We start from the raw sequence: 144,179 nt of genomic DNA, 5'->3' as shown, positions 1-144,179 counted from the left end.
ATTTGACTCAAACCTAAATGGGATTAAAAGCATGTTTTAGATTATTAGTACTGCATGATAAACAATTGCTTTATTTGTTCAGAGTGTAAAGTAACAACGTTAACAATAAAGGAACCAATTGTGGGCTTTGAAAAACAACTTTGACCCCCAGTCTTGTCAGGAATAAAATTCACAATCATCAGATGTCGTGCAGCATAATAATGCAGTCTAACCGCGAGACCACAGCAGTTTCATATACTGTAAGACTTGCAGCACATCAGCTGTTTTTAGACCATTTCTATCGTAACTTCTCTTCTGTGGATGATTTTGACTCACTCTTGTTTGCATTTCACCACTGATTGGTCAGCTAGCAGGAAGGCAGCTCTTGAAATAATGTAGTTCATATACAAAAGTCGAAAATAGTAAAGTTGTCAGGTTGTGTAAATGGTAAATAAAAAGAGAATACAACAAATCCTTTACAACTTATGCTCAATTGAATAGACTGCAAAGACAAGATATTTCATGTTCACACTGAGAATTTTTTTTTTTTTTTTTGCAAATAATCATGAATTTAATGGCAGCAAAGTAGTCAGAGGGGCATTTTTACCAGTGTGTTACATGGCCTTTCCTTTTAACAACACTCAGTAAAGGTTTGGGAACTGAGGAGACACATTTTTGAAGTGGAATTTTTTCCCATTCTTGCTTGATGTACAGCTTAAGTTGTTCAACAGCCTCCCTTCTCATATTTTAGCCTTCACACCTTTTCAATGTCTGGACTACAGGTAGGCCAGTTTAGTATCCGCACTCTTTTACTATGAAGCCACGCTGTTGTAACACTTGGCTTGGCATTGTCTTGCTGAAATAAGCAGGGGCGTCCATGATAACGTTGCTTGGATGGCTCCAAAAGCTGTATGTACCTTTCAGCATTGATGGTGCTTTCACAGATGTGTAAGTTACCCATGCCTTGGCCACTAATACACCCCCATACCGTCACACATGCTGCCTTTTACACTTTGACCCTAGAACAGTCTTAAGAGTTTTTTTTTTCCTCTTTTGACCATAGGACACGACATCCACAGTTTCCCAAAAAATATGTGGACTTTGCATCTGTCTATCTTAGATTAGCTCGGGCCCAGCCAAGCCGGCTGCATTTCTGGATGTTGTTGATAAACGGCTTTGGCTTTGCATAATGGAGTTTTTTACTTACACTTACAGATATAGCGACCAACTGTAGTTTCTGACAGTGGTTTTCTGAAGTGTTCCTGAGCCCATGTGGTGATATCCTTTACACACTGATGTGGCTTTTTGATGCAGGGAGCCAAGGTGCGTAATATCATGGCTTACGTGCAGGGATTTCTCCAAATTCTCTGCACCTTTTAATGCTATTAGGGAGCGTCGATGGTGAAATCCCTAAATGCCTTGCAATAGCTGCTTGAGAAATGTTGTTCTTCAAAGATTTGCTCAGATATTTGTTGACAAAGTGGTGACCCTCGCCCCGTCCTTAGTTGTGAATGAGTGAGCATTTCATGGAAGCTGCTTATATACCCAATCATGGCACCCACCTGTTCCCAATTAGCCTGTTCACCACTTGTGCCAGCTTTTTTGAAACATGTGGCAGGCATCAAATTCCAAGTGAGCTAATATTTGCAGAAAACACCAAAGTTTCTCAGTGTGAACATGAAATAACTTGTCTTTGCAGTCAATTCAATTGAATATACCGTATTTCCTTGAATGGCCGCCGAGGCGCTAATTAATTTAAAACCTCTTCTCACTCTTGTACTTACCAAAGGTAGGTGGTAAAAGTAAGCATGCGCTAATTATTTTAAAACCTCTTCTCACTCCGGCACTTACCAAAGGCATGCAGTAAAAAATTGAGTGTGATGTAAGGATACCATCATGAAAAGCACATTTAATAAAAAAAAACATTATTATGGTCTTACCTTTACTTATAAATATAGTCCATGCCAGCTCCTTCTGATCTAAAGCATCGATAACCTTTATTACCTCCTCCAGCACATATCACGTCACTCATTTCACTTCTTCTGCAGCTGAGTAATCGCAAGAAGGATCACTAGCGCCCTCTACCACCAGGAGGCGGGAGTCATTTAATGATTCATATTTGACAGACGCAGTTACGGTATTGTGACAGTCTCAAGCCATCGTCTTGCGGTTTCCAAGGACCACCAAGAAAGGACATGGCTTGAGCAGTATGACTTTGTTTATTTTTCAATAAAACCTCAGTCCAGGTCGCTCTTCCGCTCCTCCTCTCCGCTCGCTCGCCGTCTCCTCGCTGCCATCCTGGGCCAGGCTCCAGCGCGCCCTGCCTGTCTGATGGACTGTCTACTCCACAGGTATATTAATAAAACATAGCTGCTTACTGTTCTTTTTAGCATACTAGTATTAAATAGCTTGGACCTTAAATCCTACCGAATAGCTATTAATCTTCTTCCTTTTATGTGATTTCAAATTACCGGTATTGAAATCAGCCTCCTCCATTTTGAAAATGATAACAGGGGAAGTGTCACTCGTGACATCACGAGTTTGACTCGGCGGTAATACTAAGCATGTGCTAATTATTTTGCGAAGCGAGTTTGACCCGGCAGTAATTCTAGGCAGGTGCATACTATATGCCCGGTGGGAATTCAAGGAAATAGGGTAAGTTGAAAAGGATTTGAAAATCATTGTATTCTCTTTTTATTTACCATTTACACAACATGACAACTTCACTGATTTTGGGCTTTGTAGTTGCAGGAAGAAATTCTTTGGAGCTGATAAATGAAAACAATAAAATGTATGGATGGCTTTAAGTTCAAAGTGTAACAAAACAGAACTATTTCACATATTTGTAAGGACCGAAGGCTGAACTTTTATTTTCATTTTGTTTACAATGTCAACTCAAGACTGTCACATTTTAAAACTTTCACCTCAACAAATGGGAGTCATGAATGGAAACCTTGGCAGTATGTTAAGACCAGTTGAAGATCAGGACAAAGACTTGACAGGACCTACTGACAAAATGGAAGTCAAAAATCTTCTATATGACGGAAGAGCTCTGTGAACTTCAGTCCCGAAGGCCAAGAGTTGAAAATCTCTGGTCTGAAAAAGTCCACCAAGGCCTCACTTGGCACTTTCTGTCGGATCATGCGGCACTTTCTCAGTTAGCGCCGGCATACTGCAGGGGTATAGACTGCGCTCCCTGGCTTTGCAGGACGTGCACCGCCTGGTGATCTCCAGGAGCGTGACCCGGAAGCTTTTAATCCGGAAGGCGTAGACCAAGGGGTTGAGGGCCGAGTTGACGTGGGACATAAAAATGCCCACGTTGATGGCCGGCTGAGGTATGAAACCTTCCCCGTAGAACAGGACCACGCAGTTCATGATGTGCAGCGGCAGCCAGCACACCGCAAACAGCAGCACCACCAAGGCCAATGACTTGGCCAGCTTCAACTCCTTCCTGTAGTAGCGTTCGTCGTCCGAGGTGGCCTCTGCACGTCGGTTGAGCTGCCGGCAGATCACTCGGAAGAGCTCTCCGTAGAGGGCGATCATGATAAGCAGGGGCGTCACCACACAGCCAAAGAAGTTGAAGTAGACCATGTACTCCATGGTCATGACGTCGGTGAAGTTACACACCATGGAGTCGTTGTGGCTGAGTTTGTCCAGATCATGACGGTTGTTCCATCCCATCATGGGCACCAGGCCAGTGAGGAAGGAGACCATCCAGCACAGAACCACAGCCACGTAAGCCCGTTTCTGGGTCACGATGGTGCTGTACCTGCAAGGCGAACTTTTTCAATCAGCATGGAGATATAAAACAATGTCAAAGTGACAGCTCCTCCCTCACCATACTTTGCCTATATCAGTTATGTGGGCGGACATTTGCATTTCCTTAAAATCCTGCAATTATCAGTCCATTGATTAGCATCAAAGTAGCCAAAGATACTTGCTGCCTTTTAGGACGTCAACAGGAAGAAGAACCTCCTCCGTAGCTCAGCTGGAAGAGCTTATGTTTGCTTTTGTGACAGTAAATAACGCTCCAGCACACCAGTCAAAGATCGTCTATATTGTATGTGCTGCTGTTTCTAATGACCAATGCTAGTCAAAGATCCTCTGTATTGCAGCCAAGTATGTACGGTAGCATCGCTAACCCAACAAGGGACTCCTCCCAGTAGTTCCACCCACTCGGCAGATGACTTTATGAATTTCTTTAAGAAAAAAATTGAACTCATTAGAAAGGAGATTAAAGACAACTCATCCCAGCTACAACTGGGTTCTAATAACACAGATACAACTGTATATACGGCGGATACTGCCCTCCAAAATAGTCTCTCTCTTTTTGATGAAATAACATTAGAGGAACTCCTATAACGTGTAAATGGGATAAAACACAATATGTTTACTTGACCCACTTCCTGGGAAACTGATCAAGGAGCTTTTTGCATTATTAGGTCCATCAGTGCTAAATATTCTAAACTTATCACTATCCTCTGGCACTGTTCCCATAGCGTTCAAAAAAGCGGTTATTCATCCTCTCCTTAAAAGACCTACTCTTGATCCTGACCTCATGGTAAACAACTGACCGGTGTCTCACCTTCCCTTTATTTCGAAAATCCTCGAAAAAATTGTTGCACAGCAGCTAAATGAACACTTAGCGTCTAACAATCTATGTGAACCCTTTCAATCCGGTTTTAGGGCAAATCACTTTACGGAGACAGCCCTTGCAAAAATGACTAATGATCAATCGCTAACGATGGATTTTGATGCGTCATTTATGTTGCTGCTTCTTGATCTTAGCGCTGCCTTCTATACCGTCCACCTTAATATTTTATTAAAGGATATCAAAACAGGTATTAGTGTGTCAGACTTAGCCTTGTCTTGGTTTAACTCTTATCTTACTGACAGGGTGCAGTGCGTCTCCCATAACAATGTGACCTCGGACTATGTTAAGGTAACGTGTGGAGTTCCCCAGGGTTCGGTTCTTGGCCTTGCACTTTTCAGCATCTAAATGCTGCCGCTAGGTGACATCATACGCAAATATGGTGTTAGCTTTCATTGTTATGCTGATGACACCCAACTCTACATGTCTCTAAAGCTGACCAACACGCCGGATTGCAGTCGACTGGAGGCGTGTCTTAATGAAATTAAACAATGGATGTTCACTAACTTTTTGCAACTCAACGCCAAGAAAACGGAAATGCTGATTATTGGTCCTGCTAGACACCGACCTCTATTTAATAATACCACATTAACAGTTGACAACCAAACAATTACACAAGGCGACCGGGTAAAAAATCTGGGTATTATCTTCGACCCAACTCTCATGTTTGAGTTACACATTAAGAGCGTTACGAAAACGGCCTTCTTTTGTCTCCGTAATATCGCGAAAATACGTTCCATTTTGTCCACGAGTGACACTGAGATGATTATTAATGAGTTCGTTACGTCTCGTCTCCATTACTGTGACCCATTTTTTGGGGTCTTCCTATGTCTAGCATTAAAAGATTACAGTTGCTACAAAATGCGGCTGCTTGACTTTGAACAAGAACAAGAAAGTTTGATCACATTACACCTATACTGAATATATATATATATATATATATATATATATATATATATATACACAAACCCCGTTTCCAGCGAATCCAAGCTTTTCAGAGGGCTAAATCCGCGCTCGCAGGGGCCGCTCTTCTCGCCCACCCTGTTTCCGCGGCGCCCGTGGCTTTGACAACGGATGCATCTGATGTCGCCGTGGGTGCTGTGCTTGAGCAGCGGGTGGCGAATGTGTGGCCGCCCATTGTGTTCTTCAATCGTAAACTGCGAGATAACGAGCGGAAGTACAGTGTATTTGACCGAGAGTTGTTGGCACTGTATCTTGCAACACACCATTTTGGTTTTCTGTTGGAGGGTCGATCCTTCACGGCTTTTGTTGACCACAAACCCCTGATGTTTGCCATGTCAAAGGTCACAGAGCCTTGGTCAGTCCGTCAGCAGCGTCACTTGTCGTCCATCTCGGAGTTCACTACGGACATTCAGCATGTGGCCGTAAGGCCAACCCTGTGGCTGACTGTCTCTCACGCGTACTCGTGTGCCCCGTGCAGCTCGGTTTAGATTTTTTGGGAATGGCCGCTGACCAGCCCGACGACCCCGGCATCCGCGCACTCAAAACTGAGGGTACAGCGCTTGTGCTCAAGGAGGTGGTGGTTTAGGAGGTTGGTGCCGCCCGCCTCTGCGATGTGTCCACTGGCCGCCCTCTGTAGATTGGCGCTGCCAGGTTTTTGACGCAATACACTCCCTTTCGCACCCTGGCGTTCGGGCTTCCGTTAAGTTGGTTGGGGCCAAGTTTGTTTGGGCTGGCCTTAGGAAGGATGTTAGGCAGTGGGCAGCCGCATGCGTGGCATGTCAGCGTGCCAAGGTCCACCGGCACACTAAAGCGGCCCTCGGACCATTTCCGACTCCGGTCAGGCGGTTTGACCACGCGCATATAGACATTATTGGCCCCCACCCTCCGTTGCAGGGTTATACACACTTGCTAACGATGGTAATCGTACCACCAGATGGCCAGAAGCGGTTCCTCTTTCCTCCACTGCCTCTGTAGACGTGGCCCGTGCGTTTCTGTCAGCCTGTGTTGCGTGTTTTGGCACGCTGTCCGATATCACCTCGGACAGGGGATCCCAGTTTGTGTCGGAGCTTTGGTCAGCGTTGGTGCAGTCCTTGAGTTTGCAGGTGCACAGCCTACCATCCCCAAGCTAACGGCTCATGTGAACGTTTTCACCGGTCGCTTAAGACAGCTCTGCGTGCGGCGCTCGTGGATAGCAAGTGGGTTGACCGTTTGCCTTGGGTTATGCTCGGGTTGCAGTCAGCCCCTGAAGAGGATCTCGCAGCGGCCCCCGCTGAATTGGTGTTCGGTCAACCACTCCGCGTTCTGGGGAATTTTTACCTGAGGGTTGTGCCCCGTGATCGTTTCCCTTTTTGTCGAGGGGGTCCTGGGCTCCCGGCCCGGTCCACCACTGTTTCCCTAAGTCGTTGGTGCCATCGGAGCTTAAAGGCCTACTGAAATTAGATTTTCTTATTCAAACGGGGATAACAGGTCCATTCTATGTGTCATACTTGATCATTTTGCAATATTGCCATATTTTTTGCTGAAAGGATTTAGTAGAGAACATCAACGATAAAGTTCGCAACTTTTGGTCGCTAATAAAAAAGCCTTGCCTGTACCAGAAGTAGCAGACGATGTGCGCGTGACGTCACGGGTTGTAGGGCTCCTCACATCCTCACATTGTTTATAATCATAGCCACCAGCAGCAAGAGCGATTCGGACCGAGAAACCGACGATTTCCCCATTAATTTGAGCGAGGATGAAAGATTTGTGGATGAGGAAAGCTAGAGTGAAGCACTAGAAGAAAAAAAAAAGTGACGGCAGTGGGAGCGATTCAGATATTATTAGACACATTTACTAGGATAATTCTGGAAAATCCTTTATCTGCTTATTGTTTCACTAGTGTTTTAGTAAGATTAAATAGTCATACCTGAAAGTCGGAGGGGTGTAGTGACCGCCAGTGTCTCTGATGGAAGCCATGGAGAAGCCAAGAAAGTCGCAGCTGCCTCTTTGACAGCTGCTGCAGGAGGACGCAAGTTCCGCTCATGTCTCCGGTAAGAGCCGACTTATTACCACAATTTTCTCACCGAAACCTGCCGGTTGACATGTAGTAGAGAAACATGTTCGCTTGACCGCTCTGTTCCATTTTAAAACTTCACAACAAACAAAGAAACACCGGCTGTGTTTTGGTTGCTAAAGGCAGCTGCAATACACCGCTTTCCACCAACAGCATTCTTCTTTATAGTCTCCATTATTAATTGAACAAATTGGAAAAGATTCAGCAACACAGATGTCCAAAATACTGTGTAATTATGCGATTTAAGCAGACGACTTTTAGCCGTGAGTGGTGCTGGGATAAAATGTCCGCTACAACCAATAACGTCACGTGCACGCGTCAACATAAGCGTCATCATTCCGCTACGTTTTCAACAGGACACATCGCGGGAAATTTTAAATTGCAATTTAGTAAACTAAACCGGCCGTATTGGCATGTGTTGCAATGTTAATATTTTATCATTGATATATAAACTATCAGACTGCGTTGTCGGTAGTAGTGGGTTTCAGTAGGCCTTTAAATCTGCCCGTTTTGTCTTTGCACGTCACAACGCCCACCGTTCGCCCCTCCAACCGCTTACGATGGCCCATTTAGGGTGCTGGAACGCGGTCCTAAAAACTTTGTGCTGGATATGGGCGGGCGCAGGGAATGCGTTTCTGGACTCTCACGGTTATGTTAGATCCACTATGGATTGGACTTTCACAATATCATGTTAGACCCGCTCGACATACATTGCTTTCGGTCCCCTAGGGGGTGGGGGGGGTTGCCCACATATGCGATCCTCTCCAAGGTTTCTCATAGTCATCATTGTCACTGTCACCGACTTCCCACTGGGGTGAGTTTTCCTTGCCCTTATGTGGACTCTACCGAGGATGTCGTTGTTGTTTGTACAGTCCTTTGAGACACTGGTGTTTTAGGGCTTTATAAATAAACATTGATTGATTGATTGAAATCTAAATGTCAACTATAAATGTTGAATCTAAATATTTAATATTATTCTAAATGTTAAATCTTTGAATATGAATCTAACTGTTAAATCTAACTGTTAAATTTAAATGTTTAATATACATTCCAAAAGTCAAATCTAAATGTTGAGCCTGAATGTTAAAATGTTTAATATAAATGTTGAATCTGAACTTGAAATATAAATGTTAAATATAAATTTTGGATTTGTATGTTTATTTTAAATTTGATTGTTAAATATGAATGGTGAATTTAAATGGTAAATACAAGTGTTAAATGTAAATGTTGAATACAAATTTTGAAAATAAACATTAAATATATATATGTATCTTAGTCATAAATGGTAAATATAAATGTTCAGCACAAGTTCTAAATAAAAATAATACAATTAAACGTGAAATATAAATATGCATTTTAAATATAAATGCAAATGTTGGACACAGTTGTTCATTTAAAGGGTTTATATTTAACACTTAGATTTGAAGGTTTTAATTTCAAATTGAGATTCAACAATAGTCCTCACCATGTCCTTTCTACCTGAGAACAGAGCAGCAAAGGATATGTTGATATGCCGAGCAGCCTGGGGTAGGCTCCAGCTCGCCCATGACACTGACAAAGCTCACCTGATGGGAATCTTGACCCTCAGGTAGCGGTCAACGGCGATGGCGAGCAGCGAGAGGATGGAGCTCTGCGTGATGACGACCACCAGGCAGCAGAGGAAGAGGCAGGTGTAGAAGTGGGTGCAGATGTCCAGGCTGATGGTGATGGCCAGGGGGATCACCAAACCCCCCACCGAGATGTCAGCCAGGGCCAGGGACACCATGAAGCAGAATGTGGTGTTGCGCAGGGCCCGGTTGAGCCACACCACCAGCACCACCAAAATGTTGCCCAGCACGGCGGCCAGAGCCACCATCACCTCCATGGAGATGTAGAGAGTGTTTGGCAGACCCAGCTCTTTCACGCCAGGACAGGAAGACATTCTGCACACCAAACTCACGTCTCGCTCGCACTCCAAGGAACTTCTTCACATGCTGGATGGACCCTCAGCAGCTTCTGATGCTGGATGGACCCTCAGCAGCTTTTGCTAAATGCATCAAGTCATCTCAGACATCCCTCACTCTCTTCTCTGCACATGATGAAGGGGAGGGACCTTCTCTTCCTGCAGTAGTAGTTCACCCCGGGCTCTGTGTGTGTGTGTGTGTGTGTGTGTGTGTGTGTGTGTGTGTGTGTGTGTGTGTGTGTGTGTGTGCGTGCGTGTGTGTGTTACAGAGAGGATGCTGTTGGCAGAGATTTAAACATAACCAGCTTCCAGTGAAGAGGATGCATTAGTGCTAATTAGACGTCACTGGGAGGATACTCGAGTGAAATAAATCTTTTTTTTTCTGTAGTTCAAGCCATCATATATATATCCATCCCATCCATTTTCTACTGCGTATTCCCTTTGGGGTCGCGGGGGGCGATGGTGCCTATCTCAGCTACAATCAGGCGTAAGGTGGTGTGCACCCTGGACAAGTCGCCACCTCATCGCAGGGCCAACACATAAGTACAAACGTTTGTATATATAATGTGTATATATATATATATATATATATATATATATATATATATATATATATATATATATATATATATATATATATATATATATATAGGACTGTCTCAGAAAATTAGAATATTGTGATGAAGTCCTTTATTTTCCGTAATGCAACTAAAAACATGAAAATGTCAAACATTCTGGATTCAGTTAGGGACTTGATGAAACACAGTGCACCAAAACCAGCAGCTGACATGGCTCCCCAAACCATTGCTGACTGAGGGAATTTCCGTTGTCTAGAGTTCAGGAGTGGCTTGACCATGGGAATTCGGCTATTGAAGCTGTATCTGTTGAAAAGCTCTATGGAGATGATAATTTAATTTTCCAGCATGATCTGGCACCTGTCCACAGTGCCAAAACCACCAGTACCTGGTGTACTGACCATGGCATTACTGTCCTCCATTGGCCTGCCAACTCCCTTGACCTGAACCTTATAGAGATGTTGTGGGTTATTGTGAAGAAGAAACTGAAAGAAACCAGGCCCAATTATGCAAATGAGGCATTATTGAAGCATCTTGGGCATCCATAACACCTCAGCAATGCCACAGGCCGAATGCCTCCATGCCACGCCGTATTGATGCAGTAATCCGTGCAAAATAGTTCCCTATTAAGTACTGAGTGCATTAATTGACATTTTCAAATGTTTGATTTGGTTTTGCTGTTATAAATATTATTTTTTTACTTGGTCTGAGGAAATATTCAAATTTTTTGAGATAGGATTTTTGAGTTTTCTTAGGCTGTATGCCATAATCAGCAATATTGAAATAATAAAAGGCTTGCAATATTTCAGTTGATGTGGAATGAATCCAGAATGTATGACATTTTCATGTTTTTAGTTGCATTACAGAAAATAAAGGACTTTATCACAATATTCAAATTTTCTGAGACAGTCCTGTATATAGTATATACTCATATGGAAACCCCGTCTGAATATGAGTTGCATTGAATACGGATAAAGTTGAGGAATGCTCATCAAACACTTATTTGGAACATCCCACAGGTGTGCAGACTAATTGGGAACAGGTGGGTGCCATGATTGGGTATAAAAACAGCTTCCCAAAAAAATGCTCAGTCATTCACAAGAAAGGATGGGGCGAGGTACACCCCTTTGTCCACATCTGCATGAGCAAATAGTCAAACAGTTTATGAACATCCATCCATCCATTTTCTACCACTTATTCCCTTTGGGGTCGCGGGGGGCGCTGGTGCCTATCTCAGCTACAATCGGGCGGAAGGCGGTGTACACCCTGGACAAGTCGCCACCTCATCGCAGGGCCAACACATATGTACAAACGTTTGTACATGTATGTATATATATATATATATATACACACATATATATATGCTCAGTCACTCACAAGAAAGGATGGGGCGAGGTACACCCCTTTGTCCACAACTGCGTGAGCAAATAGTCAAACAGTTTAAGAACAACGTTTCTCAAAGTGTAATTGCAAGAAATTTAGGGATTTCAACATCTGCGGTCCATAATATAATCAAAGGGTTCAGAGAATCTGGAGAAATCACTCAACGTAAGCGAATGACCGTGACCTTCAATCCGTCAGACGGCCCTGTATCAAAAACCGACATCAATCTCTAAAGGATTTTACCACATGGGCTCAGGAACACTTCAGAAAACCACTGTCATTTATCAACAATTTATCAACAATATCTAGAAACGCCACCGGCTTCTCTGAACTGGAGATCATCTAAGATGGACTGATGCAAAGTGGAAAAGAGTTATGTGGTCTGACGAGTCCACATTTCAAATTGTTTTTGGAAATATTCGACATCGTGTCATCCGGACCAAAGGGGAAGCGAACCATCCAGACTGTTATCGACGAAAGTTCAAAAGCCAGCATCTGTGATGGTATGGGGGTGCATTAGTGCCCAAGGCATGGGTAACTTACACATCTGTGAAGGCACCATTAATGCTGAAAGGTACATACAGGTTTTGGAACAACATATGCTGCCATCTAAGCGCCGTCTTTTTCATGGACGCCCCTGCTTATTTCATCAAGACAATGCCAATCCATATTCAGCACATGATTACAACAGCGTGGCTTCGTAAAAAAAGAGTGCGGGTACTTTCCTGGCCCGCCTGCAGTCCAGACCTGTCTCCCATCGAAAATATGTGGCGTATTATGAAGCGGAAAATATGACAACGGGGACCCCGGACTGTTGAACGACTGAAGCTCTACATAAAACAAGAATGGGAATGAATTCCACTTTCAAAGCTTCAACAATTAGTTTCCTCAGTTCCTAAACGTTTATTGAGTGTTGTTAAAAGAAAAGGTGATGTAACACAGTGGTGAACATGCCCTTTCCCAACTACTTTGGCACGTGTTGCAGCCATGAAATCGTAAGTTAATTATTATTTGCAAAAAAAAAACAAGTTTATGAGTTTGAACATCAAATATCTTGTCTTTGTAGTGCATTCAATTGAATATGGGTTGAAAACGATTTGAAAATCATTGTATTCCATTCATATTTACATCTAACACAATTTCCCAACTCATATATATATATATATATATATATATATATATATATATATATATATATATATATATATATATATATATATATATATATATATATATATATATATATACATACATATATATGTAAAAAAAAACACATATATATATATATTAGGGGTGTGGGAAAAAATCCATTTGAATTCGAATTGCGATTCTCACGTTGTGCGATTCCGAATAGATTCTCATTTTTTTAAAAATCGATTTTTTTATTTTTTTTTATCAATCCAACAAAACAATACACAGCAATACCATAACAATGCAATCCAATTCCAAAACCAAACCTGACCCAGCAACACTCAGAACTGCAATAAACAGATAAATTGAGAGGAGACACAAACTTGACAAAGAACAAACGAAAAGTAATGAAACAAAAATGAATATTATCAACAACAGTATTAATATTAGTTATAATTTCAGCATAGCAGTGATTAAAAATCCCTCATGGACATTATCATTAGACATTTATAAATAAATAAATAAATAAATAGAACAATAGTGTCACAGTTGCGACGCTTATCTGGCATTGTGGCTATGCGGTTGCGTTCTCTCGTTGATGCAGGCGGAATGGACACAGCGGGAAGGTAAGAAATTATTTTTTATTTATATTACAAAACAGACTAGGAACAGAAAACACTTGCACAAAGGCACTAGAGACAAAACCAACAGAACTAGCGTGCGAGCTAGAAAAAACTGAAAGCGCTAGCCTGTGAGCTAGGTAAACAAACACAGGAATAGCGTGGAAACTAACGAATACAAAGTCTTTACCACAAGCGGGGATAACAACGTCACCTGTTGCACTGGACAGCAATTTAGACTGCGAGGACGAATGACAAAAAAGGGCAGGCTTAAATATGGACAGAAATTAGGAGGCAGGTGCGCGTCAAAAACACAAGGCAGGTGACACTAATACGTAACTATGACAACAGAACAAAACAGGCAGTGCCACCAGGAACTAAGGAAGACAAAATAACAGAACAAAACCAGAATATTCCATGATCCAAGTAGCGGACCACGACATAAGCCCTCCCTTAAGGGACAGATACCAGATGGCCCCAAAAAATACAAAAAAAAGAAAGTTCAGGAGTGAAGGGAGTGCGGAGGGGGGATATGGTGGAGGGTCGCCAGGTCGTGTTGCCCCGAATCCACCGAGGACAAGTCAGGTGGCGGCGGTGGATGGAACGCCGCTGCCGCAAAAGTCTTGACGGGCGACCTTGAAGAGGGCCACATCCATGGCCGGTGGGGAGGAGGATGCACCCGGCGAGGAGGACGACCAGGGCAGGGCCACATCAGTGGCCGACGAGGAGGTGGGTGCATCGGCGGCGTCGTCATGGCTGGCTTGGAAGCTGCAGACGAAGCCGGTGCTGATGCAGCAGACGAAGCCGGCGCTAGTGCAGCAGACGAAGACGACGCTGGTACCGCAGACGAAACCGGTGCGGGTGCTGCAGCCAAAGCAGGCGCCGAGTGCAGCAGACGAAGCCAGCGTTGACGCAGGAGATGAAGCCGGCGCTGGAGCAGCAGACAAAGCCGGCGCTGGAGCTTGGCGCGTCAGCCGAGGAGCAGGCACTGGTGCCAGCCGGGGTGCAGGCACTGGTGCCAGGCGAGGAGCAGGTACTGGACAGGAATCCAGCATAGTGTCAGGTGCTGGAGTGGGATCCAGCATAGATTCCGGTGCTGGAGTGGGATCCAGCATGGAGTCAGGTGCTGGAGTGGGATCCAGACCTGGACTTGGACTATGACTCGGACACTGACTAAGACTCAGACCAAGACTAAGACTAGGACTAAAACTAGGACCAGGACTCGAACTATGACTATGGCTAGGACTAGGACTGTGACTAGGACTGTGACGAGGACTCCAGCATAGTGTCAGGTGCTGGAGTGGGATCCAGCATAGAGTCCGGTGCTGGAGTGGGATCCAGCATAGAGTCAGGTGCTGGAGTGGGATCCAGACCTGGACATGAACTATGACTTGGACTCTGACTAAGACTCGGACTAAGACTAAGACTAGGACTAAAACTAGGACCAGGACTCGAACTATGACTATGGCTAGGAATAGGACTGTGACTACGACTGTGACTACGACTGTGACTACAACTGTGACTAAGACTTGGGCTAGGACTTTGGCTACAAATCGGACTCGGACCCGGACTCGGCCTCGGACCACGAGTCGTACCACGAGCCTGACCACGAGCCGGACCAGGAGTCGGACTACAAATCAGACTAGGGCTAGGGTTAGCGCTAGCTACAGGTGCAGCTAGCCGTGGAACTGGTGGAGGCGGCCTAGGAGGAGGTGGCGGTTTGGCACTCTGGAATACCGCTGGAGGAGGTCTAGTTAGAGGTTGCGGCTTGGCTGGGCGCAGCTGTGCTATCTCCGTACCACAGCTACCAGCACTAGCCCCCCTCAAAAAGCGGATGCCAGACGCGCTCCCCGTGGTCTGAAAATGACACTAGGGGTGGGTGGAGGTGAGTCAAGAAAAAGGTGGACAGGTTGGGAGCAAAACTCACTGGGGGTGGAGCCAAAGTCACAGGTGGCGGGATTTGAGAAAACTGAGACTGAAAACAAATGTCCTTAAGTAGTCCGATAGTGTCATTTAAGTCCTGTGTGGATGAATGAGGGAGTGAATTCTTTGAAAAAAAATCCTGGTTTCCACTATCCTCAGGAGATGTCAGGGGAGTGACGTCACGGCTGCAGTACCTGAGACACTTGCACAAAGGCACTAGAGACAAAACCATCAGAACTAGCGTGGGAGCTAGAAATAACTGAAAGCCCTAGCATGTGAGCTAGGTAAACAAACACAGGAATAGCGTGGAAGCTAACGAATACAAAGTCTTTACCACAAGCGGGGATAGCAACGTCACCTGTTGCATTGGACAGCAAATTAGACTGCGAGGACGAATGACAAAAAAGGGCAGGCTTAATTAAATTTGGACAAAAATTAGAAGGCAGGTTCGCGTCAAAAACACAAGGCAGGGGACACTAATACGTAACTATGACAACAGAACAAAACAGGAAGTGCCAACAGGAACTAAGGAAGACAAAATAACAGAACAAAACCAGAATATGCCATGATCCAAGTAGCGGAGCATGACAACAGAGGCTTACACTTGCATCGCATCTCATAAGCTTGACAACACACTGTGTCAAATATTTTCACAAAGATAAAATAAGTCATATTTTGGGTTCATTTAATAGTTAAAACAAATATACATTATTGCAATCAGTTGATAAAACATTGTCATTTGCAATTATAAAAGCTTTTTAAAAAAAATCTACTACTTTGCTTGCATGTCAGCAGACTGGGGTAGATCCTGCTGAAATCCTATCTATTGAATGAATAGAGAATCCTTTTGAATCGGGAAAAAATCGTTTTTGAATCGAGAATCGTGTTGAATAGAAAAAAAAATCGATTTTGAATCGAATCGTGACCCCAAAAATCGATATTGAATCGAATCGTGGGACACCCAAATATTCTCAACGAGCTATTGCAAGGAATTTAGGGATTTTACCATCTACGGTCCGTAAAATCATCAAAAGGTTCAGAGAATCTGGAGAAATCACTGCACGTAAGCGATGATATTACAGACCTTTGATTCCTCAGGCGGTACTGCATCAAAAACCGACATCAGTGTGTAAAGGATATCACCACATGGGCTCAGGAACACTTCATAAAACCACTGTCAGTAACTACAGTTGGTCGCTACATCTGTAAGTGCAAGTTAAAACTCTACTATACAAAGTGAAAGCCATTTATTAACAACAACCAGGAACGCCGCCGGCTTCGCTGGGCCCGAGCTCATCTAAGATGGACTGATACAAAGTGGAAAAGTGTTCTGTGGTCTGACGAGTCCACATTTGAAATTATATTTGGAAACTGTGGATGTGGTGTCCTCCGAAACAAAGAGGAAAATAACCATCCGGATTGTTTTATGTCATCATCTACATCAGGGGTCACCAACGCGGTGACCGCGGGCACCAGGTACCTAATAAGGACCAGATGAGTAGCCTCCTGGCCTGTTCTAAAAATAGCTCAAACAGCAGCCCTTACCAGTGTGATGCCTTCATTTTCGAAATTTTATTTATTTACTAGCAAGCTGGTCTGGCTTTGCTCGACATTTTTAATTCTAAGAGAGACAAAACTGAAATAGAATTTGAAAATCCAAGAAAATATTTCAAAGACTTGGTCTTCACTTGTCTAAATAAATTATTTTATTTTTTTACTTTGCTTCTTAAAACTTTCAGAAAGACAATTTTAGAGAAATTCCGGCCGAGTGTGAAGCGGCCGGAATGAGAATCAGCACCTCCAAATCCGAGTCCATGGTTCTCTCCCGGAAAAGGGTGGAGTGCCATCTCCGGGTTGGGGAGGAGACCCTGCCCCAAGTGGAGGAGTTCAAGTACCTAGGAGTCTTGTTCACGAGTGGGGGAAGAGTGGATCGTGAGATCGACAGGCGGATCGGTGCGGCGTCTTCAGTAATGCGGACGTTGTACCGATCTGTTGTGGTGAAGAAGGAGCTGAGCCGGAAGGCAAAGCTCTCAATTTACCGGTCGATCTACGTTCCCATCCTCACCTATGGTCATGAGCTTTGGGTCATGACCGAAAGGATAAGATCACGGGTACAAGCGGCCGAAATGAGTTTCCTCCGCCGTGTGGCGGGGCTCTCCCTTAGAGATAGGGTGAGAAGCTCTGTCATCCGGGAGGAACTCAAAGTAAAGCCGCTGCTCCTCCACATCGAGAGGAGCCAGATGAGGTGGTTCGGGCATCTGGTCAAGATGCCACCCAAACGCCTCCCGAGGGAGGTTTTTAGGGCACGTCCAACCGGTAGGAGGCCTCGGGGAAGACCCAGGACACGTTGGGAAGACTATGTCTCCCGGCTGGCCTGGGAACGCCTCGGGATCCCCCGGGAAGAGCTAGACGAAGTGGCTGGGGAGAGGGAAGTCTGGGCTTCCCTGCTTAGGCTGCTGCCCCCGCGACCCGACCTCGGATAAGCGGAAGAAGATGGATGGATGGATGGAATTTTAGAGAAAAAATACAACCTTAAAAAGGATTTTAGGATTTTTAAACACGTATACCTTTTTACCTTTTAATTTCCTTCCTTTTTTTTCCTCACGATTTAAATCAATGTTCAAGTATTTTTTTTTTAATTGTAAAGAATAATAAATATATTTTAATTTAATTCTTCATTTTAGCTTCTGTTTTTTTGATGAAGAATATTTGTGAAATATTTCTTCAAACTTATTATGATTAAAATTCAAAAAAAATATTCTGGCAAATCTAGAAAATCTGTTGAATCAAATTTAAATTTTATTTCCAAAGTCTTTTGAATTTTTTTTTTAATTTTTGTTCTGGAAAATCTAGAAGAAATAATGATCTTTGTTAGAAATATAACTTGGTCCAATTTGTCATGTATTATAACAAAGTGCAGATTGGATTTTAAACTATTTTAAAACATATGATCAAAATTCTAAAATTAATCTTAATCAGGAAAAATTAGTAATGATGTTTCATAATTTTTTTTTTTTCAAAAAGATTCGAATCATCTAGTTTTTCCTCTTCATTGTTTTCAGTTGAATTTTGAATTTTAAAGAGTCGAAATTGAAGATGAACTATGTTTAAAAATTAAATTTTCTTTTTTTTTCGTGTTTTCTCCTCTTTTAAACCGTTCAATGAAGTGTTTTTTTCATCATTTATTCTCTACAAAAAAACATCCGTAAAACGAAAAAAAATGTAGGACGGAATGACAGACAGAAATACCCATTTTTTGTATATATATATATATATATATATGTTTATTTATTTACGGTAAATTGAGCAAATTGGCTATTTCTGGCAATTTATTTAAGTGTGTATCAAACTGGTAGCCCTTCGCATTAATCAGTACCCAAGAAGTAGCTCTTGGTTTCACAAAGGTTGGTGACACCTGATATACATCAACTATGTCATCATCTGCATCAACTATGTGATCAACTATGTGATGATCTCCATCAACTATGTGATAATTTACATCAACTACAGTATATGATCATTTACATCAACACTACGATCATCATCAACTCTATGATCATCTACATCAGTGGTTCTCAACCTTTTTTCAGTGATGTTCCCCCTGTGAACATTTTTTTTAATTCAAGTACCCCCTAATCAGAGCAAAGCATTTTTTGGTTGAAAAAAATTGATAAAGCAATCAAATACAGCACTACTTCATCAGTTTCTGATTTATTAAATTGTATAACAGTGCAAAATATTGCTCATTTGTAGTGGTCTTTCTTGAACTATTTGGAAAAAAAGATATAAAAATAACTAAAAACTTGTTGAAAAATAAACAAGTGATTCAATTATAAATAAAGATTTCTACACATAGAAGTAATCATCAACTTAAAGTGCCCTCTTTGGGAATTGTAATAGAGATCCATCTGGATTCATCAACTTCATTCTAAGCATTTCTTTACAAAAAAGGAATATTTAACTTCAATATTTATGAAAAAAATCCAGCTGTCAACACTGAATATTGCATTGTTGCATTTCTTTTCACAGTTTATGTACTTACATTCATATTTGGTTGAAGTATTATTCAATACAGATATTTATAAATGATTTTTGCATTGTTGCTATTTTTAGAATATTTTAAAAAAATCTCACGTACCCCTTGGTATACCTTCAAGTACCCCCGGAGTACGCGTACCCCCATTTCAGAACCTCTGATCTACATCACCAATATGATCATCTACATAGACTACATGATCATCTACATCAACACTATGATCATCATCAACTAAACAACTCTGTCAACTCCAAAGGTATGCGCCGCTACCTCTTGTCGTTTTCTGCTGCATATTTCACTGTGTCCAGCTTGTAATCCGCAGTACATGATCTCCTTTTCGGTGCCATTTTTGTTCAGCCCTTCTCAGTTTTTATAAGTTACCGCCAACGATGAAATGATCCAATTTATTAGCTACGGCAGTAGCATATAGCAGTTAGCATTCCATGATCCACAATGCACTTCTGCCATGACCCTCCCCCGCCGAATTCTTATTGGTTGACGTGTATGTGACGATTGATGACATTTACTTTGTCTCTTCTGCGAATAAGATAAATAATATTATTTGATATTGTGTATTTTGCAGTACATGATTTCCTTTTCGGTGCCATTTTTGATCAGAGCTTCTCATTTTTTATAAGTTACCGCCGACGATGAAATGATCCATTTTAATAGCTACGACAGTAGCATATAGCAGTTAGCATTCCATTACCCACAATGCACTTCTGCCATGACCCTCCTGAGCCAAATTCTTATTGGCTGACGTGTATGTGACGATTGCTGACGTGTGTGTCATGATTGCTGACATTTTCTTTGTCTCTTTTGCGAATTAGATAAATAATATTATTTGATACTTTACGGTAATGTGTTAATAATTTCACACATAAGTTGCTTCGGAGTATACGTCGCACTCCTGGCCAAACTATGAAAAAAACTGTGACTTATAGTCCGAAAAATACTGTATTTGATCATCTACATCAACTATATGATCATCTACATCAACTATGTGATCATGAAATCTGTCATAGTGGTAATATAAAGAAACAAGTACTACTGAGTACTGTGTGACATCATTAATCTTGCTGAGTGGGCAATAAAGAGCAGAGAAAGCTGTGAAAGAAGAGCAGACACCTGAAGTACGTATCTAAGTACAGACGTATCTCAGTACGGACGTATCTAAGACGTCACTGCTGCCTCTGAGTCGTACTTGGCAGCCAGAAGGGCTCCACAAGCAATCACTAAAATGTTTTTTTTTTTGGGCTGGAAAGAAGCTATATTGAAGTTATGTCTTGCAAAAGAAACATTTAAGTAATTGTGTGGATGCTGAAGAGAATGAAAACATTCACTTTAATCAGGAATTGTACTGTGGTACTAATTGTAACTCTTATAATACCTTAGTATTTTACCTTTTGTAACACTTATATGTTAGTATGTTATCTATTCAAACTCTTATAATATGTGAGTATTTTACCTATTGTAACAGTTACAATAGGTAAAAAACTCACATATCATAACTGTTATGTTAGTATATTACTCATTGTAACTGTTATAATATGCTAGTATTTTATCTATTGTAACTGTTGTGTTACTATGTTACTTATTTTAACTGTTATAATATGTTAGTTTTTTACCTATTGTAACTGTAATGTTAGTATGTTACTTATTGTAACTGTTAAAATATGTTAGTATTTTTATTTATTGTAACTTTTAGAAAATGTTAGTATTTTACTTATTGGAACTTTTATCATTTGTTAGTATTTTACTTATTGGGACTTTTATAATTTGTTAGTATTCTACTTATTGAAACTTTTATAAAATATTTGTATTTTACTTATTGTAACTGTTATATGTTAGTATTTTAGCGATTGTAACCATTTAACAGCGAGAAACAAGGGTTACTGTACATTAATATTATCATTGTACTACTTTATTATTATTTATTATGATTGCACTACTTCATTGTTATTTATGGTCACTGCACTGTTTTATTGGTATTTATCATTGCACTGTTATTGTTATTTATTGCCATTGCACTACTTTATTGTTATTATCACTGCACTTGTTATGATTTACTAAGGGGAGGTAACGACAAACAGACACCAGGGTAAAAAGTAAAGTTCAATGATTTTTATATATATATATATATATATATATATATATATATATATATATATATATATATATATATATATATATATATATATATATATATATATATAAACTATAGAATGGTGTGTGTGAAAAACCTAAAGGGTGTATGGTGTAAGATTATGTAAAGTATTTAATTTGAATGTTTTACCGTAAGTGTTGGAGGTGCGTGTTGAGAGGCGCGGTGCTGTCAGACAAGGGCAAGGCAGGCAGGGTTGTCCAGGGGCGGAAGCGTGGTCGAGAGGCAGGAGCGAAGCAAGAGGAAGACAGGGAAGATCCGGGACCACAAGACGCACAGCTTGACTCGGGGATGCACACTGGGAAGGTACAGATGACTATATTCCGGCGCCGGCATGCCAAGTTGTGCAGGCTTATGAAGGCAGGTCTTTCATCACAGGCAGGTGTGGTGATTACTTGTGAATGATTACAGCTGGGGGCCGCTGCAGGGCAGGGACGCGCGCGATGTGCGTGGCCGTGCGCAAGGATGAAGGCGCATTCCAATGCGCCCTGGCCGTGACAGTATCCCCCTCCTTATGGACAACTCCCAGATGTCCTCTAGCTGGAACCACAAGAAACACGGAAACAAAATTCAAGGGAGGGCGGAGGGGCGAACTGGAGGTGGGTCGCCGGGCCAAGTGACCCCGAATCCACCGGGGACGAGTCTGGTGGCGGCGGTGAGTAGGCTGCTGCTGCGGCCGGCGAGGCGGACACCAAGGAAAGGCCACCTTCTTGGCTGTTGGGAAGGCGGACGCGAGTGGTGCCATGGTGCGTTTCGCCGTTAACGAGGAGGTGTCGTCTGAGGCGTGGAAGCAGCAGCGGGCGTTGTCTGAGACGTGGAAACAGCAGCGGACGTCGTCTGAGGCGTGGAAGCAGCAGCGGACGTCGTCAAAGCCGGAGAAGAGGACGGCAGCTGAGGAGCTGTCCAAGGTGCTGAAGCCATGCTGCAGGCTGAGGTGCAGAGGTCGACGCTGTTGGCCGAGGTGAAGAAGTGGGGGACAACCTGGAAGCTGGTGCTAGCTCAGGGACTAGCCTGGGGACTGGCGCTAGCTCAGGGGCTAGCCTGGGGACTGGTGCTACCTCGGGGGATAGCCAGGGGACTGCTACTAGCTCGGGGACTAGCCTGGGGACTGGTGCGAGCTCGGGGGATAGCCTGGGGCCTGGTGCTAGCTCGGGGGGTAGCCAGGGGACTGGTGGCTACGGCTGGGAAAAACAGAAGACAGGTGGTATTTGTCTGGCAGGGGGTAGCGTGGCTGGATGCAGCTACGGCACCACATCAGCACAGCCACCAGTACTAGGAATATACTGTTATGATTTACTAAGGGGACTAAGGGGAGGTGGCAGCAAACAGACACCAGGAGGTGGGTAAAGTTCAATGTATATGTATATGAAATAATAAACATCACTAATAAACTATAGAATGGTGTGTGTCCAAAACCCAGAGTGTATATGGTGTAAGACTATGTGAAGTATTTAATTAGAACTGTAAGTGTTGGAGGTGCGTGTTGAGAGGCGCAGTGCTGTCAAACAAGGGCAAGGCAGGCAGACTTGTCCAGGGGCGCAAGCGTGGCCGAGAGGCAGGAGCAAAGCACGAAGAAGACAGGGAAGATCCAAGAGCACAAGTCGCACAGCTTGACTCGGGGATGCACACAAGGAAGGTACAGATGACTATTTTCCGGCGCCGGCATGCGAAGTTGTGCAGGCTTATGAAGGCAGATCCTTCATTTTAGGCAGGTGTGGTGATTGCTGGTGAATGATTACAGCTGGCGGCTGCTGCGCGGCCGTGGACGTGTCACGAGGTGCGACACGCAGAGCGCAAGGATGAGGGCGCATTCCAATGCGCACTGGCCATGACAGCACTGTTTTATTATTTCTTACCATTGAACAGCTGTATTGTTATTTATTTTCATTGCACTATTTTATTGTTATTTATCAATTGCACTACTTCATTATTATGTATTATCACTGCACTGTTTTAATGTTATTTATTATCATTGCACTATTATTATTTATTACCATTGCACTACTTTATTGTGATTTATTATCACTGCACTGCTTTATTGTTATTTATTATCATTGCACTACTTTATTGTTATTCATCATAATTGCACTAATTTATTGTTATTTATTATCATTGCACTACTTTATTGTCATTTATTATCATTGCACTACTTTATTGTTATTTATTATCATTGCACTACTTTATTGCTATTTATTATCGTTGCACTACTTTCTTGTTATTTGTCATATTTGCACTACTTTATTGTTATTTAATATCATTGAACTGTCCATCCATCTTCTTTCGCTTATCCGAGGTGGGGCCACGGAGGCAGCAGCCTAAGCAGGGAAGCCCAGACATCTCTCTCCCCAGCCATTTCGTCCAGCTCTTCCTGGGTGATCCCAAGGTGTTCCCAGGCCAACTGGGAGAGATAATGTTCCCAACGTGTCCTGGGTCGTGGCCAAAACACCTCCCTAGGGAGGCGTTCGGGTGTCATCCTGACCAGATGCCCGAACCACCTCGTCTGGCTCCTTTCCATGTGGAGGAGCAGTGTCTTTACTTTGAGCTCCTCCCAGATTACAGAGCTTTTCACCCTATCTTTAAGAGAGAGACCCGACCCACGGCGGAGGAAACTTATTTCGGCCGCTTGTACCTGTGATCTTGTCCCTTCGGTCATAACCCAAAGTTTATGATCATAGGTGAGGATGAGAACGTAGATCGACCAGTAAATTGAGAGCTTTGCCTTCCGGCTCAGCTCCTTCTTCCCCACAACGGATCGAAACAGCGCCCGCAATACTGAAGACGCCACACCAATCTAGCTGTCGATTTTACGATCCACTCTTCCCTAGATTGCGGTGGCGTCAATCCCGGCACGCCCCGCCTCTCTGCTCCGCCGCATTCTCCGACTCTTTGCCGCCATCTTGGGCGGCTGCAGTGTGCCCTGCCCCACCGTCGGCCCGTCGGCTCCGCCTCTCCACACACATGTAGGCTGGTTGGGCAAACTCCCATGCACCCTCACGGCCCCTGCCGAGAGCATAGAGCTGGGCCACAGTTCCACAACTCGGACGAAAACCACACTGTTCCTTTTGAATCTGAGGTTCCACTATCAGGTGTAGCCTCCTCTTCAATACACCTGAATAGACCTTACCGGGAAGGCTGAGGAGTGTGATCCCATGATAGTTGGAACACACCCTACGGTTCCCCTTCTTAAAGAGAGGAACCACCACCGCGGTCTGCCAATCCAGAGGTATTGTTCACGATGTCCATGCGATGCTGCAGAGTCTTGTCAACAAAGACAGCCCCACAGTATTCAGATCCTTGAGGAACTCCGGGCGGATCTCATCCACCTCCAGGGCCTTGCCACCGAGGAGCTTTTTAACTACCTCAGCAACCTCAACCCCATAACCACAGATTCCCCAGGCACTGCTTCCTCATAGGAAGATGTGTGGGTGGGATTGAGGAGGTCTTCAAAGTATTCCCTCCACCGATCCACAACATCCGCAGTCGAGGTCAGCAGAACACCAGCCTCACAATACACGGTGTTGACAGTGCACTGCTTCCTCTTCCTGACGCGGGCGGATGGTGGTTCAGAATCGCTTTGAAGCCGTCCGAAAGTCATTTTTCATGGCTACCCCAAACTCCTACCATGTCCGAGTTTTTGCCTCTGCGACCGCTGAAGACGCACACCGATTGGCCTGTCGGTAACTGTCCACTGCCTCCGGAATCCTATGAGATAAAAGAACCCGATAGGACTTTTTCTTCAGCTTGACTGCATCCCTCATCGCCGGTGTCCACCAACGGGTTCTAGGATTACCGGCACAACAGGTACCAACTACCAAACTACCTATCGTTCACAGCTCTAATCAGCCGTCTCGACAAGAGTGATGTGGAACATGGTCCACTCGGACTCAATGTCCAGCACCTCACATGACATGTTCAAAGTTTTTCCAGAGGCAGGAATTGAAACCCTCTCTGACAGGAGACTGCTAGACGTTCCCAGCAGACCCTCGCAATGCGTTTGGGCCTACCAGGTCTGTCCGACATCCTCACCCACCATCACAGCCAACTCACTACCAGGTGGTGATCGATAGAAAGCTCTGCCCCTCTCTTCACCTGAGAGTCCAAAACACGAGGCCGCAAATCCGATTACAAAGTTGACCATGGAACTGCGGCCTAGGGTGACCTGGTGCCAAGTGCACATATGGACACCCTTACGTTTGAAAATGGTGTTTGTTATGGACAATCTGTGACGAGAACAAAAGTCCAAAAACAAAAAACACTCACACTCACAAACACGCACAAGCGTCCATTCTTTCTAATCACGCCTCTCCAGGTTTTACTGTCATTGCCAGTATGAAGGTTGAAGTCCCCCAGTAGGACAAGGGAATCACCCGGGGGAGTACTTTCTAGTACTCCCTTGAGTGTATCCAAAAAGGGAGGGTACTCTGAACTGCTGTTTGGTGCGTATGCTCAAACAACAGTCAGGACCCGTCCCCCCCACCCGAAGGCGGAGGGAAGCTACCTTCTCGTCCACTGTGTTTAACTCCAATATGTATACAGTATATATATATATATATATATATATATATATATATATATATATATATATATATATATATATATATATATATATATATATATATATACATACATACATATATATATATATATATACATATATATATATATATATATATATATATATATATATATATATATATATCTATATATCTGGGTATATAAATGTATGTATGTAAATATGTATTTGTATGTAATGTGTATATAAGTATATATATGTATGTATATATATATATGTATGTATATATTTTTATAGAATAGAATAGAATAGAATATATCTTTATTGTCATTGTACATTTGTACAACAAAATTGTATGCAAACTAATTCAGTGCAAAATCATACTTAAAACCATAAGAACATAGATAAATAGATAAAAATACATAAAATTCATAAAAATACCAAGCATACAGCTCACGTGCACAGTCCTTATTGTTATCTTGTGTTCAGTGATACTATTGCTCTCGGATAAAATGTGTTTTTAAAACGGTTTGTCTGGCATTTTATTGTCCTGTATGTCCTGCCTGAGGGCATCAGTTCAAAAAGTTTATGTCCAGGGTGAGATGGGTCCTTTATGATGTTTTGGGCCTTTTTGAGGCACCCGGCACTGTACAGTTCATCTGGGGAGGGGAGCGAGCAGCCAGTGATCTTTATGGCAGTTTTTATGACCCTCTGAAGTGCATTCCTCTCTGCCACCGTGCAGCTGGCATGCCATACACACATGCAGTATGTCAGCACAATCTCTATTGAGCAGCAATAGAAGGACACAAGCAGTTTTTGAGACAGATTGTTCTTCCTGAGGAGTCTCAGAAAGTAAAGTTTTTGCTGTGTCTTTTTGATAGTCACTGAGGTGTACATACTCCACGACAGGTCTTCCTCGATCTGGATGCCCAGGAACCTGAAGTTAGAGACCCTTTCCACATAGTCACCATTGATGTAGAGTGGTTGGCTGTTTATGGGTTTTTTTCTTCCGGAAATCCATGATCAGCTCCTTCGTCTTGGTGGTGTTAAGGACCATGTTGATATATGTATATATCTATATACATGTATGTATATTTGTATATAAGTATATGTGTATATATGTGTATATGTATGTATATCTATGTATATGTATATATGTTTGTATATGTGTATGTATATATGTATGTATATGTACATAAATGAGTATATTTGTGTAAATGTATATATGTGTATATACATTTACACAAATAAGTATATGTATATATATGTGTATATATATATGTATTTGTGTATATATATGTACATATATATATATATATATATATATATATATATATATATATATATACATATATATATATATATATATATATATATATATGTATATATACTGTGTATATATAAATATGTATATATGTGTGTGTGTGTATTGTGATGAGGTGATGAATATATACAAATGTATTAGGGTTGCAACAACTAATCGATTAAATCAGTTAAAATCAATTATAAAAATAGTTGGTGATTAATAGAGTCATGTACTGGTTGGATGTATGCATTTTGTATGCATGTATGCATGTTGTATTGAGTCATGTATTGGTGGGATGTATGCATGGCAGCTACGTATCATGAGGTGTTAGCAAGTCAGCCACATACTTGCCAACCCTCCCGGATTTTCCGGGAGACTCCTGAAATTCAGCGCCTCTACCGAAAACCTTCCGGCACAAATTTTCGCCGGGAAATCTCCCGAAATTCAGGCGGACCTGAGTGAGGACAGCCTGTTTTCACATCTGCTTTCCCACGTTATAAACAGTGTGTCTGCCCAATTACGTTATAACTTTAGAATGATCGAGGGCAAGTTCTTGGTTTCTTCTGTGGGTTTATTGTTAGGCAGTTTCATTAACATCCTCCCAGCGCGGTAACAACACACAACAACAGCAGTCACGTTTTCGTCTACCTCAAAGCAGTTTGTCCGCCGTAAACAACAATGTTGTGACACTCTTAAACAGGATAACACTGCCATCAACACCTCTAGGCAACTTCAACGCTTTACTAATACCCTCCTCCATTCACATCCCATCCCCCTGGATCATAAATAACCTAATGTAAATAATCGAATGTATTTCTGAAGTATATACTTGTTGTTATGCTATCTGAACTCACTATGTTCTCTGCTCGCTGTACATATCCTACTAAGTAAGACCTACACTGTTTCAATGTCCATTTCTCTGTTGATGCAATTGTTGATGACTGAAGTACTGATATCAACCAAAGCTCTTCATCCTAACCCCCGGATTGTAAATAATGTAAATAATTCAATGTATATACTATGATGATAAACTTGTGTGATGACTGTATTATGCTGAGAGTATATATTTGTACCATAAATTGATTAACGTGGACCCCGACTTAAAAAAGTTGAAAAACGTATTCAGGTGTTACCATTTAGTGGTCAATTGTACGGAATATGTACTGTACTGTGCAATCTACTAATAAAAGTTTCAACCAATCAATCAATCATGCATATGTGACAAAAACATCTACGGCTTTTAGAAAGTGCAGTGCACAACTACACACACAACAGCTGTAAATATACTCCTTCCCTCTAAACCACGCCCCAAGGCAGGCAGCACCTGGAGAGGAAACCTGTAAGAGCCATGGATGAAATACAACATGACTTGGGCAGCACATGGAGAGGAAACATTTTGGAGCCATGGATGAAGTACAATACGACTTGGGCAGCACCTGGACTGGGAAAATGTTCGAGCCATGGATGAAGTAAAACATGACTTGGGCAGCACCTGGAGAGGAAAAATGTTGGAGCCATGGATGAAGTACAAAATAACTTGGGCAGCACCTGGAGAGAAAACCTGGTGGAGCCATGGATGAAGTACAACATAACTTGGGCAGCACATGGAGAGGAAAAATGTTGGAGCCATGGATGAAGTACAACATGACTTAGGCAGCACCTGGAGAGGAAAAATGTTGGAGCCATGGATGAAGTACAAAATGACTTAGGCAGCACCTGGAGAGGAAAAATGTTGGAGCCATGGATGAAGTACAAAATGACTTGGGCAGCACCTAGAGAGGAAACAAGTTGGAGCCATGGATGAAGTACAACATGACTTGGGCAGCACGTGGAGAGGAAACATGTAGCCATGGATGAAGTACAAAATGACTTGGGCAGCACCTGGAGAGGAAACAGAATGGAGCCATGGATGAAGTACAACATGACTTGGGCAGCCCCTGGAGAGGTTAACATGTTGTAGCCATGGATGAAGTAGTAAATGACTTGGGCAGCACCTGGAGAGGAAAGAATTTGGAGCCATGGATGAGGTTGAGGGTTGCTGATGACAAGTGCACCGGATGGCCGCCTCCAGGTCTTGGTTTTTCCGCTCTGTCTGTCCATTGCTCTGTGGGTGGTTGCCGGGGGATAGGCTAGGGGAGGCCCCCAGAGACTTGCAGAATGCCCTCCAGACGGCCGAGGAAAAGTGTTTTCCTCTGTCGGATACCACATCAGTGGGGATGCCATGCAGCCGGAAGGCGTAGAGCATGAATAGTTAGGTTGTTTCAAGAGCCGAAGGCAGCTTGGGGGTGTGGGGGGGGCATCTTCGAGAATGGTCAAGACAGTGTCCTTTCCCTCGGAGGGGGGCAGTCCTGTGACAAAGTCCACAGCTATGTGTGATCACGGGCGGGAGTGGATGGGTAATGGGTCTAACAGTCCTGCTGGAGCTTGTGGGATGTCTTGTTCCGGGCGCAGATCCGACATGCTGCCACAAAAGCCTTCGTACAAACTTTTGAATCTGCCAGAATGGATGGCCACCAAAAACACTGGGAGAGGACAAAACTGGTGCGACGAATACCTGGATGGCAAGCGATCTTCGACCCATGTGCCCAATCCAGAACACTGGAACGGAGTCGAGGAACCACAAACAACCGACCTGGTGGGCAGACCCGAGTAGATGTGTGCGACTTCAGGGCCTCCAAGGCTTTCCGCTCGATGTCCCACTGGAATCCCCCAATGATGTGGGAATGGGGAACAATTGGTTTAGGTGAGGAATTCTCAAAGGACGATGAGTAGAGACGGGACAGGGCATCAGGCTTCCCATTCTGAGAACAAGATCAAAAAGTGATGATAAAGTTAAAACAAGTCAAAAATAGTGCCCAGCCGGCCTGGCGGGGGTTCAGTCTCTGTGCGGTCCTTAAGTAGGACAAGTTCTTGTGGTCTGTGTAGATGATGAATGGTAGCTTGGCCCCTTCCAGCCAATGTCTCCACTCCTGAAGGGCCAAGATGACCGCCAGAAGCTCCCTGTTGCCAATGTCATAATTTCTCTCCACAGGGGATAGGCGACGAGAGAAGAAAGCACAGGGGTGCAACTTCGGGTCGGTGACAGATTGCTGGGAGAGTACGGCCCCTACACCTGAATCAGAAGCATCCACCTCAACAAAAAATTGGAGAGAACGGTCAGGGTAACAAAGAACAGGAGCCGAAGTAAACAATCTTTTCAACCTCAAAAACATGGAATTGGCCTCGGGTATTCATTCAAATGAAACCTTAGTAGAAGTTAGCCTCGTAAATGGCTCAGCGATGGGACTAAAATTACGAATAAATCGCCAATAAAAATTAAAGAAGCCCAAAAATCTCTGAAGGTGCTTCTTGGAAACCGGAGTGGGCCAGTCTACTACTGCTTTTACCTTAGCGGGGTCAGATCTGAGTCTACCCTCCTCAACGATAAATCCTAAGAAGGGAATGGAGGATGAATGAAACTCACATTTTTCCAGCGTGACGAAAAGTTTATTCTTGAGCAGTCGTTGAAGGACTAACCGAACCTGCTGCACATGACCGTCAAATGTTGATGAATGAATTAATATATCGTCCAGGTAAACGAAGAGAAACCGACCTGTCCTGTCCAGAAAAATGTCATGAATGAAACCCTGAAAAACGACAGGTGCATTAGTAAGTCCAAAAGGCATGACTAGAAACTCAAAATGTCCGAGAGGAGTGTTAAATGCAGTCTGCCATTCATCCCCTTCTTGGATGCGAACGAGATGGTAAGCGCTACATAAATCGAGTTTAGTAAAAAACTTTGCTGACTGTAAGGGAGTAAATGCAGAATCAAGGAGTCGAAGAGGATACTTACGTATTCTTGACAGTAATCTGATTAAGAGCGCGGTAGTCTATACAAAGTCTTAAGGACTTGTCCTTCTTTTCGACGAAAAAAAATCCCGCGGCTACAGGAGAGGTTGAAGGGCGAATGAGACCCGCAGCTACTGATGTGTTTATGTATTCTTCTAGTGCTTTGAGTTCGGTGTTAGACAACTTGTACATGCGGGTCGATGGTAAAGCTACTCCGGCTAGAAAATCGATGCCACAATCGTAGAGTTGGTGGAGGAGAAGTGAAAGTGCACAATCCTTGCTAAGCACAACTCTTAGCTCGAAATGTAGCTCACATTGTGTCAAGAATTGTCTTACGTCTTTCCTTTCTTTGGAAAAACGTTCAAGTCGGGGAAAGCCGTATGTTGCTGGTAGTAGCAGGTTGTGTGGGCTGGGTGGATGCCTGGTCGGGCATGGAGCTCGAGGTGGGTACAACGGTGGCTAGCAGCATGTTGACTCGTTCCAACATGGCGTGTTGACGCTCTGACAGTCCTTGTAGACCCCGGCTCAGGAGGTCTAGCTGGTCCCCCTGCTGGTTGATCCATTGTGCCTGGCCTTGCAATGCTTTTCTCCAGGAATCTGTCTCTGCGGGTTCCATAGTATGGCCGGAACATTCTGTAACGAGATGGTGAGGTGGATCCCAAGTATGCTGAGACAAATTGTTTGTGGACAATAATTCTTCCTTTTATTCTTGAGGAAGCACAAAGTAACAAAACAAAGGCGATGGTGGTAAAGACAAAAACACACCATGTAAAAAAAACTACTGTGATAAATAACCTACACAAAACCAAAAGCGCTAGACAAGGCTAGGAAAAATACTTCAAGAAAGAAGTAAAAACAGAAAAACAAAGTACAAAATAAAAGCACTGGAAAAGGCTAGAAAAATACAGACAAACCTGAAAAGATGCGCAAGACCAATTAGGGAGTCCTCTGGCAAGACCAACAACATATGTCTCCGTTGCAAGCAGTAAAATAAAGTTCCGGCGCTCACATGCTGTCAGCAGCCCGTTAAATAGGCTGCCACTAATCTACAAACCCCGTTGCCATATGAGTTGGGAAAATGTGTTAGATGTAAACATAAACGGAATACAATGATTTGCAATTTATTTTCAACCCATATTCAGTTGAATATGCTACAAAGACAACACATTTGATGTTCAAACTGATAAACATTTTTTTGTGCAAATAATCATTAACTTTAGAATTTTATGCCAGCAACACGTGACAAAGAAGTTGGGAAAGGTGAAAATAAATACTGATAAAGTTGAGGAATGCTCATCAAAAACTTATTTGGAACATCCCACAGGTGTGCAGGCTAATTGGGAACAGTTGGGTGCCATAATTGTGTAAAAAACAGCTTCCATGAATTGCTAAGTAATTCACAAAGAAGGATGGGGCGAGGATCACGACTTTGTAAGCGAATTGTCGAACAGTTTTAGAACAACATTTCTCAACGAGCTTTTGCAAGGAATTTAGGGATTTTACCATTTTCAGTCCGTAAAATCTTTAAAAAAGTTCAGAGAATCTGGAGAAATCACTGCACGTAAGCGATGATATTACAGACTTTTGATCTCTCAGGCGGAACTGCATCAAAAACCAACATCAGTGTGTAAAGGATATCACCACATGGGCTCAGGAACACTTCATGAAACCACTGTCAGTAACTAGAGTTGGTCGCTACATCTGTAAGTGCAAGTTTAAACTCTACTATGCAAAGACAAACCCATTTATCAACAATATCCTGAAACGCCGCCGGCTTCGCTGGGCCCGAGCTCACCTAAGATGGACTGATGCAAAGTGGAAAGGTGTTCTGTGGTCTGACGAGTCCACATTTCAAATAATATTTGGAAAGAGAGGACGTGGTGTCTTCCAGAACAAAGAGGAACATAACCATTCGGATTATTATAGGCGCAAAGTTCAAAAGCCAGCATCTGTGATGGTATGGGGGTGCACAAGTGTCCAAGGCATGTGTAACTTACACATCTGTGGGTCCATACAGGTTTTGGAGCAACATATGATGTCATTCAAGCAACGTTATCATGGATGCCCCTGCTTATTTCAGCAAGACAAGTGTTACCACAGCGTGGCTTTGTAAAAATAAGAGTGTGGGTACTTTCCTGGCCCGCCTGCAGTCCAGACCTGTCTCCCATCGAAAATGTGTGGCGCATTATGAAGCGTAAAATATGACAAGCTCTACATAAAACAAGAATGGGAAATTCCACTTTCAAAGCTTCAACAATTAGTTTCCTCAGTTCCCAAACGTTTATTGAGTGTTGTTAAAAGAAAAGGTGATGTAACACAGCGGTGAACATGTCCTTTCCCAACTACTTTGGCACATTTTGCAGCCATGAAATTCTAAGTTAATTATTTACAAAAAAATAATAAAGTTTCTAAGTTTGAACATCAAATATCTTGTCTTTGTAATGCATTCAACTGAATACTGTACGGGTTGAAAAGGATTTGAAAATCATTGTATTTCGTTTATATTTACATCCAACACAATTTCCCAACTCATATGGAAACGGGTTTGTATATATATATATATATATATATATATATATATATATATATATATATATATATATATATATATATATATATATATATATATATATCGTTTATATTTACATCTAACACAATTTCCCAACTCATATGGCATATGGAAACGGGTTTATATATATATGACCAAGTTGAGGTGATCTACCTCATATATACATACACACACACATACATATATATATATATATATATATATATATACATATATATATATATATATACATATATATATATATATATATATATATATATATAAATATATAATTCATAATTATTTATTTTGCCATTTTCGTAGACATGTTAAAGGTGTTTTAATGAATATACATGCATGTTTAACATATAGATTCCAATCTTTCATGAAGACAAGAATATAAGTTGGTGTATTACCTGATTCTGATGACTTGTATTGATTCGAATCAGACAGTATAGTGTTGATAATGTCCACATTTTCAAATGTAGAAAAAAAGTTCCACTTTTCTGTCTAATACCACATGAAAGTCGTTGGTTTTTGGCATCTTATTTGTCCAGCTTCCATATTCTTTTTTATACACTTTACAAGAAATACATTGGCGGCAAACTCCGTAGCTTGCTAGCTTGTTTGCGCTGGCTTTCGGAGACTCTTATTTTGTCAGCGCAGGCGCGATGGAGCGGCACTTTTATTGTGGAGACAGGAACTGTGCAATCAGTCTTAGGCTTTTGACGGGAAGTACGGTTGAAATAAAAAGTGTCTTTTTTCCTTTACATTTTTGATTAATTAACTGAAACTTTTATTAGTAGATTGCACAGTACAGTACATATTCCGCACAATTGACCACTAAATGGTAACACCCCAATAAGTTTTTCAACTTTTTTAGGTCGGATTCGACGTGTGACGGTCCCGTGACCGCCTGGTTTTGTTTGATTGGTCCAACGTCACCAGTGACTGCATTTGATTGGTGAAAAGCAGGCATGCGTAGTTCCTATTTTGAATGCGTGTTTGACAAAATCAAAACAAACAAAGCGTGCATTAACAGATCGATAAAAAAAGTAGCGAGTAACAAGCTGATTGTAGATAAATGGAGCGGAGTAAAAGTAATGTTTCTTCTCTATAAATATACTCAAGTAAAAGTAAAAGTATGTTGCATAAAAACTAATCTAAGGAGTACAATTTATCCCAAAAGTTACTCAAGTAGATGTAACGGAGTAAATGTAGCGCGTTACTGCCCACCTCTGATATATACATACATATATATATATACTGTATATATATCCATTCATCCATTTTCTAGCGCTTATTCCCTTTGGGGTCGCGGGGGTCGCTGGTGCTTATCTCAGCTACAATCAGGCGGAAGCCGCCAGCTCATCACAGGGCCAACACAGATAGACAGACAACATTCACACTCATATTATATATATATATATAAATATATTTTATATATATATATATATATATATATATATATATATATATATATATATGTATATATGTATATATATATGTATATATATATATATATATATATATATATATATATATATATTTATACATGCATAAATGTATCTGTGTGTGTGCTTGTGTGTGTGTGTGTGACAATGTATGTATGTATGTGTGTATTTATATTTGTGTGTATGTATGTACGTCTGTATGAGTGTATGTATGTATATATGTGTATATGTATATATAAATATATATATATATATATGCAGATTTATATATATATATAAATATATATATATATATATATATATATATATATATATATATATATATATATATATATATATATATATATATATATATATGCATGCATGCATGTTTGTATGTACAAACCCCGTTTCCATATGAGTTGGAAAATTGTGTTAGATGTAAATATAAACGGAATACAATGATTTGCTAATTCTTTTCGACCCATATTCAATTGAATGCTGTCACGCCTGTAAGTTATGTTTTGGTTTTGGTCATGCTATGTTTAGTTTTTGGACATTCAGTCACGTTTTTCACTTCCTGGTTTTGTTTGTTTCCATGCCAACGCATTAGTTTCCACCTTGTCACGCCCCTGCCCTCAGTCCCACACCTGTTCTTGATTATCACAGCCAGTATTTAAGTAATTTTCTTTCTGTTCATCATTCTGGGATCTTCACACTCGCACGCACCTTATCCATGCTCTTCCAACCTTCACGCCCTCGTCCACAGTTCCATGCCGTGTAAGTTTATGTATTTATGCCACAGTGCTAGTTTTGTTTTGTTTGTATATAGTCATGCCATTGTGCTGTTTTGTTTTAAGTATAGTATAGATTATTATCCGCCACAGAGCGCGTCCTTGGTTTGCCTTTTTGTAGTTTGTTTGTTTATTCAATAAATATCATGTACCTGAATTCGCGCCTGGCTCGTCCTGTAATCCCGCTGCGTCGAAGGAGCACACACAATCCATGTCCAAGCCTGACAAATGCACTACAAAGACAAGATATTTGATGTTCAAACTCATGATTTTATTTATTTTTTTTGCAAATAATAATTAACAAATACCTTGCGGCCACAGCTCCATTCAGCCGCCTCGACAATAGAGGTGCGGATTATGGTCCATTCGGACTCAATGTCCAGCACCTTCCTCGTGACATGTTCAAAGTTCTTCCAGAGGTGGGAATTTAATTTTTCTCTGACAGGAGACTCTGCCAGACGTTCCCAGCAAACCCTAACAATGCGGTTGTGCCTGCCAGGTCTGTCCGGCATCCTCCCCCACCATCGCAGCCAACTCACCACCAGGTGGTGATCGGTAAAAAGCTCCGCCCCTCTCTTCATCCAAGTGTCCAAAACCTGAGGCCACAAATCCGATGACACAACTACAAAGTCGATCATAGAACTGCGGCCTTGGGTGTCCTGGTGCCAAGTTCACATATGGACCCCCTTATGTTTGATCATGGTGTTTGTTATGGACAAACTGTGATGAGCACAAAAGTCCAATAACAAAAGACCACTCGTGTTCAGATCCGGGCGGCCATTCTTCCCAATCACGCCTCTCCAGGTTTCACTGTCGTTGCCAACATGAGTGTTGAAGTCCCCCAGTAGGACAAGAAAGTAACCCGAGGGAGCACTCTCCAGTACTCCCTCGAGTGTACCCAAAAAGGGTGGGTACTCTGAACTGTTGTTTGGTGCGTAAGCACAAACAAGGACCTGTCCCCCCACCCGAAGGTGGAGGGAGGCTACCCTTTCGTCCACTGGGTTGAACTCCAACGTGCAGGCTTTGAGCCGGGGGGCGACGAGATTTGCCACCCCAGCCCGTCGCCTGTCACTGCCGGCCATGCCAGAGTGGAAGACAGCCCATCCCCTTTCAAGAGAAGTGGTTCCAGAGCCCTTGCTGAGCGTCAAAGTGAGTACTATTACATCCAGCCGGAATTTCTCTACTTTGCGCACTAACTCAGGTTCCTTCCCTTCCAGTGAAGTGACGTTCCACGTCCCAAGAGCTAGCTTATGTAGCCGAGGATCGGACCGCCAAGAGCTCTGCCTTCGGCTTCCGCCCAGTTCACATCGCATCCGACCTCTATTGCCCCTGCTATGGGTGGTTAGCCCATTTGAGGGGGGAACCACATTGCCTCTTCGGGCTGTGCCCGGCCGGGCCCCATGGGAACAGGCCCAGCCACCAGGCGCTCGCCATCGTGCCCCACCGCCGGGCCTGGCTCCAGAGGGGGGCCACGGTGACCCGCGTCTGGGCGAGGGAAATCTGGGTCCTTTGTTTTTACTTTTCATAGTGGTGTTTGAGCTGCTCTTTGTCTGGTCCCTCACCTAGGACCAGTTTGCCTTGAGAGACCCTATCAGGGGGCTTAAAGCCCCCGGACAACATAGATCCTTGGATCAATGGGACACGCAAACTCCTCTACCACGATAAGGTGGCAGCTCAGATATATTTATGTATATATATATATATATATATATATATATATATATATATATATATATATATGTGTGTGTGTGTGTGTATTAGGGCTGTGAATCTTTGGGTGTCCCACGATTCGATTTAATATCGATTCTTGGGGTCACAATTCGATAATATATAAATTTTTTCGATTCGATTCGATTCTCGATTCAAAAACGATATTTTTCCGACTCAAAACGATTCTGTATTCATTTAATACATAGGATTTCAGCGGGATCTACCCCAGTCTGCTGACATGCTAGCAGAGTAGTTGATTTTTATTTTTTATTTTATCATTGTAAAGGACGATGTTTTATCAACTGATTGCAATAATGTAAATTTGTTTTAACTATTAAATAAACCAAAAATATTACGTATTTTATCTTTGTGAAAACATTGGACACAGTGTGTTGTCAAGCTTATGAGATGCGATGCAAGTGTAAGCCACTGTGACACTATTGTTTTTTTTATTTATATTTATAAATGTCTAATGATAATGATAATGATAATGTCAATGAGGGATTTTCAATCACTGCTATGCTGAAATTATAACTAATATTGATACTGTTGTTGATAATATTCATTTTTGTTTCACTACTTTTGGTTTGTTTTGTGTCGTGTTTGTGTCTCCTCAATTGCTCTGTTTATTGCAGTTCTGAGTGTTGCTGGGTCAGGTTTGGTTTGGGAATTGGATTATATATATATATATATATATATATATATATATATATATATATATATATATATATATATATATATATATATATATATATATATATATATACATACATATATATATATATATATATATATGTATATATAGATATATATATATATAGTGGCGAACTTTATCGTCGATTTTCTTTACTAAATCCTTTCAGCAAAAATATGGCAATATCGCGAAATTATCAAGTATGACACATAGAATGGACCTGCTATCCCCGTTTAAATAAGAAAATCTCATTTCAGTAGGCCTTTAACTGTACCTGATAGTCGGAAGGGTGTCTCCACGGGTTTGTTGACGCGCAGTGTCTCAGGGGAGTCGACGGCAGCTGCATGGACGACACAAGCTCAGCTTTTCTCCGGTAAGAAGCGACTTTTCAACCACAATTTTTTCACCGAAACCTGCTTGTTGACATTCCGTCGTGATTCATGTTCGCTTGACTGCGCTCTGATCCATAGTAAATTTTCACCTCCGGGAATTTTAAACAAGGAATCAGCGTGTGTTTGTGTGGCTAAAAGCTAAAGCTTCCCAACTCCATCTTTCTACTGTGACTTCTCCATTATTAATTGAACAAATTGCAAAAGATTCAGCAACACAGATGTCCAAAATACCGTATAATTATAAAGCAGACGACTTTTAGCTGTTTGTGTGCGTAGCGCTCATACTTCCTAAAAACCTGTGACGTCTTGCGTACACGTCATCATTACACGACGTTTCGAAGAAAAAAAACTCCCGGGAAATTTGAAATTGTAATTTAGTAAACTAAAAAGGCCGTATTGGCATGTGTTGCAATGTTAATATTTCATCATTGATATATAAACTATCAGACTGCGTGGTCGGTAGTAGTGGCTTTCAGTAGGCCTTTAAGTGCTTCCATATTGTGGGAATGTCAGAGACAGAATCCTGATTATTTTCAATAAAATCTGAAATAAATTCTTTAACTTGTAATTTATTTTCCTCACTTTCTAACAAAGAAATATTAATGTTCCATTGTTTGAATTGGAAAGGGACTGTAGAAAAGCTTAGGTCAATTTAAATTGGACTAATATAAACCAATTCATTGTATTTCATTTAGGATTATTTCATATCTTCATTTAAATAAAATTATATTTTTTTCATCTTTGGAATCAGTCAATAAATAATGTGAACATGTATCATAACATGGAAATCTAAGAGAACGTGTTGTGAATGAGGATACTTGTGGACTGGGAATTATTATTTTTTTTTTTTTTACATGCGCTCTGAATACGCACTGTTGATTGATTGTTTAAAACTTTTATTACTAGAATGCACAGTTCAGTACATAGTCCATACAATTGACCACTAAATGGTAACACCCGATTAAGTTTTTCAAGTTGTTTAAGTCGGGGTCCACGTTAATCAATTCATGGTAAAAACGTAATGAGCTGGGTTTAAACCAGTGTCCTAAGGCAGTGGTTCTCAACCTTTTTTCAGTGATGTACACCCTGTGAACATTTTTTTAATTCAAGTACCCCCTAATCAGAGCAAAGCATTTTTGGTTGAAAGAAAGAGATAAAGAAGTAAAATACAGCACTATGTCATCAGTTTCTGATTAATTAAATTGTATAACAGTGCAAAATATTGCTCATTTGTAGTGGTCTTTCTTGAACTATTTGGAAAAAAAGATATGAAAATAACTAAAAACTTGTTGGAAATAAACAATTGATTCAATTATAAATAAAGATGTCTACACACAGAAGTAATCATCAACTTAAAGGCCTACTGAAACCCACTACTACCCACCACGCAGTCTGATAGTTTATATATCAATGATGAAATATTAACATTGCAACACATGCCAATACGGCCTTTTTAGTTTACTAAATTGCAATTTTAAATTTCCCGGGAGTTTCTTCTTGAAAACGTCGCGTAATGATGACGTGTACGCGTGACGTCACAGACTGTTAGGAAATATGAGCGCTGCACACACACACACAGCTAAAAGTCGTCTGCATAATTACACAGTATTTTGGAGAACTGTGTTGCTGAATCTTTTGCAATTTGTTCAATTAATATTGGAGAAGCAACACACGGTGATTCCTTGTTTAAAATTCCCGGAGGTGAAAATTTACTATGGATCACAGCGGTCAAGCGAACATGGATCCTGACCGAATGTCAACCAGCAGGTTTCGGTGAGAAAATTGTGGTAAAAAGTCGCTTCTTGCCGGAGATCAGCTGAGCTTTCCCCGTCCATAAAGCTGCCGTCGACTCCCCTGAGACATTGGCGTCAAGACACCCGTGGAAACACACCTCCGACTATCAGGTACTATTTAACTCACTAAAACACTAGCAACACAATAGAAAGATAAGGGATTTCCCAGAATTAACCCAGTAAATGTGTCTAAAAACATCTGAATCCGTCCCAATGCAATCGCGTTTTTTTTTTTTTCCTAGTCCGTCGCTATCAATATCCTCAAACACGAATCATTCATCCTCGCTCAAATTAATGGGGAAATTGTCGTTTTATCGGTCCGAATAACTGTTTTTGTTGGAGGCTCCCATTAAAAACAACGTGAATATGTGAGGAGCCATCAACATGTGACGTCATCGTCTGCGACTTCCGGTAAAGGCAGGGCTTTTCTGATAGCGACCAAAAGTTGCGAACTTTATTGTGGATGTTCTCTACTAAATCCTTTCAGCAAAAATATGGCAATATCGCGAAATTATCAAGTATGACGCATAGAATGGACCTGCTATCCCCGTTTAAATAAGAACATCTCATTTCAGTAGGCCTTTAAAGTGCCCTCTTTGGGGATTGTAATAGAGATCCATCTGGATTCATGAACTTAATTCTAAACATTGCTTCACAAAAAAAGAAATCTTTAACATCAATATTTATGGAACATGTCCACAAAAAAATCTAGCTGTCAACACTGAATATTGCATTGTTGCATTTCTTTTCACAGTTTATGAACTTACATTCATATTTAGTTGAATTATTATTCATTAAATATATTTATAAAGGATTTTAGAAATGTTGCTATATTTAGAATATTTTTTTAAATCTCACGTACCCCTTGGCATACCTTCAATTACCCCCAGGGGTACGCGTACCCCCATTTGAGAACCACTGCCCTAAGGAACTCAGCATAAGCAACTACAGCCCTCCACTCTACCAACTGATCTATCGAAGAGTTCGCTGAAGGTTATTAATGTAACTAGATGGTTGTGTGGGTGGGACAATGCTGGGTGCTGAGGCAGAAGAAGCAAAGCAGCTTGTTAAGACTTTAGCTTAGAAAAAACCCCGTACTGAAACGGTTCAATACAAATACACATACCGTTACAGCCCTACTAACAGATCGAGTAGAAACTTTGAGAGAACAGGATGAAACGACACGGAAATGAACACAAATACCCTTTTTCCGATATATGATCAAAATATTCCCACACGGCGGAAATGATTTTCGACGACGATAAATTACAAATGACCAACGACAGAACTGCGGCGATTCTGTTGGCAGCAGCATCTCGTTGACAGATGCGCTTCCTTATAAACACAGTTTGGCGCACAGTCGTCAGTGCGACACAGTTCGCGTATCGGTCACGTGACTGAAACGGCTCATGGTCGGTCACATGACTTTCAAAAAGCAGTACACGCACCGACATAGGGTTTTGCTCTACGAGCTCGACGCATCGGTGTTGCCGGACCCATCACTAGTTTTTGCTATACTTAGTTCCTGGTTTGTCTTTTGTACCTTTTATTTTGGACATTAAAATATGTTTTCTTATTCAATGCTTGCCTCCTTCTCTGCATCTAGGGGTTCGTCACAAACTAACTCTGACCCCCGCACTCGTGTAACACGTGGCTTGGCATTGTCTTGCTGAAATAAGCAGGGGCGTCCATGATAACGTTGCTTGGATGACAACATATGTTGCTCCAAAACCTGTATGGACCTTTCAACATTAATGGGGCCTTCACAGATGTGTAAGTTACCCAAGCCTTGGGCGCTAATACACCCCCATACCATCACTGATGCTGGCTTTTGAACTTTGCGCCTATAACAATCCGAATGGTTATTTTCCTCTTTGGTCCGGAGGACACGACGTTCACCGTTTTCAAATATAATTTGAAATGTGGACTCGTCAGACCACAGAACACCTTTCCACTCTGCATCAGTCCATTTTAGGTGAGCTCGGGCCCAGCCAAGCCGGCGGTGTTTCAGGGTGTTGTTGATAAATGGGTTTGGCTTTGCATAGTAGAGATTTAACTTTCACTTACAGATGTAGCGACCAACTGTAGTTACTGACAGTGGTTTTATGAAGTGTTCCTGAGCCCATGTGGTGATATCCTTGATACACTGTTGTGGGTTTTTGATGCAGTACCGCCTGAGGGATCAAAGGTCCGTAATATCATCGCTTACGTGCAGTGATTTCTCCAGATTCTCTGAACCTTTTGATGATTTTACGGACCGTAGATGGTAGAATCCCTAAATTCCTTGCAATAGCTCGTTGATAAATGTTGTTCTAAAACTGTTCGACAATTTGCTTCCAAAGTGGTGACCATCCTTGTTTGTGAAATACTTAGCATTTCATGGAAGCTGCTTTTATAGCAAATCATGGCACCCAACTGTTCCCAATTAGCCTGCACACCTGTGGGATGTTCAATATAAGTGTTTGATGAGCATTCCTCAACGTTATCAGTATTTATTGCCACCTTTCCCAACTTCTTTGTCACATGTTGCTGGCATCAAACTCTACAGTTAATGATTATTTGCAACAAAATAAAACGTTAATCAGTTTGAACATCAAATATGTTGTCTTTGTAGCATATTCAACTGAATATGGGTTGAAAATGATTTGCAAATCATTGTATTCCGTTTGGGCGACTTGTCCAGGGTGTACCCCGCCTTCCGCCCGATTGTAGCTGAGATAGGCGCCAGCGCCCCCCGCGACCCCGAAAGGGAATAAGCGGTAGAAAATTGATGGATGGATGGATGTATTCCGTTTATATTTACATCTAACACAATTTCCCAACTCATATGGAAATGGAGTTTGTAATTCTCAAACATGTTCTCGTCATTGTCCTATATTATGTTTTTGTGAACTGGTTTTCTTCCTTATGTGACAAAAATATCAAACATAACATTTAGTAAGTGTGTCCTCTCAATACATATTTTAACTGGGTTATTTTTCCTTATCAATCTCCCTACCTCCCCCTCCCATTGCCCTTTACCACAAAATGTAATAATTTAATTAGCAAAACAAACATGCTTGAAGAAAGTAAATTAAACTAGACAGAAAAAAAATTATAAGGAAAACAAAATCATAAGAGAAGGAGAAAGCCAAAAAGTAAAACAATAGAAGAGAGAAAAAACTAAGAGATGACCCAAAAAAATTAAGCAAATACCACCAATCAATCAAGTAGTGTCATAAAAAAGGAAAAACAGAACCACAACCCTACTGAAAATAATGCCTCTCCTAATTAATAAAAGTTGGTTTAAGAAAATAGATACAATGATATCACATTTTGTATGTTGAGGAAAGAAGGCCGGATGCTTATACTTGATATTGTCTAGTACACAAGATAAAGGAGGATTACAATTACCAAACTTCTTACATTATTATATCTCCTTCAGTTGTGAACAAGCAAGCCACTTGTTCCATTCTTCTGCAGATAAGGACTGGATCAACACAGAAAAAAATATGTTAATGAATTTGGACATTGATGTGGGGAGTTTATAATATATTAAAAACATACCTAATGAATTGGGGCAGAGCCCAATAGAAGCTACCTTTAACATTTTAAAACTGTGTCAGAAAATACTTGGAATCAACCCAATGACATCTGTCAATCAACCGCTTTGATACAATCCTAATATCATAATTAATAAAAATGTGGTTAAATGGACAACATGGAAAGACAGAGGTATTACTAAATCTCTTCATATTATTGATAAAAACTATTTTAAACCGTTCAATGTTTTAGTTGATCAATATAATGTCCCAGAAATAATTTTTTAGATGTTATCTCTTTAAAACACGCAGTAAATAAATGCATATTCTCTGAAAGCATATCTTTAAATAGCCATGAGACACTTTTTAATCAAGATACAATTAAGAAATTATTTGAACTATTTTATGGAATAATAAATGAACATCATACTAGAAATGCAAATGATGCATGTGTTCGGAAATGGATGATGGACTTAAACATTTTAGATGAAAGAGACATATCATGGAATGATATTTGGAAAAATGCCAATAAGCCCTTTAGAAACATTAAAGATAAGCTGACTCAATTTAAGATATTGAATAGATTGTATTTGACATCTTCTCCGCTGTTTAAAATCGGTGTAATGGATAGCAATTTAAGTATGAAGTGAGAGAACTCTTGTTCATTTATTGGGGAATTGTCAGAGAATAAAATAGTTATGGTTGAAAACAACAAAAGAAGCAATCACATTCCTTAATATAAATATCCCTATGACACTGCAAACTTGTATTCTTGGGGATCTCCATCAATTTAGTAACATGTCATCAAAGAGTAAAAATGCATTTCTTTCAATATGCAGAATAACAAAAAGGGTAATATTAAATAAATGGATAGATGTTGATAGTCCAACAAATTTTGACTGGTATACACACATAAAACATACTGACTGGTATACACAAGCTATGGAGATGATATCAGTAGAAAAAAGTGCATTTAGTTGAGATGAGTCATATATTGGAATATGGGATCCATTATTTACATTTGTTTTAACTATAAAAATAATCAAAAATATGACTTATTTCATATTTGTGGGAAATATTGTACACAGTGTGTTGTCAAGCTTATGCGATGCGATGCAAATGTAAGCCACTGTGACACCATTGATCATTTTTATTTTTTTTTTTATTTTTTTTTATAAATGTCTAATGATAATGTCAATGAGGGATTTTTAATCACTGGTTTGTTAAAATTGTTACTGGTATTGATACTGTTGTTAATTATATTCTATTTTGTTTCTCTACTTTTGGATTGTTCTGTGTCGTGTTTGTGTGTCCTCTCAATTGCTCGGTTTTTTACTGTTCTGAATGTTGCTGAGTAGGGTTTGGTTTGGAATTGGATTGCATTGTTATGGCATTGCTGTGTATTGTTTTGTTTGATTTAATCAATTTTAAAAAAGAGGAAGTACTGGTCACGTGACATGAAAGCTAGAAAGCATACTTTTCACCAACAGGAAGTAGTGGTCACGTGACTTGAACGAGGGATGCTTCAAACAAAGGGCGGCAAACACTGTCACTGAAACAAAAGGGTTAAAATAACAGAAAAACACTTCATATCTTAAGGGTACATGAAGTTAACAGTATACGACAAGAATGACAAAAATAAACCGTTCGTTTTTGTTCGAAAACGACACCAATTTGGACACAACTCACCTCAGCAACGCAAGAAGGAAGGGGAGGAGCTACAGCAGCTAGAGGAAACTACGGAAGCCTGACGGTACGCCATGACAGGAAGAGGTCAAAGAATCAGTCAACAACAAGAAATAAGTCTGAGATAAAATTCACAAACACAATACTTCTATAACCAAATAAAACAATTCCGCATCATTAATAAAGTGCATTTTTAACTCCACTACCCAGATATGATCATTGACTATGAATTGATTAACGTGGACCCCGACTTAAACAAGTTGAAAAACTTATTGGGCTGTTACCATTTAGTGGTCAATTGTACGGAATATCAACTGTACAGTGCAATCTACTAATAAAAGTATCAATCAATCAAAAAACTACAATATGATTTGTGGCTGGACAGAACATTTATATTCACACACACACACACACACACACACACACACACACACACATATGTACATATATATTATATTATATGTTGTAGAAACACATTTTATGCGCAGAGTGATTGTCCAGAAAAAAACATTTTGATACAGGAATTTAAGTAGCACTGTGATTGATATCCATACTTGCCAAACTTGAGACCTCTGATTTCGGGAGGTGGGGAGTGGAGGCCGGGGGGCGTGGACGGATGTGGGGCGGGCGGCGTGGTTAATAGGGGAGGAGTATATTTACATCTACAATTCACCAACTTGAGTATTTCATATATATAAATATATGTATGAAATACTTGACTTTCAGTGAATTCTAACTATACATATTTATTTTATTATATTTATAAACAAAATAAATAGTTGAATTTCAGACGGCACCTATCAAATACACAGTAATAAAAACACAGTTCTACTAACTGTACTGTGCTTGCTGGTTACTAAAAAAAAAACAACTTACTTTTCACTATTTGAGTAACCTTTGTTCTGCCATTTATTTCTTCATTTTTCTCGTCGACGGTGTAATATATTGGGCTGGAGTCAATAACCAGGCGAGGTGATGAACTTATGTCTCTTTACTGGGCTTCAGAACAGACTCCCTCACTTGCCGTCAGGTGCCCAACACCACATAAATCGTTGGCAAATCAAAAAGCAACCCCATAACCCAATAGCCAATATTCACCAGGAGATGGCAACAGACAACAGAATCACTCTATTACAGACCGTCGCCATGGCTGTAACTTCCTCGTTCTTCTGCTTGTCTCCTTGTGTTTTTTTAATTCAAATCCGTATGTTGTAGCGTGATTGGGCAAGTAAGCTGTTTATATAGTGGGAAAGCGGACGTGAAAGCAGGCTGTCCCCACTCAGGTCCGCAAGGAGCTGGAGGGGGCGTGGCCTCCAGTTCCGCTGAATTTCCGGAGAAAATTTCTTCCGGGAGGTTTTCGGGAGAGGCGCTGAATTTCGGGAATCTCCCGGAAATTCCGGGAGGGTTGGCAAGTATGTTTTCTTCTGGGAGGTTTTCGGGAGAGGCGCTGAATTTCAGGAATCTCCCGGAAATTCCGGGAGGGTTGGCAAGTATGTTGATATCCAATAAATTCACTAACACAGAGAGCAGTGTATTGCATGATTTATGTATACCTTCATAAACAGTACAAAAATAGTTTCAGTCATATTTCACAAAGACATTGTTCCTGCATGACAATGTGCATGAAAAATGGACCTGATGATGTGGACATATTCATTCAATACAATGTAACAATTTCCAAAATGTGTAATGTAACACACACAATGAAATATACATAATGAAACACACATTCAAAAAACACATAATGTAATGAGACAATATAACACACACAATGAAATATACATAATGAAACACACATTCAAAAAACACATAATGTAATGAGACAATATAACACACATTGATAAAGACACAATGTAACACACAATGTGCATGATGCATCTTTGAGAATTCACAATTGATTTGGCAGCAGCATGGTGTTACGTAAACATTGATGTCTCACGTAAACATTGAGGAGGAAGGTCCTTCACACAGTAAGATCTTCACCGAAATCTGTAAGACAACAACACAAACTACACAAGTGGAATATTCTGACAGGAAATAACTTCTGGTGGCTCCTAGTTCCTTGGCCATCATCAGAGGAGCAAAGAGGACTAAGAGTGTCAGTGGAGCGAGTAAGGCTGCCACAGGTTTCCCGTGCAAATGTGGACCATGGCCACCTGACTTCAGTCACCATTGTCTTCTTTCTTCTGGGAGGTCAACTGAAAGTAGGAAGCTGCCACTTGCGGCTCTCTTCTGTGCTCTCAGGAGGACTTGGTCTCATGGACACTTGTCCAGGATGTATTCTCCAACACCCACCAAGTACATGACCTGGGCAATCCCAAAGAGCGGGGCGATGACCAGGGCCCGGCAGGCAGCACCCTTCAAGAAGGCCGACGCCCCCTCCTTGCGCAGGATTTGACTGTGGACACAAAGTATGACTAAATCATCAAGACGTTCTCTACTTGAACTACCAGGTGATCTTGAGGTACGAGTGTCTCACCTCACACAGTCAACTACTCCGCTGTAAGTCTCCTCGGTGGAGCCCTTGGTCAGCGACTGCAGTCTGGTCTTCACCACTGGAAGCAGAGAGTATGAGGAGGATGAGGACTCAGCACTTGGGTGTTAGACCTGAGACTCACCATCACAGGGGTTGACAGCCACAGCAGCGGCAGAACCTGCCACACAGCCTGAGAAGAAGGCCCAGTAGAAGGGCGAGGACTCCTGTGGACCTGGTTGGCCCAGTTTGTTGAGGTTAGCAAACAAGGGGAAGTAGATAACGGAGAAGGGGACGTCCCTGAGAAGAAGGAGCATGCTTTAGATGTGAAGACAGGGTAGATGTTTGGTGGGGAGACAAGTAGGTACCTCATCAGTGTTGCCCCCAGGCCTTTGTAGAGGCCCTGGATGCCCTGAGTCTGGAAGAGCTCCTTGGCTATCTGCGTGGCCGACACGGCCCGCGGAGGCGTGGCTGCGGTGCAGGAGTTGTAGGACCGGCTAAGCAGAGTGGTGGGGGCCACCAACTTGGTGGGAGATGCCATAATGGGCTTTTGTTGTTGGGCCGCTGAGAAGAGAACACAAACACACTTTCAACATGCATGCTGGGCAAGAAAAACTCTGCTGGTGTAGACCGGACAATTAATCACATTTTCACTATAACTTGGTAACATACAAATACATCTCATCTGTTGTGAACGACATCATGGATGTAATAATATCCAAACAATCATACACACACAACACGTCGTCTGTTGTGAACGACACCATGGATGTAACATCAATGTACAAACCGCAGTCACAACTTGAGAACTTCTTTATTTTTCCCCAAACAGACCTCAAGTCGTCTCCACAACACCCACAGACTTCCTCCCTCAACAAAAACAGCGCTGTGCGACACTCCGGTCTGACGGCATTTACAAAACAAAGGTTTCAAAAAGTTGCTGTTATTTAACTTTATTGCTATTACTAACATTATTTTACTTGAGTATTCATTACTAATTTATATCCTTTATTATTTAAAGTTGTGTAATGGTGGTGCAAAAATTGTTGTGTTTTCAAATTAACGCTTGTGTTATTAATCGTGATTTCAAATTGAATCAAAATAATGGTGAGAATTATTTTAGGCATAATGGTGCAAAGACTGATTAGGGGTATACAGACATCATCCTGGTAGATGACACCAACATGACCGTATTCTAAAAAGGCAATGATTAATACAGGTGATCATATTTTTCAAACATATAGTTTGCATCATTGTTAGGTTTTCTCACCAAGTCTGCCAGCATCCTGCAGCTGGATCTTCAGCATCTCCATGGGTGTGGTGACAATGACCTGACACATGCCTGCACCACAGCCAGCCAGCATTTCTTTGAAGACAGTCAAGCCCTGGCTGCAACATGATATAGTTATTAATACACGAGTACACATTTGTATTCAAGACATTTCACTTGATTACATTGATAACTACCATGTGAGCCTTTTCAGGACAAACAGGAACATTTTTATCAACACAAACTCTTAAATAATGTTGAAAAAGAAGACTGCATTTGCTGCAATTGTGACTTTATATTTGAATTTACATGTCTTTTCACCTCCCAACCTTTGACACTCACATGTAATGCAAGTGTCTGACTTCCTATTTGGTAACTCTCCCCTGTAGCCCCGCTTCCTCAGGTAGTCTACTTCCTGTGTTGTGACCTCTGTTGACATGAAACTAGCCCTTCTGGCTGGCTTCTACCAATTAGGTGTTGGGATTGTCATCATCCACATTTGATAAATAACACGGTTGTGGCGTTGTCATCATCCACATATTAATAGCAAGGTTGAGGGATTGTCATCATCCACACGATTAATAGCAAGGTTGTGGGATTGTCATCATCCACATATGCTTAATAAGGTTGTGGGATTGTCATCATCCACATGTGATGATTAATAAGGTTGTGGGATTGTCATCATCCACATATGATGATTAATAACAAGGTCGTGGGATTGTCATCATCCACATAGGATGATTAATAACAAGGTTGTGGGATTGTCATCATCCACATATGATTAATAAAAAGGTTGTGGGATTGTCATTATCCACATATGATGATTAATAACAAGGTTGTGGGACTGTGATCATCCACATATGATGCTTACTAACAAGGATGTGGGATTGTCATTATCCACATGAGATGATGAATAACAAGGTTGTGGGATTGTCATCATCCAGATGATTAACAAGATTGTGGCTCAAGAGCAAATAAGTAAGCTAGCCGGATGCTTAGCTAACTAAGAGACCAGCAGTTAACACATTTTTTGTATTGTATTAAAAAACTATTATTTTCATACAAAAGTACATTAAATGGTGTCATGTTGTTTCTACATGTCAAGATGCTCTTGGGGTCCACAACAGTGGTTCTCAACCTTTTTTCAGTGATGTACACCCCGTGAGCATTTTTTTTTAATTAAAGTACCCCCTAATCAGAGCAAAGCATTTTTGGTTGGAAAAAAAGAGATAAAGAAGTAAGATACAGCACTATGTCATCAGTTTCTGATTTATTAAATTGCATAACAGTGCAAAATATTGCTCATTTGTAGTGGTCTTTCTTGAACTATTTGGAAAAAAAAGATGTAAAAATGACTAAAAACTTGTTGAAAAATAAACAAGTGATTCAATTATAAATAAAGATTTCTACACAGAAGTAATCATTAACTTAAAGTGCCCTCTTTCGGGATTGTAATAAAGATCCATCTGGAGTCATGAACTTAATTCTAAACTTTTCTTCACAAAAAAATAAATCTTCGTAATCAATATTTATGGAACATGTCCACAAAAAAAAATCTAGCTGTCAACACTGAATATTGCATTGTTGTATTTTATTTCCACAGTTTATGAACTTACATTCATATTGTTTTGAAGTTTTATTCAATAAATATATTTATAAAGGATTTTTGAATTGTTGCTATTTTTAAAAATCTCACGTACCTCTTGGCATACCTTCAAGTACCCCCATTTGAGAATCACTGGTCTACACAACGTGTGCTTCTCTGCTCCAAATGTTGCATGGATGATGTTCTACACACCATCAGACAATATGTCTCCTTTTAGGTGTCATTTCGGGACCTTATACACACCATAATAATAATGTATGTTGAAGCACAGTACGTCTGACTATGGTAGACGTAATGCTCCCACAATCCATCAAGCAGTGAGTCTTCGTACCTTACTAAAGTGCTACAAAAACATGTTGAGTTTCGAACACCGTGTGTAATGTTCTATAATCTCATTGAAACACCAAAGTGTCGGTGTTGCCTGCTTTAAAGTACTTGCTAGCTTAATTTATTGAACAGGCGTCAACCTGCAGTTCACTGGTCACACTTATTACACCATGTAGCAAATAACATTGCTTGGAGGTCGTTAAGCACAAGCACATAAAATACATGCATAAGGCGCACAGAGCTATAAGATTGTCAGTACTTGGATTTTTTCAGGAGACTTTCCTCGGGAACATTTAAATTCCAGCAGCCGTGTACAAAATTGTGAACGAAAAGTAAAAAAATTGGGATATACATGTAAAAAAAATATTACAAGAATAAAATAAGAATATAACAAGAGAAACTAGGCAGTGGTGACCATGTTATGAAAATGTTCTGCACTGTTTTTTGTTGCGTATTATTTTAGTATTATTATTTTGCATCCCCTGTCACCCTAGTATTTCCCGCTCCACCAGAGAGGGGTTGTACAGTCTGATGGCGTGTGGGACAGCACTGTCCACTTTTGTGGTATTAAAAGATTTTTAAGTGCGGCTTATAGTCTGGGAAAAAAAAAAAAAAACGGTAGTCCAGTATGCGTTTTATCAGATTTTGAATTGGAAAAGACATACATTCGGTCTAAAACCAGCAAATGGCACCAGATCCTTGCACTAGGTCCTATGTAGGACAGCTAAAGCGGACGCCAGAAAAATCTTACCCATTTTTTGCAAAGTGGTGGCGAAAGAAGTCATTTGCAGCCAACTTAATGGCCTTCTCGGGAGTCACCAGTGTCAGGTTGACAGCGGCACCTGGGGAAGGACGAAAGGCAGAGAATCATTTGGGAGTTCCAACAAAACAAACATTGCCCACCATTATGACTGTACTAATATGTCCAATGTGAAGAGAATCAAACATTGAGTAGAAAGACAAGAGTATTTAGAAAAGGAGGAGACAGACACTGATGCAAACATGAACAACCAACATGGTGAAAGACAGGAGAATAAAAGATGTTAGTGAACAGGGCTGGACATCATGCTTCTTTCTTTCAGCTGCATATCTCCTTTTTCTTACACTTTACATTCCAACTACACTGTATTCAAACTCCAAAAGGGTAATTTTGAAAAAAAGAAATTGTAACTAAAAATTAAAGTTCAGTTAAAGTACCAATGATTGTCACACACACACTAGGTGTGGCGAAATTTGTCCTCTGCATTTGACCCATCCCCTTGTTCTTGAATGTCCTTTGTTTTCTATGACGTTGTCAGAGGATGTCTACTATGGCTATGAGTTGTTTTTTCTCTTGGCCTCAGTCTGGACCCCCTCTACCGGGGCCGAGGCTTAGATTATTTTATTTTTAGTCTTTTATTTTTTTCTTCTATTCCCCCTACTGAGAAACTGATCAGGCGGTCCGGTTCTACAATCGGAATGAAACTGGATTCACTGGTGACGGTGGCAGAGAAGAGGACTGTTGACAAACTAGTAAGCATCCTGGATGATGCCAGTCACCCTCTGCATAGCGTTATCAGTAGCTAGAGGAGCCTGTTCAGTGCTAGACTGCTTCATCCCAAGTGCAGGACTAATAGACTCAAGAACTCCTTTGTCCCACACATTAGACTGTACAACTCCTCTCTGGGACGGGGGGTGGGGGGTACAAGGATGACAGGGGATTCAAAACATTAACAGTGCAATACGTTTTCATAACATGGTCACTACTGCCTACTTTGTCTTGTTATATTCTTATTTTACTGTTATATTGTTATTCCCATTGTTTTTATTCTTTTTGTAATATTTCTCTATTTTTTTTCCTTTTAAACCCCCATTATTTACTTTTTACTCTTTTTTAAATTGATCTCAACTCTGTACACTGTTGCTGGAATTTTAATTTTCCTGAAGGAACTCACCTGAAGGAATCAATAAAGTACTAGCTATCTATCTATCTACTTGTTTACCTGTATCTCACCTTTTTGTAAAGGGGCGCCGGAAGTTGGCAGACCCGTCAGCGATCCTGTTCTGTCTCCCTGTAATGTTTGTCTGATCTTGAATGGGATTGTTCTGAAAATTTTAATTTCCCCTCGGGGATGACTAAAGTATCTCTGATTCACCCCCTGGGAGATGAGGGGAGCAGTGGGCAGCAGGGGTCCCACGTTCAGGAATCATTTGTGGTTACTTAACCCCCAATTCCAACCCTTAATGCTGAGTGCCAAGCGGGGAGGTAATGGGTCCCATTTTTAGTGTTAGGTATGACTCGGCCGGGGTTTGAACTCCCAACCTACCGATCTCAGGGCGGACACTCTAACCACTAGGCCACTGAGTAGTCATTAAATGACATTTAAGTATCATTTCTGTAAATATGTAAGGCTGTAACATCACTCATTTTATTTTTCAAATGCAGACTGGTATCACCGACAGGATATAAATACACCTACTATTTGTTTAAAAACTAAAAAAGTTTTCAAACCCCTGGTTTGAAATATTAAGTGCTCAGAATACATATTAAAAAAAAACACTTAAAATATAAACATTTAGTTAGTTAATCAAAACATTTAATACAAACTTATAAATAATCAATTTGAAAAATTACAACCATAAACATTGTTAAATATGTAACTGAACATTAATACTGAATTTTTGACACTAGGTTATGGGTTAACCCTAGGCTGAAACGTTCCAACTAATAATCATGTAATCATAATACAAACCTGAAACAATCTGCTTTTAGCATTTTTTGTAATTCAACATTTCAATATGGCCCTCACATTCTTTGGCTTTTAACAGTGCGGCCCTTGGTGGAAGAAGTTAGGGCACCCCTGAACTAAAGTATAAAGTGTCGAGAGCATAAATATCTGGTATCGATCCGCACACCACATTCTAAGACAATTTTGTTAGCTCAGTCAGAGAGGAAGTAACGTACTGGGATCTTATTGTAAAGGCTTAAGTGTGCTATTGTTTTTTTTTGGAACACTTAGGAGGTTTAAGTCCCGACTGCTGTCCTTGCTTCATATTCATTAGAAATAGTGGGTCCATGACTTATTTTTTGTTTTACTGCCGTCTTACAGACACCATTTGGAAACAATGAAGGTACGTAAATAAACATTTCTGTGTAAATACCTCAGTTCACAAAGTGAATACCTGCAGCTTATAGAAAACTATGTTTTCTTCTAAAGTTTAGAGGTTGTGGCTATACAGTCCACACAATATGGTGATTAATGAAATATCTTTAAGTCCAGCCTGAGAGAAGACAGAGTTGACTAGTCAGTGCGTGCAGGCTTTGGACAAACTTGGAAAAGGTTCTTAGCGAGTTTGCAAGTTGAACCAAAGCTTACAAAGACAGGTCACAGTGGTGAAGGAAAGGAGCAGAAAGAAGATTGATGACATAAAGACACTTTGATGGCAAAACAACATATGTTGCCTATAGTTGGATAAGAGCAATATAGTAAGAACCATTAATGATTTGCCTCCAGCGTGGCTGCGCCTTATCGGCTAGCCTTCAATACCATCCCAGGGGGACCAGGTCTGTAATATGAAGAAGACAGATGCAAACAGAGCATTCCTCACACAAGCAGAGACCCAACATCATTAAGGGCCTCAATGGACCACTAGGTCCACTCAAATGACAGATTGGTAATCATCATACAGTAAACTGACATTAATGCCTTCCTACTACAGTGGATCTTCCAAAGTCAAACATAAAATATGCCTCAACATTCTTCCATTTTGACCAAAGAAAAAAAGAAATTAAAATGACGGTCTGTCTGCAGGAGTTAATCCAAGCAGTGTAAATACACATTTTCTGGTGAATTACGATACACTATTGCTCTGAAGGTGGTTTTCTTTGTAGTTTAATTTATTAATGGTTAGCTTTTCTTTATAAATGTATGACAACAATATTAAACAGTCAAACATCACTCGTCTGTTACTCAAGGTCAATCAATCAATCAATGTTTATTTATATAGCCGTAAATCACAAGTGTCTCAAAGGGCTGCACAAACCACAACGACAACGATGTAGTTTGATAACTCCAGTTTAACTTTGTTTGGACTGATTGACTTTGAAGTGTCCACTGTAATATCACTATCCCAGTCATGTTCTCTCTTAATAATGTCTTCTTACCAGTTCTATCTAGTGCTATCACATAGTGTGTGTGTAGACATCTTACCTCTGTACATGCCAAAGTAGCCGTCTGATCGAACTGTCTTGACAAGGCAGTCCATCCTACAACAAAAAGACCGTAAGGAAGAGACAACAGAGTCACTGAAAGTTGAGTTGAGTACAACTGGATCATGGTTTTTCAAGTTGTGACTCTTTAAGAGAAGGCAGAGTTGTCAAACTCAAGGTGTGCCACTAATATATATAGATATAAGTTTTGCCTAAAAAGATTTGTTCTTTTCAAATTCACAGAAAAACATACTGAATATTAGAATCTTTGGAGAGACTGTTGATTCTTGGGATGACAATTCAATTCAGAATGGATTCTCAATTCAACATAATTCTTCATATATATTTTCTAGCTCCTCTTGACTGCTAATATACAGCTTTGTACACCATTTTTTGGCTTAAAAAAGTGTTTTTAAAAATATATATACTTTTTTTCCTTTTAAATTGTATTTACAAAAATCACAAAATGTTAAAATAAATGACAATAGAGCCACCCCAGCTTTACGATACTAAAGATGGAAAAACCTCTTAATACAAAAAAAGGAAAACCAAAAATGTATAAAATCACTAGTATGAATAATATTACCATCATCATTAATAATAGTGGTTTAATGTTGATTAGTTTAAAAAAAAAAAATGTTTGGCAATTAATACATATTGAAAACGTGCTCAATACTGCGTATATTTTAGAATAATATCTGTACATGCAACCAGATTATTTCCAGCTATCAGAAATAAATACATTAATATTTGCTTGTCAAGTTGACTTAGATTTCAAAGCAAGTTAGCCATCATTCTTTTGGTTAAAAAAAAAAAAATCTGCAAATTGTGTAAGGAGGCTGTTGTACATTTTATTCCTAAGTGGCCCCTCCTGTGTGACAGCCCTGGTATGATGCATAATCAGCTACAATAGTTATGTCAGGCAGGTGTTAAATCAATCCAAAGTATTCCAGGAATGTGCCCCCATCACATGGTCACTTCTTTCCACACTGGATTAGCCAGACTAAGGCTGCATTGAAAAGTGGGGCCCTGTGTGGGTGCGATGGAATTTAAAGACTGTATACTCACATGCTCTTGTAGACCTGCTGACCTTGCCTCTGGTTCTGTAACCTGGTCTTGGCCAGGTCGATGGGGAAGACACAAGTCACCCCCACAATACCGGCAATGCCGCCGTTAATGAGCTTGGCAGGGAGGCTGTGAGGAGCAAAAGCCTCGGTGAGGGGCACGCTTTCAAAGAAAACTGTTCCAAAAGAAGATCCTAGCAGAACCTGGAGCTAAAGGCTATATACATACCTGATGTGCTGCTGAGACATGATGATTGGGAGTGGATTTATCTGGAAGCAGTGGACAAGTCCTGGAGGATCAGAGTTAAAAGTCGCTTTAGGTCACAGCACTGCACGGATCTTCTCAAGAGACATGAAACACAGGAAGGCTTATATCATTTAGTGACGTCACCACGTTACAACAGGTGGGCGTCGCATTCCGGAATACCATAAATGGACACGAGTCGCACAACGTTACTTTTGATGGAGGACACATTAATTAGTAGTTTACGACAAAGTTAAAACCGGATGATAAGCCCTTGTGCGATTGGCAGCGTAGTTAACAACACATCGTGCAGAAGCGATCACTTTTAACACAAATAACAGAAGGACATGACCGATCTTACTTAGAAAGATAACAGCAAGGATGCTACTAATGTACAATCACTAATATGGAGGAAGTTTTTTAAAAGAAAATGTATTTAATTAGTTAACATTGCATGAATGAGTAAAGACGGTGAGCCTCATAGAGACGTGACGAAAACACCCTCAAGGCGCTACGTTATTCAATAAAAGGCACACGTATGGGAAAAACACTCACCTTAAATACTGTGTTGATCTTTTTGTGTGATAGTTGGTTGGCGTTGAGATAAGTTTGTCAACTGCTTAATCCTCTTGTTCTTCTTCTTAAATTCTGGAACACAATGGAAATTTCCATTGATACTTAAAGAAATAAGTCCGCCCTTTTCACCACAAAGTCACCAATCAGAGCGGCGGAAGCTTCCACACTAGGCATTGATTGGCTGTCTTAAGCTTCCGTTGTCATTGGGCTGTTGACCTATCGCTCAAAGTGTTCCGCCAATGAACGACTGGCTTGGGAGAAAGGGGTGTGCAAGAAAAAAGCTTGCAAAGAAACGAACTCCCGCGTGTAGAATAGCTTGTGTAACATGTGAGCTGCAATGATTACATATTTTGATAGAAATATTGTTGTGTTACATACAGAATATATGTTCCTATCACCACAGTTTATTCTGTTTTCCTGTTGAAAGGTTAAAAATGTCCATAAAATGCATGAAATAGTGAATAAATGCTACGGTGTGCCTGGGGGCTGCACCATGTCAGGACAGGTCGGGTCCTGTTGGAACTTTCTTATACCCTAAAGCTTGACTTTGAATGCAATGCAGTATGCTTGGTAAATGTAATCAATGTGCAGTTTATTGGTAAGAAGGTGTCACATCCAATAGACACAGTGCTATGTGCATCCAGCACCATGACAACACACTTTCATTAGTAACTGGCGGCCAAGGGGCCAAATCCAGCTCAGAAATGATACATTCCTTGCCCTTAAGTTCAGTTCAAACCTTGGTGGACAAACAAGTTTTGAGCAAAGTGCTCCTGTTGTATGCAGGAAGTTGCACTGACCTTTGACGTTTTCTCTTTCTATGCCACATCAATGTGGAATACACTCCCAACCGTGTGTAAAAGTATGTGCATCTCTATCCCCCTTCAAAACCGCTCTAAAACAACACCTCCAGGCAACTTCAACCCTTTACTAATATACCCTCCTCCATTCACATCTCATCTCCCCGGATTGTAAATAACCTAATGTACAAACCCCCGTTTCCAATTTATTTTAGATGTAAATATAATCGGAATACAATGATTTGCAAATCCTTTTCATCCCATATTTGATTGAATGCACTACAAAGACAAGATATTTGATGTTCAAACTCATAAACTTTTTTTTTTTTTTGCAAATAATAATTAACTTAGAATTTCGTGGCTGCAACACGTGCCAAAGTAGTTGGGAAAGGACATGTTCACCACTGTGTTACATCACCTTTTCTTTTAACAACACTCAATAAACGTTTGGGGACTGAGGAAACTAATTGTTGAAACTTTAAAGTGGAATTCTTTCCCATTCTTGTTTTATGTAGAGCTTCAGTCGTTCAACAGTCTGGGGTCTCCGCTGTCGTATTTTACTCTTCATAATGCGCCACACATTTTCGATGGGAGACAGGTCTGGACTGCAGGCGGGCCAGGAAAGTACCCGCACTCTTTTTTTACGAAGCCACGCTGTTGTAACACTTGTCTTGTCTTGCTGAAATAAGCAGGGGCGTCCATGATATCCATGATATCGTTGCTTAGATGACAACATATGTTGTTCCAAAACCTGTATGGACCTTTCAGCATTAATGATGCCTTCACAGATGTGTAAGTTACCCATGCCTTGGGCACTAATACACCCCCATACCATCACAGATGCTGGCTTTTGAACTTTGTGCCTATAACAATCCGAATGGTTATTTTCCTATTTGTTCTGGAGGACACCACGTCCCCTGTTTTCCAAATATAATTTGAAATGTGGACTCGTCAGACCACAGAACACCTTACCACTTTGCATCAGTCCATCTTAGCTGAGCTCGGGCCCAGCCAAGCCGGCGGCGTTTCAGGATATTGTTGATAAATGGGTTTGGTTTTGCATAGTAGAGTTTTAACTTGCACTTACAAATGTAGTGACCAACTGTAGTTACTTTTATGAAGTCTTCCTGAGCCCATGTGGTGATATCTTTTACACACTGATGTCGGTTTTTGATGCAATACCGCCTGAGGGATCAAAAGTCCAGAATATCATCGCTTACGTGCAGTGACTTCTCCAGATTCTCTGAACATTTTGATGATTTTACGGACCGTAAATGGTAGTATCCCTAAATTATTTGCAAAAGCTCGTTGAAAAATGTTGTTCTAAAGCTATTCGACAATCTGCTTACAAAGTGGTGACCCTCACCACATCCTTGTTTGTGAATTACTAAGAATTTCAGGTAAGCTGCTTTTGTACCCAATCATGGCACCCAACTGTTCCCAATTAGCCTGCACACCTCTGGGATGTTCTATATAAGTGTTTGATGAGCATTCCTCAACTTTATCAGTATTTATTGCCACCTTTCCCAACTTCTGTGTCATGTGTTGCTGGCATCATATTCTAAAGTTAATGATTATTTGCAAAAAAAATAATGTTTATCAGTTTGAACATGAAATATGTTGTCTTTGTAGCATATTCAACTAAATCATTGTATTCCGTTTATATTTACATCTAACACAATTTCCCAACTCATGGAAACAGGGTTTGTATATAATCAAATTTATTTCTAATGTATATACTTGTTCTTATGCTATCTTAACTCACTATATTCTCTGCTTGCTGTACATATCCTACTAAGTAAGACCTACACTGTTTCAATCTCCATTTCTCTGTTGATGAAATTGTTGATGACTAAAGTACTGACATCAACCAAAGCTCCTCATCCCACCCCCCGGATTGTAAATAATGTAAATAATTCAATGTATATACTATGATGATTAACTTGTGTGATGGCTGTATTATAGTGATAGTATATATTTGTACCATGAATTGATTAACGTGGACCCCGACTTAAACAAGTTGAAAAACTTATTGGGGTGTTACCATTTAGTGGTCAATTGTACGGAATATGTACTGTACTGTGCGATCTACTAATAAAAGTTTCAATCAATCAATCGATCAAAAGCTTGCTAATGGACCATGTATTCATTAGTAAACTTAAACAGCCTGTAGTTTTTTTTTGGAAATGTGCCAATCATTCACAATCCCTATGTAAGACAAGAGTACGTATGTTTTTTTTCTATTCTGACTCATACAATATGGCAAGTAGGAGGTGGCCAACAATACAGATAATGGCAGGAATCTGTCGCGCCCATAAAGTATTCTGAAAAGACATCAACTAAGCGCCAACAAAACTCCATTTCCATCTCATGACCTGAATATTAACCAAAAATTTGCAACATTTCTATTATAAGCGTTAGTGTTGAGGAACTACTTTTTGCGGCGCCGTGATTACAGAGGAACCTAGTTACTGCAGCTATTGACTTAGATGATTGATTGATTGATTGATTGATTGAAACTTTTATTAGTAGATTGCACAGTTCAGTACATATTCCGTACAATTGACCACTAAATGGTAACACCAGAATAAGTTGTTCAACTTGTTTGAGTCGGGGTTCACGTTAATCAATTCATATTCACGGTGAGCCGATGCATGGCCTCTGAGTTGGTAAAAGTTATTTCTAGATTTGAAATCAAGCGTCTCACTTCTATACTTGAAGGTAGTAGAAATAAACTGATAAGTTGGTCAACTTTTACATATCATTTGTTTGGTTGGTTGAGGTTTATTTGGAATATGTATACAATTTCAACATATGACATCACATAATTTTCATTTCTCTTTACAAGTCCGAAAAGGAGTAGAAAGAAGCAAATCTTATTTAATCCTACCCCTTTTACACTTCATAGTAACTACTAACGAATGTTTACTTCCTGTTGTCAATTAGTAAAATCATCCTTTTTATACGACATCTAGAGCTCATTTTATGAACTATTTTTACACACCCAAAAGATGTTTTGTTTGACTTACTCTTTTACTCTTATCAAATAACATTATTTTAGTTGCATGACTCGCAGATGCCGAGAAAAACACACAAAAAAAAACGCTTGTTTCACGTTTTATTTACGTTTTACCTGGAAGAAGATGAATAATTGTTCATGTAAAGGGGAAAATATAAACAACCCATTAGTCTTTATACCACTGAGAGCAGACATTGTACAGTAAGTGACTGTTGTATTATGTTGATTGTTTGTATATGTTGTTTAGAACTTTGCTGGGTCTGCTCATCACTCAGCTTATACATTAACACTTGTAGATCATCCTCCTGATGTTCGGGCTCAGAAATAGAAGTTTCTGGATCATCATTCGTCCCAAAGAAGTCTTTTTTTTGTCTCATCAAGTCTGCCATATTTAGTAGTCTTGTTGATGTTGAAGGGAACACAAACGTTGTGATGCGTGTGTGAAATTAATATGTTGCTCTATGCCCAAAATGATCCAAATATGTAAATACCGCATGTTATTATGAACGTTACTTACTTACTGTACGTAGTTATACTTACAGCATGTATATGAAACATTGGAGCGCTCTTTATGCGGAATAGACAATGATGTGACGATGCATTGTTAGCTGACATTTGCTAGTTTATTTACGACTTAGAATGCATACAAAAGGTCAACATGTTCTTGTCTCACATAAACATTGTGAATGATTGGCGACATTCCTAAAGAGTGCAGTTCCCCTTTAAGACCCAGTGCTATACAGCCACAGCCTTTAGCTCGGTGCCTAGGACGTTGTCTCTCATTGCGGACGACTCAGGTCCCCAGGGATTGCACCAGCAAACTGCGATTGGAAGGTGTGTTTGACATAACTGTAGTCCATTACTTTTTGTGTGTGATATCTTTTTAAGTGACCAATGTGTAGTTAGAGCTTCATTCTTTACTTTTCATTTGTTCAACTTCTGTAGTTCGTTATTCTACTGCCGGCCCGAGAGATCAGTCATAGAAACATGACACTCACATTTTCTCAGCAGATTCCTAGAAGACCAGAGGAGATGTCACCCAGATGATCTTTGACCTGCTTCCAAGTAGCAACAGATGGCTCCTGAAAGTCAGACAAAATAAACAGAGCATGTCCACTGTAGTGTATACAAAATAGGACTAAGAGTGAAGTGGCCCCTGAAACAACTTAGTTGCACATCCCTGCTTGAGTATGGATTCTTCTGTCAACAATGAGGAGTCCCAGTAGAGAATCACTTTCTAATATATTGTTTTTAAGGACAAGTTGACACAACAAACCTAAAGAGCTGGGCTGGCATCAGGAGTTAGGTCCTTTATAAATATACTTACCGGGAAGAAGAAAGAGGGGAATTTAGGGCATCCCATGATGTCTCACTGACACGACAATGTGCATCATGCATTCTCCTGTCTATTAATATACTCCACCGCCCCATGGCCCACTGGTGACAACACCTCAGTGTAACCTTAGAGCCGCTCAAAGTAAAGGTGTATCAATGAGCAGATGTGATAAGGTCTTCAGTATCTCCTGTGTGCATGCATCTTGTCACCTGTACCTGGCTGGTCTTCTACATTCAGGTTAACTCCTTGACACGCATGTTGGGGCCCCGGCAGGGTTTGGGGCTGGACACGACGGTGCCATGACCCACATGGGAGTGATGTTCCGGGTTGGTGAGCGTAAATGATGCCAACTAGTGTGGCTGTGCAATAATACGTTGTGTCAGTCACACACCCCAGGAGCTGTGCTGTATAAAAGATTGGCACCCATGCCTTTTAGCTCATTAGCTAGCACTCTGTAAACAACTCTCAGCCAGTGGGGACCGTGTTGGGGCCCAGGCACAAGTTCATTGTACACAAGTGGTTGTCAATGACACTTGCTTGTCTCTCCTGTGATTGACAGGTGACCAGTCCAGGATGGATCTACACCAAAGTCTACTGGTATATGTTCTAGCTCAGTGTTTCGTAACCATAGGGCCGTCCCCAATATCAATCAATCAATCAATGTTTATTTATATAGCCCTAAATCACAAGTGCCTCAAAGGGCTGCACAAGCCACAACAACCTCCTCGGTTCAGAGCCCACAAAAGGGCAAGGAAAAACTCACAACCCAGTGGGACGTCAATGTGGATGACTATTAGAAACCTTGGAGAGGACCGCAGATTTGGGTGACCCCTAACCCCCCCCCCCTTCTCTAGGGGAGACCGGATGCAATGGACGTCGAGTGGGTCTAACATAATATTGTGAAAGTCCATTCCATAGCTGACCAGACATAACAGTGAGAGTACAGTCCATGGTGGGGCCAGCAGGAGACCACCCCGAGCGGAGACGGGTAGCGCAGAAATGTTCTCAACCAATGCTCAGGCGAGCGAGCGGTCCACCCCGGGTCCCGACTCTGGACGGCAAAGCACTTCATCCATGGCCACCAAACCTGTGCCCCCTAAAAATATGTTTTTCAGCTGTGGCCCGTACTCAGTTGTAATACACTTTTCTACCAATTGTGGCAGTAATGACAATCTCAAAAGTCATAGAGAAGCATCTTCAGTGCAAAAAATATGACTAAAGTGATAAAGGTGTATTTCATTTCCACTGTAATTCTATTGACAGTCTAGTCAGGAAACATATTTGATAATAATTTAGTTTATACATTTTAGCCCTACATACTTATTTTCTCAAGTCCCTTTTTATGCAGTATTTATTTTGTAATCAGCCTAACCTAAGCCTAAGGTTAATGTGTTAAATAGTAATCTTCATGATGAACACATGCTTTCATATCATTGGACCAGGTGGTAAAGTGTAAGTATGGCTAGTGAATATGATTCAAATCAAGAGTAAGATGACTGAGCATTGGTTGAGAACAGTGTTAATTTTTGAGTGTGAAATTCCTGTCATAGCTTAGACTTAGACGTAAAAGACAATAATATTGGTGCTCCTTGACAATGATTGACTGGCAGTGAACCAAGTCAACAATATGACAATGTCCAGTGTTCAAGTAGGAAACAGAAGAGCAGGGCTTAGTCTGAGAGCTACTAAGTGACTTTAATTGAGTCTGAGAGCGACTTAGTGAGTTGAATGAGTCACATGGGGTGTAGAGCGTGTCAACAAAAGAGTCAAAGAGGGAGCATTAGACTGTCAGTGTCAGTAAACATGTGTCTGACCGCCTTAGAGCATCTAGCCCCGCCCCCACCGGCCCTGTGGGCGCACTGGTCGCTGTCAGTGCGACACGCTCCACAGTGGCAGCTGAGGGCCACCGGGTAGGTGAAGGCAGCGTTGATGGGGAGAGGACATCCGGGGAGCTGGGCCGTACGGTACTCCACCCTCTGGTAGGTGCAGCCTCTCTGGATGAGGAAGCGTGAGCCAAATATGTCCCGCATATTGCTGTCCTGTAAAGATACACAGCAGCTCTTTACGTGGAAAAAGAACATGGAACACTTTCATTTGCTGAAACTAGACTTTTGACAAGAACAAGAAAGTTTAATCATATTACACCTATACTGGCTCACCTGCACTGGCTTCCTGTGCACTTAAGATGTTTTTTTTGATTGATACTTTTATTAGTAGATTGCACAGTACAGTACATATTCCGTACAATTGACAACTAAATGGTAACACCCGAATAAGTTTTTCAAGTTTTTTAAACCGGGGTCCACGTTAATCAATTCATGGTACAAATATATACTATCAGCATAATACAGTCATCACACAGGTTAATCATCATAGTATATACATTGAATTATTTACATTATTTACAATCCGGGGGGTGGGATGAGGAGCTTTGGTTGATATCAGTACTTCAGTCATCAACAATTGCATCAACAGAGAAATGGACATTGAAACAGTGTAGGTCTTACTTAGTAGGATATGTACAGCGAGCAGAGAACACACTGAGTTCAGATAGCATAAGGGCAAGTAAATACATTAGAAGTACATTTTATTATTTACATTAGGTTATTTACAATCCGGGGAGAAGGGATGTGAATGGAGGAGGGTATTAGTAAAGTTTTACTACTTACTGTACATATAAAATACTACACGGTCTAACTCCAGCCTATCTTGCCGATTGTATTGTACCATATTTCTCGGCGAGAAATCTGGTTTAAAGGACTCCAGCCTATTAGTGATTCCCAGATGCCCTCCCGGTAACAGTTCGAGATGCTACCTCAGTAGAAGCATTTAAGACTCATCTTAAAACTCATTTGTATACTCTAGCCTTTAAATAGACCCCCCTTTTAGACCAATTGATCTGCCGTTTCTTTTCTTTTTATCCTCTGTCCCCCTCTCCCTTGTGGATGAAGTACTGACTGTCCAGAGTCTGGACCCAGGATGGACCGCTCGCCTGTGTATCGGCTGGGGACATCTCTACGCTGCTGATCTGCCTCCACTTGGGGTGGTTTCCTGCTGGCTCCACTTTGGACGGGACTCTCGCTACTATATTGGATCCACTTTGGATTGGACTTTCACAATATCATGTTAGACCCGCTCGACATACATTTTTTTAGGTCCCCTGGGGGATGGGGGGGGGGGGGGGGGAGATGGGGGGGTTGCCTACATGTGCGAACCTCTCCAAGGTTTCTCATAGTCATCATTGTCACTGTCACCGACGTCCCACTGGGGTGAGTTTTTCCTTCCCCTTATGTGGGCTCTACCGAAGATGTCATTGTGGTTTGTGCAGCCCTTTGAGACACATGTGATTTAGGGCTATGTAAATAAACATTGATTGGTTGATTGATTGATTGATTGATATATATATATATATATATATACATACACGAAAAATGTATATATACACTTATATATAGATACATATATATATATATATATAAATATATATATATATATATATATATATACAGTATATACACACACACACACAGTCATGATCAAAGGTGTACATACAATTGTAAAAAACAATGTCATGGCTGTCTTAAATGGTAAATGGGTTGTACTTGTATAGCGCTTTTCTACCTTCAAGGTACTCAAAGCGCTTTGACACTACTTCCACATTTACCCATTCACACACACATTCACACACTGATGGAGGGAGCTGCCATTCAAGGCGCCAACCAGCACCCATCAAAAGCAAGGGTGAAGTGTCTTGCTCAGGACACAACGGACGTGACGAGGTTGGTACTAGGTGGGATTTGAACCAGGGACCCTCAGGTTGCGCACGGCCACTCTTCCACTGCACCACGCCGTCCCTTGAGTTGATTCTTATTTTTTTGTGATGTTGTGATTGGAGCACATACTTGTTGGTCACAAAAAACATTAATGAAGTTTGTTTCTTATATGAATTGATTATGGCTCTACTGAAAATGTGAGCAAATGTGCTGGGTCAAAAGTATACATACATCAATGTTAATATTTGCTTACATGTCCCTTGGCAAGTTTTACTGCAATAAGGCGCTTTTGGTAGCCATTCACAAGCTTCTGCTTGAATTTTTGACCACAAAAGTGGTGCAGTTCAGCTAAATGTGTTGCTTTTCTGACATGGACTTGTTTCTTCAGTATTGTCCACACCTTTAAATCAGGACTTTGGTAAGGCCGTTCTAAAACCTTCATTCTAGCCTGATTTAGCCATTTCTTTACCACTTTTGACGTGTGTTTGGGGTCATTATCCTGTTGGAACACCCAACTGCGCCCGAGACCAACTGTATCTTCCCAACGATAGAACGCACCACTTTATAATCTGCACCCACTAAATTTGAGAAGAAACAAATATTCCTCCACGTGTACTACTGTAAGCCACTGATAGATATGTTGTGACATGAGTTATTTACACTGTAAAATGTAAAAAAAAATGTTGCAATATTTGGCATAACTACTAGTACTGCAGAGTTGTTATAGCATTTTATAAAAAAAAAACACTTATTACTAAAGAGCTATGTTTCGTTTTTGTTTTTTATATTAAACCACTTAATTTGTCACCTGTATCACAAACTTACAAACACCAATCGATAGCTTAGCTGGCATATAGTCACATACATTGGATTGGTTTTAGCTAGGACTATAAACTATAATAATATCATCGTTATATGATCATGATTTGGTTGAGTTACCGCAGGATGCAAGGGCAAGGCTGCATGTAGAATCAATGACAGGATGCAGAGACATATAAAATTAAGTAATAAACTGAGCGGTGCAGAGAGCAAAGTAAATAAAAACAGATTAACAGATACGAGCTGTGTCATAGGAACAACTGATCTTCCAGCTTCAGATATGACTATTTGTATTTAAATGATGAATATACTAACATTTTGGTGAAGTGAAAGTCTTTAGCAGAAAGAGTGAGTGAAATAGCATCATGGTGAGTAGGGTACATACCCTGGATTATATTGTCACTCAGAGTAGGGTACATACCCTGGAGTAGCAGAAGCCCACACAGATGGTGGTGTTGATGGCCACACAGAAGTCACACTCTGGCTTCTCCACGTACAAAGTGAAATCTGTGGGCATGCAGGTTGGTGCTACTGGGTTGAAGATGAGGAGGAGGAGGCCGCAGGTGAACGCTGCAGTCTTCATCTTCAGCAGGCTCCAAGTCACTTTCAGACCTAGCAAAGAAAAAATCAAGAAAGTCACAAGATAACTTTTCTCATTTATGTGCTCTCTTCTGCATCAGCGACTCGAGATAGGTGGAAGTGGTGATGCTGTGCCTGAGCCGCCTCCTGCACATATATAGTCTACACATCAGGAATAATTATCTCTTATCTCCAATCTGAAAATAGAGGAGACCATTAGACTGATGTCATGAATGAGTGATTATTCGCCTCTAAGAGTTCATGCATGTTCAAACCTCCCATAAGCCTTGTTTTTGCTTGGAGTCTCTCGAATATGAAAGCCTTTTTTACTGTGCTCATGTCTCTCATGTGTGTAAACATTAACTGTTGTCTTCATATAACATCATCTTACAAATGTGAGTAAAGATCACAGCGTTGCAAAGAGAATACACACTCACAAACTCAATTCCATTCTAACTAATATCAGCCAGTGTTTTAAAGTCAATGGAGCTACTGGATACCTTCTGTATTGGAGTTAGTTTAATGATTGTCCAGGATAGTCAAACTTTTGTCCACTAAGATAATGTAGAATTGGTTTTCCCCACAACCACACATTCTTGTTTTGAATGGTCTGTTGTTGTCCTGCTCAAATACCAACACAGGAAAGTGTTGTGGTAGATTTTTGTGCAATGAAGATGGACAGACATGTACAGTAAAGTAGATTTTACACCAACAAACAATAACAATTGAGATTCTCCTCATTATGTCCGTGAAAAATCAATCACCAATCAAATCTCTGCCCTTGACAAACATTACACGCCAACCCAAAGGTCCTCCTGATAAACACGGTTTCCTGTCATATTTCCCTGTCATGTGCAAAGAAAGTCTCCATCATTGGAGACTTTAACATGAGTAGGAGTGATATTGATGTGATGATCCAGTTGTATAAACCTGTCCTGCCTTCTGAGATAAGCGGCAGGTCGAGAGCACACTGAAGCTGTTCATTGACCACTCCAGGAAACGTCTGACTTTCAAGCTGCTGTATCAGAACATTGACAACAGCTTTTTACAATGCTGGCTGAAACTCAGGTGTCCTTGATGGATTATTAACAAACGGATATGAACTTTATTGTCTTTCGAGCACTTCAGACGGACTCGGCTTCTGTTGTAAGGGTGAACAGTGTTGGCCACTGTAAACCACATGGAGATTTAGTTTAGCTGTTGTTTCACTGGACTATTCTACAAGACTGCTGCCTCAAGTAAAACGACACACAGCACCTTCTCGTCTGAACCAACCATGGTTGGCACAGGTGGTCCAGTGGCCACCTTCTCCGTGTGGGACTATGTGGTGTTTGCCGGGACAATTCTGGGAGCAGCAGGCATCGGCCTCTTTCAAGCCATCCGAGGCCGCAAGGAGACCAGCTCCGAAGAGTTCCTTCTGGGCGGGCGGCAGATGACGGCGGTACCGGTGGCCATGTCTTTAACGGCCAGCTTCATGTCTGGCATCACAGTCATCGGCACACCTGCCGAGGCGTACATGTTTGGGGCATCCTTCTGGCTGTTTGGCTTCTCCTACGCCATAATGTCCACCCTCACTGCCGAGATCTTTGTGCCCCTTTTCTACAGACTGGAGATCACCAGTGCCTATGAGGTAAGAGACCGTGGATCAACTTCCGTAATACTGTTTTACAATATTCAGGGATCCCAGCGAGGTGAAAAACAATTGAAAAATATCAACTTGGGGTCAAAAGGGCCCTTTTGGGGTTGAAGATATTTGTCAATTTTTAAGATGCTTTGGAAGTCCTATGCTACATGTGTAGAAAAACACGACCCAATTTGCCGTTAAGATCATCACTGATTAAACTGCTCCAAATGTCTTGTAGTGAAGCAAAAAGCCTTGACATTTTGTAGAGACCAGTTGGCTTACAGTCTTATAAGGTTGTTTGGCTCAAGTACAATATTTTGCCAAAAGTATTTTGCCACTCTTCCAAACGATGAGAACCAGGTGTCCTAATCACTTGGCTCGGGCACAGGTGTATAAAATCAAGCACTTGGGCATGGAGACTGTTGCTACAAACTTTTGTGAAAGAATGGTCCGCTTTCAGTGATTTCCAGCGTGGAACTGTCATAGGACGCCACCTGTGCAACAAATCCAGTCGTGAAATTTCCTCGCTCCTAAATATTCCAAAGTCAACTGTCGGCTTTATTATAATAAAAGTAAAGAGTTTGGGAACAACAGCAAGTAAACTGACAGCGAGGGTCAGCATAGTGCAAAGATTTTCTGCATAGTCAGTTGCTACAGAGCTCCAAACTTCATGTGACCTACCAATTAGCCCACGTACAGTACGCAGAGAGCTTCATGGAATGGGTTTCCATGGCCGATCAGCTGTATCTAAGTCGTACATCACCAAGTCCCATGCAAGTGTGGGATGCAGTGGTGTAAAGCATGTCGCCACTGGACTCTAGAGCAGTGGAGACGCCTTTTCTGGACTAATGAATCACGCTTTTCCATCTGGCAATCTAATGGACCAGTCTGGGTTTGGAAGTTGCCAGGAGAACGCTACATTTTGGACTGCATTTTGCAGAGTGTAATATTTTGTGGAGGAGGAATTATGGTGTGGGGCTGTTTTTCAGGAGTTGGGCTTGGCCCCTTAGTTCCAGTGAAAATACATTTCAATGCTACACGGTACTAAAACATTTTGGACAATTCCATACTCCCAACCTTGTGGGAACAGTTTGGAGTGGGTCCCTTCCTCTTCCAACATGATTGTGCACAAGTGCACAAAGCAAGGTCCATAAAGACATGGATGACAGAGTTTGGTGTGGTTGAACTTGACTGGCCTGCACAGAGTCCTGACCCAAACCCGATAGAACACCTTTGGGATGAATTAGAACTGAGACTGAGAGCCAGGCCTTCTCCACCATTATCAGTGTGACCTCACCAATGCGCTTTTGAAATAATGGTGGACAATTCCTATAAACACACTCGGCAACCTTGTGGACAGTCTTCCCAGAAGAGTTGAAGCTATAACAGCTGCAAAAGATGCACCCACATCATATTGGGTTAGGAATGGGATGGCACTTCATGTTCATATGTGAGTCAAAGCAAATGGCCAAATACTTCTGGCAATATAGTGTATTTACAAGGAGGCCAGCGGTGAAATATCACATTCTTCACTCGCTTGATCGTACAATACAATACATTCCTTTACTTTATCACAAATGTTGGGATTCTCGTGTAAACTTGGCATGAATCTGTCAGGGTAACTTCATTGTGTGCGTCTGCAAGGCGGCCTTTCAAGTGCTTCCTTAAAGATGCTTGTATCGTCCCACCCCTTGATACAGAGATACAACATGGCAAAGTTTTCATTTTGCCGTGCGACTCGTTAGCTACTCCACTTTGAAATATTGCCGCACTGTCATCATGATGTTTGCTCTGGTCGCGCACTCCTGAAGTTTCCATTTGCGGGGAAAAGAGGCGAAGAAGTCATTTTCGTGTAGCAACTTTAGCATCTTAACAGACTTATTAGCTTGTGTGCACTCTATTTATCTGGTACACAACACACATTAGTATGGTATCAAAGATGTAGTTACAAGTACTCTCCCATACCTGTACCTAAAAAAGAGCCGTATAATGAAAGGCCCTTCACGGAAGTTTAAACGGGAACATTATCACCAGACCTATGTAAGCGTCAATATATACCCTGATGTTGCAGAAAAAAGACCATTTATTTTTTATACCGATTTCCAAACTCTAAATGGGTGAATTTTGGCGAATTAAACGCCTTTCTGTTTAGCACTCTCGGCGCAATGATGTCAGAACGTGACGTCACCTAGGTAATACAGCCGCCATTTTCTTTTTCTCAAACACATTACAAACACCGGCTCTCAGCTCTGTTATTTTCTGTTTTTTCGACTATTTTCTGGAACCTTGGAGACATCATGCCTCGTTGGTGTGTTGTCGGAGGGTGTAACAACACTAACAGGGAGGGATTCAAGTTGCCCAAAGATGCGAAAGTGGCAAGAAATTGGACGAAATTTGTTCAAAATACCAGGGTTTGGGTAAAGCCGACGAAATGGTCAGTCATTTGTTCCGCACACTTTACCGACAAAAGCTATGCTACTACAGAGATGGCAAGATTGTGTGGATATCCTGCGACACTCAAAGCAGATGCATTTCCAACGATAAAGTCAAAGAAATCTGCCACCAGACCCCCATCGAATGTGCCGAAGTGTCTGCACATTTTACCGGCAGTGCTAAGGCAGACATGGCACAGAGGTGTACTGTATGGATAACCTGCAGATGCATTCCCAACGATAAAGTCAACAAAATCACAAAGGTGAGTTTTGTTGATGTTATTGACTTATGTGCTAATCAGACATATTTGGTCGCGGCATGACTGCCAGCTAATCGATGCTAACATGCTATTTAGGCTAGCTGTATGCACATTTGAAACTATATTTACATCCAGCGTTTCCATCCACCCACATTTAATGCCAAACAAACACTTACCAATTGACGGATTTAAGTTGATCCAGTGTCACAAGATGCAAAACTTCCGATCGTTGGTCTGCACATTTTACCAGCGATGCTAATGCAGACATGGCTGAATAGCATCAATAGCTATTCGCTCAATAGCTTCAGTTTCTTCTTCAGTTTCGTTTTTGCTATCTGCCTCCATACTCCAACCATCCGTTTCAATACATGCGTAATCTGTTGAATCGCTTAAGCCGCTGAAATTCGAGTCTGAATCCGAGCTAATGTCGCTATATCTTGCTGTGGTATCCGCCATTGTTTTTTTGTATTGGCAGCACTGTATGATGTCACAGGAAAATTAACAGTGGCTTCGAGAGAACGAAAAAAAGGCACTTTAAAGCTTTTTTTAGGGATATTCCGGGACGGGGAAAATTTTGAAAAAAACTTCAAAAAATAAAATAAGCCACTGGGAACTGATTTTTATTGGTTTTAACCCTTTTGAAATTGTGATAATGTTTCCCTTTAAGAATCACTGGGCTACAAGAATAGCAGCATTACATTAAATAGAGGACATCTGGGATCCCTCAATATCACAACAAAGCTGATAAATGAAATGAAAAACAAATCACGTGGACGGCTCAATTAAAATGCTGTATAATGTTTTATCTTTTCTAGTACCTGGAGTTGCGTTTCAGCCGGCCCATTCGAGTATTAGGGACTTCAATGTACATTGTGCAGACGGTTGGTGACCTAAAACTACTTCTGTGAGAATGTGGAGTAAAACTGGAAAAAAAACACAGCAAACAACATCTGTCAGTTCCCCTCTTGCTTTATGGAAAAGGACATCTTGTGTGAATGTGAATAGCAAGCATCATCCAATCAACTAATGGCAACTCTCTTATTAGGCCCTGTACACTGGTCTGGTCATTTACGCTCCTGCCCTGGCACTGAATCAGAGTAAGTCAACAAAGAACAACTGTGTCAAGCGTTTACATGTCCCAATGATGCCTTCTCTCAGTAAAACAAGGCTAGAACCTCTCAACAAAACCAAGGTGAGGTGAAGTCCATATCTGGAATCAAATACCAGGGTAGGTGCACGCAGAAAAGCAAGAAGTGCTGTTAGGCGGTTGAGAGTTCAACAAGGGATGGAGCTGAGATAAGGTGGTGAGGACTGCTGCAGTGCTCGCAACAAGGAAATAAAAAGTGAATATAGCATGGAAGCTTGGGCGAGACACATTATCCACCTGCTCCCAGTGCCACCCACACTGGTTTTAAAGGCCTACTGAAATGAGATTTTCTTATTTAAACGGGGATAGCAGGTCCATTCTATGTGTCATACTTGATCATTTCGAGATATTGCCATATTTTTGCTGAAAAGATTTAGTAGAGAACATCCACGGTAAAGTTCGCAACTGTCGGTGTTAAGAGAAAAGCCCTGCGTCTACCGGAAGTTGCAGACGATGACGTCGCAAGTGTGGGGGCTCCTCACATATTCACATTGATTTTAATGGGCGCCTACAACAAAAAGTGCGAATCGGACCGAGAAAACGACAATTTCCCCATTAATTTGAGCGAGGATGAAAGATTTGTGTGTGAGGATTATGATAGCGACGGACTAGAAAAAACAAAAACGAGTTAAAAAAAAAAACGCAATTGCATAGGAACGGATTCTGATGTTTTTAGACACATTTACCAGGATAATTCTGAGAAATCCCTTATTTTTCTATTGTGTTGCTAGTGTTTTAGTGAGTTTAACAGTACCTGATAGTCGGAAGGGTGTCTCCACGGGTGTGTTGACGCCAATGTCTCAGGGGAGTCGACGGCAGCTTCATGGACGGCCCAAGCTCAGCTTTTCTCCGGTAAGAAGCGACTTTTTAACCACAATTTTCTCACCGAAACCTGCTGGTTGACATTTGGTCTGGATTCATGTTCGCTCTGATCCATAGTAAATTTTCACCTCCGGGAATTTCAAACAAGGAATCACCGTGTTTTTGTGTGGCTAAAGGCTAAAGCTTCCCAATTCCATCTTTCTACCGTAACTTCTCCAATATTAATTGAACAAATTGCAAAAGATTCAGCAACACAGATGTCCAAAATACTGTGTAGTTATGCCGTTAAAGCAGATGACTTTTAGCTGTGTGTGTGCGTAGCGCTCATACTTCCTAAAAACCTGTGACGTCTTGCGTACACGTCATCATTACACAACATTTCCAAGACGAAACTCCCGGGAAATTTAAAATTGTAATTTAGTAAACTAAAAAAGCCGTATTGGCATGTGTTGCAATGTTAATATTTCATCATTGATATATAAACTATCAGACTGCGTGGTGGGTAGTAGTGGGTTTCAGTAGGCCTTTAAAAATGTACCTGATATATTGAGTTTCACAATGTAAAGCGCTTTTAGTCACTAAAGAAAAGCGCTATCTAAATATAATTCACTTCACTACATGTGGAAACACAAGGAAGCAACTGGAACTAGGACAGACCCTGTGCTGACTCAATCTCCAAACTTTCTTCTGATTCAGTCACTGGCCTGGACCTGTGGGGAGTGCTGGTGGCCACAGGGGCAGTGTGCATCCTCTACTGCACCTTGGTTGGTAAAACACTGTTTCAATCCACAGCAGTTGTGTGCAAACCTAGTCAAACACCATTTTTAACTCATTATCTATTCCAAGCATTGCATTTTAGCTGCTCATGCTACACTTGTGCTCATCTTGTCCCTAGGGCGGCCTGAAAGCAGTCATTTGGACAGACGTGCTGCAGATGGTGATTATGTTGGCAGGTTTTGTGGCTGTGATAGCGAGAGGGGCAGTGCTGCAGGGGGGCGTGGCCAACATCTGGGAAGATGCCAGGCGAGGAGGCAGGCTGGAGGCCTTTGAGTAAGATCACAACTTGTCATACATAGTTAAGGTTGCACACACCAGTGATATTCTATATCTGGAGAGTTTATGAAAATAAGCTTATATAGTGCAGTATATATACAAATACTTATTCTGACTATTTCCAGCTCATAAATACACATGTATCAGACAGAAATAAAATAAAATAACTTTAAAGGGCCAGGCTGCAAAAACTAAATGATTTTACTGCATGTTTTGGAGCACTTATAGGAGTCTGATTTACTGAAGCTTTGTGTGTACTAAAACACGTGCAACCTTGATAGCACACAAAGTGATCTACTAAACGTGTGTAAAGTAGATTGCATCTGTTAAGTGAGCAGAATAAGGTGTGCAAACCCTTTGCGTCTGTCTTAATTAGTATGCAAAATATACAGTGCCGCCAAAAGTGCGGACACACTTTCACATTCAATGTGTTTTCTTTATTTTCATGACTATTTACATTGTAGATTATGTACTTAACAAAAAAAGGTGAAATAACTTATATTTTAGTTTCTTCAAAAGAGCCACCCTTTGCTCTGATTACTTTTTCACACACTCTTGGCATTCTCTCCATGAGCTTTAAAAAGTGAAATGGTTTTCACTTCACAGGTGTTCATTCATAGTTTTGGTGTGACAATCTACAATGTAAATATTCGTTAAAAAAAGAAAACACATAGAATGAGAAGGTGTTTCCAAACTTTTGGCCTGTACTGTATGCTAATCATCTAAACCAATGGTACCCAACCTTTTTGTATCCGCAGACCGGTCAACGCTTAATAATTTGTCCCGCGGCCCGGGTAAGGAGGTGTGGGGAGGATCCTTTTTTTTTATTTTATTTTTTTTTCTTTGTCATGAAAAAGGGAGGTTTTTGTGGTTGGTGCACTAATTGTAAGTGTATATTATGTTTTTATGTTGATTTAATAAAAATAAAAAAAATAATAAAATGTTTTATTTATTTATTTTTTAAATAAAAATAAATAAAAAATTATTCTGCGGCCCGGTACCAATCGGGCCACAGCCCAGTACCGGGCCACGGCCCGGTGGTTGGGGACCATTGATCTAAACAACCGCGATACTGGGAGGAAAAGATCAAATATAATTTTCTAGTACGCACAATGTGATTAGATGACTCATCGGCACTACTTGGTGTGAGAAGGACAAACATGGCTGTGAGAGAGGAGTGCATGGACACACGATGGAAGTAAATGTACGTTTCAACATATTGGGATGGTCAGAAATAAATTAAAAATATTACACTAGTCACTATTCTACTCAGCAACACTATTTTATGATTTTAGCTGCTAGATGACCTAAAGGGGAACTGCACTTTTTGGGGAATTTTGCCCATCATTCACAATCCTTATGAGAGACAAGAACACATGTTTTATTTTTGTCACGGTGGGTAAAACTGGTGGACCCAAATGCAGAAAAGACAAGCTGAATTAGAGTTCAAGGGTTATTATTAATAAAACCTGAGGGAAAGGAGGGAGCTTGTAGTGCTTGGCTTTGCAGTCCAGGAGAGCACACTAAAGCTGGCAGGCTGAGGCTAACAGGCTGTGGATAGCAGGCCGTGGCAAGCAGGCTGAGGCAGGCACACACGGTAGGTAGGGAACTGAAGGCAGAGGAAAAAACAGGGGTAAGATGAGGAGCCAAAAACACAGAAATGGCAGGTTCGCAAGATTTTCAAAAGTGCTAAAATTCTAGGACAAACGGGCGAGAAGCGTTACCACATGTAGAAGGTGAAACGATCTGGCGATCGCGTCGAGTGAAGTCCAAACATTTGTAGGCTGCAGGTGAGTTGCTGGGATCAGCTGTGCCAGGCTGAGAGCTTGAGCCAAGCTTACGCGCAAAACACACCCACTCTCCCAAAGACACACAAAGACAAACAGACACAGACAGACAGACAGACTGTGACAATTTTTGCATTCTAATTTGTAATAATCAGTTTGTTCTAGGTGGCTAGCAATGCAACTAATGGGATTAATCTATTCTGCCTCTAAATCACTTTAAAATGCATTCAAAAACCATCTACAACACTTCCTTTATGTTATGTAACCTGCATTATAACCAGAGTTGAGCAACATTATTTTTGTAAGAGCTAACACTGTGGAACTCTTTTTAGACCATACTAATTAATCACCTTGAGACGGCATGCTATGGTATTAGTCATAAACTAGCTTCTACGTCAGCAGCTGAATGCTTTTGGAGTTAGTAATATACAACACAATCTTTACTGAGAAAAAAACATGAACAATCATATTACAGTATCTATTCATCCATCCATCCATTTTCTTCTGCCTATCCGAGGTTGGGTCGCGGGGGCAGCAGCCTAAGCAAATAAACCCAGACTTCCCTCTCCCCAGACACTCCATCCAGCTCTTCCTGGGGGATCCCGAGGCGTTTCCAGGCCAGCCGGGAGACATAGTCTTGTCTTCCCCGTGGCCTCCTACCGGTCGGAGGTGGGTGGAATCCTGACCAGATGCCCGAACCACCTCATCTCGCCCTTCTTGATGTGGAGAAGCAGTGGCTTTACTTTGAACTCCTTCCGGATGGCAGAGCTTCTCACCCAATATCTAAGGGAGAGACCCGCCACTCGGTGTAGTAAAATAATTTCTGCCACTTGTACCCGTGACCTTGTCCTTTCGGTCATAACCCAAAGCTCATGACAATTGGTGAGGATGGGAACGTAGATCGACCGGTAAATTGAGAGCTTTGCCTTCCGGCTCAGCTCCTTCTTCACCACAACAGATCGATACAGCGTCCGCATTACTGAAGACGCCACACCGATTTGCTTGTCGATCTCAGGATCCACTCTTCCCTTACTCGTGAACAAGACTCCGAGGTATTTGAATTCCTCCACTTGGGGCAAGATCTCCTCCTTAACCCGGAGAAGGCACTCCACCCTTTTACGGGCGAGAACCATGGACTCAGACTCTGAGGTGCTGATTCTCATCCCACTCGCTTCACACTCAGCTGCGAAACGGTCCAGTGAAAGCTGAAGATCCTGGCCAGATTAAAGTCGTTTTCCACGGCTTCCCCGAACTCCTCGAGTTTTTGCCTCCGCGACCGCTGAAGCCGCACACCGCTTGGCCTATGAGCCAAAATAACCCGACAGGACTCTTTCTTTCGTCAGCTTGACAGCATCCCTCACTGGCGGTTCTAGGATTACCGCCACGACAGGCACCAACTAACCAATCAGCCGCCTTGACAATAGTGGTGCGCAACATGGTCCACTCGGACTCAATGTCCAGCATCTCCCTTGTGTTCAAAGTTCTTCCGGAGGTGGGAATTGAAACTCTCTCTGACAGGAGACTCTGCTAGACGTTCCCACCAGACCCTCACAATGGGTTTGGCCCTGCCAGGTCTGTCCGGCATCTTCCCCCACCATCACAGCCAACTCAACACCAGGTGGTGATCTGTATAAAGCTATTCCCCTCTCTTCACCCAAGTGTCCAAAACCAGAGGCTGCAAATCCGATGACACAACTACAAAGTCGATCATGGAACTGCAGCCTTGGGTGTCCTGGTGCCAAGTGCACATTTGGACACCCTTATGTTTGAAAATGGTGTTTGTTATGGACAATCTGTGATGAGCAGAAACGTCCAATAACAAAACACCACTCAGGTTCAGATCCGGACGGCCATTCTTCCCAATCACGGCTCCCCAGGTTTCCCTGTTGTTGCAAACCTGAATGTTATAGTCCCCCAATTGGACAATGGAATTACCCGTGGGAGCACTTTCCTGTACTTTAGTGTATTCAAAAAGGGTGGATACTCTGAACTGCTGTTTGGTGCGTAAGCACAAACAACAGTCAGGACCCGTCTCCCCACCTGAAGGTGGAGGGAAGCTACCCTCTCGTCCACTGGGTTGAACTCCTACGTGCAGGCTTTGAGCCGGGGGTAAACAAGAATTGCTACTCCAGCCCGTCGCCTCTCACTGCGTGTAGCGCCAGTGTGGAAGAGAGTCCAGCCCCTCTCGAGAGAACTGGTTCCAGAGCCCTTGCTGTGCATCGAAGTGAGTCCCACTGTTTCAAGCCGGAACTTCTCCACTTCGCACATTAGCTCAGGCTCGTGGAATGTCCCCCAGCGAGGTGACATTCCACGTCCTAAATGCTGGCTTATGTAGCCGAGGATTGGTCCGCCAAGTGCCCTGCCTTTGGCTTCCGCCCAGCTCACATTGTACCCGACCTCTATGGCCCCTCCCATGAGTGTTGAGCCCATTGGAGGGGGGACCCACATTGTCTCTTCGGGCTGTGCCAGGCGAGGCCCATGGGGACAGGCTCGGCCACCAGGCGCTCGCCATCGTGCCCCTACTGCAGGCTTTGCTCCAGAGGGGGGCACCAGTGACCCACGTCCTTGCGAGGGAAAACTGAGTCTTGGTTTGTTTACTTCTATACAAGTATTCGAGCTGCTCTTTGTCTGATCCCTCACCTAAGACCTGTTAGACATAGCTCCTAGGATCATTGGGACACGCAAACTCCTCTACCACAATAAGGTGGCAGCTCAGAGAGTTGTAAATAATACTTTACGGTATCTGTAAAGTATTATTTCATTTTCTGTTTGTACACAGCTAGCCAGACAGTGTATGTTGTTGTAGTAACACGCATGACATGTACAGTAACATGATCAATATTATTGTGAGTCATTCCATGGACAGTGGTGTAACACAGGTGTCAAATCCGGACACTATTAGGCTCTTGTTCTTTATTACGCTTTGAGCTCTCCACGCTCTTCCTAGTCATGTGACTGCCGCAGGGGAGACAGGTTGTGTTTCTGCTCGAGGTAGGTTTTTATTCTCGTTTTCACCCGAAATATTGTGCTGACGGGATTCTAAACTAAATGCCTATTTGTTAACTTTATACTTGATAATAAGCACGTTTAGTGCACTGACCAATATGTGTAGGTCATATTTATGCTGCTAATGGTTAGTGCATGTGCCTCACAATACAAAGGTCCTGAGTAGTCCTGAGTTCAACCCGCCTTCCGCCCGAATGCAGCTGAGATAGGCTCCAGCACCCCTGCCGACCCCAAAAGGGACAAGCGGTAGGAAATGGATGGATGGATGGTTATTTTAGCACTTTATTGCATATTGTGATTCTGACATGTATGTTGATTTATATTGTACAATATTGAGGAAAAACCGAGAACCTGTTCTTAATACTTTATAGTGCAATTAGTGCTATTTAATGAAGATATTTGATTTGTGTACACATTAATTTATAAGGATGGTCCTGGTTCTTACACAGGCCAGGCTTTTTTATTCATGGCGAGCTAAGGCAAAAAAAAGCATCTAGTCCAAGGATCGTTTTTTGGAAGATTCCAGCCAGGAACCCCACCACCTGTTCTGTCTGGGCTGGTAGGAGGCTCTTGAGCCAAACCTTTTGAGCCAACCCTTTACACATTTTCATCCTTAACTATGGACTGTACTGCTTTACTCTCTCCAAAACCTTTCTCCAAAACCTTTCTTATCTGAGCTGGGATTTAAACAAGATCCAGAAACACTGAATAATTGAATTGAAATTGTATATATGTATATAGTAAATGTGTTTTCTTCAAATTGCTGTCACGTTGAATGGCCATTCAACTCATTGTTGTGTATATAGCTGATGTCCATCACTAATTATTTAATACATGGTGCCAACCAAACTGCAATTCAAGCTCTGCCTTCTCTCTCTGAGTCGAAACTCTAGTCTTCTGTTCCTAGCCCATGACACCCCAATTACTTTACATTGATTTGTAGCACATATGTTACAGTTGGGTAAGTACACAAATAATGTCGACATAACTTGGCTCCAAGCTCCACTTCTACAACATCGAAGTCACACCGACCTCATTCTCTTGGCTTCCGTCTACTCCAGGGTTCCAGCTTCTCTTCGTGCTGCTTCTATAAGCAGTAGTTCATCCTCTGTATGTTCAGCTTCAAAATACATGTCCACCTCTGGCATAGTCACTAGTGAAAAAACATTATGTGAGTTGTGTATTACAAATGCTATTTGTGCAGGAATTTTCCAGCCTGGCGCTGGTTAGTTCTATCTTAACTGACTCCTCATCCGGACTAACAGACACTGTAATTGCATGTGTCCACGCTTGCTCTTGTCTAGTTAGTCAAGTGTTACCAAAACAGTAATCTATGTTTCTAGACAGAATGATGGTGCCTTCCCGGTTAGGGTGAAGGCTGTCCCTCATCAGCAAGCTCGGTTTGCCCCAGAAAGAGGGACAATTATCAATAAACGTGAGTCCCTGTTTTCAACAAAAACTAAACGAGACTAAAGCAAGACTAATCTGCTATAACTCTCATCATTGCCTCTCGCAGGCAGGGGGCCAGAGACAAGTACTCAATGCCTGGACATCTTTCTAGTTCTAACTATGTTCCTGTTTGTAATCTCTGAATGTCTCATCCTAGGGTCATTGAAGCCAACGTCTACGACTATGTTTGCGTAGCTAGTGGTGTGATTAGCCTGTTGTATGTGTTTACCAGGCCTGAAACGAGTTAGCTGCCTAAGATTAGCTTCAATATCAGGTGCTCTGGCTTTGGGAATACACTTAATTGTGGCTGGTTTGCTAAGCTTTATGTTTTGGGTGATGGAGTCCCCTATGACTGAGGTGTGGTGCCTTGTAGACTGGGGTGTAAGACTAGCTGAAGGGCTAAATCTATTATGCGTCTCAACTGGTTCTACGTTGCTTATAGGCCGCTTAGGGTGCTATAAGATGGGCTAGTTAGCTCGGTACAGCTAATGCTAACAGATGTGTCTGCGAAGTTATGAAATGACTCTGCTGTGACTGGTGGACACGGTGCTGGAGTAGAGCTAAGCTATCCATGAGTAAGATGCACAAAAAACAAGAAGCCATACTTACTTCTTTCTTTCTTTCACTGAGTCAAGTTTTTTTTGCCTTTGGAGCACAGTAGATTCAGACTGTAACTAGTTTAGCTTTGCTAGCTTAGTAACTAGTTAGCCGAAAGTGAGGCACTGAAACAGAGAGTATAAGTTTGATAAGACTGTCAAATATGTTGGAGAAGGAATAACGAAAGCTGTAAATCAATTAGAAGCACACAGACAGAAAGTTAGCACTTAGCTTTTGAGCGGCGAAACAGCGAGAGCGATCAGACTTAGAAGGCTACATTGGTAACTCTCATTAGCCACATTTTGCAAGCGTTTTTTTTAAACAGTTTTTAGAATCCCTAAAGTAAAAACATGTTTGCTCTTGTTTCTCATGATTGTGAATGATAGGCAAAATTCCAAACACCAGTGCAGTTCCCCTTTAAGTGGCTAATTAATTAAAGCAAATTTAAATGATGCGTTTTGGTGTCATTTAATGACATTTGTTTTCTCACAAAGAATATGTGTTACTAACATAAATTATTTGGGATAAAAAACTTCTTGAAGTAGGCATATTTTGCAACTTGAGCACAGCAGTGCAGCCTCGATCCTGTCATGCACCTTCAGTACTAAATATCAATGTACAAACGTAAGTGCACTGAACGACTGCTTCTACAACTCCCATAAAAAATGGTAGATGTGTGGAACCATAGCAAAACACCAAAGTTATGAGCATGATAACATAAATGTGCAGTAAATGAGTCTGCCTATTATTTGGTACACGCAAAATCCTCATTTAAATAAGGCGTTATGCACCACTTTTTAGTTGTAGTCTTAGTAAATCCAACACAACATGCAAACTAAAAGTACAGTTCACATTATTTTAAAGATTGCACATGCTGATTAGCATGTGGTGTTTTGGATCTGAGTAAATCAGGCTCATATAGTATATACTCAGCTCTACAACCAACTTTAAGATGAAACAAAATAGCAAAATAGCAAAAATTCAATTTGCTGACTCCCCACCTGAAAATGTTTTAATCTGACTTAGCTTTGACCCTGATCCACTGAAGCGGCATACTTTTTGGACCATCACAATCGGTGGCAGCGTGATGTGGGCATCCATCTACGCCATCAACCAGTCCCAGGTGCAGCGCTACATTTCCTGCAAGACATTGGGCCATGCAAAGATGTGAGCATTCCTGCACGTACATCCTCACCATTATGCAACATCGTTGTGACAGCTAGCTTATTGCGCCCAGGTCTTTGTATGTAAACATGGTGGGTTTGTGGGTGACTGTGAGCCTCGCTGTGTTTGCCGGTCTCACCATGTTCTCCATTTACAAGAAGTGTGACCCGTTCACCAATGGTGACATTGACACCACTGACCAGGTAACCAGTCAAATGTCACCTGTGAAGCGTGTGTTAACTGCTTTGTCTTAATAAAAACAGTTGCTGCCTTACCTTGTCATGGACATCTTGGCAGACTACCCAGGAATCCCTGGCTTGTTTGTGGCTGCTGCATACAGCGGAACCCTGAGGTGAGTACACATTATGCACACCTGCGCAACCAAACATAACAGCTGGGTTTAGGCTTTAATTCGTACTGTCAGAGAGAACGATGCAGCATGTTTACTTTTGCGGGAGTGGTTCATTCCCTCTCACTAAGTCAGTTCCTAAGAAATATGACTAACTTCCACATGGGTTCTTCAGCACAGTGTCTTCCAGCATCAATGCCCTTGTTGCTGTCACTGTGGAAGACTTCATCCGTCCCATATGCAAGAACCTGACACAGAAGCAGATGACTTGGTTGAACATGGGCCTGAGTAAGTCTTATCTAACCCTTTTCACAAATACAACAGAAATCACATGCTTTGCTCTGTACAAACATGTCTAAATTGTTTGGAGAACAGCCATAAGAAGCACAACATAAAGGCAACAGTAGAGTGTGAGATCAGTTGTGTTGAAAAGTGCCTTGGCTACCTGAAACAACAAAAGGATGTTAAAATGTGAGTGAAACGTAGCAGGCTGTCACAAAGTGATAAGTGTTCACAATTTCATCTCTGGAAGCTTCTGTGCGTAAACTAGCACAAGGTGAACAATGTGTGGAGAGATGACAGCTCTTACACAAGTTGATGTACAGCATGTATATGTCGGTCATCCTCTTTTTAAAACAGGCCTGGGCAATTATTTTCACTCGGGGGCCCACATTTAGAGAATAAAATGTGTCTGGGGGCCGTATATCTGATTTTTCGGGAACACTAATACAAAACCTCACAATAATGTCTGAATGAATGCTAAAACGTTATGAAAGACCACCTTAAAAATGGAATGGAATTTTACATTTTTTTTACTGAATGAGACACCCAGAATGTACTGTACATGAATGTGGGTTTTACAAAATAATGTGAAGGATAAACGCGCTATATAAATATAATTCACTTCACTAAAACACTGAATATTGACAACATGTCTCCATCCACATATTGTCGCAAACTCGCATGGCTGCCATTGTAGTGACCCCATGCTGCAGGAACCAGGAGAGTGAGGATCAGGTAAGATGATTTAATTCAAAGCAGACAAAGCAGTCTTGCATGTAACAGTTCTCAAAACATAAGTCAATCCTCAAGCACTGAGGAGCGCGCAAGACAGGCATAAATTGAAACATGCTGATTGGCAGCAGGTGTGGACTAGCTGCCAATTAACAGCAGGTGAGGGGAAAACAGCGCTCAGCGGGACACGCAGGAAATAGAACCAAAATAAGAGAACTTATAGGAAATAAACACAAAACAAGGAAGCACAAACAGAAATCAAGTGACAGATCGTCACACATATTTTACAATCAACAAAAATGCAACAAACACAACAAAATATGAACACGAAGTGTAACAAACCCAGCTTACTATCTGATATATCACTAAGCTTTAGAACTTTGTTGTAAAAATCTCCTTCCACCTCTGTCCCTGACACCCACAATTTACTCTGGAAACACTCTGTGGAAACACTGCTTGGTGCCTCGGCTGAGCTGCTGTGACTTAGATCAGTGGTCCCCAACCTTTTTGTAGCTGCGGACCGGTCAACGCTTGATAATGTGTCCCGCGACCCGGTGGGGGGGTTCTTTTTTTTTTTTTTGTCAGGAAAAGAGAGTTTTTTTGGGTTGGTGCACTAATTGTAAGTGTATCTTCACTAATTGTAAGTTTATCTTGTGTTTTTTATATTGATTTAATACATTTGTTTTTAAATAAAATCCTTTTTTTTTTATTTTCTTTGTCATGAAAAAGAGAGGTTTTTGTCATGAAAAATTTATGTTTTTTGGGTTGGTACACTAATTGTAAGTGTATCGTGTGTTTTTCATGTTGATTTAATTAAAAAATAAATGAATAAATAAATAAATAAATAGAAAAAAATAAATGATAATAAACATTTATAAAAAATTATTCTGCGGCCCCGTACCAATCGAGCCGCGGCTCGGCCCCGTGGTTGGGGACCACTGACTTAGCTCACCAAAGTAACTCATTAGCTGACCATAGAAACTCATTAGATGACCATAATACCTAATTAGATTACTATAGTAACTAATTAGATTACCATAATAACTGTGGAAACACTGCTTGGGGCCTCGTCTGAGCTGCTGTGACTTAGATGACCAAAGTAACTAATTAGATTACCATAGTAGCTAATTATATTACCATAGTAACTAATTAGATGACCATAGTTACTAATTAGATGAACATAGTGACTACCGTATTACCTTGAATTCCCGCTGGGGCGCTAATTAATTTAAAACCTCTTCTCACTACGGCGCTTACCAAATTTAAGTGTGATGTAAGTATACCATCATGAAAAACACATTTATTAAAAAAAAACCTTTATTATGGTCTTACCTTTACTTATAAATGAAGTCCATGCGCAGCTCCTTCTGATCAAAAGCATCGATAACTTGTTTATAGAAGTCTTCCTTATCTTTCTTCAGTTTTCAAAGTCTCCCTGTCTCGATGGAGATCTTCCTTTATTACCTCCTGCTTCGATTGAAAGTCCAGTTTAGAAAACGGTTTTATTTTAGATATTATATCCTCCATGTTAAAAGTGCAAGCGAGAGGATAAACTAAACGACCGCTGTTCACTCTTGCTGCTTGTTGTCACTTCTTCTGCAGCCGAGTAGTCGCAAAAAGGATCACTAGCGTCCTCTACCACCAGGAGGCGGGAGTCATTTAATGACTCATATTTGACACACGCAGCTATGGTATATTATTAAAATATAGCTGCTTACTGTTCTTTTTAGCATATTCAATATGGTAAGAGTTATTCAAAAAACTATAACATATAGATCGTGCTATACGTTTACCAAACCATCTGTCACTCCTAATCGATAAATCCTCCCTCAATGTCGCTTCTAAACAACTCTGCCAACTCCAAAGGTATGCGCCGCTTCCTCTTGTCGTTTTCTGCTGCATATTTCACTACGTACAGCTTGTAATCTGCAGTACATGATTTCCTTTTCGGTGCCATTTTTGTTCAGCCCTTCTCAGTTTTTATAAGTTACCGCCAACGATGAAATGATCCGTCTTAATAGCTACAGCAGTAGCATATAGCATATGGCAGTTAGCATTCCATGACCCACAATGCAGTTCTGCCATGACCCTCCCCCGCCAAATTCTTATCGGTTGACGTGTGTGCGACGATTGCTGACATTTTCTTTGTCTCTTCCGCGAATGAGATGAATAATATTGATTAATATTTTACGGTAATGTGTTAATAATCTCACACATAAGTCGCTCCGGAGTATATGTCGCACCCCCAGCCAAACTATGAAAAAAACTGCGACTTATAGTCCGAAAAATATGGTGTGTGTGTATATATATATATATATACAATATATTTATAATTTTTCTTTTTAATATATAGACAGTATTTCCTTGAACTGCCGCCAGGGCGCTAATCAATTTAAAACCCCTTCTCACTCCTGCGCTTACCAAAGGCATGCGGTAAAAGTAAGCATGCACTAATTATTTTAAAACCTCTTCTCACTCCGGCACTTACCAAAGGTATGCAGTAAAAATTTGATTGTGATGTAAGCTTGGACCTTAAATCATAATGAATAGCTCTTAATCTTCTTCCCTTTATGCCATTTCAAATTACCGGTACTGAAATCAGCCTCCTCCATTTTGAAAATGATGACAGGGGAAGTGTCACACGTGACGTCACAAATTTGACCAGGCGGTAATACTAAGCATGCGCTAATTATTTTGGGAAGCGAGTTTGTCCCCGCAGTAATTCAAGGCAGGCGCATACTATATGCCCTGCGGCAATTCAAGGAGATACGGTATATATATGTGTGTGTATGTGTATATATATATATATATATATATATATATATATATATATATATATATATATATATATATATATATGTACATACATATATATGTATATATACATATATATGTATATATACATAGTGTATTTATATATGTATATATTTATATATATACAGTATGTAGTTGTGATCGGCTTCACGGTGGCAGAGGGGTTAGTGCGTCTGCCTCACAATACGAAGGTCCTGCAGTCCTGGGTTCAAATCCAGGCTCGGGATCTTTCCGTGTGGAGTTTGCATGTCCTCCCCGTGAATGCGTGGGTTCCCTCCGGGTACTCCGGCTTCCTCCCACCTCCAAACACATGCACCTGGGGATAGGTTGATTGGCAACACTAAATTGGCCCTAGTGTGTGAATGTGAGTGTGAATGTTGTCTGTCTATCTGTGTTGGCCCTGCGATGAGGTGGCGACTTGTCCAGGGTGTACCCCGCCTTCTGCCGGATTGTAGCTGAGATAGACGCCAGCGCCCCCCGCGACCCCAAAAGGGAATAAGCGGTAGAAAATGGATGGATGGATGGATGGACAGTTGTGATCAAAATTATTCAACCCCCACACAATTTTGGTTTTAACAAGTTGGACATTTATTCCGTAATTTGTTTATAGTCATATCAAATAAAGATGCATTAAATAGACAAATGCAACTTGAATTACAACATTATATTTTGTAACATACCAAACAGTGTTATTTCTCTTAATATCTCATTGACAAAATTATTCAACTGCTATAAGATCATAACTCTTAAGAACAGAATTTGAATAAGGTCTTTTCAATCAGGTGTTGAAAACACCTGTAGATGTGATTAGAACCATAACCAGCAACAATTAAACTGATTGAAAAAGAGTATGACGCTCAGGTTTTTGTAGATGGTCAAGTGTATTTGCAACAAGGTGAAGTCCAGGGAGTGGTCAAAGAAGTCAAGAGAGGAGATAATTCCTCTTCATAAGAAAGGATATGGATATAAGAAAATAGCAAAGACATTACACATTCCAAGAGACACAGTTGGGAGCATAATTCGCAAGTTTAATGCTAAAGGCACAGTGGAAACACCACCTGGGCGTGGTAGAAAGAGGATGCTGTGTGCGTACAGTGGTGAAAAACCCCCGGGTAACAGCTGAGGAACTACAAGAGGACATTGCAGAGGGGGGAACCCAGATTTCGTCCCAGAAGATAAGGCGTGCACTGCGAGATGAAGGCCTCCATGCCAGAACTCCCAGGCGCACCCAACTTCTGACTAACAGGCACAAGTAAAATAGACTGCAGTATGTCAAAAATCATCTGGACAAACCCCAAAGGTTTTGGGAAACTGTTCTATGGCGTGATGAGACAAAACTGGAACTCTTTGGGCCTATGAATCAACGTTATGTCTGGAGGAGAAAAAATGAAGCTTACAAAGAGAAGAACACCTTTCCTACTGTTAAGCATGGTGGGGGATCAATCATGCTCTGGGGCTGTTTCTCTGCCTCAGGTACCGGGTATCTCCAGCGCGTTCAAGGCATTATGAATTCTATTTCCTACCAGGATATATTAGCTGCAAATGTCATGAAGTCAGTGACGAAGCTGAGGCTTAGGAGACGTTGGACCTTTCAACAGGACAACGATCCCAAGCATTCCTCCAAATCAACATCAGAGTGGTTACATAAGAAGGGCTGGAAGACTATGGAGTGGCCTTCACAGTCGCCAGACCTAAATCCTATAGAAAACCTGTGGTGAGACTTGAAGAAGGCAGTTGCAGCAAGTCCAAGAATATGAATGAACTGGAGGCCTTTGCCCAAGAGGAATGGGCTAAAATACCTGTAGATGGTTGCAAGAAGCTTGTGTCTGGTTATGTATCACGTTTGAAGGATGTAATTACTGCCAAAGCGTGTTCTACTAAGTACTAAAGATGCATGTAACTAGGGGGTTGAATCATTTTGTCAATGAGATATTAAGAAAAATGTCCTTTTTTGGTATTTTGTAAAATACAGTGTTACAATTTAAGTTGCATTTGTCTATTTGACACATCTTTATTTGATATGACTATAAACAAAATACGGAATAAATGTCCAACTTGCTAAAACACCAAAATTGTGTGGGGGTTGAATAATTTTGATCACAACTGTATATATATATATATATATACCGTATTTCCTCGAATTGTCGCAGGGCATATAGTATGCGCCTGCCTTAACCATGGCGCAGTGGAAGAGTGGCCACGCACAGCCCGAGGGTCCCTGGTTCAATCCCCACTTAGTACCAACCTCGTCACGTCCGTTGTGTCCTGAGCAACAAACTTCACCCTTGCTCCTGATGGGTGCTGGTTAGCGCCTTGCATGGCAGCTCCCTCCATCAGTGTGTGAATGTGTGTGTGAATGGGTAAATGTGGAAGTAGTGTCAAAGAGCTTTGAGTACCTTGAAGGTAGAAAAGCGCTATACAAGTACAACCCATTTATCATTTAAAATACAGTGCATCCACAAAGTTCGGTGAGCAGGTTGTGTTATGTGTGTTGACTTTTTGTTTTGATTGCAATTAATTTGTGCCATGTAAAGGTAGTTTGGATCGGGTCATATAAGAAATCTGTGCTAAGCAGGCTTCACGCTACATTTCATGGTCATTAACCTGATTTACTGGGGTTGTCTAAGAGATGGAGGCCCAATTGCAGCATTTGGACACGTGTATTGTTAAAATGAAGTTGGAGGCACCCCACGGGCCAGAACCCTTAATACACCGGCAACGTCTCACGGATTAAACTGAAGACGTCGGCGGGCCGCACTTAGCCCGCTGGCTAAACCCTTTTAGAATACCATATCATCCACATACTTGCCTCATAAAACGGTTCCCTAACAAAAACTACAGTGTACACAGAGTCTGACCCATGTAAAGAAAGCTGTTTTCCTACAAAGGTGTATTCTTTGGCGCCATTTGCATCGGGATGGCTGGCGTGGCTTCAATGTTGGGAAGTATCCTGCAGGTAACGCTGACATGCCTTAACACGGACTCTTCAAAGCACACATGTCCTGACACTTTCCTGTGTGCAGGCAGCTCTCTCTATATTTGGCATGGTCAGCGGACCTCTTCTTGGTCTTTATCTGTTAGGGATGCTGTTCCGCACATCCAACTCCATGGTGAGTATGAAGTATGCATGGACACTGAGCTGACAACCTGACAACCTGTTGACTCTGCAGGGAGGCCTGGCAGGAATGGTACTGGGCCTGGTGTTGACCCTGTGGGTGGGGATCGGCGGTCAGATTTACCCGGCAACCAGTGCCAAGACAAACCCTCTGCCAGTCAGCACTGTGGGATGCAACAGCACACACCTGTACAACACCACCACAACAGCTCCCTGGACCAGTCCACTGACCATGTCACCTGAGTGAGTACTAAGTACTGAACCAATTCAATAACCATGCCACCTGAGTGATTACAAAGTACCAAGTACTGGACTAGTCACAGGTCTAGTAACTATGCCACCTGAGTGAGTTCTAAGTACTGGACCAGTCCAGTGAACATGCCACCTGAGTGAGGACTAAGTACCAAGTACTGGACCAGTACAGTAACCATGCCACCTTAGTGAGTAATATGTACTAAGTACTGGACCTGTCCAGTGACCATGCCACCTGAGTGAGTCCTAGAAATCATGCAGGTTTTTTGTTTTTTTCCAACAGCCTTAAAGGGGAACTAGACTTTTAGGGTCAATTTTGCCAATAGTTCACAATCCTTATGTCAGACAGGAAGACTGATATATTGATTTTAATGCATTCTAACTCATAAATACATGTAAATAAAAGTCATCTTACAGTGGAGCTAATGGTAGCCCTCAAATAACTATCCAAAAACACCAACAATACTCCATTTAGATTCCCTGACTGGAATACTAACCAAGTATTAGTCATTTTGGTTTTAAAGCGCAAAAGCAAACAAACTAGTTTTAGCGGCACAGTGGTCAGAGGGCGCTAATTAGCTTGTGTGTTGACATCATAGGCCTTGTAAAAGTTTATTCTTCATCATCAATCATGCCTCTCACCTGGATAGTAGAAGGATAAGGATATAATCTGATCAATTGGTCAAATTTGGCATGCAATTTAGGGCCGGAAATTTGCGAGAACGACACAAAAAGAATCTTGTTCTGTGCTTGGTTCCTACCCGCGTTTTTTCTTTGTGAGGATTATGAGTGATTCTTCATCTAAACGAGAGTATATCAACATGCTCAAAGTCAGTATCCCAGTGACAGCAGACATTGTACAGTAAGAGATGTTTTATTACGTTTGTTGTCTCTAATGAAGTCTTCAGTGAGTAGAAATCAGTGATGTGGTCAAGGAAAAAGTAAATGTGATGCATTTTTGAAACTATTACATCGCCTAATGCATAAAATGAGCAAAATACATAAATTATACGTTACTATGACTGTTACTACATGACGTATATACTTACATCATGTATATATTACATGTTATTATGAATGTGACTACATGACATATATACTTACATCATGTATATATTACATGTTATTATGAATGTGACTACATGACATATATACTTACATCATGTATATATTACATGTTATTATGAATATTACTACATGACATATATACTTACATCATGTATAAATTACATATTATTATGAATGTTACTACTTGACATATATACCGGTACTTGCATTATGTATATATTACATGTTATTATGAATGTTACTACATGATATATATACCGGTACTTACATCATGTATATATTACATGTTATTATGAATGTTACTACATGACATATATACTTACATCATGTATATATTACATGTTATTATGAATATTACGACATGACATATATACCGGTACTTGCATTATGTATATATTACATGTTATTTTGAAAGTTACTACATGATATATATACCGAAACTTACATCATGTATATATTACATGTTATTATGAATGTTACTACATGACATATATACTTACATCATGTATATATTTCATGTTATTATGAATGTTACTACATGACATATACAGTGTATACTTACATCATGTATATATTACATGTTATTATGAATGTTACATTATATATATATACACTTACATCATGTATTACATTGTATTATGAATGTTACATTACATATATACTTACATCATGTATATATTACATGTTATTATAAATGTTACTACATTACATATACCCTTACAGCGTGTATATAAACCTTAATGGAGGTTTTCGGATGTTTTTTAGAGCACTTTACAGGCGGAATAGAACAACTTCCATAGGATCCATTGTTAGCTGACTCATAGTCGTTTTTATTTACGAATTAGAATGTATAAAAAAAGAAAAGCATGTTTTTGTCCTACATAGGGATTGTGAATTATTTAAAGAAACACACTAATGGTGGGTGATTAAGGAGGATATCCTGTGTGTTTAACAGTGTTAGGCCTCCATTAGCAGACTCCTGGTACTCTCTGTCCTACCTCTACATCTCTTTGTTGGGCACGCTGACCACAGTTGTGAGTGGCCTCTTGGTGAGCATGATCACAGGTAAGAACTACCCATGGTCACAAAACCTTACACAGCATTACAGAAGACAACATTAAATCACACTTTCGAGGTTTTTAGGTGGCTGCAAGCAAGAAAAGCTGAACCCTGATCTCTTTGTGAGGAAAAGTGACTTACTGTGTTTTGGCTGCAACAGAAAATCCCAGGTAGAGATCACAGAATCTATTTTTGTATTACAAACCCCATTTCCATATGAGTTGGAAAATTGAGTTAGATGTAAATATAAATGGAATACAATGATTTGCAAATCATTTTCAACCCATATTCAGTTGAATATGCTACAAAGACAACATATTTGATGTTAAAACTGATAAACATTTTTTTTTGCTAATAATCATTAACTTTAGAATTTGATGCCAGCAACGCGTGATAAAGAGGTTGGGAAAGGTGGCAATAAATACTGATAAAGTTGAGGAATGCTCATCAAACACTTATTTAGAACATCCCACAGGTGTGCAGGCTAATTGGGAACAGATGGGTGCTATGATTGGGTATAAAAGCACCTTCCATGAAATGCTAAGTAATTCACAAACAAGGATAGGGTGAGAGTCACCAAATTGTAAGCAAATTGTGGAACAGTTTAAGAACAACATTTCCCAACGAGCTATTGGAAGGAATTTAGGGATTTTACCATCTACGTCCATAAAATCATCAAAAGGTTCAGAGAATCTGGAGATATCACTGCACGTAAGCCATGATATTACGGACCTTTGATACCTCAGGCGGTAATGCATCAAAAACCAACATCAGTGTGTAAAGGATATCACTACATGGGCTCAGGGACACTTCATAAAACCACTGTCAGTAACTACAGTTGGTCGCTACATCTGTAAGTACAAGTTAAAACTCTACTGTGCAAAGCCAAAGCCATTTATCAACAACACCCAGGAACGCCGCCGGCTTCACTGGGCCTGAGCTCATCTAAGATGGACTGATGCAAAGTGGAAAAGTGTTCTGTGGTCTGACAAGTCCACATTTCAAATTATATTTGGAAACTGAGGATGTGGTGTCCTACGGAACAAAGATGAAAATAATCATCCGGATTGTTATAGGTGCAAAGTTCAAAAGCCAGCATCTGTGATGGTATGGGGGTGCACAAGTGTCCAAGGCATGGTTAACTTACACATCTATGAAAGCAACATTAATGCTGAATAGTCCATACAGGTTTTGGAGCAACATATGTTGTCATCCAAGCAACGTTATCATGGACACCCCTGCTTATTTCAGCAAAAAAAATGCCAAGCCACGTGTTACAACAGCGTGGCTTCGTAGTAAAAGAGTGGGGGTACTTTCCTGGCTCGCCTGCGGTCCAGACATGTCTCCCATCAAAAATGTGTGGCGCATTATGAAGCGTAAAATACGACAACGGAGACCCCGGACTGTTGAACGACTAAAGCTCTATATATACAAGAATGGGAAATAATTCCACTTTCAAAGCTTCAACAATTAGTTTTCCCAGTTCCCAAAAGTTTATTGAGTGTTGTTAAAAGAAAAGGTGATGTAACACAGTGGTGAACATGCCCTTTCCCAACTACTTTGGTATGTGTTGCAGCCATGAAATTCTAAGTAAATTATTTGCAAAAAAAGTTTAGGAGTTTGAACATCAAATATATTGTCTTCGTAGTGCATTCAATTGAATATGGGTTGAAAAGGATTTGCAAATCATTGTATTCCGTTTATATTTACATTTAACACAATTTCCCAACTCATATGGAAACAGGGTTTGTACAATTATTTAAAAAAAATGAAGGTGTGGCTGACTTAAATGTCCATCCACTACAGGCATCAGGGGAAAAAGTCAAGCATTTCCCACACTTTCAAACGCGAGCCGACAAGTCAGGACTTGCACACCCTGAGCTGACGAGAGAGGACGTTGAGAAAGTGACCAAACTTTAGGGTCAGATCATCACATTGCACCTCTGAGATGTATTCATCACAGCAGGGTGGCCCCTGCTGCTGGATCTGTCTTTAAACACATGTTCCAAGCCTTTGATGGGTTTGTATTCAAATGAAATGTAATATTACTGTGGACTTCAGCAGAGTCAAATTCCTGTGAAGAATCTACTCACTCACCACTAGATGTCACCAGACGGTATGTCAATGGACTAAAGAGCAGTGGTCGCCAACTACCAGGACAAGAGAAACATGAAATCATTTATAAAGGACTGCATTGACTTTGGCCTGTGCCACTAGACACACCATAAGCTTGTTTATAGATGTACAATAAACTTTTTATGGGGAGTTGTTATAACTTTGACATGGCACAATGCATATTAGCCAACATACCAAATATAAATGTGACAGATTGTTGCCAAAGGCTGATTTCCATCTGCATCTCATTGCAAAGAAACAAGCTCCCACTAATTCAGTGTTATAGTGAGTTGTATCTCTCATGCACTTATGTCTGCTGTTTTTATGTGGCACAAGTGGAAAACCGGTCCCTGAAGAGAATGCCGACATTAAACCGGTCCGTGGTGCACCACTGTATGGACAACACTGGCACCATGTTTTGTTCGATTACAACTGCATTTTAAAGTCATATTTCCTTTTCTACGCACTCTGTCAGTGAACTGCCCTCTAAATAAATATTATGCATTAAAGATATATTGATATATACTAGCCCACATATTCGGTCATCTCCAAGGTTTCTCATAGTCATTCACATCGACGTCCCACTGGGGTGAGTTTTTCCTTGGCCTTATGTGGGCTCTGTACCGCAAATGTAGTTGTGGCTTGTGCATCCCTTTAGACACTTTTGATTTAGGGCTATATAAATAAACTTTGATTGATTGATATACAGTTGGGCAAAAAAGTATTTAGTCAGCCACCGATTGTGCATGTTCTCCCACTTAAAATAATGACAGAGGTCTGTAATTTTCATCATAGGTACACTTTAACTGTGAGAGACAGAATGTGAAAAAAAAATCCAGGAATTCAAATTGTAGGAATTTTAAAGAATTTATTTGTAAATTATGGTGGAAAATAAGTATTTGGTCAACCATTCAAAGCTCTCATTGATGGAAGGTTTTGGCTCAAAATATCACGATACATGGCCCCATTCATTCTTTCCTTTTCATTGATCAATCGTCCTGTCCCCTTAGCAGAAAAACAGCCCCAAAGCATGATGTTTGCACCCCCATGCATCACAGTAGGTGTGGTGTTCTTTGGATGCAACTCAGTATTGTTCTTCCTCCAAACACGACGAGTTGAGTTTATACCAAAAAGTTCTATTTTGGTTTCATCTGACCACATGACATTCCCTCAAACCTCTGCTGTATCATCCATGTATCCATTTTGGTATGAACTCAACTCGTCGTGTTTGGAGGAAGAAGAAGACTGAGTTGTATCCCCAAAACACCATATCTACTGTGAAGCATGGGGGTGAAAAAATCATGCTATGGGGCTGTTTTTCTGCTAAGGGTACAGGACGATTGATCCGTGTTGAGGAAAGAATGAATGGGGCCATGTATCGTGAAATTTTGAGCCAAAATCTCCTTCCATCAGTGAGAGCTTTGAATGGTTGACCAAATACTTATTTTCCACCATAATTTACAAATACATTCTTTAAAATTCCTACAATGTGAATTCCTGGATTTTTTTTTCACATTCTGTCTCTCACAGTTGAAGTGTACCTATGATGAACATTACTTACCTCTGTCATAATTTTAAGTGGGAGAACTTGCACAATCGGTGGCTGACTAAATACTTTTTGCCCCACTGTATTTTAGTGTAAACACCTGAGACACCTGCCTTGTCAATACAAAGCTAGTTTTGACCTGCTCAGCAAGGCAAGTGTTTTCTACGAAGTTGCACCAAAACAGAAACTACATCAGTTTTCTGCATTTGTTTGGCGTTGCATCTAATTATCACTTTCCAGTCCATTTGGCGTTGCATCTAATTATCACTTTCCAGTCCAGGAAGCTTGTTATCTGTGAACTCTGACTTGTTGACTGTTGGTCATCCCTTTTCCACCAAGTCCACACTTCTAAGAACAACTTGACACCTCACAACTTCATTTCATTTGTGACGTTTAATGACTCCAAACCTCACAGCACACTCCGAGTCGCTTCAGTAAACAGCTAGGAGAACTACATCCATTTTTTACCGCTTGTCCCTTGTCGTGGGGGACTACAGCCTATCCCAGCAGCATTCGAGCGGGGTAAACCCTGGACTAGGAAGACAAAGTACACCCTGGACAAAGAAGACAAGGAACACTCTGGACAAGGAAGGCAGTGAACACCCTGTACAATCAAGGCGGATACACCCTGGACAAGGAAGACAGCGTACACACTGGACAAACAAGACAGGGTACGCCCTGGACAAAAAAGACAGGGTATGCCCTGTACTAGGAAGGCAGGGTACACCCTGGACTAGGAAGGCAGGGTACACCCTGGACTAGGAAGGCAGTGTACACCCTGGACTAGGAAGGCAGGGTACACCCTGGACTAGGAAGGCAGTGTACACCCTGGACTAGGAAGGCAGGGTACACCCTGGACTAGGAAGGCAGTGTACACCCTGGACAAGGAAGACAGTGTACACCCTGGACAAGGAAGACAGGGAACACCCCGGACTAGAAAGACAGGGTACACCCTGGACTAGAAAGACAGGGTACACCCTGGACAAAAAAGACAGGGTACACCCTGGACAAAAAAGACAGGGTATGCCCTGGACAAGGAAGGCAGGGTATGCCTTGGACTAGGAAGACAGAGTGTACACCCTGGACAAGAAAGATAGGGTACACCCAGGACAAGAAAAACAGGGTACACCCTGGACAAGGAAAACAGGTTACACCCTGGACAAAGAAGACAGGGAGCACCCTGGACAAAAAAGACAGAGTACACCCTGGATAACGAAGACAAAGTACACCCTGGACAAGTGGTCACCTCATGGCAGGACCAACACAGATAGACAAACAATCACTCACACTCATGTTCCGCTTGTCCCTTGTCGTGGGGGACTACAGCCTATCCCAGCTGCATTCGAGCGGGGTACACCCTGGACCATGGCCGGCTCTACGCAGGGGCAAGAGGGGGCAGAGCCCCCTTAAATAAATGTCTTGCCCCCTCAAATCAAAATTTGAGAAAGCAAATTTTAATAAACTCACAAAATTACTACATTACAAGTTGACAAAATTATCTGCACTAGCGTAAAAATCCGCCGAAAAAGGGACACACACGATATAGTAGTGTCGGCTTCCCTCTCATCCCTCCCTCCACTGTGCGTGTATTCACCATTCCACACGCTGCGCAGCAGACACACACCCCTCAGTAAACATCCAATCACTGTTGCAGTATGAAAGTAAAATAAAAGGAAAAGTTGTCTACATTTATCATATACTTGTTAGGATGGGTGTATTTGTGTAGTCTTATCTGTCATAAACACGTTTATCGTCGCGGACTTTCGGTGCTACGGAGTTCCTTTTTTTTTTTTTTTTACAACTTGACGGGAGCAGTGACAGCGGAGGCTCTGAGCAGCAGTGGTTTGGAAGGCAGAGAGCCTCCACTGTCCCTGTAACAAGCTACAAGTCATTTATGATGCTGTTAATGACGGTAAAAATGAAACATAAGGTATATATCCTGCTTAGCAGTCCTTCTCTGCTGTCCTGTGTTCAGAGCGGAGTCCCTAGCAACGGCCCGTTTTACTTAGCAACGGTCTGGCAATCGACTGCTGGAATTCTTTTTCTGATGTTTTTCTTGTAGCTCTACAGTCAACCTTTAATGTTTCAATCTACGTTTTGTAATAAACAAATTATAAGTTTCATTTGATATGACCAAGACACCTAAAAACAAAAACACTGCCGTTTTCATCAATTTACAAGCAAGTGGGCAACACACATACATTGGAGTGTATGAATTTTGTGCCCAGATGAGTGCCCATGTTCTGTTTTATAAATTAGTTTGAGATTCTTTTTTACCATTATTCATCAGACTACCTTTCAGTTTTGTAAATATTGACTGTAGTGTGTGAAGTCCTACTTTGGGTCAAAATTTATTTGAGTTAGGCCATCCAGTTAGGATAAATGTTATGTTGTTGGTTGATAAAATCTGGATGAAGGATATTTTATTTTATTTTATTCATTTATTCTTATTTTTATTTTTCAGTGTCCCCCCCTGAGGGATTGCCACCTTATTGTGGTCACGGGGTTTGCGTGCCTCAGTGACCGTAAGAGCTACACCAGCAGGAGCTTAGTCTTCAGGTGGGACACCCAAGTTGGACAGGTCTGAAGGTAGAGGCCTGACAAAGTGCAATCCACTACTCCAGGTTGGGGTTGGACACATAGCTAAAGACCCATTTCAATGAAGAAAGCATCGTTACTATAAGCACAGAAAAAAAAGTGCTGGAGCATGATGTGTACACATGATGCCTCCTTCACATTTCTGACTGCCCCCTCATAAAAGCATGCCTAGAACCACCCCTGCCCTGGACTAGGAAGACAGGGTACACCCTGGACAAAGAAGACAGGGAACACCCTGGACTAGGAAAACAGGGTCCACCCTGGACAAGAAAGACAGAGTACACTCTGGACAAGGAAAACAGGGTACACCCTGGACAAAGAAGACAGAGTACACCCTGGACAAAGAAGACAGAGTACACTCTGGACAAGTGGTCACCTCATGGCAGGGCCAACACAGATAGACAAACAATCACTCACACTCATGTTCACACACTCGGGCCAATTAAGTGTTGCCAGTCAACCTATCCCCAGGTGTATGTCTTTGAGGGTGGAAGTAAGCCGGAGTACCATCCAAAAATATATAATATCAGTGGAGTGAACTTTTATTGCCAGGGTAGCAGGCCAGACCACAGTTGGGTACCCCACCACCTCTTATCTAAGTGTAGCTAGGGATGTACTGTATCTGGCAATACCAATAAAAGTACTAAAGTTAAAGATCCCATCTCTGTTTTAATTGAAAAGATAATTTGCTTTGCAGCCCTAACAGGTTTGGAGATAAATATTTAAAGAAAAACCAGAAGAGTACAATGGTACACTTGTCTTTTTAGATGTTAAAATAATGCCAGCAGACACTGCACATTCCAGACCGTGACACCCTTGGCATTTCTTAGGGACTTTACGATGGTGATCCAGTCCGTGACAATAGACACCCACCTCAACCACACCATCCAACCAATCTAAGTTCCGCTTACAGTTTTTTTTTACAAAGAATAATTCTGAAGATGCCAGGAATTCACCAATGACATTTCAAAGATTAAATAGAAATACAAAGTAGTTTGAACATTGCTTGTACATTTTACTGTCAAACCAATGGAAGTGCATTTAAACATGAAACCATAACAGTGCAAACTCTTAAAGGAGTTAAAACTATCACCCTGTGCAAAATAAATACTACTACAGCAGTACAACTACCGCGCTATGACTACTACTATTACCCCTTTCAGTACTATGAAACTCCATATATTAATACTACACTTCTATCCTTACTACAGTCTAACTACTTCACTACAAGTAGATTAGCCCACTACGGTATTACTGCTCCTAAACTAAGTCAAACAAATACTGTAGCATAACTGAAAATTGACTATGTTCTGTACTGTCATAAAAGATGACTACAGTTAAAATAAGACAAAGGGTGTTTTAGTGAATTGCAGGAAAGGCACTACTCATGCAAAGATCTTCTCATGAGTCTTTTTCTTCTTTTTGTCGCAGCCAACAACGGCGGTCCAACCAGCGTCTCTCATTCTCTTCATGGCTGCTAACTTCAGGGAGTTACCAGGAGACTTAAGAACAGTGGGGCTCTGGAGCTATAGAAACAAATAGTTGCAACATGTTTTAGAATGATTGGTCAGTAGAGAACGTCTACACATTTGATACCTGTTTGAACATGTTGTGTTTAGAGAGGGGGCCAGGAATACAAGGTCCTGGTGTGTTTGCCAAAATCTGTCAGGATCAGAGAGCCAAATTAATGGTTTTCATAACCCGCTTTTGACCCTGACTAACAAATTGTCCACTAATAATGCAAATACATAATCACCAGGTTGTTTTGATCAGAGCTGTCGGACTTGGGCTCCAGTTCGATTGTTGTCTTTTCCCAGGTTGAAAGCTTGTTGGCACTAGGGGGTGTCCTTATTCTGTAGGTCTGTGAGAAATACACCACTTTACAGAATGTATGTATGCATCATTAAAATGGTGTCATCAATTACTTTGATCTTTGACGTTCTGCCAAATCTGTTTGTTGCACTTCCTGGCGTACTCAAGTCCTATAGCGTAAATTCAAAGTTTGCTTTTTAATATTGTCACTGTGATAAACAACAGAAAATTAATGAGTAAATGATCATTTTTTAATACAGGAAAACGGGGGTTTCGACCTTGTTCTTTGCTGTAGTGCCATGTGTTTTTCTGATGGATCCAGAGTCCAGTTCCTTCAATATCAAACATCAAATGTTGCAAGTAAAGCTGAATCAGTTTTCATCAAGTCAAAGTCAATTTGAATCACAAAGCATCAAGTGAATTCCACCATCTTTGCAGAGAGTGATTTACACAGACCTTGGAGAAGTCAAAGACACTTATCCTTGAAGAGCTGCTTCTTGGTGTGTCCACACATCTCCCTTCATTAGCATTGAAGGCCCTTGGCTGCAAAGGTCCCCATAAAAACTTTCAGACATCTTAAAGATCATGCATTTGCTACTTGTTCATTTTACCTTCTTTTTTTGTTCTGACAGCTGTGAGAATTTGAGCGATGACAATTCTTTCCTAAGATCACTTAAATCCTTTTGAAAGTTATCCTGTAAGCAAAGTAATATTAATTCTCTGCTGGAGACACAATTAAAGTGAAGTATAATACATTTAAATGGTGAAGTTTATCAGATTAAAATATCCATACCTTTTCTGTCAACAGCTGCTTCTTTAGTTGAGTATTTTCACTCTTAAGCTTGGAGACATTCAACTCCTATGATAAACAATATAATAAGATAAGCATATATATATATATATATATATATATATATATATATATATATATATATATATATATATATATATACACACACTCACACACACATATGTATTCATATTTCATATATATATCTATATCTTGTAGATATATATATATATATATATATGCATATATATATATAATGTAATAATAATAATAAAATACATTTTCAAGTTCTGATTGTTTAAGTTTTGAGTTAGAACTAAATTAAGAGTGAGCATGTTCAGTTCTTATACCAGTGATTTGCTGCAATCAACTGCCTTCATCTCTCTGGTCTTTGTCTCATCAAGCTCCGCATCCTTTTCTTCTACCATGCGGTCATACTGGCTCTAGTAAGGACAAAGTCAAGTTTGTGTTTGAATGGTCAGTTATAGTTTGCAGGCTCCATCTCTAGAAAATAAGATGTACTTTGTGTTTTTCCATCAGTGCCAGCATCTCTGCTGTCTTGTGCTGACACTTGAGTTCTGCATCTTCTTTGTTCTTGACAGCCTCAGCTGTTGTTGATCTAAGCTTTTGTATCTGTGGACAAAAAAGTAATTCTATAAGACTAAAGGGATACATGATGAGCTAATATCATACCACATGTAATACAAAGAGAAACCTCATTGTCACGGTCTGCAGCTACTGATGATGTTGATTCAACATCTTTCAGTAGCTTCTGGTGCTTTTCCTCATGTTGTCTTTTGAGGTCCTGTGATTCCTCGTGCAGACTGCTTATCTAAAGACAATAAAAGTACCATAATCATTTACAATACTTATTACATGAACAACAACAGGAAAACGGCATACCTCCTTTTCAAGTTGACTGGATTTCCCTATCTCTTTTGCCACTTGTTTCTTAAGCATTTTAATCTGAAAAACACAAATTCACAGAATAGTGACAAACCGGACTCTCTTCAGTGTTTCCCAGATGTTTATAGCTTGACACAGACACACATTATTCCAATGTTCATGTAAATTAATCCTCTAATATCAAAATCTATCTAGCTGGTGCGACCCGAAGAGAACAAACAACCAACATGTTAACAGCTAGCTCCACAGCCGTGTGCCAATTACAACCAGAGGGAGTGAAAGTGGGGATGGCCATGCACACGTAAGTGAGAAATGGCACAGCCAACCGTATGGAGGCCTTAAGTATACCAGGCTTCAACTTGTCTCAAGACTTCAATTTATATAGTTTACCATGAGGGTTGGACTGTAAAAAAGTACAGGGGATAAGAAGTATGTCCTGTAATGGCAGAAGATGCATGTATGACTGAGTTCTAATTTCTTCAAGTACAAACCTCGTTCTGGTATTTGTCTTGGACTTGGCGAATCATTCCAGTTTTCTTCCTGAGATTAGAGAGCTACAAACCAAACCAATAATAGGTTCATTAGATGCAGCAGAAAAGTGACACAACAAGGTTATTTCTTGTCACCTTTGCCTCTGCAGCTTTGACCTGCCTCTCAGCTTGTTTGAAGTTCTGCTGCAGATGTTGATACTACACCAAGACACGTTACCATCAGTTTCTGACAACACTCACTAAGTTTTAGGTAACATTCTTACATTGTCCTCCATTTTCTTCTGCAACGTCGTCAATGTTTCTTCACATTGTCCTTTGATTAGTGTTGGAAGAGAGTCAATCTCCTTTCTGTAAAATATGACAAAATGTACAGAAGCTAATCTCAGCCCAGTAAGCATCAGTAGACTCAATTATGTTATTTGCTTTGAGTATGTCACACACCATTAGGTCTCTAAAATGCAAGCTGACCTTAAACGCTGGTTTTCCTCCTCCAGTCTCTGAACATCCACTGTGAGCTTGGTGGCTTTCTGCTCACTCGCCTGCCAGTCAAATCATGTTTTATTATTAGATGGACACAAGTCTACACTTTGTGCAGCAATGCTCACACCTTCATGTTTGCCTCCATAGTTTTCACATTAGAGGATATGTCCTTCTTTTCAGACCAAATGTCGTTAAAGTTGCACAGCAGCTCTTCGTGTGTGGCCCTAAAAATCAGCGCATTTCAAATTAGTCAAATATGATAAGGTATTTTTTTTTATTAAAGTGACCCACTGATTTTGTGCAAGTTCTTCCTGGAGTTGCACCATTACAATACTGCACTCTTCTGTTTTGTTCCTTTCATTGATCAATTTTTCCCTCAGCTCGTGTACTTTGCTCTTTAGAATGAAAAAAAACCACAGCAAGTCCAATAATATCAAGAAGTTGTAATTGTTAAAATTTGAGGAATTTGTGTAAAACCTCCATGACACTGCACTTCTCCACTGAAGTTTCCTTTGCCTTTTCAGCAACTTCACAAACTTTCCTCAGTCGCTCGTTTTCAGCTAATGTAGTCTTTGCTTCATTCTGGATGGAAGAACGTTGCTTGGTCATGGCAACATCTTTTCTGAGAAAACTGGTGTTACCATGCTGAGCTGGGCTTCTTTGGCCTTTGATGCAAGTTCAATGTGGAGTTGCTTTACTGTGACCTCAAGTGCGTCACTTTTCCCCTTTATCAACTCCATAGATGCCCTGATGTTGTCCTAACAACACAATTTAACACATTCAGTGAATTGGATGCTTGAAATACAAAAAAAAGAAAGGATCCAAGTAAAATTCACCACTTCACTCGCAAGGATTCGAATCTGCTCATCTTTTTTTGCACTTTGCTCTTTGGTCTCAGCTGCGAAGTAAATGAAGTATTTTACTTTAAGTCTCTTTTCCTGAATTCATAAAGTAGTTGTCATGGAAACTTACCTAAAAGGAATTGACTACTTTCCAGTTCCTTGCTGTTTTCCAGCAGTTTTGCCTCAAATTTTATAGACCTTTAACAAACATTAGTTGCAGGGACAAAATGACGAGAAAAAAACTGTCCAGGGATTTGATAATCTTGTAAAGTCCAAACCGTTTATACCTCTGCTCCTCCATGGCCAACACATTCTGCAGCTCTAGAAGGGTGGTCTGAATCTGCTCAAGCTTCTCAGCTTGTTCATTTTTTACCCTGCAAAGATCCTGCAAGCTTAAATCTTTGCTTCTGAGGACTCTTGCATGCTCCTCTTTGCTCTCCTCCAGCATTGCAGTGATGGCTTCCAAATGTGTCTTTGATAAAGCAGACATGTTTCAGTGAAAGTGAAAGTTAAAGTACCACTGATAGTCACAGACACACATTAGGTGTGGTAAAATTACTCTCTGCATTTGACCCATCCCTTTGTTCCACCAGCTGGGAGGTGAAGGGAACAGTGAGCAGCAGCGGTGGTATTGCTCGGGCATCAAAAGCCAACATTGCAGCGATGTAGTGTTTTGAGAAGTCTATGTTGAACACACTAGGCATAGAACTCACCTCAATTTCTTTGCAGCGCTGCTCTGATGAGTGCAGTTTTCCACAAAGGGATGCCATCTCCATTTTAGAACTTTTTACAGTGTCATTCAGTTCATCTGCAAAAGTGTGAATAAATATTTGATACAGCGTTTATATTTTGTGTAAATCATTATTTGAGTTTATTTTTATTTTAGATGTAGGCTATTTTTTCCTGTATTGTTCAAACGCTTGAGTGGAAAATGTTCCTGTAAAGTTGATTTGCATGAAAGTTATCTGTACCTTGTGGTGTTTCTATTGTGCCACAAAGTTTGTGAAGTGGGGAAAAATTCAAAATAATGATGTCACTGTCAAAGCATTGGGAGACGGCACGACCATGAAAAACACTAATGAAATTATGTTTTACAATATTTCCACCATGGTGAAAATCTATATTATTCAGATTTTATCTTATAACTTCTGCTTGTAATTATTTCCTTCATAAAAAAAGCGAGTAACAATTGAAAATAACAACGAACCAGTCTTTTGAATGGCTCTCTATACAGAACAGCTCTTCAAGATTTGTCTCTTTCAGAAAACCGTAAATGCCATCTCTAGCTTCTACCAGTCTCCCCTCACATCCTACTGAACATAAAAAAGGTTTAAAGCCAGCACCAGCAGACAATTTGAAAAACAATCATTTAAAGAAGCTTCTTTAAAATCTGTTGAAAGCTCCTCGAAGGGACAGCTCTCACGACTGCAGCTCGTTGTTCCCTGAACACATTTCGCCCACAACGACTTGCCGGTAAAACCATTTAGCCAGTCTGGGAGATTCATTTTACAACTGAGTTCATCAGAAGAACACATTTCTATATTTAAATATTTTGAATTAAATCTTTATAGATATTCCTTATATTCAAAAGCTCTACAGACACTTTTGTGTTTTGCCACAAAGTATTCCTGAAATTGTCACACATTGTTTATTTGCACTAACTCTTGTTCAAACTGCACTTGAAGGTTGTGTCATTCAATACACGCTATGTGGGTCACTGCTTGCCATGAAAGTGTGGTGATGTGATCCATCCTTTTCCCACCAAGCCATCACTGACCCTCTATGTATTGCACCGTATTTTCCAGACCAGGGGTCAGGAACCTTTTTGACTGAGAGAGCCATGAAAACCAAATATTTTAAAGTATTACTGTGAGAGCCATATAATAATTTTTAACACTGAATACAACTAAATCCATGCATTTTTTAAGTTAGACCAACATTTTTAGACTATAATAAATCTTAATTTTTTCATAACATTTTTATTCTGAAGCTAACCAATAATAAATAAAATACTTCTTACCATTGATGCGACTTCTTGAACAGGTGCGGTAGAAACGGATGGATGGAGGAATTAAAATGCTTAAGAATGTTATATATTTTGAACGTTATCCAAGATATCCTTGTTGCAAGGTGGTGTTTTTAATTTTCTAACAATACTTGTTCCTTTTTAAAACTTGTATGACAGAGAACAATGCTTTAACGGTCATAATAATTACTTCCAGTCATAGTGACATGTTAACCCAACCATTGTTCGGTGATTTTTTTTATAAATAGTTTTAGTTCCTTGTTCATTTTTTTCCGCTTTTTATTTCGCTAAATTAGTGCAATGCGAATGTATATCCGCATTAAAGTATAATTCTCAAGCCTATTTCTATGAATTGTTTTAGAATGTGGGGGCGGCATAGTTCGGTTGGTAGAGTGGCCGTGCCAGTCACTTGAGGGTTCCAGGTTTGATTCCCTCTTAAGCCGTTGTGTCCTTGGGCAAGACCCTTTACCCACCTGCTCCCAGTGCCACCCACATGGGTTTAAATGTAACTTAGATATTGGGTTTTCATATGTAAAGAGCTTTGAGTCACTCGAGAAAAGCGCTATATAAATATAATTCACTTCACTATTTTTAACACTGTGATTACCAGTGGAATTATTCATTACTTATAGTATTAAGCAATGTCAGCTAAGATGTATCTGAGAGCCAGATGCAGTCATAAAAAGAGCCACAGGTTCCCTACCCCTGTTCCAGACCATAAGATGCACAGGATTATAAGGCGCACTGCCGATGAATGATGTAATTTTTAAAAAAAATGTTTTTTCATAAATAAGGCGCACCGGATAATAAGGCGCATTAGAGGGGTAATATTATAATTTTTTTTCTAAATGTAAGACTTCCTTGTGGTCTATATAACATGTAATGGTGCTTATTTGTTTAAAATGTTGCATAGATGATGTTTTACACATCACAGGTACTAGGAGGTAAGAAAAGTTGCTTTTGCATAATATTGCGAACAAAACACCAGAAATGTCTTACCATATACGCACACCATAATAATACTCCTATGTTGAAGCAGAGTACAATCCATCAAGCAGTGTGGCTTCATAGCTTACCAAAGTCCAACAAAGACATTTTGATCGATTTTTGAGCGCCATGTGTAATGTTCTATATTTTCAATGGAACATTTAAAATGTTGGTGTTGTTTACTTGAGTCATATTGCAGTCTGCAGGTGTTTCTTATGTTTGACGGCCATCTACTGGTCACACTTATCATTACACAGTGTACCAAATATCATTGCTTTGAGGTCAGTAAGCAAAACCAGAATTATTTTGTACATTAGGCGCACCGGGTTATAAGGCGCACTGTCGAGTTTTGAGGGAAAAAAACGATTTTAAGTGCGCCTATAGTCTGCAAAATACGCCACTTGTATTTCAAATTGCTTATGTAGGTAAATTGCTTATGTAATTTAAATGTTGTTGTGTCATTTTAATTGTGGATATTAAATGATTCTGAAATGCGCCATAAAAGGATTGCAGATGGAAATTAGCATGGTGCTAAATCTGGTGCAGCCATCTTCTTAATGTAACTGCACATTCATTCATCCATCCATTTTTCTACCGCTTATCCCTTTGGGATCGCTGGTGCCTATGTCAGCTACAATCGGGCGGAAGGCAGGGTACACCCTGGACAAGTCGCCACCTCATCGTAGGGCCAACACAGATGGACAGACAACATCCATCCATCCATTTTCTACCGCTTATTTCCCTTTTGGGGTCCTGGGGGTCGCTGGCGCCTATCTCAGCTACAATTGGGTGGAAGGCGATGTACACCCTGGACAAGTCACTACCTCATCGCAGGGCCAACACAGATAGACAGACAACATTTACACTCACATTCACACATTAGGGCCAATTTTAGTTTTGCCAATCAACCTATCCCCAGGTGCATGTCTTTGAAAGTGGGAGGAAGCCTGAGTACCCAGAGGGAACTCACACATTCATGGGGAGCAGATGCAAACGCCACACAGAAAGATCCCGAGCCCGGGATTGAACCCTGACTACTCAGGGCCTTCGTATTGTGAGGCAGACGCACTAACCCCTCTTCCACAGTGAAACCATTTAACTGCACATTGTCCTTCAAATAAACAAATACAAACAAACAAATTGAGAAGCAGTGGTGTAAACTGGTATCAAGGAATACCAGGAACGTCATCATTTGAAAGTGGTGTGTTTTGTTACTGTTAAGTCCTCTAGCATGCAGTACACAACTGATACCGTGTTTGCTGCAAAATGGAGTTTATGCTGACGAGCACAATAAAGAGTCGTTTTGGATAGGAAAAAAAATCGTTTTGCTTGAAGACGAAAAACCATACTGAAAATGAACGGACATTTTGACTCAAAAAGCGAAGTATGGCTCGCACCAAGGGTAGTGTTTCAGCCCTACTAATGCACAAATCTTACTTGTTGCCTCTTGAAGCTTTTTGTATTGATCTCGAGAATCACTGAGTTCACGTTGCACCATTTCAAGTTCACTTTCTTTATCACTAAGTTTAGTTTCCAACGCCGACACCTGAAGAAGCAATCACATCTTTAAATAGTAATGGTAATTATAACACCAATATTTTGTGTGTCATTTTAACTTCTTGCTCTTTCATTGTGTATTCTTGCTGATACTTCTCTTTGAGCACTTCAAATTGCAGCAAGGCCTCTTTGACTGTGGGTGAAAAGGGAGACTTATAAGTCAATGTTTACATGACTTTCAAGAAGTTCATGACAAACCTGATTGCATTTCCTTCTGGTCAGCCTCAGCTTGACTGCAAAGGCTCTGAAATGCTGCAATCGATTTCTAGACAAAACAATTATATATATATATATATATACACATACATACTGTATACACATATACACTAAATCAATGACTGTACAATTGAATGTGTATTTATTGGGGCTGGAAAATTGTACCATAGAAAATAATGATTGTGTTGATTGATATTAGAAATAGGACTGGCCAATATATCGATATACTCGATATATCACGGGTTTGCCTCTGTGTGATATAGAAAATGACTATATTGTGACGTTTGAGTGTATGTCCTCACGCAGTTGCTTTTAGCTGCAGGCATTAGACTACATGCCTTTTTCACTCTTTCTTGTCTCTCCTTCTTACAGAGTTAAAACAAGCACACCCTCTTACATACGTCACATACTGACGCGCGCCCAACGTCATACGCTCTCGCGGAGCAGAGAGGTAGCGACATGGGTAACGTTAGCAATGGTGCTAACGGAGCAGTGAGAGTGTTAATACAAGACAAAGAAGGTGCGAATCTGGTAACAAATGAAGGAAGTAGGGCTGGTCGATATATCGATATACGCGATATATCGCGGGTTTGTCTCGTTGCGATATAGTAAATGACTATATCGTAATATTCGAGTATACGTTCTCACGCAGTTGTTTTTAGCTGTGGGTATTACACTACAGGCTCTTCACACTCCTTCTTGCGTCTCCTCACCGACAGCAAGCGCACAAACATACACATGTCACATACTGTCACTTCATACGTCACATTCAGTACGTATACGCCCTCGCCCAGCAGAGGTAGCAGCGTGGCTAACGTTAGCTGTGATGCTAGCGAACTCGGAGGTGCTGATTCTCATCCCAGTCGAGTGGTAATAGGAGGGACAGAAGGTGCGCATATGGTAACAAATGAAGGAAGAATTGCGGTGGTTTGGCTTCAAGCGGGAATATGTCGAATAGACAACTTTAATTTGTCAAGTGTAGGGCACAAGCTTTGCTGCCAAAAGTAGCATTACTGCTAATATGTAGCATCATTTGAAAAGTCACCTGCTAATAACTTTAATAAATACAGTTTTGGTAAATCGACTTAATTGTGATTTCCTTCTCTGCATGTAAGTTTAAAATGAGCATATATTAATGCAGTATGAACAACAATGTTTCAATGTAGACACAGAATCATCATACTGCTGTGATTATATGGATCAAGTGTTCATTTAAGGCTAAGGCAAAATACCGAGATATACATCGTATATGGCGATATGGCCTAAAAAATATCGCAATATTATAAAAAGGCCATATCGCCCAGCCTTAGAAGGAAGAATTAATTCACAAGAAAAACAGTATGGGGTCCATCGTCAGGCGGTGGTTTGGCTTCAAGCGGGAATATTTTTTACATGTATGCGCCAAAAGCGTTGCCACAAAAAGTAGCAGCACTGTTAATGTGTAGCCCCAGTTGAAAAGTCACGCGCTAGAGAAGGAGAGTACTTACTCCGCATGTCAACATCTACGGGCGGTGCCACAGCCAGGAAAATGCCCAAGCAACCATTTCCACATGTACACCATATAAAAAAAGTCTAAAACAGAAGGAGATAACGTCCGCAGGAACCTACCACATAGCGAATGACATACACTTTGATTTCTTATTATGCAGCTCATTTTTATTTGACACTTATTGAAATATCTTCTGTGACAACATGCACAAAAGTGCACTTTACATGTCTTAAACTATTGTAATGGTGTTCTGTACAAAAAGTGCATTTTAATTTAGTGTTGTTTTGATATGTCATCTTAGTAACATCATGCACAAAAGCGCACTAATAGTTTGTTTTAAAATGTCTCTGAAAATCTAGCAATTTTGGATTTGGAATTTACATGAATGTTTGTGTCATTGCTTAATAACTGTTTAATAAATAGTTTTGCTAAATTGACTTAGTTGTGATTTCCCTCTCCGCAAGAACGTTTAAAATGAGCATTTATTAATGCAGTAAAAAAAAGAATGTTTTGATGTAGACATAAAGAATCATCATACTGCTGTGATTATATGCATCGAGTGTTCATTCAAGGCTAAGGCAAAATATCCAGATATATATGGTGTATCGTGACATGGCCTAAAAATATTGAGATATTAATGAAAGGCCATATTGCCCAGTCCTAATTAGAATCACAATAATTAACACTAGTATTCATTCATTTGAAAACATGCATATTTATTGTACCACCAAAACTCAATTGTATATATAGTTTAAAAGAACGGATATAAATTAGTAAAGAATAAAATACAACAAAAAAATCATATTTGTAATAATACATTACAATTAAGTAACAATAACTTTCAGTTTTTCCTGTTTAATTTTTTGGAATTCCGTGATTTACCCTTTTCACTCATTTTACCACCATAGATTGTGTGCTTTGTGTGTCATTAATTACATTTGATAACAGGTTTGTAAATCAAAAGCAACAATCCTCACCTTTCTTTGTGCAATACATCTTTGAACAATTTGACCAGTACTTTAAGTCAAAGCATACAAATTGTGTAAATGTATCAATGAGTGCTTTAAGTACATTGTATTGAGTAAGATACTGTTTTGAAACTTTTGTTTTGTTAGTGCAGTCAGACCTGCTGTGGTTCACAGCACTTTCATTGTGAAGGGGGGGAAGTGTGCTGCTGTTCTGAGTCTGAGGAGTATTGAGACGACTTTAAGCTGTTAAGAAGCTCTCAAGTTGTGACTGCTGTTTGTACATTGATGTTACATCCATGATGTCGTTTAAAACAACACAACAGATGAGATGTGTTTGTGATAATTGTCCAGCCCTACTACTCTTTGAATGAAATACATAGCAGTTTTGTACCTGAACACTGTTACTATTTTCCATGAAGAGGTGATGAGTTTCCTCTCTTTCAGATTCAACTACAAAACAGAATTCAAAGTCAGTTTCTTTGCAAGTGACACATGCAAACACACACTTACACATTTGCATTTTAACAGCTGACCGCTGGAAGGTTTCCTTGAGTATATTACACAAGTTGCGGGTTGCATTGTTTCTGCATGACAACATTTCATTAGAAACATCTGAAGTGTGCTGTATTCAAGCAATTCAACCATACTTGTTCCTCAAATCCTCATTTTCACTCATCTGCTCTTCAAGCTTGATGCTGATACTTTCACTTTGAAGCTGTAAAGAGCAAACAAAACATGGTAAAGCTCTGTACTTCCTTTGTGTGAAAAGGCAGGCACCTGCAGCTCTTTAATGGCTTTGCGCTGACTCTCAATTGTTCGTTTGTTCTCTTGAAGTTTCCTCTCGCTTTGCACAGCGTCACAGTCCACTTTGGCTTTCCAGCACTGGATTTTCTCCACTTCGTCAAACATTATGGAATACAGCTGCACAGGACTACATTCACTCTGTGGAACAATGGCAGGAAGATATTCAATGAACTTTTGAGTGGTGGCAGATTGTTGACTGTTTAATGTTCATTCTCACCTCTTTTTCTCTTGGGGCAACTTGCATCTTGATGGACTCTTTTCAGGGGAGACAATTCATCAATAACAAATGGTGACTTAAAGTGGAACTGCATCATTCACAATCCTTATGTGGGATAAGAACACATGTTTTCCTAACTCGTAAATACATGTTAGCAAAAGTCAGCTTACAGTGAGTCCTTTTCTTCTGCTTATAAAGCACCTAAAACCTCCAAACACTTCCATCAGTGTTTTACATATATGTTGTAAGTACATACAGTATGTAATGTACTAACATTCATTATCACGTGTATTATTTACGCATTTTGCTCATTTCAAGCATACAGCAGTGTACTAATTTCACAGACACAAAACAATGTTCGCTTTTCCTTCAACAACACTACTAATCATGGCAGACTACATGAGAGACAACAAACATAAGAAAATAATCACTTACTATACAATGTTTGCTCTCCCCTGTACATGAAGACTGATTCATAATCCTTGCGAAGACAAAGCGAGGTGCAACTGAGCATTTTTTCTGGTCTTTTTCTGAGTTTCTGGTTCTAAATGGGTTGTCAAACTTTGACCAACTTGTTGGTTTATCTCCACAAACTTTCTACAATCCAGGAGAGAGGCATGACTTAAATCTAGAATGAACTTACAATATTCAAAGGCAATGCAGCGGCTCACAATGTCAATATACTGTAGTAGCATAAACTCCTTAGCGCTCTGTGATCAATGTGCCACTAAATGTAGGTCCTTAACATTGGTGCTTTTACAAACCCCGTTTCCATATGAGTTGGGAAATTGCGTTAGATGTAAAAATAAACGGAATACAATGATTAGCAAATCCATTTCGAACCATATTCAATTGAATGCACTACATAGACAAGATATTTGATGTTCAAACTCATAAACTTTATTTTTTATTTGGAAATAAAATGTTACGTCTTCGAGGGTGCATGGCTGCGATTGTCGTGTTCCTCACCAACACAGGAAACAAGCAGGAGTAGTGTGCAGGTAAGATTCAAGTTTTTAATAAATTAAAAATTAAACAAAAAAATAAAAAACTGCGGACGCTGGTAAGCGTGGAGCTAAACAAAAACCAAAATATCACCAAGGTTAAAAAGGCAAGTGTATCAAATCACTATAGAGAGGAGAAAAAAACAGGAGAAATGTAAATGTTGCCTAATGCAAACAAGGAAGCCAGGACAAGTGATAAAAAAAGGCAGGCTTAAATATTGTCTCTTGATTAGACACAGGTGTGTCCCAAATAAACAAAGGCAGGTGAAAATCATTAGTAACCATAGTGACAAAACAAACACAGAAGTGCAACCAGGAACTAAAGAAGTCCAAAACTAACAGGACATAACTAAACTAAACAGGATCATGACAGTACCCCCTCCCCAAGGACATATTCCAGATGTCATGTCCCCTGGAAAAACTAAAAACCCACCAACTACAAAACAGTTCAAGAGTCAAGGGAGAACAGAGGGAGGCCTTGGTGGTGGGTCGCCAGGCCAAGTGTCCCCAAATCCACAGGGGACAAGTCAGGTGGCGGCGGAAAACGGAATGCCGCTGCCGCAATTGTTGAAACGGGCGACCTTGAAAAGACCACATTGGTAGCCGCCGAGAAGGTGGGCGTGAGTGGCGCTAGGAAATCAGCAGCCGGAGAGTTCTAAGACAACGTCTTGGGTGTCGCTGCTGTTTGCGCCACTGGCGTCCATTCACTGACCTCCGAGAGAGCTGCCTGCAGGCCCCAGATTGCTGCTTGCGCAGCCGGACAACTCGAGGTTGCTGAGACGACGATGAGGGCGAGGAAGGAGCAGGTGTTGTTGTCGCCGTGGAAGCCGGGGCAGGAGGCGGCACCATCGTCGTCGTGGAAGCAGGAGCAGAAGGCGGCACCGTCGTCCTCGTGGAAGCAGGAGGCGGCGCCGTTGTCGTCGTGGAAACAGGAGGTGGCGCAGTCGTCGTCGGAGGCGGAGCCGTCTTCGTCGTGGAAGCAGGAGGCGGAGCCGTCGTCATCGTGGGAGCAGGTGCTGGTGTGGGAACCAGACTTGGAGCAGGTGCTGGGGTGGGAACCTGCCTTCGTGCAGGTGCTGGGGTGGGAACCTGCCTTGGTGCAGGTGCTGGGTTGGGAACCAGCCTTGGTGCAGTGCTTGTGCGGAAAACAGTCTGGGGGCAGGTGCTGGTGCGGAAACCAGTCTGTGGACAGGTGCTGGTGCGGAAACCAGTCAGGGGACAGGTGTTGGACATAACTTAGACGGAGATGGCCTGGCCGGGGGTTGCGGCTTAGCATGCCGAAGGACAGGTGGTGGCCGGGCCGGGGGTTGCGGCTTATAATGCCGAAGGACTGGTGGTGGTGGCCGGGCCGGGGTTGCGGCTTGGCTGGGCACAGCTGTGCTACCGCCGTAGCACAGCTCCCAGCACTAGCCCCCCCCTCAAAAAGCGGATACCATTCGCGCTCCCTGTGGTCTGGAACAGAGTTTAGGGATGGGTGGGAGGAGGTGAGGTAAACTCCCCTTTTGATTGTCCAAATTGCCCATTATACTCCCCAATATGGGACTCTCGAGCAGAGTCTTCAAAAGCCTCAATAGCAGGGGGAGTGTCCTCTGCTGCTTGGGATTGTTCCTCCAGTCTTAGTTCAATGACTACCTTGCGGTGCCACTCATCCATCCAAGCCGAACTGGATTTTTCAAAGGGTGTCTCGGAAGATGACTGGGCTAGAACAGGAAGAGGAGTAGGCTGAGCAGCATGAGGCACAGCAGACAGAGGTGGTTTTGCAGGGCGTGGCAGTTCGGCTGACAGGAACTGAGCAACTCCCGTAGTGGATTGTAGGGACGACCAGGAGGGAGAAACAAAGGAGTGGGCGGAGCTTGAGCCATAGGGGGTGAGGCCAAAGTAACTGGGGGCGGAGTTTGAAAGTCAGAAGGTGACTGGGACTGACTAGACCTAGATTACGAAAAAATGTCCTGATAATATTTTATTTTAGGAATGAAGTCTTTTGGAGGCGGCTGACAGAAAGAGTTAACAGAATTGAAAAAAAAAAAATCTTCGTCTCTGACGTCATCACCGGTAGACGGGCTGACGTCATTCGCACCGGTTTCCAGCTGACTGACAGACCATTCAGTGAACTGCTTGGCAAAATGAGTGATGGGATTACCAAACATCGGCGGCGAGGAAGACTGGGCTGCTTGTGGGGTCTTGCTGTCCGGAGGAGGAGTTTGAGGGAGTGGCCCGTCCCGGTAGCGAAGCGACTTCCGTCCTCGTTGATGCGTCCGGTACTGGAGTGTGGCGAGGTCCTCCCTCGCCTTTAACAACCTCCACGTACCTTTCTCCACTTCCTCGTAGTCCATGGCAAAGGAACTGTCTGCTGACTTACTTCTGTCACGAGGGGGTTGCATCTTTATGCGGGATCGTTCCTCCAATGCAACACGGACAGTCCGGACGAAAACGTAAAGGTAAGACATGATTTAATAAATAATACACTGTACCAAACAGACAGAAACAAACAAAAGAAAAGCGTGCCGAACGCACAGGAAGCTAAAGCAACAACTTAGCACAGAGTCTAGAACGGGTATACGTGACTGATGCTTACCGCAAACAAGGAAGCCAGGACAAGTGATAAAAAAGGCAGGCTTAAATATTGTATTTTGATTAGACACAGGTGTGTCCCAGAAAACAAAGGCAGGTGAAAATCATAAGTAACCATAGTGACAAAACAAACAGGGAAGTGCAACCAGGAACTAAAGAAGTCCAAAACTAACAGGACATAACTAAACTAAACATGATACGGACCACGGATCATGACATAATAATTAACTTGAAATTTCATGGCTGCAACACGTGCCAAAGTAGTTGGGAAAGAGCATGTTCACCACTGTGTTACATCACCTTTTCTTTTAACAACACTCAATAAACGTTTGGGAACTGAGGAAACTAATTGTTGAAGCTTTGAAAATGGAATTCTTTCCCATTCTTGTTTTATGTAGAGCTTCAGTTGTTCAACTGTCCGGGGTCTCCACTGTCGTATTTTACGCTTCATAATGCGCCACACATTTTTGATGGGAGACAGGTCTGGACTGCAAGTGGGCCAGGAAAGTACCCGCACTCTTTTTTTACGAAGCCACGCTGTTGTAACACGTGATGAATGTGGCTTGGCATTGTCTTGCTGAAATAAGCAGGGGCGTCCATGAAAGAGACTGCGCTTAAATGGCAGCATATGTTGTTCCAAAACCTTCAAAGATGTGTAAGTTACCCATGCGTTGCGCACTAATGCCCCCCCGTACCATCACAGATGCTGTCTTTTCAACTTTGTGTCGATAACAGTCTGGATGGTTCGCCTCCCATTTGGTCTGGATGACACGATGTCAAATATTTCCAAAAACAATTTGAAATGTAGACTCGTTAGACCACAGAACACTTTTCCACTTTGCATCAGTCCATCTTGGATGATCTCGGGCCCAGAGAAGCCTGTAGCGTTTCTGATTGTTGTTGATAAATGGCTTTCGCTTTACATAGTAGTGCTTTAATTGCACTTACAGATGCAAAAACGGACTGTATTTAGTGACAGTGGTTTTCTGAAGTATTCCTGAGCCCATGTGGCGATACCCTTTAGAGATTGATGTCGGTTTTTGATACAGAGCCGCCTGAGGGATCGAAGGTCACGGTCATTCAATGTTGGTTTCCGGCCATGCCGCTTACGTGGAGTGATTTCTCTAGATTCTCTGAAACTTTTGATGATAAGGACTGTAATGTTGAAATCCCTAAATTTGTTAAGAGAAACGTTGTTCTTAAACTGTTTGACTATTTGCTCACACAGTTGTGGACTAAGGGGTGTACCTCGCCCCATCCTTTCTTGTGAAAGACTGAGCATTTTTTGGGGAGCTGTTTTTATACCCAATCATGGCACCCACCTGTTCCCAATTAGCCTGCACACCTGTGGGATGTTCCAAAAAGGTGTTTGATGAGCATTCCTCAACTTTATCAGTATTTATTGCCACCTTTCCCAACTTCATTGTCACGTGTTGCTGGCATCAAATTCTAAAGTTTATGATTTTTTGCAAAAAAAAAAGTATCAGTTTGAATATCAAATATGTTGTCTTTGTAGCATAGTCAACTGAATATGGGTTGAAAATGATTTGCAAATCATTGCAATCCGTTTATATATACATCTAACATAATTTCCCAACTCATATGGAAACGGGGTTTGTAATAACAATACTGCTAATATTTGGTTAACATTCAGGTCATGATTATTGTTGCCACTTTTTTGATGTTTTAGGGGGTTTTAATGTACGAAATAGACGCAATGACGTCATGGCTTTTATTCACTCCATTGTTAGCTGACTTTGATGTAAGTTTATTTATGAGTTAGACTGCATTACAGCGAAGAGTTCTTGTCTGACCTACTTATCTCCATTGCAGCTAAAACTGTCTGTTGGAAATTGCGTAACTTTTTATCCAGAAAAACTGCACTAAGGTCAGATAGAATCATGCTAATGCACAATTATTTGGTGTAAATGGTGTTTTATGTTTTAAAACCATTCACAGTTTGTATTCAGAACAGCATGTCTATAACGTAAGTATATTCAAGTCGCTATTAACTAAATACACTTAAATTAGAAAAATATCAAGAGTCTATAGCAGGGGTCGGGAACATTTTTGGCTGAGAGAGCCAAGAAGCCAAATATTTTAAAATGTATTTCCGTAAGAGCCATATAATATTTTTTTTAACACTGAACACAACAAAACGCTGGCATTTTTAAGAAAGACCAACATTTCTAGAGAGGTCTCTTATTCTTTGTAATAACATTGTTATTCTGAAGCTAACTGTGGAGGGGGCGTGCAGGGTGTTGCCAGGACCGGCCTTGAATTCAGCGACAGGTGCATAGACGGCCCATCTGGGCCTTGTTATATGATCACCTGTCGCTATGTTATAAGCAGCAGCCAGGAGGAGAGACGGGCTTGGGGCTAGAAAACAGAGCGCGAGCGAGAACAAAAGAGAAAAAGACAATTGCTGGAAAGCAACTGAGAGACTTATTGAAAAATAAAACAATATTGTAACCCTGAAACTGGCTCTCATGTCAGTGCTTGGTGGTCTGAAGAACCCCTTGGAGGGCAAGCCCCACACTAACCAATAATAAATAAATGACTTCTTACCAACTTCTTGAACATAAAAATGCATGACAATATTTTATATTTTGAACGTTATTTTTAAAACTGTGCTTACAAGTAGAATTATTCATTATTTATCGTGTTAAGCAATGTCAGCTCAGATTTATCCGAGAGCCAGATGCAGTCATCAAAAGAGCCACATCTGGCTCGCGAGCCATAGGTTCCCTACCCCTGTATGGTATGATGTTTTTTATTTACATACAGTGCAGGCCAAAAGTTTGTACACACCTTATCCTCATTCAATGTGTTTTCTTTTATGTTCATGACTATTTACATTGTAAATTGTCACATCAAAACTATGAATGAACACTTGGGGAGTTATATACTTAACAAAAAAAAGTGCAACAACTGAAAACATGTATTATATTCTAGTTTCTTCAAAATAGCCACCCTTTGCTCTGATTAATTCTTTGGTTTTCACCTCACATGAGCTTGAAGCTCATGGAGAGAATGCCAAGAGTGTGCAAAGCAGTAATCAGAGCAAAGGGTGGCTATTTTGAAGAATATACTAGACTATAAAACATCCATCCATCAATTTTCAAACATGTTTTCAGTTATTTCACCTTTTTTTTGTTGAGTACATAACTCCACATGTATTCATTCATAGTGTTGATGTGACAATCTACATTGTAAATAGTCATGAAAATAAAGAAAACAAATTGAATGAGGAGAAGGTGTGTCCAAACTTTTGGCATGTACTGTATATTTACGGGTAAATTAAATTCATTAAAGGCGAAATGTGTTCTTGTTTTCATGAGGATTGTGAAATATAGTTAGAATGACAAGTTAGATTGATTATTACATGTAAGTTACTTGACTTACCTTGTCTGCTTGCTTTAGTCGGTGCAACCACACTTTTATTGAGGAAAGGCGTGTTTTGGTCTTGGGCAAAATATTTACTGGCTGCCTAATTGAGAGCAGTAACATGAATGTATCCATTACTGTCAATCATGAGAGTGTTGGTCCGTTATTAGACAACTTACCAGCTCGGCTCCATTGTCCACACTTTCTTGTGGTTTGACGGCAGACACCTGGTTTGTCTTCACTCTGGGCGGCACAAGAAGTTTGAAGTTGAAGCGACGGTCTTTCTCCATCTTGCCGAGTCACCACTTGATGCGGACAATTCTTTGCCGAGTCACCACTTGATGTGTACACTTCTTTGCCGAGTCACCACTCGATGTGTACACTTCTTTGCCGAGTCACCACTTGATGCGTACACTTGTGGAGTAAGTAGGACAAAAAGAGACACAAGTGTTATTAATAAACGACTATAATTAGTTAGCGTGTTTAGCTAGCTAGCTAGCTCCCGCCAAACTGAACAATAACCATCGAAACACCGAGCAACTCTCAGCGAAGGAGTTTAAAGTCGTTCATTACCGGTAATTACTTGATATTACCTCTTATAAATGTCACCAACACGGTGATTACGTAATGTTACCTCTTATAAACGTCACCAACGGGGTAAAATGCCGACATATTGAGCGCCAGGACGCCCTTCACGTCCTCAAATTAACTCTACAGTGCGCTCGAACGACGCGTCGTTCACGAACGATCTGAGTCTTTAGAACGGTTCTTGTAAAGTGAACCATTGTGTCGTGAGCCGTCAGTTTGGGGGCCGTTTTTATGCACACGCAGAAACAAAAGTCACCCGTCTGGTAACTGGACTAAAAAAACCCCGATCTTTAAAGTATTTATTAATTTTTTTTTAAATTTTATTTAATCATTATTTTTATTTGGATCTACTTTTACAGTGCATTGTTGAGATGCCGGCCAGGCGTACACCACGAGGTATATAAATAATACAATATTGCATTTTCATTATCTACAACATTCCAAATGGTGACATCGCTGTCACATCGTGGGAATATAGAAGATCAAATTACAGTAAAATAAATAAAAAAATACATACAATTATTGCCAATATTTCAGAATAATTCTTACTAATATAGCAATATTTGTGTGAATTTAAATGATTCTGATTCACATCTCGTAGTTATTGGACTAAAATGTTGACTACTTGGTCTTTGTTGATTGGTCATCATTGTGTGAATTCTGAGAGACTCACAGTCACAATCTATTTATTTGGGTGACACATTGTGCACTGACTGTACTGTACTTACAAATGTCACTAGGCAATACACGTATCTCCTTTTTTAGTATATTGTAATATTATTAGTATATTTATTTTTGAAGAACGTTAATTTAATTACAAAGGCATACACATTTTGTAGATAATGTGTTTCATTTTTTAATAGTTAATATATATTAGTTATTAATGAAGTATTATCTTATTATTATATGGCTATTGTTATTAGTTGTTTTATAACATTTATTTAACATAAACTCGGTTTTTGTACTCTTACGCCATCTAGTGGTCAAGGTTGACCACTGCATGCACGAAGAGGAGAACTACGTCAAACCTTTTGGCCACATTTGGTTAAAAACATTTGGTAAATAATTATTTTACCCCACAATTTCCCTTCTGTCCTCTTTGTTTCCTCTTATATCTGTCGCCCCCTGCTCTGCTCCGGCCACCCCAAACATGAAATAGATTCCAACATTTAGTAAAGTCCTGCGATGAGGTGGCGACTTGTCCAGGGTGTACCCCGCCTTCCGCCCGATTGTAGCTGAGATAGGCGCCAGCGCCCCCCGCGACCCCAAAAGGGATTAAGCGGTAGAAAATGGATGGATGGCATTTAGTAAAGTCAAATCCCACACTTCTCTCTGGATAGCAGATATGATCATCAGTCTGGAACCTATTTATTATCCACTAGACTTATGCTGTCTTTAAGTTGAAGTAGAGTGGCCACAGTAACTCATGAAGTTAGACTCATATACTGTAAGTGGGCTGCAGGACTACTTTATTGGACATTTCTCATGCAGGTCAATAGCATTTGATCGTTGTTTTTAAGATATCAGACGATATGTGATATCATATCAGATTGGGACACTACTAACATAAATATCTCTTTGTCACCTTGAGTTATGAGTGATCCATCATTACACATATACAAAACAAGAGGCGATTCACATGTACTATAGTGGCCCTCTGAGGGCTGCATAACTGCAATATGGCCTTCAATGAAGAGAGTTGCTTTATAGTTTGAGACTCATTGCACCGCACCACATTTGATGAATAATCTTTATTTGTGTGGGGCACAAGAAAGTGTTCAAGTTCCACTGGAGCACAAACAGTTGTCATTTCTGTGTTGTTTCAGAAATACATTTCAAACCTGGCAACAAAACTTTAAAATTCTCTGGAACTTGTCAATACATTTTCCATTAACAAGAATACGTAAATGTTGCAGTTATCAACATTTCTAAATGGCTAAGTCAGCAGCTTGATGGACGCTGATGCAGACAAACAAGAGGAAACAATTATTCATGTTTATATTGAGAATGTGTAGTCTTTACAGAAATACACACACAAGTACAAACACTCAGTGTATGTTTAGGAGAATAAACAATACAATTGCAGATATTGAATATCCATTTTCTACCGCTTATTCCCTTTTGGGGTCGCGGGGGGCGCTGGCGCCTATCTCAGCTACAATCGGGCGGAAGGCGGGGTACACCCTGGACAAGTCGCCACCTCATCGCAGGGCCAACACAGATAGACAGACAACATTCACACTCACATTCACACACTAGGGCCAATTTAGTGTTGCCAATCAACCTATCCCCAGGTGCATGTCTTTGGAAGTGGGAGGAAGCCGGAGTACCCGGAGGGAACCCACGCATTCACGGGGAGAACATGCAAACTCCACACAGGAAGATCCCGAGCCTGGATTTGAACCCAGGACAGCAGGAACTTCGTATTGTGAGGCAGACGCACTAACCCCTCTGCCACCGTGAAGCCCATATTGAATATAACAACATCAATTTATCTAGTGTGTAAAGTGATTGCAAACCAAAGAAGTAATAGAATACACATGTTTAAGTGCGTGTGAGGGAGAGTGTAAAGGTTCTAGAAGGTGGGAGTCAGGAGCAAACGCTCAGACGGTGTCGGTGCTTCTGGCCTCCACCACCCTGGAGGACTTGGGATGTCCTGCTCTGGCCAGCCGCTCCTCCTCTTGTTTCTCCTTTCTCAGCAGACGATAGTTGAGGCCCATCCCCATGAAGAGGAAGAAGCTGGAGACGATGAGGAGGATCCCGCAGCCCTGGTAGGTGTACTTGTAGTCGTGGTAGATGTCCTTGAACTTGCCTGCGGAAGGCAAAGGTTGGTTGTTGTTGTGCAGATCAAAGAAAGACCAGTGAGTTACCTAGCAGAGGCGGGCCGAGCAGCACGGGTCCACATTCGATGATCGTCACCAGGCCCACGGCGCTGGAGAAGCGTTGGGCTCCCACCAGGTCCATCAAGGTCTCAAACAACACGGAGCTGAGCCAGCCAAAAGCAAAGCCAAAGAAGATGGAGTAGATGACAAAGCCTTTGTAGTCCACGGACATGGGGGCCAGGACATGGCACACGCCATTGTACAGCACAGAAGCGGCAAAGAAATACTGAATCCTGGGCCGAACCCACTTGGTGTTGGCTACAATGCCCATGGAGGGCCGGGCCACCATGTCAACGAAGGCCAAAACTGACAGCAGGAATGCCGCTTTCTCTTTTGGGATGTCCTTGCTCTTTGCAAAGTTACTGAGGAACACCAGCGGAGCAAAAAGACCAAAGAACATAATAATATTGCCCGAGATGTAGAGCAGGAAGCCGCGGTGCTTGAACAAGGACATGTCAATGAAGCTGTTTAGAATTTGCGAGCAGCCCGACCTCCCCGTGGTCTTCTCGGCGGGCTTGGCCTTGGGTCCGATGGGCCTCATGAGGGACCCGGCCACGCAGCAGTTGAGCAGCAGGCCGCCCAGGATCAGGAAGCTTCCTCTCCAGCCGAAGCGGTCGTAGAACCAGGTGTTGAGAGGGGCCAGCGTGGAGAGGAAAACCGGACTGCCGGCCATGGCGATGCCGTTGGCGATGGGTCTCCGGTTGTAGAAGTATTTCCCGATCATGGTAAGGGCAGGGTTGAGGTTGAAGGACAATCCCAGTCCTGAAAACATTTACAGAGGATCAGCACTTTTCAAACAGCAGGTGGCAGCAGTGTGCATGACTGACAACAACACCAGTACCTCCCACCACACCGATGCACAAGTACAAGGCTTGCACGGAGTTGCAGAAGGAGGCGGCAACCAGGCCCAGACCGGACAGACATCCTCCCAGCATCATCACACGCCGACTCCCATACTTGTTGACCAGGATGCTGCTGATGGGACCTGAGAGTTCACAAACAGTGCAGGTGTGTATTTGTCCACAAGAGGGCGACAGCAGAACATCTCTTGCAAAACCACTCCTGCAATCATTTGTGTCAGTACTGTAGTCCACTTCTTTATACACTTTTAATAAATCATCTTTTATGTGTGTCAGTGCTGCACTGCAATAAAGTCCACTTCTTTATACACTTTTAATATATCATCTTTTATTGGCCTTATAGAAGTCATTTGTTAGTGGGACCTACTTGAATGGACTGAATGTGTGTGTGTGTGTGTGTGTGTGTGTGTGTGTGTGTGTGTGTGTCATGCCAGTATTGGTATGACTCAGTGGTGTGCCAGCAAGGCCTTTCTAACATAAATCATGATCATAAACTAATACAAGTTTTTAGTTTTAGTTAATTTTTTATTTACATTTCATAAATATATAAAAGTATTCATCACATTCTCTTCATGTCATATTAGGCTCCAGTGTTGCTGTTTTTAAGTTAGAGCTTTTATTCAATCAGAATTCATCTAGCTTGTTGCCAGTGCTGGATGAATTCAGCCGGAGTCCTTCTGAAACAGTCCAGTGTAAACAAACAGAGACCTTCAGTTAACAGACAGCTGCCATCAGATCACGAGTTGTTGACAGTACCCCATCCAGGTAGCCTTACTTTGAACATGACTGTGATTGGATACTCACTTGTCACTCCCAAGTATTCAATCACAAGTTGTGATTTATGAAAGCAGAAAGTGGCACCGAGCTATACCAAGCCAGCGGAGAAATCAGCGTTACTCACTTTTTTTAACCAACAAAAAAAGCAGAGCGAAATTTTGATTAGGTGAAAGATATATATTTGCAAGGGCAATTTCAAGAAGGATATTTAAAGAGAAACTAGATCCTGTGAGACGAGGTTAGCCAACCCAGGAAACAAGTTACCGTATTTCCTTGAATTTCCGCCGGGGCGCTAATTAATTTAAAACCTCTTCTTACACCTGTGCTTACCAAAGGCATGCGGTAAAAGTAAGCATGCACTAATTATTTTAAAACCTCTTCTCACTCCGGCACTTACCAAAGATATGCTTGGACCTTAAATCCTACTGAATACCTCTCAATCTTCTTCCCTTTATGCGATTTCAAATTATCGGTATCGAAATCTAGTTATTTTTAAAAAATGTTTTTACTTTAGACAGAACCACGTCCTATGCTGATTTATCTATTCTTAAATGCACCAAAAATAGCCCGTTTCGTACAGTAGTGACACGTGTGTTACTGTATAGTATTTGTCATATCATAAATGATGGTCTTTTGAGTGGTATTTATTGAAGTGGGACTAAGTAGGACATCACTGAAGGCGTAGGTGGCAAAAACTAATTGCTTTGAATCCACACATCTGGGAGTGTGAGACTTTGCAAAGTGTATTTATTGCAGTGGGACTAAGTAGGACATCACTAAGGCCTAGGTGGGAAACATCACTGGTATGACTCCACCAGTGACGTGCGGTGAGGTTCATGGCTGGTGAGGCACTGACTTCATCACAGTCAGATTTATAAACATATGAACCCCTATAGAGTATCTTATTCACCATTTGATTGGCAGCAGTTAATGGGTTATGTTCTAAAAGCTCATACCAGCATTCTTACCTGCTTGGCACTCAGTATCAAGGGTTGGAATTGGGGGTTAAATCACCAAAAATGATTTCCGGCCGCTGCTGCTCACTGCTCCCAGGGGGTGAACAAGGGGATGGGTCAAATGCAGAGGACAAATTTCACCACACCTAGTGTGTGTGTGACAATCATTGGTACTTTAACTTAATGTAGCAGGTACTTTAGCTAGTATAGTATAGTATAAATAAATTACACTTATTATTATCATTATTAGCGCTAATACTGCTAACATTAACAATATTAAATAATCACATGTATGTACAAAATAACAAACACGACAGTACACAGTGTTGTCACTATGACAGGTGTAACCGCGCTCCAGCGGCAGTGTTCATTCATTGTCTTTACTGTAGCATAACAAATGCAGATGGCCTTAAAATGCCACAATACTCAGTCACCATATTTAAGTACCCAAAATAAAGACTCGACATAAATATAAATTCAATTGGATCAGAAACATTGGAGGAAACGGGATTAAAACCCGATGCTAACCGCGCATTGAAAATACATGGGTACGGCTAGTAGCTACTATTGGCAAACAAATTCACTTACTAACTCTGCGTAATATCTCAACATCGACACACTCTTTCGTCGCAACTCGGCCCTGACGGTCGGCACCTATAAGTTTACAATTAGTTGTAAAATTTTGGACGGTTGTTTTTACGATATGCAGGCAAACGACAACTTTAAAACATACCGGCTTCGGCTCAGCCAAGTAGTGCAAGAATGATCTCTGGGATCACTAACACCCCCTACCGCCAGGAGGCCGGAGAACAGGAGCCTTACATTGTACGTGTTTCGCAGCAGTTTTATGATTGCCCAGCACAAGAAATACGTTACACACATACTGTACATTATATACCTCTGCTAACTATGGAAATGTATAATATAATTCATATAGCAATACGGTCTCACTGCACAGCAGGCCAGCAGTTAGCCGAGTCACTGCGCAATCCATGGTGACGGGGAGGCTCAGCTGGCTGTGACTCACCGCAAGTAATTCTCAGTATTTGAACGGCTAATGTGAAAATTAAGCGATTTTGAATATAAAAATGTTAAACTTGTGAAGTTAAATGGAAAATAACTTTATAGTTTAATCACTGGATACATATAACAATATAATTAATTTTTTTTCTTTTTACATTTTTTTCTTTCCATGATGACTGACTGCACGTCACTGGACTCCACACGTCTGGGAGTGTGAGACTTTGCAAGGTGTATTTATTGAAGTCGGACATCACTAAGCCCTAGGTAGGAAACAACACTGGTATGACTCCTTCTGGCAAGGCTAAAGAGTATTTTAGGGAATGTGAGACTCTTCAAGGTGTAAACAACAACACAAACAGACATGGTTGACACCAGCAAGTGCGTGTGAGGGTCCACCAGGAAGACCCCTGCACAGCCCACCATGTGGAAGTAGAAGTTGTTGTTTGGAGGTTGTCCTAACTCATTTGGCAGCAGAGTGGCAGACAGACTTGTTAGATTGTTATCCAGCACCAAGTCTCAACACTAGCAATGAGTTCTTCCCTGCAGAGACAACTGCGGGGGATCAAAAGAATGGTGCGGAATATTATGAAGGTAATGGATGAACATGTAATGAAGGTAATGGATGAAAATGTTATGAAGGAAATGGCGGAAAATGTTATGAAGGTAATGAATGAAAATGGAGGTGCTTGTTAATGAAGTGGTGATGTGGACGTGCAGTCAGACATTCTCCTGCTGTCAGCCGAGTGTTAACACACAATATTTGCATTCATAACATAAGAAGCTTTGGATGCAAACATCCTGCTTGCTGATGTAATGAGGGATTAGTGAAACAAGCTTCTGTTGACACAACAGTAAATAACTGTCGAGTATATAATGTGTGCATGGACACAATGCAGCAGTTTACTCCACACCAGTGTTAACACAGCAGTAAATAACTGGCGAGTACATCATGTGTGCATGGACACAATGCAGAAGTTTACTTCACACCAGTGATGATACGACAACAGTACATGAACTGGCGAGTACATCATGTGTGCATGGACACAATGCAGCAGTTTACTTCACACCAGTGTTGATGTAACAACAGTAAATAACTGGCGAGTACATTATGTGCGCATGGACACAATGCAGCAGTTTACTTCACACCAGTGTTGACACAACAACAGTAAAAAAAACTGGCAAGTGCATTGTGTGTGCATGGGCACAATTCAGCAGTTTACTGTGTTTACTTCACACCAGTGATGATACAAAAACAGTACATAACTGGCGAGTAGATCAGGTGTGCATGGACACAATGCAGCAGTTTACTTCATACCAGTGTCGATACAACAACAGTAAATAACTGGCTAGTATATCGTGTGCATGGACACAATGAAGCAGTTTACTTCGCAGCAGTGTTGACACAACAACAGTAAATAACTGGCAAGTACATCATGTGTACATGGACACAATGCAGCAGTTGACTTGACAGCAGGAAGTGTCATCCTCAAACCTTCTGCCAAAAAGTATCATTTGTTTATCTGCTCTTCAAATATAAGAAGTGCTAATGTTATTATTGTAAATACCATACAGAAACATGTACAGTCAACTAACACCGTACCATACAGTAACACGTACAATCAACTAACACCGTTACATACAGTAACACGTATAGTCAACTAATACCGTACCATACAGTAACATCTACAGTCAACTTATACCGTACCATACAGTAACATGTACAGTCAACTAACACCGTACCATACAGTAACACGTATAGTCAACTAATACCGTACCATACAGTAACACGCACAGTCAACTAACACCGTACCATACAGTAACACGTACAGTCAACTAACACCGTACCATACAGTAACACATACAGTCAACTAACACCGTACCATACAGTAATACTTATAGCATATTACTGTTCTACTCCAGTAATTATCATATCGTAAACTAACAAGTAACATTTACAGTACATTACAGTAAATGTCGATACAATCATGTACTGTAACTGCAGAGCGGTGATTTTACAGTTAATTACTATAAAGTTACAACTAAATAATGCATACTTTTTAACCCTTTGAACCCAGCGGCTTTTAAAACGGTGCGGCCATAATGTTTGGTATTCAACAAATACTTGTCATGTCGCACCCACAGTGACACTGAAAAGGTGTGTTATTATTTGTGCTACAGTGCCATATTTATCTATTACTATTTGGAGTTTTCGGTAACAGCGACTAGACTGGATGTGATGTGACCAATCTAAATCAAAGACTAGATTTTTCCAATCTACGTCTAAGACTAGATGTGACCAATCTTAGTGTAAGACTAGATGTGACCAATCTAAGTCTAAGATTAGACATGACCAATCTAAGTCTATGACTAGATGTGACCAATCTATATCTAAGATTAGATGTGTCCAATCTAAGTCCAAGACTAGATGTGACCAATCTAAGTCCAAGACTAGATGTGACCAATCTAAGTCGACTAGATGTGACCAATCCAAGTTTAGTACCAGATGTGACCAATCTAAGTCTAAGACTAGATTTAACCAACCTAAGTCTAAGACTAGAAGTGACCAATCTAAGTCTAAGACGAGATGTGACCAATCAAAGTCCACGACTTGATGTGACCAAACTCAGTTTAAGACCTGATGTGACCAATCTAAATCTAAAACTAGGTGTGACCAATCTAAGTCTACAACGGAATATGACCAATCTAAGTCTAAGACTAAATGTGACCAATCTAAGTGGACTAGATGTGACCAATCTAAGTGTAAGACTAGATATTTCCAATCTAAATCCAAGTCTAAATGTGACCAATCTAAGTCTAAGACAAGATGTGACCAAATTAAGTCTAGGACTAGCTGTGACTAATCTAAGTCCACGACGAGATGTGACCAATCTAAGTCTAAGACTACATGTGACCAATCTAAGTTTAAGACTACATGTGACCAATCTAAGTCCAAGACAAGATGTGACCAATCTAAGTCTACGACTAGATGTGACCAATCTAAGTCCAAGACAAGATGTGACCAATCTAAGTCTACGACTAGATGTGACCAATCTAAGTCTACGACGAGATGTGACCAATCTAAGTCCAAGACAAGATGTAACCAATCTAAGTCTACGACTAGATGTGACCAATCTAAGTCTACGACGAGATGTGACCAATCTAAGTCTAAGACTAAATGTGACCAATCTAAGTCTAAGATGAGATGTGACCAATCTAAGTCCAAGACTAGATGTGACCAATCTAAGTCTAAGATGAGATGTGACCAATCTAAGTCTAAAACTAGATGTGACTAATTTAAGTCTAAGACTAGTTGTGACCAATCTAAGTTTAGACCGGATGTGACCAATCTAAGTCTACGACTAGATGTGACCAATCTAAGTTTAAGACCAGATGTGACCAATTTAAGTCTAAGACTAAATGTGACCAATCTAAGTCTAAAACTAGATGTGTCCAATCTAAGTGTAAGACTAGATGTGACCAATCTAAGTCTAGACCAGATGTGACCAATCTAAATCTACGACTAGATGTGACCAATCTAAGTCTAAGACCAGATGTGACCGATCTAAGTCAAAGACTAGATGTGACCAATCTAAGTGTAAAACTCGATGTGACCAATCTATGTCTAATGTCATGAACTGATGGTGTCTACTGGGATGATTTGCTGAAGTCTTATAAGACTGACCAAAGAGTTTCCTTCATCTTTCTCAAGCTGCTGTGCCTAGTCCTAAAGACCGCTGTAAAGCCAGCAGGATTACAGTTGTCAAGTCCAGTACTGGCAGGGTGTCTGTAGACCAGTAGAACTCACCTCCTCCGTAGGTGACTGCCAGCATGATGGAGGAGATCCAGGAGACCTGGCTGCTAGTCACGTCAAAGATGGACTCGATCTCTTTGAAGAAGACGGTGATGGACTTGGGGAAGGCGTAGGAGAAGCCGATGGAGATGAAGGCTCCGATCACCACCATCCAGCCCCAGCCTCCCTCAGGGGGGGTGTAGCCCACAGGACCGCCCACTGCTGCCGGCATGTTCTTCTCTTAACTTCTGCTTGTTTGTGTGAGGTGCAGCTAGGACTTCCTCTGCAGAAGAACACAACATGGAATTTAGACCAGATATTTCATGTTCACACTGAGAAACTTTGGTATTTTTTGGAAATAATCATGAAGTTAGAATTTCATGGCAGCAAAGTAGTCAGAGGGACATTTTTACCAGTGTGTTACATGGCCTTTCCTTTTAACAACACTCAGTAAAGATTTGGGAACTGAGGAGACACATTTTTGAAGTGGAATTTTTCCCCATTCTTGCTTGATGTACAGCTTAAGTTGTTCAACAGTCTCCCCTCTCATATTTTAGCCTTCACACATTTTCAATGTCTGGACTACAGGCAGGCCAGTCTAGTACGTGCACTCTTTTACTACGAAGCCATGCTGTTGTAACACCTGGCTTGGCATTGTCTTGCTGAAATAAGCAAGGGCGTCCATGATAACGTTGCTTGGATGGCAACATATGTTGCTCTAAAAGCTGGATGTACCTTTCAGCATTAATGGTGCCTTCACAGATGTGTAAGTTACCCATGCCTTGGCCACTTAAACACTCCCATACCATCACACATGCTGCCTTTTACACTTTGACCCTAGAACAGACCGGATGGTTCTTTTCTTCTTTTGTCCACAGTTTCCAAACACAATTAGAAATGTGGACTTGTCAGGCCACAGAACACTTTCCACTTTGTATCAGTCCATCTTAGATGAGCTCTGGCCCAGTGAAGTGTTTCTGGGTGTTGTTGATACATGGCTTTGGCTTTGCATAGTAGAGTTTTAACTTGCACTTACAGATGTAGCGACCAACTGTAGTTACTGACAATGGTTTTCTGAAATGTTCCTGAGCCCATGTGGTGATATCTTTTACACACTGATGTGGCTTTTTGATGCAGTACTGCCTGAGGGATCCAAGGTGCGTAATACCATGGCTTACGTGCAGTGATTTATCCAGACTCTCTGAACCTTTTGATGATATTATGGAACGTAGATGGTGAGATCCTTAAATTCCTTGCAATAGCTGCTTGAGAAATGTTGTTCTTAAACAATTTGCTCAGGCATTTGTTGACAAAGTGGTGACCCTGGCTCGCCCCGTCCTTGTTTGTGAATGAGTGAGCATTTCATGGAAGCTGAATTTATACCCAATCATGGCACCCACCTGTTCCCAATTAGCCCGTTTACCTGGGGGATGTTCCAAATAAGTCTTTGATGAGCATTCCTCAAGTTTCTCCCTCTTTTTTGCCACTTGTGTCAGCTTTTTTGAAACATGTTGCTGCCATTACATTCCATACGAGCTAATATGTACAAACAATACCAAAGTTTCTCAGTGTGAACATGAAATATATCTTGTCTTTGCAGTGTAGTCAACTGAATATAAGTTGAAAAGGATTTGTTGTATTCTCTTTTTATTTACCACTTACACAACATGAAAACTGTACTGCTTTTGGCTTTTGTACTTTTAACATTTAAATCTCAACATCAACTTCAGGTTTATCTGCCAATTATAATTATTTTTAAGTTTGTATAATTTTAATTTTTTTTTTCTGTTTCGTGCCCTTTTTGTCAACCAAAACTTTGTCTTTTTATGGAAAACACACAAAATATGCAATATTTTCCCCTAAAAACATTACAAATATATCAAAGGATCAAATATTTAATATTTTGATCCTTGGGACCTCGATTGGTCAATAATCCATTACAACATTGATGTTGATTCATAGTTATTTTTTGAGAAATGAAATAATCAGAAGACCTCTATTAAAAATAAAAACAAAAGATCCAGTTTTCCCTCGCCAATACGCAGGTCACCGGGGCCCCCTTCTGGAGCCAGGCCTGGAGATGGGGCACGATGGCGAGCGCCTGGTGGCCAGGCCTGTCCATAACAAACACCATGTTCAAACATAAGGGTGTCCATATGTGCACTTGGCACCAGGACACCCTAGGCCGCAGTTCCATGATAGACTTTGTAGTTGCGTCACTGGCTTTGAGGTCTCATGTTTTGGACACTTGGGTGAAGAGAAGGGCAGAGTTTGCTACCGATCACCACCTGGTGGTGAGTTGGCTGCGATGATGGGGGAGGAAGCCGGACAGACCTGGCAGGACCAAACGCATTGTAAGGGTCTGGTGGGAACGTCTAGCAGTCTCCTGTCAGAGAAAGTTTCAATTTCCACCTCACGAGGGAGATGCTGGACATTGAATCCGAGTGGACCATGTTCCATACCTCTATTGTCGAGGCGGCCGATTGGAGCAATGGTCGCAAGATGGTTGGTGCCTGTCGCGCTGGCAGTCAAGCTGAAGAAAGAGTCCTTTTGGGTCCTTTTGGCTCATGGCACTCTGGAGGCAGTGGAGAGGTACCGACAGGCCAAGCGGCGTGTGGCTTTAGCGGCCGATGAGGCAAAAACTCCGACATAGGAGGAGTTCGGGGAAGCCATGGAAAACAATTTCCAGATGGTTTCGAAGAGATTCTGGACCACTATCCACCGCCTCATGAAGTGGAAGCAGTACATTGTCAACACTGTGTATGGTGAGAATAGTGTGCTGCTGACCTCGACTGTGGATGTTGTGGATCGGCGGAGGGAATACTTCGAAGACATCCTCAATCCCACCAACACGTCTTCCTTTGAGGAAGCAGTGCCTGGGGAGTCTGTGGTGGGCTCTCCTATTTCTGGGGCTGAGGTTTCCACTGTAGTTCAAAAGCTCCTCGGTGGAAAGGCCCCGCGGGTGGATGAGAGCCGCCTGGAGTTCCTTCAGGCTCTGGATGCTGTGGGGCTGTTTTGGTTGACAAGACTTTGCAAAACATCGGGGGCGATACCTCTGGATTGGCAGACTGGGGTGGTGGCTAAAAAGGGGAACCTAAGGGGTGTGTTCCAACTATAGTGGGATCACGTTGCTCAGCCTTCCCGGTAAGGTTTTTTCCGGTGTACTGGAGAGGAGGTTAAGGCGGATAGTCAAACCTCTGATTCAGGAGGAACAGTGTGGTTTTCGTCCTGGTTGTGGAACTGTGGAACAGCTCTATACTCTCGGCAGGGTCCTTGAGGGTGCATGGGAGTTTGCCCAACCAGTCAACATGTGCTTTGTGGACTTAGAGAAGGCTATTGACTGTGTACACCGGGAAGTCTTGTGGGAAGTGCTCAGAGAGTATGGGTTATCGGACTGTCTGATTGTGACGGACCACTCCTTGTATGATCAGTGTCAGAGCTTGGTCCGCATTGCCGGCAGTAAGTTGAAGGTTGGACTCCGCCAAGGCTGCCCTTTGTCACTGATTCTGTTCATTACTTTTATGGACAAAATTTCTAGGCGCAGTCAGAGCATTGAGGGGATCCAATTTGGTGGCTGCAGGATTAGGTCTCTGCTTTTTGCAGATGATGTGGTCCTGATGGCGTCATCTGGCCAGGATCTTCAGCTCTCGTTGGATAGGTTACAGCCAAGTGTGAAGCGACTGGGATGGGAATCAGCACCTCCAAGTCTAATAAATTGAGGCAGAGCCCAATAGAAGCCACCTTCAAAGGCCTACTAAAATTAGATTTTCTTATTTAAACGGGGATAGCAGGTCCATTCTATGTGTCGTACTTGATCATTTCACAAAATTGCCATATTTTTGCTGAAAGGATTTAGTAGAGAACATCGACGATAAAATTCACAACTTTTGGTAGCTAATAAAAAAGCCTTGCCTGTACCGGAAGTAGCAGACAATGTGCGCGTGACGTCACCGGTTTTAGAGCTCCTCACATCCTCACTTCGTATACAATCATGGCCACCAGCAGCTAGAGCGATTCTGACCAAGAAAGCGACAATTTCCCCATTAATTTGAGCGAGGATGAAAGATTCGTGGATGAGGATAGTGAGAGTGAAGGACTAGAAAAAAAAAAGTTAAAAAAAAAAAAAGGTGAGGGCAGTGGGAGCGATTCAGATGTTATTAGACATTCTGGAAAATCCCTTATCTGCTTAATGTGTAACTAGTGTTTTAGTGAGATTATATGGTACCTGAAAGTCAGACCGTCTGGGTGTGGCCACGGGTGTGGTGACTGCCAGTGTCTCCGGTTGGAGGAGGTAAGAGGGTCCGCAGCTGCAGGAGGACGCAAGCTCCGCTCATGTCTACGGTAAGAGCCAACTTATTAACACAATTTTCTCACAGAAACCTGCCGGTTGACATGTGGTCGGGAACCATGTTCGCTTGACCGCTTTGTTCCATAGTTGAGCTTCACCTTAGGGAATTTTAAACAAGGAAACACCGTGTTTGTGTTGCTAAAGGCAACTGCAATACACCGCTTCCCACCTCCATCTTTCTACTTTTACTTCTCCATTATTAAATGAACAAATTGCAAAAGATTCAGCAATACTTATGTCCAGAATACTGTGTAATTATGCGATTAAAGCAGACTACTTATAGCTTGGATCGGGCTGGTAAAAAATGTCCACTACAACCGGTGACGTCAAACGCATGCGTCATCATACCGCAACGTTTTCAACAGGATACATCGCGCAAAATTTAAAATGGCAATTTAGTAAACTAAAAATGCCGTATTGGCATGTGTTGCAATGTTAAGATTTCATCATTGATATATAAACTATTAGACTGCGGGGTCGGTAGTAGTGGGTTTCATCATTGGATAGGTTACAGCCAAGTGTGAAGCGACTGGGATGGGAATCAGCACCTCCAAGCGTAATAAATTGAGGCAGAGCCCAATAGAAGCCACCTTTAACATTCTAAAACTGTGTCAGAAAATACTTGGAATCAACCCAATTACATCTGTCAATCAACCGCTTTGGCACAATCCTAAAATCATAATTAATAAAAATGTGGTTAAATGGAAAACATGGAATGACAAAGGTATTACTAAACCTGATCATATTATTAATAAAAACTCTTTTAAACCGTTCAATGATTTAGTTGATCAATATTATGTGCCCAGAAATCAATTTTTACATTTTATCTCTTTAAAACATGCAGTAAATAATTGCATATCCTCTGGAAGCATGTCTTTAAATAGCCATGAACTGGAAGATACACTTTTTATTCAAGATACAATTAAGAAATGAATACAACTATCCTATGGAATAATAAATTAACACTATACTAGAAATGCAAATGATGCATGTGTTCGGAAATGGATGATGGACTTAAACATTTTAGATGAAAGAGACATATCATGGAATGATATTTGGAAAAATACCAATAAGCCCATTACAAACCTTCATGATAAGCTGACTCAATTTAAAGGGGAACATTATCAAAATTTCTGAAGGGTTAAAACCAATAAAAATCGGTTCCCAGTGAGTTATTTTATTTTTCGAAGTTTTTCTCAAAATTTTACCCATTACGCAATATTCCGAAAAACGGCTTCCAAGTGCCTGATTTTTACCATCATTATATCCACCCGTCCATTATCCTGTGATGTCACAGCGTGAAACAACCAAAAAAAAACATGGCGGATAGCACAGAAAGGTATAGCGATATTAGCTCAGATTCAGACTCGGATTTCAGCGGCGTAAGCGATTCAACAGATTACGCATGTATTGAAACGGATGGTTGGAGTGTGGAGGCAGGTAGCGAAAACGAAATTGAAGAAGAAACTGAAGCTATTGAGCTATATCGCTTTGAACCGTATACAAGCGAAACCGACGAAAATGACACAACAGCCATTGACATGGGAGGAAGCGAGGACGAATTCGGCGATCGCCTTCTAACCAACGATTGGTATGTGTTTGTTTGGCATTAAAAATGGGTGGAGGGAAAGGCTGGATGCAAATATAGCTACTGATGAGGCATAATGATGCAATATGTACATACAGCTAGCCTAAATAGCATGTTAGCATTGATTAGCTTGCAGTCATGCCGTGACCAAATATGTCTGATTAGCACACTCCACATAAGTCAATAACATCAACAAAACTCACCTTTGTGCATTCATGCACAACGTTATAAGTTTGGTGGACAAAATGAGACTGAAAAAGAAGTGGCATAAATCACGTCTTAGCCAAGACGTCCAGGGGGTTTACCTCGCTTGTCTGCGGGAACAGACTGCCGTCGTCCCACTCCGGCAGATTCAGTGGAGGTCTATTTTCCAATATTGCAGATTTCTTTGACTTTATCGTTGGAAATGCATCTGCTTTGAGTGTCGCAGGATATCCACACATTTTTGCCATCTCTGTCGTTGCAACTTGAATCCGCCTCTGTTCGTGTTGTTACACCCTCCGACAACACACCAACGAGGCATGATGTCTCCAAGGTACAGGAAAACAGTCGAAAAAACGGAAAATAACAGCTGATTTGACTTGTTGCGTGTAATAAGATTGAGAAAATGGCAGATCGCTTCATGTTGTGACGTCACGGGTGAAAGGTCATCGCTCCGACAGGCTATCAATTGAAAGGCGTTTAAATCGCCAAATTCACCCTTTTAGAGTTCGGAAATCGGTTAAAAAAAACATATGGTCTTTTTTCTGCAACAACAAGGTATATATTGATGCTTACATAGGTCTGGTGATAATGTTCCCCTTTAAGATATTGAATAGATTGTATTTTACATCTTCTCAGCTGTTTAAAACTGGTGCAGTAGATAGCAAGTTACACATGAAGTGTCGGGCAGACGAGTCAACTCTTGTTCATTTATTGTGGGAATGTCAGAGAATAAAAGAGTTATGGTTGAAAACAACAAAAGAAGCAATTCCAGAACAAAACCTGACTCCTTAACATAAATATCCCAATGACACTGCAAAGTTGTATTCTTGGGGATCTCCATTAATTTAGTATTGTGTCATCAAAGAGTAAAAATGCATTTCTTTCAATATGCATAATAACAAAAAGGGTAATATCAAAGAAATGTATAGATGTTGATAGTCCAACACATTCTGACTGGTATACACAAGCTTTGGATATGATATCAGTAGTAAATTTGTTTTTTATTTAGATATTTGGTTTCACTATGTAAAGCGCTTTGAGTACCTAGAGAAAAAGCGCTATATAAATATAATTCACTTCACTTTTTAATATTAATGAACCAAAAATATGACTGATTTTTATCTTTGTGAAAATATTGGACACAGTGTGTTTCAAGCTTATGCCATGCGAAGCAAGTGTAAGCCACTGTGACACTATTGTTCATTTTTATTTTTTATAAATGTCTAATGATAATTTCAATGAGGGATTTTTAATCACTGCTATGTTGAAATTGTTACTGGTATTAATACTGTTGTTGATAATATTCTCTTTATTTTCACTACTTTTGGATTGTTCTGTGTCGTGTTTGTGTGTCCTCTAAATTGCTCTGTTTATTGTTACTGTTCTGAGTGTTGCTGGGTCGGGTTTGGTTCTGGAATTGGATTGCATTGTTATGGTATTGCTGTTTATTTTTGTGTTGGATTGATTGGTCTAAACATGGCAGCTACGGAGGAGCCCCATAAAAACACAGACCCTTTGGGCCCATGGTCTAACATGGCAGCTACGGAGGAGCCCCTTAAAGGCACATACCCTTTGGGCCCCTGGTCTAAACATGGCAGCTAAGGAGGAGCCTCTTAAAGGCACATACCCTTTGGGCCCCTGGTCTAAACATACCAGCTAAAGAGGAGCATCTTAAAAGCACATACCCTTTGGGCCCCTGGTCTAAACATGGCAGCTACAGAGGAGCATCTTAAAGACACATACCCTTTGGGCCCCTGGTCTAAACATGGCAGCTAAAGAGGAGCATCTTAAAAGCACATACCCCTTGGGCCCCTGGTCTAAACATGGCAGCTACAGAGGAGCATCTTAAAGACACATACCCTTTGGGCCCCTGGTCTAAACATAGCAGCTAAAGAGGAGCATCTTAAAAGCACATACCCTTTAGGCCCCTGGTCTAAACATGGCTGCTATGGAGGAGCCTCTTAAAAGCACATACCCTTTAGGCCCCTGGTTTAAACATGGCTGCTATGGAGGAGCCTCTTAAAGGCTCATACCCTTTGGGCCCCTGGTCTAAACATGGCAGCTAAAGAGGAGCATCTTAAAAGCACATACCCTTTAGGCCCCTGGTCTAAACATGGCTGCTATGGAGGAGCCTCTTAAAGACACATACCCTTTGGGCCCCTGGTCTAAACATAGCAGCTAAAGAGGAGCATCTTAAAAGCACATACCCTTTAGTCCCCTGGTCTAAACATGGCTGCTATGGAGGAGCCTCTTAAAGGCTCATACCCTTTGGGCCCCTGGTCTAAACATGGCAGCTGAAGAGGAGCCTCGTAAAGGCACAGACATGTGGCAGATCGTATACAACACCACTACTTACTTGTCAGCTGACCACTAGAGACCGAAACTTGACATAAGTTGTTCCTGCCAGACATGTCCTACTTTCAGTGTACTATCAGTTGTCGAACCAAGGTACCAAATACTTTTATTTTTTCCAATTAGCCTGCACACCTGTGGGATGTTCCAAATAAGTGTTTGATGAGCGTTCCTCAACTTTATCAGTATTTATTGCCACCATTCCCAACTTCTTTGTCACGTGTTGCTGGCGTCAAATTGTAAAGTTAATGATTATTTGCAAAAAAAAAATTTTTTTTAATCAGTTTGAACATCAAATATGTTGTTTTTGTAGCATATTCAACTGAATATGGGTTGAAAATGATTTGCAAATCATTGTATTCAGTTTATATTGACAATTTCCCAACTCATATGGAAACAAAGTTTGTTGATATATATATATATATATATATATATATATATATGTCTTAATTAGATCATCCAGAGAATAGTGCTCGATACCGTGGTAAAGCGCAATATATGTATGTGTGGGAAAAAAATCACAAGACTACTTCATCTCAGATGAAGTAGTCTTGTGATTTTTTCCCACACATACATACGTATATATATATATATATATATATATATATATAAATATATATATATATATATATATATGTATATATATATATATATATATATATATATATATATATATATATATATATATATATATATATATATATATATATATATATATATACGTATGTATATAAATATCGTTTTCATTGACATCGTGCATCAGACATTCCTATCAATGAATTCATATTTGCATACATCATATATCTATTGTATGGTCAACTTATCAAAGTTATGTTTTTTGTTTACATTCCAACAAAGCCAAACCTCCCCCAAAGGAAAAAAGAAAAGAAAAGAGAAAAACAACACAAGAAAAACAGAACAAACCGAGTAGTAATAATTACAAATGAATAAAAAATACTACTAAAATATATAATAAGAAGAATAATAATAACAATATTAATAATAACAAATGAAAGAATATGAACAGATACTAAATTAATAAAATCATATTTTTTTTGTTCGATTTCTTGGCCATATGGGCCAGCCCAATGTTTCTACTACCATTGTGACTGTGGTCTACGTGCACCATGAGGTATTTTGGCTCGCGTTAAAGGGTTCAGCATCTTACCTCTCAAAGTGGGCCAGATAATTTCAGCGGGACACGTCCACACCAGTCATCTGACGATGTCCACACTAATATCACTGATATACTTCACAGATGTTCCAGAAGTCTTCTGTGGTTCTCCATCAGGTGGACCACAGAAGTGTTGCCTCAGACCTCATCAGGTGCCAACAAAGTCCAGTTGGGAGTTGATTCAGTGGCCAGAAGCAACCTGGACCCCGTGGAGCAAAGTGCTTGTGTGGGTCAGCTCTTATTGGCTTAGAACCATGGTCTTACAATGGCTGTTCCCGCCCCTGGTCATGTGCTAGGTCTGGGTCCTTCACATGGTGACCTCAGGAAGTGCCAGCCGGTCTGGGCTCTCAGAGATAAGATGTGACACCACTTCCTCCATTGGCTGATTCATTAACTACAGTATGACCCGCCTCCAGCAGATATTGTTGATCACCCCTAGAAACACTTGAAGACTTCACAGGTCCTACATGACCCAGTCCTTTGTAGAAGTACTGGAACACTTCACAGGTCCTACATGACCCAGTCCTTTATAGAAGAACTGGAACACCACAGGTCCTACATGACCCAGTCCTTTATAGAAGAACTCACAGTCCTACATGACCCAGTCCTTTGTAGAAGAACTTGAAGACTACACAGGTCCTACATGACCCAGTCCTTTGTAGAAGAACTTGAAGACTACACAGGTCCTACATGACCCAGTCCTTTGTAGAAGAACTTGAAGACCACACAGGTCCTACATGACCCAGTCCTTTGTAGAAGCAATTAAAAAACTCACAGGTCCTACATCAATGGTCCCCAACCACCGGGCCGCAGACCGATTGGTACCCGGCCGCACAAGAAAAAAAAAAAAAAAAAAAAAAACCTTTTTATTTTTTTTTAATTATTAAATCAACATAAAAACACAATATATACATTATATATCAATATAGATCAATACAGTCTGCAGCGATTCATTCCGTAAGCACACGAGTTGAGTTTATACCAAAATGGATACATGGATGATACAGCAGAGGATTGGGAGAATGTCATGTGGTCAGATGAAACCCAAATAGAACTTTTTGGTATAAACTCAACTCGTCGTGTTTGGAGGAAGAAGAATACTGAGTTGCATCCCAAGAACACCAGACCTACTGTGAAGCATGGGGTTGGAAACATCATGCTTTGGGGCTGTTTTTCTGCTAACGTGACAGGACGATTGATCCGTGTTAACGAAAGAATGAATGAGGCCGTGTATCGTGAGATTTTGAGCCCAAACCTCCTTCCATCAGTGAGAGCTTTAAATGGTTGACCAAATACTTATTTTCCACCTTAATTTACAAATACATTTTTTTAAATTCCTACAATGTGAATTCCTGGATTTTTTTTTCACATTCTGTCTCTCACAGTTGAAGTGTACCTATGATAAAAATTACAGACTTCTGTCATCATTTTAAGTGGGAGAACTTGCACAATCGGTGGCTGACTAAATACTTTTTTGCCCCACTGTATATATATATATATATGGCAGCACGGCGGGATAGGGGTTAGTGCATCTGCCTCACAATACGAAGGGCCTGAGCAGTCTTGGGTTCAATCTCTGTGTGGAGTTTGCATGTTCTACCCGGGTACTCCGCCATCCTCCCAGCTCCAAAATCATGCACCTGGGGATAGGTTGATTGGCAACACTAACATTGGCCCTAGTGTGTGAATGTGAGTGTGAATGTTGTCTGTCCATCTGTGTTAGCCCTGCGATGAGTTAGCGACTTGTCCAGGGTGTACTTTGCTTTCCGCCCGATTGTAGCTGAGATAGGCACCAGCGCCCCCAAAGGACCCCATAGGGAATAAGCGGTAGAAAATGGATGGATGTGCATATGTGTGTCTGTATATATATATATATTAGGGCTGGGCAACGATTAAAAATTTTAATCGAAGTTAATCGCACTATTTCTCCGATTAATCGCGATTAACTGCATTGTATACGCAAACCCCAATAATGAATTCAAAAGTAGTGTGTTGTGCACCTTTATTGGAATATTCCCCCACATGAACAAAAGCGCCAAAACATTTGTCGTGCAAACACAATTTAAATCAGTACTTGTTAAACAGTAGCAGTTAAACAGCATATTTCATGAAAATCAACTCAAAAAATGTAAATTCAAACATTTAGGCTTATTGCCACTGCCAGGGTATTTAAATTATCCTCTTTGTTAAGTAAAATAAATATAACCTACATACAAATCTCTGAGCCACAATCATAAGATCCGAAGAGGCAATTTCTGAGGTAACAGCAGAAACATTTTTTTTAATCAGGGATTTTATGTTTAATAAAACTATATTATAGGTAGTGGGCTGTTTTAGGGATTTTTTTTAACAAATTATCCGTAGTAGCAATATTAATAATGTTGTGTTTATTATGCGTAGTGCACTTAAAATAATTACGACCATATCTAGGAATTGATATGACGGGAATTTTCCGATTGTTTGCTTGGTGCTTTGATAAACTGAACGCATCATATACATGGTACTATGCTGTGATGTTATGAGCCAGGGAAAAAAAGAACTACCCCACCCAGCATGCAACAAAAGCATGCAACAAAAGTGACGGCATCTTGTATGTTGTGATATGCACGCTCTGAAAGTAAACGTTAAGAACTCAGCCAACACTCCTCGTCTGCATTATTCATAAATAGACAGACAACACATATACTCCGCAGCTTCACAGGCCGCTGGATGTAGCCGGCAAAGTATTCCCATGCTAGCTAGCCGGTCTAGCAAGCACGCGTCATTCAGTCCAAAACGGCCCGATTTATCCACATTCAGAATTGTCTGGCGGTCGTAAGTGATCCCGGAGTGACCACGCTGTAAGCCAGCCATGAAATTTGCAGAATTGTCCGGTATTTTTGCTAAATATTCCATCTTTACCAAGAGCTCCACGACGCCTAAGCCCGTCCGGGCGCTGCCATCTTGTCAAGAAAAGATCTTAACAAAATAAAAGCATGTAAACAACATATGCAAATGTGCGATAAAATAATTGTCGGCGTTAATAAATTGATGAGTTAACTCATAATTAATGCATTAACTTGACCACCCCTAATATATATATATATACAGCTTTGGTAATATGAATAATTTTCTGCAGGTTCTGTCTCACCTGTTTTCTCCTAGAGAGAATTTGGACTTCTGCATGAAAACACGGTGATTGGTGATGAAGTTGCTTAAAAAACAAATACTATGCCAAATGCAATTGCCTCCAGTCTTCTGATGTCAGCAGGCTGATCCAGGCCCAAGTTTTTAGGACTACTAGGCGCACCTAACTATAAGTAGCAGATATATATGCTTTGTGAAATGACTGTTTTACACACAATGTTTATTTACATACTGTCATTGTTTCCAAACAGTGTGTTTAACAGGGCAGTAAAACGGGTGATCAAACAAAAAAGAAGTCATGGTCATGGAATCATTAGCTGTGCAGGCTAGCTCTCCAATCAGCTAAACAGACTGAATAACTTCACGTGACGTTTTGGTGAATTAACTGAGGAACTTGTGAAAGTGAAACAATATGAAAAGAATGTAAGTCAATAATGCTAACACATACACTTGTAAACCTGTTAGCATATAAGCTAATGCTAACAACACTAGCTTGATTACATTCTGATAGCAGGTACAAATATGCATGAAAATACTCCTACAGACATCACACATGGGATGGTTTAGTAAGTAAGAATTGTTTTAGTTGTATTGTACAACTTACCAACCTTGCTTGGAGTCATGAATGAATAATTCATACAAGTAGTATCGCTATGGACGGCTGGAAGACAGAACAGCACTTGTACTTCTAGTTTAACAACACTGCAGCAAATTTGTCTAGATGATGGTGCCATACCAAAAACAATAACACACCTTTTCAGTGTCTTTGCTTGTTCTTTTTTTAAACTGTTTGCATGACGGCCATCAACCAAGGAAAATCCAGAAATTAGCTGTAAAGTTTTAAATGCCTTAGGGTGTAAACCGTAGGAAAAATATTTAGGATACATAAAGAATACACATGGCATCACTTTGTAATAGTGATATTGATCATAATAATAATAGTACATATTCTCAATGTTTGTATGTCAAACAATATTTGT

General features: G+C 41.0%; 6 protein-coding genes and 1 long non-coding RNA gene across 11 annotated transcripts; 1 reads left to right on the top strand and 6 right to left on the bottom strand.

Moving 5' to 3' along the window:
• Window positions 1-2,512: 2,512 nt before the first annotated feature.
• LOC133541573 (adenosine receptor A1-like) lies at window positions 2,513-9,687 on the bottom strand. Its single transcript, XM_061885054.1, has 2 exons — window positions 9,212-9,687; window positions 2,513-3,748 (listed from the first exon to the last, which is right to left on the bottom strand). Exons 1-2 carry the CDS (start codon window positions 9,565-9,567, stop codon window positions 3,097-3,099), a joined length of 1,008 nt encoding a protein of 335 aa, XP_061741038.1. The 5' UTR covers window positions 9,568-9,687; the 3' UTR covers window positions 2,513-3,096.
• A 21,016-nt stretch (window positions 9,688-30,703) lies between these two features.
• Window positions 30,704-45,627, bottom strand: LOC133541619 (uncharacterized). The gene is made up of 3 exons (XR_009803931.1): window positions 45,430-45,627; window positions 43,837-43,900; window positions 30,704-31,700 (listed from the first exon to the last, which is right to left on the bottom strand). It is a non-coding gene; the product is annotated as an uncharacterized LOC133541619 (long non-coding RNA).
• A 1,538-nt stretch (window positions 45,628-47,165) lies between these two features.
• On the bottom strand, window positions 47,166-57,508 carry slc25a55a (solute carrier family 25 member 55a). 3 transcript variants are annotated; one of them, XM_061885065.1, is made up of 10 exons: window positions 57,367-57,508; window positions 56,797-56,857; window positions 56,572-56,697; window positions 55,505-55,560; window positions 52,066-52,156; window positions 49,382-49,500; window positions 48,480-48,675; window positions 48,257-48,411; window positions 48,118-48,193; window positions 47,166-48,036 (listed from the first exon to the last, which is right to left on the bottom strand). In XM_061885065.1, the coding sequence occupies exons 2-10, from the start codon at window positions 56,814-56,816 to the stop codon at window positions 47,895-47,897; spliced, it is 981 nt and encodes a 326-aa protein (XP_061741049.1). In that variant the 5' UTR covers window positions 56,817-56,857; window positions 57,367-57,508; the 3' UTR covers window positions 47,166-47,894. The 3 variants fall into 3 exon arrangements, with proteins under 3 accessions (XP_061741049.1, XP_061741055.1, XP_061741060.1); XM_061885071.1 differs by having other exon boundaries at window positions 56,797-56,906; window positions 57,367-57,505; XM_061885076.1 differs by lacking the exons at window positions 56,797-56,857; window positions 57,367-57,508 and adding an exon at window positions 54,789-54,860 and having other exon boundaries at window positions 56,572-56,664.
• Window positions 57,509-63,406: 5,898 nt separating this feature from the next.
• On the bottom strand, window positions 63,407-77,741 carry tshba (thyroid stimulating hormone subunit beta a). Of its 2 annotated transcripts, XM_061885094.1 has the most exons (4): window positions 76,776-76,942; window positions 76,521-76,660; window positions 67,556-67,746; window positions 63,407-64,581 (listed from the first exon to the last, which is right to left on the bottom strand). In XM_061885094.1, exons 1-4 carry the CDS (start codon window positions 76,826-76,828, stop codon window positions 64,309-64,311), a joined length of 657 nt encoding a protein of 218 aa, XP_061741078.1. In that variant the 5' UTR covers window positions 76,829-76,942; the 3' UTR covers window positions 63,407-64,308. The 2 variants fall into 2 exon arrangements, with proteins under 2 accessions (XP_061741078.1, XP_061741071.1); XM_061885087.1 differs by lacking the exon at window positions 76,521-76,660 and having other exon boundaries at window positions 76,776-77,741.
• slc5a8l (solute carrier family 5 member 8, like) lies at window positions 67,756-95,298 on the top strand. Its single transcript, XM_061884990.1, has 15 exons — window positions 67,756-69,343; window positions 72,845-72,910; window positions 73,075-73,126; window positions 74,695-74,762; window positions 74,894-75,048; window positions 82,917-83,057; window positions 83,128-83,257; window positions 83,318-83,406; window positions 83,579-83,691; window positions 90,120-90,187; window positions 90,255-90,341; window positions 90,402-90,589; window positions 92,622-92,731; window positions 92,810-92,895; window positions 94,532-95,298. The coding sequence occupies exons 1-15, from the start codon at window positions 68,990-68,992 to the stop codon at window positions 94,643-94,645; spliced, it is 1,821 nt and encodes a 606-aa protein (XP_061740974.1). The 5' UTR covers window positions 67,756-68,989; the 3' UTR covers window positions 94,646-95,298.
• Window positions 95,299-99,978: 4,680 nt separating this feature from the next.
• On the bottom strand, window positions 99,979-120,302 carry LOC133541523 (synaptonemal complex protein 1-like). The gene is made up of 35 exons (XM_061884980.1): window positions 120,166-120,302; window positions 119,711-119,945; window positions 119,550-119,634; window positions 112,570-112,607; window positions 112,326-112,490; window positions 112,196-112,263; window positions 112,059-112,132; window positions 111,940-111,998; window positions 109,074-109,140; window positions 108,935-109,008; window positions 108,756-108,864; window positions 105,019-105,113; window positions 104,593-104,777; window positions 104,436-104,503; window positions 104,300-104,361; window positions 104,105-104,221; window positions 103,941-104,045; window positions 103,755-103,858; window positions 103,591-103,687; window positions 103,452-103,522; window positions 103,247-103,331; window positions 103,119-103,181; window positions 102,984-103,046; window positions 102,490-102,552; window positions 102,302-102,418; window positions 102,109-102,219; window positions 101,937-102,029; window positions 101,590-101,655; window positions 101,408-101,491; window positions 101,253-101,339; window positions 101,075-101,128; window positions 100,910-100,966; window positions 100,741-100,845; window positions 100,581-100,646; window positions 99,979-100,510 (listed from the first exon to the last, which is right to left on the bottom strand). The coding sequence occupies exons 2-35, from the start codon at window positions 119,819-119,821 to the stop codon at window positions 100,370-100,372; spliced, it is 3,009 nt and encodes a 1,002-aa protein (XP_061740964.1). The 5' UTR covers window positions 119,822-119,945; window positions 120,166-120,302; the 3' UTR covers window positions 99,979-100,369.
• Window positions 120,303-121,855: 1,553 nt separating this feature from the next.
• Window positions 121,856-140,298, bottom strand: LOC133541554 (monocarboxylate transporter 1-like). 2 transcript variants are annotated; one of them, XM_061885032.1, is made up of 6 exons: window positions 140,068-140,298; window positions 134,633-134,743; window positions 130,423-130,690; window positions 123,843-123,986; window positions 122,990-123,763; window positions 121,856-122,931 (listed from the first exon to the last, which is right to left on the bottom strand). In XM_061885032.1, the coding sequence occupies exons 3-6, from the start codon at window positions 130,637-130,639 to the stop codon at window positions 122,723-122,725; spliced, it is 1,344 nt and encodes a 447-aa protein (XP_061741016.1). In that variant the 5' UTR covers window positions 130,640-130,690; window positions 134,633-134,743; window positions 140,068-140,298; the 3' UTR covers window positions 121,856-122,722. The 2 variants fall into 2 exon arrangements, with proteins under 2 accessions (XP_061741016.1, XP_061741007.1); XM_061885023.1 differs by lacking the exon at window positions 134,633-134,743.
• Window positions 140,299-144,179: the final 3,881 nt, after the last annotated feature.

The sequence above is a fragment of the Nerophis ophidion genome, linkage group LG02, assembly GCF_033978795.1.
Source record: "Nerophis ophidion isolate RoL-2023_Sa linkage group LG02, RoL_Noph_v1.0, whole genome shotgun sequence".
NCBI classification, from domain to species: Eukaryota; Metazoa; Chordata; class Actinopteri; order Syngnathiformes; family Syngnathidae; genus Nerophis; species Nerophis ophidion.
The sequence above is the reverse complement of the archived record's forward strand: the minus strand, read 5'-3'. Positions and strand labels throughout refer to the sequence as shown.

What these genes read in the sequence shown, in the direction of transcription:
- LOC133541523 (XM_061884980.1), bottom strand. Translation starts at nt 119,821, where the DNA reads ATGGAGAAAGACCGTCGCTTCAACTTCAAACTTCTTGTGCCGCCCAGA. An exon ending in AGCAGCTGTTGACAGAAAAG is followed by an intron (nt 101,492 to 101,589) that starts GTATGGATATTT and finishes CTTTGCTTACAG; the next exon opens with GATAACTTTCAAAAGGATTT. An exon ending in TGTCAGAACAAAAAAAGAAG is followed by an intron (nt 101,340 to 101,407) that starts GTAAAATGAACA and finishes GGACCTTTGCAG; the next exon opens with CCAAGGGCCTTCAATGCTAA.
- LOC133541573 (XM_061885054.1), bottom strand. Translation starts at nt 9,567, where the DNA reads ATGTCTTCCTGTCCTGGCGTGAAAGAGCTGGGTCTGCCAAACACTCTC. An exon ending in AGGGTCAAGATTCCCATCAG is followed by an intron (nt 3,749 to 9,211) that starts GTGAGCTTTGTC and finishes TTCGCCTTGCAG; the next exon opens with GTACAGCACCATCGTGACCC.
- LOC133541554 (XM_061885032.1), bottom strand. Translation starts at nt 130,639, where the DNA reads ATGCCGGCAGCAGTGGGCGGTCCTGTGGGCTACACCCCCCCTGAGGGA. An exon ending in GTGCATCGGTGTGGTGGGAG is followed by an intron (nt 123,764 to 123,842) that starts GTACTGGTGTTG and finishes AAATGTTTTCAG; the next exon opens with GACTGGGATTGTCCTTCAAC. An exon ending in GCTCGGCCCGCCTCTGCTAG is followed by an intron (nt 122,932 to 122,989) that starts GTAACTCACTGG and finishes TGCCTTCCGCAG; the next exon opens with GCAAGTTCAAGGACATCTAC.
- slc5a8l (XM_061884990.1), top strand. Translation starts at nt 68,990, where the DNA reads ATGGTTGGCACAGGTGGTCCAGTGGCCACCTTCTCCGTGTGGGACTAT. An exon ending in AGATCACCAGTGCCTATGAG is followed by an intron (nt 69,344 to 72,844) that starts GTAAGAGACCGT and finishes TATCTTTTCTAG; the next exon opens with TACCTGGAGTTGCGTTTCAG. An exon ending in TCCGCACATCCAACTCCATG is followed by an intron (nt 90,342 to 90,401) that starts GTGAGTATGAAG and finishes TTGACTCTGCAG; the next exon opens with GGAGGCCTGGCAGGAATGGT.
- tshba (XM_061885087.1), bottom strand. Translation starts at nt 76,974, where the DNA reads ATGCAAAAATTGTCACAGTCTGTCTGTCTGTCTGTGTCTGTTTGTCTT. An exon ending in CGTTTCACCTTCTACATGTG is followed by an intron (nt 67,747 to 76,775) that starts GTAACGCTTCTC and finishes TTTCTTTGCTAG; the next exon opens with GTCTGAAAGTGACTTGGAGC. An exon ending in TGGGCTTCTGCTACTCCAGG is followed by an intron (nt 64,582 to 67,555) that starts GTATGTACCCTA and finishes GTATCTTTACAG; the next exon opens with GACAGCAATATGCGGGACAT.
- slc25a55a (XM_061885065.1), bottom strand. Translation starts at nt 56,816, where the DNA reads ATGTCTCAGCAGCACATCAG. An exon ending in ATGTCTCAGCAGCACATCAG is followed by an intron (nt 56,698 to 56,796) that starts GTATGTATATAG and finishes TGCTCCTCACAG; the next exon opens with CCTCCCTGCCAAGCTCATTA. An exon ending in CTACTTTGGCATGTACAGAG is followed by an intron (nt 52,157 to 55,504) that starts GTAAGATGTCTA and finishes GTCCTTCCCCAG; the next exon opens with GTGCCGCTGTCAACCTGACA.